Source organism: Hemitrygon akajei, chromosome 5, assembly GCF_048418815.1.
Source record: "Hemitrygon akajei chromosome 5, sHemAka1.3, whole genome shotgun sequence".
Lineage (NCBI taxonomy): Eukaryota > Metazoa > Chordata > Chondrichthyes > Myliobatiformes > Dasyatidae > Hemitrygon > Hemitrygon akajei.
In genome coordinates, this window is record NC_133128.1 from 171,008,852 (window position 1) to 171,153,030 (window position 144,179).

Consider the following 144,179-nt stretch of genomic DNA (forward strand, 5'->3'; position numbering starts at 1 on the left):
ACCTGTGCATACCTCAGTCAAGTTCCTCCCTTGATCTTCACCATTTCAAAGGAAACAAAGCCAGCTTAACTACTCTCCCCTCATAAATGGGATATTCCACCCCAGCCAACATCCTGGTGAATCTCCTCTTCGTAGCCTACAATGAAATCGAAGTTGAAGTCAAGTTTATTCCCACATTCCTAGGTACCAAGTACAGGTGCAATGTAAAACTTACTTGCAACTGCATCCTAGGCACTTCCCTGTAGCTTCAGCTGTGCCCCAATGTTTGATATAGTGGCACCAGTTATGGTGCTCCTGCTCTCCCCGTTTATTGAAGACTTTCTTAATCATCTTATCTAGATCTTCAGGAGTTTCAGAAAGCTACATTAAGGCATTTCCCTGGGTTTTTAACCATTCATTATTTTATCAGTCCTCCCAAAATATATCACTCCACATTTTCTGAAATTCTATTCTAATTTCTCTGCAGTATTCCGACCATGTGAGCATCAACTACACTCTCCGACATACTTAGGTCACCTCTGAAAAGTTGGTCAGTCCAAGGTAACGCCAGTCCCTTCTTATCAAAGCTATTCAGAACCCCCTTCTGTGTTGCATAGAGTAATTGAGTGCAACTCTCTGGATGTCGCTGGCAGCGGTTAATGCCTGTGGCTATTTCATAGCGGAGAGCTGTCGTCTTGCACGATGGTTCGGGGGTTTAGCAGCAAACTTTGGCAGTTCCTGGTCGTTGGTGTGTGCCTTGTGTTTTCGGTGGCAGGTGGTCACGAGTTGACAGTTGCCAGAGCGCGTTTTTTTTAGATGGCGAAAGTGAAAGTTCGGCTGGAAGGTCACGGTGATAGCCAAGCGAGTTACCTTGTCCTGGGTAGCAAATAGACCCCTGACTGTTCTTGCAGCTGCACTTAAGTGGAGAGTACTGTCGCAAGAAGAATCAAACAGCTTAGGAGTGGTTGCAATGTTGCTCTAAGTTTCTCAAGTTTATGATCCGAGTTGTTGGGGGACCGAACTATTGAAATACTCGACCGCAGTCCCGGGGGACCGAGCGCCCTTTCTGGCGGAAGGAAATGTTGGCCCCGCCTCTTTCGCAACTTGGTGCTGAGGGCGCTGGCCAGCCCGCTGCTGGCATTGGTGCGTGGCCCTCGGGGAAAGTAGCCGATTGGCTGGGCCCCGCTGCCAGTCAGAGGGGAGGGTGTGCGGAGCGGACTGCGCTGGAGGAGTATCGGGACAGTAAAGGACGAGCAGCGGCGGACCGGTCCGAGTCCGGCTCCTTGAACCATGTGCACGGTCGCCGTCTGTGGAACCACTGCACATCCAGGAAGCAGTCGATGTTCGCTGGGCGAGAGCAGGGTTTGAACGCCCTGTCCCCGACGTAACCCGGTTTTGCGACACTGACGATCGGTAAACACATTTTGCAAAATATTGTACTTCGGCTAGTGTTCTGTGCTGCTCCCTTGCAGTTAGTGGGCTTGTGGAGGCATCGTCACCTTCGAAGGGGGAGAGTCTTTGAATACCGCATGCTGATAGTTGCAATAAGCGTTGTATAATGAATTGTCAAATCGTCTGAGAACCAAGTAAAGCCCGACGCGTAACATCTCTTCAGATGACAATATTGTAACAATAAATCTAGTACAATCGAAATAATGGGACAGAGTGGGCAAAGTTAAGCTCCATGCACTTCATTACCATGGGGGCGGGAGAAAGGGCGTGGGCAGGGAGAAGCATGTAACGAGGCACAGCATCGAGAAAATATGAAGGGTTAACAGCAGCTTGAACTGCTGTTATAAACTTCATTTATACCCTCCCATAACTAGACGGTAAATGTTGCAGGTGTGTACGATACAGTGCTGTCTATTGCAGGAATTCCCAACCTGCGATTAACAGATCCCCCGGTTAACGGTAGGGGTCCATGGCATAAAAAGGTTGGGAACACCGGATCTATTGAAAGATGATCTTCTTGTGACTTGTAGTTTGGTTTTGTACTCATCGATATGTCGTATTGCTTACCTGCATTGTCATTTCAAACTGCATGCATATGACATTATTTTGAGTGTCAGTGGGCAATACCAGTGCAGATATAAATTGGAAATAATTGAAGATACTCAACCATTATATATATATATGTATATGTTATTTTCAGTATTAATAATATGTAGATTATTGACTGCCTTTAACAGAATCAGGTTTATTATCATTGTCTTCTGTGACATGAAATTTGTTGTATTTTGGCAGTGCAAAGTCATAAAATTACTATAAATTACAAAATTAGAAAAGTGAATAAAAAGGAATAACGAGCAACATTTCCTCTAATTTTTTTTTTCAGCTGCGCAGACCAGCCATTGGTTTGAGCAGGAAATGTTTACATGGCCTGAAAACTGCATGGCACTTTAATAAAGTGTTATATAAAAGAAATTGCAGCTGTGCGGCAGCGAAGGCTATGTGCACGGGGGCATTTCAGTTACTGTGCAGCTGCACACCTGCACAGCTTAGAGGGAGCAGTGATACTGAGATAGTGTTCATGAATTCATGGACCGTTCAGGAATCTCTTGGTGGAGAAGCTGCTTGTGAATTTATGGGCCTACAGGCTTCTGTACCTCCAAGAGGACATCTCTCAGATGCGTGAAATACTGCAGATGGCAGGATCCCAAAATAAAACAGAAAACGCTGGAAGACTTGAGCTCTCAGTAGAGGGAGAAACTGAGGGAATATTAAATTGTTTTCTCCCTCCGCAGTTGCTGCCTGACTTGCTCAGTATTTCAACACTAGTTTTCAGTGCAGAATATACAATTTTTACTTGCTCCTCTTTGGAACACAGAAACTATTTCAAAACTGAAATTACTTAGGTATTGAAACACAAAGGATAGTTGATTGGCATATATCAATGTGAGAGACAGAGATTAAGAATAAAATGTAGGACTCCAGAGAAAAAGAGAGGGAATGAGTAATGGAATTGCTGTGCTAGTGTGGTTCTAATGGGCAGAATGGTCTTCCTTGGAACATGAGTATGCTACTAGTTTTTGGCCTGTATTGTGAGATCCTTGTGTGATTTAAGTGGATTTTAGCTTTCTCAACTGCCAGTTGGGTTTTTTATTAACCCTATTTTGAATGCATATTCTCTAATCTGGCGCCAGTTTGTTCTCATTATCTGCCATTGTCTGTGCCCTACAGTCTTCCAATTAGATGCAACTGAAATGAAGCAAACTTGGACTGTCAGAGTTTACAAGGAGTCCTCATAAAAGCCTGAAATATTGAGATTCAAACAGCTTTCTTTTAGAGGTTAATTAATTTTTTACAAATCTTGGCTAGCTCATTTTTGAGGAAATCATGTTAGATTTAACATTACAAAGATATTTAAGGAATGAAGCAAAATCTAATTAGCCTACAGTCACCTATTACAACATTGCCAAGCTGAAAGCAGGAAGCAGGCAATCCCTTTGGTGCTCCTTGACATAAAGCACATTCTTAGTCGCATTGTGCCCCATATTTGTTATTTAAGGTCAAAGGGTTGAATCCTGAATATTCTCAGTTATGAACACTGTAATATCTTAGTTCCAAAGAAAGTGGGCATATGTGTATAATGCCAGAAATGATATGTTAATAAATTCAAATTATATACATTGATTTGAACTCCAAACAGAAACACAATGATCTCAGGAGTTCTAATTTGGAACCATTGAGTTTGTCATGCTTTTAATGTAAATTGGTTATGTTTTGTATGTGATCTATTTTAAATATTTACTCTTATGTCTGTTTCAGAATTCTGTAAAAACTAGACATGTATTTAATTAATTTATCAGCATTGAACATTTTCTTTGTGGACATAATACCTTCAAGCTCATTCAGTGCACATCGTACCAAGGGGAAAATGTATTGTTTGGGCACTAAGCATTACCTTGTGCAATACTGTTCTTTGATTTTTTTTTCTGAGACAATTGGTAATGGATCCAACAATGTAACTGGAAATTATGAAATTGTTAGCGGGGTAGAGGGAGAAACAATATCTACCCAGAACTTTTTCAATAGGAGTTATTTTCTAATTTGGCTTTTCACCAGTCTGAAAGAGAGAAGTTAGGTGGATGTCTGAGCTGAAATCAAAGTCGAAGTTGAGTTTATTGTCATATGTACGGTATGCTGAAGAACTTATTTGCAGCAACGTCACAATCATATAGTATTGGATACAGAATATTCACAAGTAAAGCATAAATTATTACCACAAATTATACTAAATTATTTTAGAAAGAACACAATAGTTGACCAAATAGTTGTATCGATCAAATGCAAATGACCTGAGGCATTGTCTTACTGTGAAGTGGTAGCTGGTTTCAATCTGAATGGGAACAGCACCAAAGAACAGCCATCGTGGTTCAGAACCTATAGATGCAAAGACATTAAATATGAGCACCTCATCAAAGAATGACCTCAACTGAGAATTATTAAAGAAAGCAGAATATAAAAAGGATGGAAAATAAAAATGGACTATAGGGGGCTTCAAATATATGTGACTAGGAAAAGACATCTGAGATAAAATTAGACTCTTATGGACAAATGGAAGGATTTAAAATTGAGAATTCCATGTAGAGATGTTAGAATTTATATGTGGAATAAGAAAAAGAGAGAGAAAGGCAGTGAGATTTGGGTAGGTAAAGTGAGTGAGAACAAACTGGTCAATTGGAGTACAAACATGAAATAGTCAAGTTTGCCAGAAAAAAATAAATATAATGCATTTTCTATAAATGATGAGAGATGAGAGGCAGAGAGAGCTGGGTGTTTGCGAAAGACTACAACATGGATACAGGTCCTTTGGCTCAGCGAGTCCTTGCTGACCACAGTGCCCATCCAGCTGGTCCCAATTTCATACATTTGGTCCATATCCTTCCACGCTCCTCCCTTCGTTTGGGCAATATCCTCCCGCAGTTCCGCTCTTTATTGCTTGTACGTTGCAACGAAGATGCAACATAGAAGATTTTTACTCCCTTGGTTGTAAGGTGTAAAATAAGAGTTAAGAAATACCAAATACGTCTTTAATTATACTATTGTACCTGCTTCAACCACTTCCCCCAGCAGCTTGTTCCATATATTCACCACTCTGTGTAGAAAAATTTACCCCTCTCACTCTAAATCTATGCCCCTTGGTTTTGGACTCTCCAACCTTGGGGGTGGGGGACCTGTTACCATCAGCCTGATCCGTGCCTCTCATAACTTGGAACATTTGTACAGTGTGAGGTTCCCGCTCAATCTCCTACTGTACATTCCAAGGAATAGAGACCTAACCTGACTCGTCTCCCTATAACTCAGACTCTCCAGTCCTGGCAAAATCCTTGTCAACCTTTTCTGTATTCGTTCCAGTTTAACACGGTGACAACACAGTACAGAATACCCCACGTGCAGCCTCAACAATAACTTATACATCGTTGTAACTAGCTCCTGTATTAATTGTCCCTGACTGAGGAAGACCAGCATTCTGTTTTCATCACCCTTTAAGCCTGTGACACTCCTTTCAATGAACATCGTTCCTCAGTTCTAGTCATCGTTATCGTTACGTGCTGTGTTGTATGACTTAGGTGACCACAGTCTTGACCATGATTGTCCTAGGCAAATTTTTTCTACAGAGTGGTTTGCCTTTGCCTTCTTCTGGAAGTGTCTTTACCGGACGGGCGACCCCAGCCATTATCAACACTCTTCCGAGATTGTCTGCCTGGTGTCAGTGGTTGCATAACCAGGACTAGGGATATGCACCAGCTGCTCCCATGGCTTCATGTGACCCTGACTGGGGGCTAAACGGGTGCTGCACCTTGCCCAAGGGTGACATGCAGGCTAGTGGAGGGAAGGAGCACCTCACACCTACTGTGGTAGAGACGTATCTCCACCCCAACACCACATTCAATTACATTCCCTATTGCCCTACCATTCGTAGTATGGCCTACAGAGGTTTGACTTTCCAAAGTACATCACCTCACATTTACCTGTACTGTAATTAATTTGCCACTCCTTAGCCCACTTCCCTAACTGAGCAATTTAAATTAGATCCATTAATTTGATCTCCAGACAGAAACATGGTGCTGTTGGAAAAATTGAGTTTAGCAGGCTTTTAATGTAAATTGGCTATATTTGGAATGTGATCTATTTTAAGTATTTATTCATATAACTGAACATCAGAATTCTGTTTAAAAACTACACCTATTTTTAAACCCTTGTATTCTGCAATAACCTTCGTTACTATCAACAACACCTAATTTCGGGTCATCTGCAACCAAGTTGTTTAACTGCCCTCTTATCCAGTGTCTGTTTCAGAGTCTCGTAGCCATGGGCAACAGGATCTACCACAGGAGTAGAATTGTTCCAATGGGGCCCAGCATCTGCTTTATCAGCATTTTGTATTTCCCTCTGGAGCAAGTCAGTGACAGCTTCCACTTTGGGTCTGGGCAAGTGTCGCATGATAAGGCAGTGCGCCATTGGGTTGAAGATGTCATCATACTCTGCCATTTTCATCCCTTAGAGGGACAGCATACTGAGAAAAAATGTTCCAGTTAATTTTAAAGTTAAATACACATGGTGGTACCGTTTGGATCAGTAATCAATTATAGTATGTTGTGAGCTAAATCTGTGCTAGTGCTTTGGTTCTACCATACAACTGAAACTTGCGACTGAAAGCAAAAAGGTCAGGTTGCATTTTTTTAGGAGAGATCCCACCTAATTCATACAACTTCGACTTATCGGAAAAATCCCCTTGTCCCATACGTTCCCACCGCCACCACATTCTCCACTCCCTCTTCTTGAACTTATTTCTCTTTTTCTCAGTTCTGATTTTCTTTCTGCATAGAAACATAGAAAATAGGTGCAGGGGTAGGCCATTCGGCCCTTCGAGCCTGCACTGCCATTCAGTATGATCATGGCTGATCATCCAACTCAGAACCCTGTACCTACTTTCTCTCCATACCCCCTGATCCCTTTCGCCACAAGGGCCATATCTAACTTCCTCTTAAATATAGCCAATGAACCGGCCTCAACTGTTTTCTGTGGCAGAGAACTCCACAGATTCACCACTCTCTGTATGAAGAAGTTTTTCCTCATCTCGGTCCTAAAAGGCTTCCCCTTTATCCTTAAACTGTGACCCCTCATTCTGGACTTCCCCAACATCGGGAACAATCTTCCTGCATCTAGCCTGTCCAAACCCTTTAGAATTTTATACATTTCAATAAGACCCCGCTGCTTGACCTGCTGAGCTTATCCAGCATTTTCCATTTACTCTTTTCATCATATTCTCATATTTTACTCTTACATTTATGGTGCCAGGGTCGTGTGGCGGTAAGCACAGTGTTGCAGTGCAGGGTTCATATCTGGTGCCGTCTCAAAGGAGTTTGCACCTCTCCTGGTGATTGTGTGGGTTCCCTCTGGTTGCTCCAGTTTCCTCCCACAGTCCGAAGACATACCGGTTGGTTGGTTGGTTAATTGGTCAACGCAAATGCTCCTGTGACTGGGCTAGGGTTAAATAGGTGGGTTGCTAGGTGGCATGGCTAGTGGGTCGGAAAGGCTTGTATCTCTAAATAAATTTAAAGACCCCTGGGCTGCTGGGCAGGTCCCACACCATTATCATGAACGACACAAGCCATGCGCTGATCATTGCTCCCATTAAGCCTTTTTGACTGGCACATTGACAGGCGACCTCTTTTGTTCTGTTCAACCCTACCTCACTTTTGCTCCCACTCAGAACTAATTTCTGTCCTTCCCAGTCTGGACGATGGGTCCAGACCCAAAATGACACGGTCTGACCTGCTGTCTTTTTCCGGCACTTCCACCTCTTGTAACTATTGTAAGATGGAGAATGCTGAATTACAAGTGGAAAGTGGAAATGCCCAGCTGGTCATGCAGCATCTACAGAAAGCTGATGTTATGAATGGATGAGCTTGCATTAGAGGAAACCAGTTCTGAGGGCTACAACATGCCTAAGTTGTTATCTTTTGTAACTCCAAAACAAAAAATAATTGAAAGAAAAAACATGGAGCCGGGATGTTTGTCTAACTTCATTTTTACTTCAAGCAAGATGCGCACATATCATGTGGCAGCATCATGACATACGCAATTCATATAACCTGTACAAACAAACAATGTTAAACAAACAAGAATGCTTAATCAAACAATATATTTATAATATTGCTCAAATATTACTGAAATGTCCCTGCTGAGCTATAAGCTCCAACTCAATACAGAATGCATCTCAACTTATATACACACTATACATAGTGTGTGTGTGTGTGTGTGTGCGCGCCCTTAACTCCTGGTGGAGTCATCGGGGTGCCATCATCGTACGGCGTGTCTTGGGCATCTGAAACCTGGCAGAGCCCATCCCTCTCCAGGTTTTTTTTTTGTGAGGTCAAGTTAGCTCGACAACCCAGGCACAGATGGAGAGTGTGGCCGGATTTGAACTCTGGACCTCTCGCCCCGAAGTCCAGCGCTGATGCCACTACGCCACCAGCTGGCACATATACGCAGTATGCTATATAATACAACTACATACAGACATCCACAGCATAGTAAATTTTACATTGTCCCATTCAATTTAAATTCTAAAGACTTTGAAGATTTAATTGCAGTGGAGGCTTTCTTACTCTTGTGGGATAACGTCTTTCTTAACAGGGGTGAGGTGTCACTGTGTGGTACTGTGAAACAGTCCCAAGGTCTACTTCCTGGTGGCTGTACGAGTTGACTCTGGGACTGCAGGAAGTAGTTCTTCACACCCTTCTTCTAGATGTGTTGGCATCCCAAAAGGTGCATGGCAAGCTTCGCTGGATGGTGTGGCTCATAACGTGTGAGTGCAGTGTCTGACGTCACCATTTCCTTTACCTTAAGGAAAGCCACCTCACACTGCTTTGCCCATTGCCATTTCTTCCCAATCCGCAGTAGTGAGTTCAAGGGCTGGAACACCGTAGCCATGTTTAACAGGAAGCTGTTACAATAATTGACAAATCCTAGAAAGGACCCCAACTGTGACACGTCCTTTGGCCTTGGGGCCAGACTTTGTCAGCACATTTGTGTAAACCTTATGCATCAGTGGTGTGACCACAGTAGATGATGCTTGGTTTAAAGAATTCAAACTTCTTGTGTTATACTTTGAGCCCATAATCTTCTAATCTTTTTAACACTGTCTTGAGATTTTGGATATGTTCCTTGTAGTGCCGGTAATAACAATGTCATCTAGCCTTGCAGCACCTGATCCATAGCTTTCTGCCAGAGTACTACTCTCTAAAAATAAACCTATTTTAGCCATAAAAGCCTTTGTGAGTGTTTATGGTGAGAAACACTTCAGGTGCTTTCTCCATCTCCATCTGTAGGTGGGCCTCAGCTAAGTCCACTTTGCTGAAGTGTTTTCCTCCAGAAAGATGTGCAAAGGTATCTTCTTTCCTGGGCAGAGGGTATTGATCTACTTATAGCACTGGGTTGCTGGTGACCTTAAAATCACCACAGAGCCTGACAGAACCATTCTTCTTGGCTACTGGGACCACTGGTGTGCCCATGGGCTGTACTCAACCTTGGAAAGAATTCCTTCAGCTTCCACATGATCTGGCTCACTGGCTGCTTTATCACGAATGGTATAATGAAATGGACGGACTTTGTAAAACTTGGGTGTGGCATTTTCATTTAACGCTATTTTACCCCTAATATGTTTGAGGTTTCCGTTGCCATCCTTGAACACTGCTGTGACATCATCCAGAACCTTTCTAATTCACCAGTTGACTCTGTTGCAGGGGATGCAAATGCTGGATGGATCTCCAATCGAGTTGTAGTTATCTCAGTCAATCACATCCACACTATGCTGGCCCTCCTGTTTCTATCACATACAAACCAAATGCGGCTTGTTGGTGGTTTTATTTCACTGTTACGAACATCATTCCCACAGAAGTTATCTTTTCTCCAGTGCAAGTTCTTAGTTAGATATCTGCAGGCTTCAGTTCAGTATCTTTGAGATGCTGTTCAAACTTACTTTGTGCAGTGACTGAAAGAGCTGAGCCAGTGTCCAATTCCGTTTAAAAAAAAAAAAAAAAAATTTATTAGTTTTTCAAAACATTTTACAAAATTAAAAACCACAAATCCCAATGAGGAGCATTAATACAGTGCAAGATTAAACATACAATAACAATATGCTACAAAGGAAGAGAATTTAACAAAAAAGCACCTAAATTAAAGACAAGTGAGCTTAGTGTCCTCCCCAAGCCCCACAACACAAGAAAAAAACAACAACTCCAGACCAACCACCACACAATATAAGGAGTATAAGTCCGGACAGTCAAACTCCCAGACTGTGAATACACTTAGCAACAGAGGATAATAATGCCTACTACCAGAAAAAAAAGGGAATTGAAAGCAAGGGACCGAAAAGAAGAGAAAAAACAAGAAAAAAAAAACCTTAGTCAAAAGGAAAGTTATGAAAGTACTCGATAAAAGGTCCCCAGACCTTATGGAACTTTAGATCCGAATTAAGAACTGAATAATGAATTTTTTCGAGGTCCAAGCAGGCCATAATGTCATTAAGCCATTGCGCATGAGTGGGCGGGGCACAATTCCGTTTTAATTAATTTGCCGTTCCCTTCTGATGTAAGCCATATTGCTTGTCTATTGTTAGCTTTCACATTGTAAATCTCAAGGTTACGCAGTCCAGTGTCACTCCCGTCATTAACAAACTTTTCATCAACACTGTGCAGGTTGGTGTTCTTTTTGAAACTGCAACGTGACTTTTTATCTTTTTCTCTTCCCTGTTCAGTCCATTTATTTTTGTCTGCCGGACATGCTCTTTGTATGTGTCCTGCTTTGTTGCATTTTCTGCAAGTGTCACCTTTAACCCGACATTGGTCTGGTGTGCGTGAGCCCCTGCCGCAAGGGTAACACAATTTGTTCAGCCAGATAGATTTCTGATTAGATGTTGCAGTTTTCATTCCTGACTACAACGGAATCGTGTCCCTGGCTGCTGTTTCCATTGATAAAGCTATTTCAACTGATCCTTTAAAATTAAGTTGTGCTTCAGTTAAGTGCCATTTTTGAATGCTTTCTGCTAAGATTTCACAAACTAAATGATCTCTCAGTGCATCATTTAGCCCATCGCTGAACTGACAATGCTCGGACAGATTCTTTAGTTCAGCCTCGTACACTGAAATGGACTCCCTTTCCCTTTGACTCCATTTATGAAACCTAAAGCAATCAACAATGGTTTCAGTTCTAAATATTCTTGCATCACTTTCACAATATCAGTAAACCCAGTTTGGGTGGTGTGGTTGTGGCAGTTAGACTTCTAAGCAAATAGTATTCCTTTAAATGTAATGCAGTCAGCAAATTTGGCACTTGCTTCTCATTGGCTATTTAATCTGCGTCAAAATGCTGCTCAGTTTGCTTTAGCATACAATGCTCAAGTTGTCTCTGGTGCAATCGAATGTGTCAAACTTTCTGATGCAGCCAGCCATTTCTGCTTTTGTTTATGATTTTTATCGCCCAGTATTCACTCTGTTTATGAATTCACCCGTTTTCTGCCCCTTTTAAGCTCGACTTTGTCTAAAAGAAACGTGTAGCTCTGCTTTGTTTGGTTCTCGCTGTGCTTTTTTTTTAACTTCAACATCTCGCTGCACTTCAGCAGGTTGGTAGGTTTGTTTAAAACTTCCTCGCTGCCACTGTAATGTTTTATACCTCCAAAACATGAAAGCTAATTGAAAGCAAAAACTCGGAGCTGGGGTGCAAGTCTACCTTTGTTCTTACTTTAAGTGAGGTGCGCTTGTATCACGTGGTAGCATCATCACATATGCAATTCACCTATTTAGACATAGAACCTGTAATTAATTATTTAAATGCTTAATCAAACAATATATTTACAATATTCTTCAAATATTACTAAAATTTTAAATACACAATATAAATGGAGCAAGATTTGTTCTCCATGTTTATTGTGGACTTCATTGCAACAGCATAGAAGGCTAACGAGGGAAAAGTCAGAATTACATGCCACCCCACGAGCCTCTGCACCCAGCACATTCTTTACAGCTTCCGCCGTCTTCAAGAGGATCCTACCACCAAATACACCTTTATCTCCACTCACACTCTACTTTCAACAGGGATGATTCCCATGTTCATTTGTCAGTCCTCACTGATCTCCCTCTGGGCACCTATCCCTGCAAACAGAAGTAATGCTACACCTGCCCATTCACCCCCTCCCTTGGAGCCCCAAACAGTAGTTCCAGGTGAGGCAGCACTTCACCTGCGGGTCTGTCAGGGTTACCTATCTGCCGGCGCAGCCTCCTCTATGTCGGTGAGACACAACATAGATCAGGAAACCGCTTTGTTGAGCATCTTCACTCCATCCTCTGCAAGGTAGCCAACCATTTAAAATCTAACCCTCAAACCAACCCTGACATGCCTGTCCGGAGCATTCTCTATTGCTGTGATGGTTGGAGGTGCAACACCTCCTATTCGATCTGGGTAGCCTACAGCCTGACAACATGAACATTGATTTCTCTAACTTACTGTAATTTATCACCCCTCCCTCTCCTCTTTTTTTTCTATTCCCCATTTTGGCTTTCCCCTTAGCCCTTCTCTTCTCCTCATCTGCCTATCACCTCCCTTTGGTGTCCCTCCTCCTCCTCCTCCCCTTTCAAAATCAGGTTTATTCACTGGCATTTGTCATGAAATGTGTTAACTTTATGGCACCTGTACAATGACATACAATATATGATAAATAGACATACAGAAAAAAAACTGAATTATAGTAAATATGTATATGCACATGTCTATTAAATAGTTAAGTTAAAAGTAGTGAAAAAGAACTGAAATAAAACAAGTAGTGAGGAAGTGTTCATGGGTTCAATGTCCGTTTAGGAATCGGATGGCAGAGGGGAAGAAACTGTTCCTGAATCGCTGAGTGTGTGCCTTCAGGCTTCTGTATCTCCTTCCCAACTGTAACAACAAGAAGAGTCCTGGGTGGTGGGGATCCTTAATGATGGATGTGCCCTTCCTAAGGCACTGCTCCTTGGAGATGTCTTGGGTACTACAGAGGCGAATACTCATGATGGAGCTGACTAATTTTACAAGTTTCAGCAGCTTACTTTGATCTTGTGCAGTAGCCACCCCCCACCCCCCCCCCCCCATACTGGTGATGCAGCTAATCAGCGTGCTCTACATGCTGCATTTGTAGATGTTTTCGAGTGTTTTAGTTGGCAAACCAAATCTTCTCAAACTCCTAATAAACCATGCTACCTTAATGCAACCATGGTCCATTCTCGTCTCTTATCAGATTCCTTCTTCTTTGGCCCTTCACCTATTCCACCTGTCACCTCCCAGTTTCTCACTTTATCCCCCCTCCCCAACTTTTTCTGTCTTCTTCCCCCTTTCTTTCCAGTCCTAGTTGGTTAATTAGTTCCTGTAGTTATAAATGAGGAGAAAATAATAAATTAGAGGTGCAAAGGGTCTTGGGAATCCTTGTGCAGCATTCCCTGAAGGTCGAGTTGGTGGTATGGAAGGCAAAATGAATGTTAGCAGTGGTTTTGAGAGAACTGGAATAGGAGATGTAATGTTGAGGCTTTATAAGGCATTAGTCAGACCATGCTTGGAGTATTGTCAGCAGTTTTGGGCCCCTTACTTAAGAAAGGATGTGCTGGCATTGGAGAGGGTTCAGAGGAGGTTCATGAGAATGATTCCTGGAATGAAAGGGTTAACATATGAGGAGCATTTGATAGCTTTGGGCCTCTGCTCTCTGGAGTTTAGAAGAAAGCGGGGGACATCTCACTGAAACCTATCGGATGTTGAAATTTCTAGAAAGAGTAGATGTGGAGAGGATGTTTCCTATAGTGGATGAGTCTAGGACCAGAGGACACAGACTCAGAATAAGGGACATCCATTTAGAACAGAGATGAGGAGAAATTCCTTGAGCCTGAGCATAGTGAATCTGTGGATTTCATTGCCGCAGGTAACTGTGGAGGCTAAGTCGTTGGGCATATGTAAAATGGAGGTTCTTGGTTAGTCAGGGTGTGGAAGGGTACAGGAAGAATGGGATTGAGAAAGATAATAAGTCAGCCATGATGAAATGGCAGAGCAGATCCGATGGGCCAAATGGTCTGTTTCTGCTCCTGTGTTTCATGGTCTTATTGAAGGGTCTTGGCCCAAAACATCAACTCCTTATTCCTTTTCCTAGAAGGCACCTGACCTGTTGAGTTCTTCCAGCATTTTGTGTGCGTTACTTTGGATTTCCAGTATTTGCAGAATCTCTTGTATTTAGAACCTGTGTTTGATGGGTTAAAGTGAGGGGTCACTATGCAGACTGTAAAGCGGTGTTCCACAATGCCATCGTCCAACCTGTGTTTAATTTCTCCATTGTAAATGAGCATTGAATGCTGTACTGCAGATTGTAAGAAGTGGAAGTTAGCCACTGTTTTATTTGAAAAGATGATAAGTGCCCCTGGATAGTGCGGAGGGTTGAAGTTAAAGAGCAGGGTGCTGCATCTCCTGCACTTGCATGGCTAACTATCATGGGAAAAGAAGTACAAACGTTTGTAGATGAGGAAGATGGAAAAAGCAAATCTTGGGGATTTTGAAGGGCATGGCCTTTTCAGAATACTCAAAGGGGAAGCCAAGATGTATCTGGTGGTGCAGTTTAATTGAAGATGATGGTTGGTTGAATGTGGAGGCTTAAGGAGCACCTCATCTTCCGTCTGAGCACATTGCAGTCTTATGGGCTCAGTGTTGACCTCAATAAATTTAGAATAAAATACAACATTGAACTCAATAACTTAGTCCTTCCAGGTTCCGATATTGAATCAGGTACTTGTATTTCTCAATAGCCAGGGACACAATATTCTCAGGTACTTGTATTTCTCGGCTCTACAGGTCTTGCCTGATCTGAGTTTTCCCGGCAGACTCTTTCCATCAGATTTTTCACTCTACCTCTCATGTGTTCCTACATTTCTTTTCTCATTCTCCTTTTTCATCTATTAACTAGATGGTGTCAAAACCATTATGCCACCTAGACATTAGTCAGTAGTAATTCTTTCCCTTTGGCAAATTAAATACACAGTTGTTCTCTAACTAGCATGAACTTGATGGCTTAATGGCCTCCTCCTGTGGAGTAATAGTTGTAAAAATTAGTCTTGCTACTTTATTACCTTCTAAACATAAAATTTCGACATTTAAGAGGCGATTAGGCACATGAACAGGTAGAAAGTTCAGGGATATGGACACATATAGTCCAGTGTGCAATTTAAATTGGCATCACTGCTAGCACAGACGTTGTGGGTCTAGGGCCTATTCCTGGGATGTACTGTTCTAGGTTCTGTGTAATGCCAGTGGCATCTGATTGATTTTTACTGCATTAGTTAATGTCACCATCCTTCAGTCAGGAAGGATTCCAGGAAGACTTTTGGTGCCAACTGTTTAATTTTACATTGTGAATATGAAATGTTACGCAAAAGTTATGCTATTGCTCAGTCAGATTATGATTCCAGACAGCTCCATTGGTACAAGTAAAAATTGTTCTCAAAATATTGCTGGCCAATTGGTTTCTCCTGTTGATGAAAGCAAATCATATGTCTGGCATCGGTTGAAGAATGTTGACTGGGCAGTCCACTTCAGCAAGACCTCCTCGTATGAACTGCTAATTAAGATTCAGATTCAGTTTATTGTCATTTAGAAACCACAAATGCAATGCAGTTAAAAAATGCCATTAAAGTATAGATAAAATCTCACCTAACTAGCACAAGTAATTTCAGAACATCAGAATTGTCTAGCTGACAATAATTGCAGAGAAGTAATACTGCACTGTGGTTAGGAGCATCAGATAAGCTGGCCCATTGTATCTGATATTTTACGATCAGTACCATTGCAATTTAAGAATCTTGTTATCATAACTTTGCAAGGTTCTAAATAATCATCAGGATTTGAAAGGTTCAAAGTAAATTTATTATTAAAGTACATATATGTCACCGTAAACTCCCTGGAATTCATTTTCTTCTGGACATTCACAGTAAGTACAAAGAAACACCATAGAATCAGTAAAAACCGCACACAACAAGATGGAGAAACAACCAATGTGCAAAGGAGCACAAACTGTGCAAATACAAAAAAAAACAAATAATTATAGTTAATTAATTAATAAGCAATAAGTATCGAGAACATGAGATGAAGAGTCCTTGAAAGTGAGCTCAGAGCTTATTGGAACACTTCATTTTTGGGGTGAGTGAAGTTATTTCCTCTGATGGTTGAGGGGTAATAACTGTTCCCTGAACCTGCTGGTGCACTTCCTCAGCCTCTTGTACCTTATTGTTGGCAATAGCAAGAAGAGAGCATGACCCGGGTGGTGGAGGTCCTTGATAATGGACAGTGCTCCTTGTAGGTATGCTCAGTGGTGGGGAGGGTTTTACCCATGAAGAACTGGGCTGTATTCACTCCTTTTTTTTTAGGCTTTTCTGTTCAACGGCTTTGGTATTTCCATACCAGGCTATGATCCAACCAGTCAGTGTACTCTCCACGTCTATAGAGGTTTGTCAGAATTTTAGATAACATGCTGAATCTTCTCAACCTTCTCAGAAAGTAGAGGCACTGCCTGCTTCCTTTGTAATGGCACTGATGCACTGGACCCAGGAGAGGTCCCCTGAAATGATAACACCAAGGAATTTCAGGTTGCTGGCCCTCTCCACCTCTCCACCTCTGATCCCCTGATGAGTGTGGCTCATGGACCACCGGTTTCATTCTCCTGAAGTCAGTCATCAGCTCCTTGGTCTTCCTGACATTGAGTGAGAGTTTGTTGTTGTGGCACCACTCAGCCAGATGTTCAGTCTCCCTCCTATATGCTGATCCATCACCAGCTTTGATACGGCCTATGACAGTGACAGTCAGCAAACTTACATATGGAACTGAAGATGTGCTTAGCCACATGGTCATAAGTGTAAAGCTTATAAAATGTAAAACTCGAATAGTTACATTGACTAAAGATGACCTTTATTAGTACATTGAAACATCGGAATATACAGTGAAATGTGCTGCTTGTGTCAATGACCAACACTGTCCAACAATCCAAGATGGCGGCGAGACGCAGCTTGCAGCGGCCACTCTGGAGCTGATTATCTGTTATTTGTGAAGCGGGGTGCCATGCGCAATCATAATCAGATGAAAAATGGACTTGGGAGCACGGAGGAATATCTGGAAATCTCCAGGAAGACCTTCTTCGTTGCTGCTGTGAGGTCCGGGTCTCTGCTGGGAAGAACAGGCCCCCAGTCCTCGAGGTCATGTTGCTGATAGCCGTTGGCGGGGGCGTCTTAATACGCTCGGCAGAGGATGGTGCTTGGAGAAGCTGTGCCGGAGGGGATGGTTGGAGCCTTCATTGTGTCTGTGTCATTGCGTCTGTGTGGCTGAGTCGGGTGGCGCCAAGGAAGTCCATAGCGGGGATATTCCCTTCTGCAGCCTGCGTGGGATGACGAGTCTATTGGGGACCCTGAGGACTTGTGGAAACTGTGTGGTGGTTTCTTTTGAACTTACAGTCTTTTAACATCTTTGGACTATTTTTACTGTGCCCATGGTCTGTTTTTTTTTATCAATTATGCTATTCTTTGCACTTTTGTAACTATGTGGTTTTGTGTAGGTCTTGTAGCTTTAGGTTTTGGTCTTGTTTTGTCTGGTGGGATTGGAGCTCCTTTCCGGGGAATGTGCTAAGATGGTAGCGGGATATTAATATGCAGCAGCCTCTCCAGACTCTGGTTTGGGGATTGCCAGACATTCTGTGGATTTTCTGGTGTAGTCTGTTTTGTCATGTGCTTTTGTGATATCATTCTGGAGGAACGTTGTCTCATTTTTTAACTGCATTGCATTTGTGGTTTCTAAATGACAATAAACTGAATCTGAATCTGGCTGAGGATGTGCTGGGGGCAGCCCACAAGTGTCACCATTCTTCTGTCGCCAATAGAACATGCTCACAACTTGCTAGCCTTAACCCGTACATCTTTGGACTCTGTGAGCAAACCATAGCGCCCAGAGGAAACCCACGCAGTCAAGGGGAGAACATGCAAACTTCTTACAGACAGTGGTGGGAATTGAACCCGTGTTGTTAGCGCTGTAATGTGTTACGCTAACCGCTGTGCTACAGTGCCACCCCTCTACCCTATCATTGCTGCCCCTTCATTGATAATAAAGATGGTGGTTTTGTATCTGGCTCACTGTACATCCCTGACAGTTTATCAGGTTCATTGGAAATATATTATTCCACTGTGTTATGTCTTTTAATCCGCTTATTTTTTTTAAAGTGCCTTGGATGTTATTAAGTAACATCCAGCGCTCCAGGTAAGTTACAAGTCCAGTTCCACTAAAGTCCTGATTGTGCCAGATTAACCATTTTTACTTTAAGGGTGTTGTTTAAAATATCCTAAATGTTCATTAAGCAGCCTGAGAAGGTAGATATACCAAAATGACTTGACTGTCTGATTGTTTTTATATAAACAGTCCTGCATTTTGTTTGTGGTTATTAATGCCGCTGGTTTCCAGTTGCTATGATAACAGAGACAGGTATTCCCATGTTGATTAATGACATTCCCATGTTCATTAATGATTATGGAATTATAGAGATCAGTAAACTGCCAACATGGTGGTGTGCACTCAGAATTAAATGACACTTGCATATAATCCAGAAAGTTTGTGTAAGCATGGCCTCTTAAATAAGGAATGAGAAACCATTTAATCAAATGCCAGGAAAAACCAGCAAGGTTAGGGATCAAGTTTGGCCTTGTTCTGAATAAAGTCTTTAACTTATCATTTGTGTTTTTGTTTCTCTTTCAGCCTTCATTGATACATGAATGATTTAATCGTTGACCCAAGCCACACTTTCAAACTCCTCTGTGGAAAGAAACATGTCAAGTCTAGGTATCGCCACAAACTCCTCTGGGGCTGTTGTTCCCGAATTATCCATCAGCAGGCTTTTCCCTGCTCTTTTGGAGTGTTTTGGCATTATACTTTGTGGATATGTTGCTGGACGAATGAACATAATTAATTCTACAGAGACCAAAGGTTTGGGAAATTTTGTGTCAATGTTTGCACTTCCTGGCCTCCTTTTTCAGAATATGGTGGTTTTGGACTTTGCTCACATAAACTGGATTTTTGTGTGCAGTATTCTTGTGGCTAAAGTTGCAGTCTTCATAACTGTCTGCATTCTGACTCTGCTGATAGCAAGTCCAGAAAGCCGATTTGGCAAAGCTGGGCTCTTCCCAATCTTTGCTACGCAGAGCAATGACTTTGCTTTGGGATATCCTATAGGTGAGTCCATTATATGAAATTCCATTGAACTTCAGTTTTGTTTAGACATAATTATCGAATTTTAAAATGCTGCTTTGATTTTTGGAGAAATGGTTTAAGTTGAGAAGGGCAAAGGATTGATGGGCATTGACTTTGCAGGCATCATTGTTTTAAGCATTGGACTTTGTTGAAAAGGAAGTACTAAGCACGAAACTTCAAATGAATGCTGTGTTTGTTATGATTCTGCCTTTAGCTATTTCCAGTGTGCAGATTTGGCTGTGGAAAGCATTGCCAGCATGTTTAGAGATAAAAATCACATTTTCTTTTTAAAGCCAATTCAGGTAAGGAAAATATTGCAAAGTGCGTATGTGAATTTAACGCGATATGAATGATTCAACAAGGGCTTCCTTGACAGTTCTGAAGGAAAACAATGGCAGACTTCCAAGAAGATGCCTGCAGTCTTATGAACTGAATTGCCACATGCTAGATGCAATATAATGCAAGTAATTCTTTTCGTTCTTTCCTTTGGTATGTGGTTATGCTGACATAACAAACAGGTATTACGTGCTCCTAATTGCCGTTCATAAGGTGGTGGTTAACAGTTGTGGCCTTTCAGATTAAGCTGCTCCAGCAATGCTGTTGGGTAAAAAGTTCCAGGATTGAAATCCAACTATGATGACGAAGCAATAATATTTCTTATTTTGTGGTAGTACATGACTTGAATTGGAATATGTACAGTACTGTGTAAAAGTCAAAGGCCTGTTCATATAGCTGGGGTGCCTAAGACTTTTGCACACTACTGTATTTGTGAATGTGGAGTGGAGAGTGAGTTTGTAAATCTGGTGGGAGCAAAGGATGTTGGGAATGGTGATGGTGGAGCACCACAGGAGGGGTGTGGGACAGGTGGCAGAGAAGGAGTGCTAGGGGTGGGTGCAGACCCACCCAGCCGTGAGACACCACGTGAGGTCACTTGATTCCAAATAATTGGTTTATTGCTCGTTACAGAATGTCCCTCTGGTGCTTCCCACTCTTTCCCTTCTTCCTTCCCCTTTCCCCAGCCATGATTCCCCTCTCCCTAACCCTTATCCCACTCTCAGTCCACAATAGAGACCCGTATCATCTCTCACATTTATAATGAAATTTGTTGTCTTTTTGTGGTAACAGTACAGTGCAATACATAAAATTGCTACAGTACTGTGCAAAAGTCTTAGGCATGCTAGCAATACTGTGTGTACGTGCTTAAGGCTTTTGCACAGTACTGTAGGTAGTATTTCCCTTTGCACCTGAAGCTCTTGGCCTTCATATAAATCTGTAAATATGGGACTTATTAGTTTGGGATTTAGGCAAGTGACTATAATGTATTTTGCAAATGATATTCTCTGCAGCCATTGTGTTGATCCTGCGTGAGGACTCCCAAGCCCCTTTGCACCTCTGATTTCTGAATTTGCTCACCATTTTAAAAAAGTCTACACTTTTATTCCTTCTACCAAAGTGCATGATCATACACTTCTGTACATTGTATTCCATCTGACACTTTTTTCCCCATTCTCCTAATCTGTCTAAGACCTTCTGCACGCTCCCTGTTTTCTCAGCAGCACCTGCCCCTCTGCCTATCTTTGTATCTTTCACCAAAAGCGACCCAGAAAAGTGCCCCTTTATTCCCACTCTGTGTCAGACAATCTATCCATGCTAGTAACTTTCCGGTAATAGAATGGGCTCTTGTTTAGCAGCCTCGTGCGCAGAACCTTGTCAAAGGCCTTCTGCAAATCTAAGTGAATGACATCCCTTGACTCTCCTTTGTCTGTACTGCATGTAACTTCCTAAAAGAATTCCAACGGGTTTTTTAGGCAAGATATTCCCTGAAGGAAGTTATGCTAACTTCAGCCCATTTTATCATGTGCCTCCAAGTAGCCCAAACCATGTCCTTAAAAATGGACTCCAACACCTTTCCAGCCACTGAAGTCAGACTAACTGGTCTATAATTTCCTGTTCCTTACCTCCCTCCCTTCTTAAAGAGTGGAGGGGACATTTGCAATTTCCAGTCCTCTGCAATATTCCAGAACGTAGTGATTTTTGAAAGATCACTTCTGATGCCATCACAATGTCTTGACTTCCCCTCTGCCATCAGATTCCTAAATGGACATTGAACCCATGAACACCATCTCACTTTTTTTTTAGTAGTATTTCTGTTTTTGCAGTATTTTGTATTTAAATATTTAATATACATATGTATTCCTACTGTAATTGACTTATTTATTTTTCTATACTATCATGTATTGCATTGTACTGCAGCCGCTGAGTTAACAAATTTCAAGACATAGGCCGGTGATAATAAACCTGATTCTGATTCTGAACTATTCTGTCCTTATTGCTTTTTTATTTGCCCCCTGTTGGTATCTTAAAGCTTCCTAATCCTTTAGCTTTCCATTAATTTTTGCTATATTATTTGCCCTCTCTTATACTTTTATGCTGTCTCTCGCATCCCTCATCATCCACAGTTGCCTCATCTTCCCTCCTTCTTTGTGTTGAACCTATCCTCCACCTTCTGATTGGCTCCCCGAAACTCCAGTGATTGCTGTCCTGCCATCATCCCTGCTAGTGTATCCTTCTAATTAACTGTGGCCAGCTCCTTTCTCATACCTCTGCTGTAATAGTTTACCTTAAACTCTCTTATCTAATCTGGTTCATTACCCCACACCCCATCCAGAATTGCCTTTTCCCTGCTGGGCTCAATCACAAGCTGCTCTAAAAAGCCACCTGGTAGGCATTCTACAAATGTCTTCTCTTGGACTCCAGCACCAACCTGATTTTCCCAAACTACCCACATATTGAAATCCCTCATGACTATCACAACATTGTCCTTTTTATATGCCTTTTCTATCTTCCATTGTAATTTATACCTTGCATACTGGCTACTGTTCAGAGGCCTGTATATCAATCTCATCAGAGTCTTTTTACCCTTGCAGTCTCCTAACTCTGCCCTAAGGATTTTACATCTGATTCTATGCCACCTCTTTCTAAAGATTGGATTTCATTTTTTACCAGCAGAGCCACCTCACCCTCTCTGTCTACCTACCTGCCTTTTTGATACAATATTTATTCTTGACTTTGAAGCTCCTAACTGTAATTTTCTTTCAGCCATGACACAGTGATGCCCATAATCTCATAAATGCCGATCTCTAAACTATGCTACAACGACATCTACCTTTTTCCATATACTGTGTGCATTCCAATACACTCAGTGGCCACTTTATTAGGTACACCTGCACACCTGCTCATTAATGCAAAATCTAATCAGTCAACCATGGTGACAGCAACTCAATGCATAAAAGAATGCAGATGTGGTCAAGAGGTTCAGTTGTTTTTTAGACCAAATATCAGAATGGGGGAATAAATGTGATCTAAGGGACTTTGACCATGGAGTGATTGCTGGTGCCAGATGGGGTGGTTTGAGTATCACAGAAACTACTGATCATCTGGAATTTTCACACACAACAGTCTCTAGAGTTTACAAAGAATGATGCTAGTGTCTGGCAGTTCTGTGGACAAAAAGACCTTGTTAGTGAGAGCGGTTACAGGAGAATGGTCAGACTAGTTCAAGTTGACAGGAAGGTGAGAGTAACTCAAATAACCATGCATTACAACTGGTGTGCAGAAGGAGCACGACATATTGAACCTTGAAATGGAAGGGCTGCAGGTGCAGAAGACCACGAGCTTATACTCAGTGGCCACTTTATTAGATACAGAAGGTACCCAATAAAGTGGCAAGTGAGTATATAACACCTTCAGTTCTGTATCCATCACCCTTTACAATCTTACCTCCATGTTATTGGAAGTTACAATTTTACCCCTTTCTAAACCTTTTGTCTTTTTACTTATTCTGTAGACTTTTGTAACCTTTCCTGCACTCTCTTTTTACCTTTTACTTTATCCTTATATTTCCAAACTGTTGAAACCACTTCTCCTCCACTATTTAAGTTTAAAGACACACTTCAAGCCACTCCTCTGACTGCAGTTTTGTCCTGCCAGTCAACTGCCCCATCCTCTGTCCTATCAATCTGGTTTCCTTCCACCTGCCAAATTAGTTTGAATTAGTTTAGTCTTTGAGAACTGTGGCCACAGTGGTGCCGGCTGAGTCAACAATCCTCTGCAGCCTTGCTTTATGAATGCATTGGAGCCTCCATGCCAGGCTGTGATGCAACCAGTCTGAATGCCCACCAACGTACCTCTGAAACAATTTGCAAGAGTCTTTGGTGACAAACCAAATTTCCTCAAACTCCAAACAAAGTATAGATGCTGACATACCTTCTTCATGGTTCAATCAATGTATTGGGTCAGGATAGATCTTCCGACCTGTTGATGCCCAGAAACGTGAAGCTGCTCACCCGTCCCACCACAGACCCCCTCAAAGAGGACTGGTGTGGGTTTTGAAGTCCACAATCAAAGCTCGGTCTAGCTGATACTGAGTGCAAGATTGTGGTTGTGACACCACACATCCACCCGAACTGTCTCACTCCTGTACCATCCTCGTCACCATCTAATATTAAGCCAACAACAGTGGAGTATCTTATTCATGACTGCGTCAATGTGTTCTGCTACTGAAATCTACTTCAAGAACCAAGAATCTAAGGATGTTTCTGGGTCCCAAATCTAGTGGGTTATCAGACTCAAAATACCAAAATGTAAAAACATTAGCACCAGAATTTATTTGCAAAGACATAAGTCTTCCATATCCTACTATTTATTGCAGGAAGATTTGAGTATGTGAGTGTTATCTTGATGCAGTTACTTGCAATACCTCCCTGGTGAGACTGCAATTGGAGTATTACGTACAAGTCTGGTCTCCTTACCTTGTGGAATATTGCATTTTTGATACAGTCAGTGCAACACGTTCACCAGTCTGATTCCTGGGATGAGTCATGGTGTGAATGGGGGATTGTCATGCCAAGAGAGATTAAGTAGATTAGATTGCTATTGTCCAGAGGAATTAAGAGTAATTTTAATGAATCATTGAAAAGTAAAGCTCTAATTGGGCTTGGCAGTCCAGATGGAGAGAAGATGGCGGGGGTGTGGAGAACCAGAGCTTGTATTCTCAAAGAGATTGAGCATTCAGAACAGAGATGAGAAGGAATGGTAGTTTTTTTAAGTGTAGCTCGTTTGTCTTTACACATGATACAGGAGGAATTTAGTGGGTCAGTCAGCATCTGCAGAGGGAAATAGTTGACATTTTGGGAAGAGACCCCTTCATCGGAATGACCTGCTGAGTTCCTCCAGCGTTTTGTGTGTTGTTCCAGATTTCTAGCATCTGTTGCCTCTCTTGTGTTTCATTTGCCATTGCGATCCTCTTTAGAAATGTGTAGTTAATTATAAGAATAAAAAAGGTATTTTTTCTTCTATCTAAATATTCCCTAACGAATAAAGTATCAGTGCTATAAAAAATCTCTGAACAAAAACAGAAGAACTCAAGCAACACCTTTGGAGGCAAAGGGTGTTTATCGATGTTACAGGTTGAGACCCTGCTTCAGGACTGAAAGAGAAGAAATATTGCTAGTGTGCAGAAAGGAGAGGTGGAATGGACTGGTTGGTGATAGACAGGACCAGAAGAATAGAGGGAGAGTGATGAATGGCAGATGGAATCAGGTGTGGCAGGGGATGGTGGCGGGGCAGGAAAGGTGAACAAGGAGAGATGAAACATAGTGGGCAGATGAGTGTGTCTCTTGTTTGAACTCATTGGCAGATCTCAATCAATAACCTGTCCTGGCCCCAGCACATAGGTGTAATCACAGGAAAGGCATGCCAGCATCACTCTTAGAAGGTTCCAGATGTTCTCTTAATAGTACACATGATTTTTTTTGTATTCTGCCACTGAGCAGCAGTGAACAATCTGATTAGCCTATCAAGAGTTCTCTTTGGGAACTAGTTGACTTGATCAGCATTTCTGATCTGGCTGTTGTTCGCGATTGCACTTAATTTAAAAAAAAGCCCATGTAGACTACATGCACAGCATTGCCTTCATCAATGTTTCCGGCCACTTCCTTGAAAAACTTTATGAGATTGGTTAGACATAACCTGACTATCAGTCCCCGTCCATCTCAAAACTCATATATCTAGTCCCTTAGAATATCATCCAATAACTTTCCCACTACTGATGTCAGGCTCACCGGCCTATAATTTCCTGGCTTGTTCTTAGAGCCTTTCTTAAACAGCAGAGCAATATTAGCTATCCTCCAATCTTTTAGTACCTCACCTGTCGCTAAGGATGTTATAAATATCTCTGCTGGGGCCCCTGTGACTTCTGCACTTGCCTCCCAGGGTCCAAGTGAACATGTTGTCAGGCCGGGGGGATTTGCCCACCCTAATTCGCCTCGAGAGAGCAAACTTCTCCTCCTCTGTAATCCGTATAGGGCCCATGATCTTGCTGCTGTTTTGTTGCCCACTTCTATAGATGCTGTGTCCATCTCCCGAGTAAATACAAATGCAAAAAATCCATTTCAGACTCCCCTATATCTTTTGGCTACACGCAATTACCATTATCGTCTTCCAGAAGACAAATTTTGTCCCTTGCAATCCTTTTGCTCTTAGCATAACTGTAGAAATCCTTAGGATTCTCCTTCACCTTGTCTGCTAGTGCAACCTTATGCCTTCTTTTAGCTCTCCTGGTTTCTATTGCATTTCTTATACTCCTCAAATACCTCATTTGATCCTTACTGCCCACACCTGCTATATACCTCTGTTTTTTTTTCTTAACCAGAACCTCAACTATCTCTTGAAAACCAAGGGTCCTTACCCTTGTTATCTTTACCTTTTATTCTGACAGGCACATACAAACTTTGTTCTCTCGAAGTCTCATTTTTGAAAGCCTCCCATTTACTAAGTACACCTTTGCCAGAAAACAGCCTAGCCCGATCCACACTTGCCAGATCTCTTCTAATACAATCAAAACTGGCCTTTCTCTTATTTAGAATGTCAACCTGTGGACTGAACCTATCCTTTCCCATAATTACCTTGACAGTAATGGTAGTATGATCACTAGATGCAAAGTGTTCCCCTACATAAACTTCTGTCACATACTCTGTCTCATTCCCTAATAGAAGATCAAGTATTACACACTCTCTCATTGGGATTTCTATGTACTGATTAAGGAAGCTTTCCCAAACATATTTGATAACTCTATTCCATTTAGTTCTTTTACAGTATTGAGTCCCAGTCAATATATAGAAAGTTAAAATCACCTACTAGCACAACCCTGTGTTTCTTGCAACAGTCTGTGATCTCTCTACAAATTTGTTCCTCTGAATCCCCTGGACTGTTAGGTGGTCTATAATGTAGCCCCATTAACGTGGTCATATCTTTCTTATTCCTCAGTTCCACCACCCACAAAACATCACTAGATGAGTTCTTCAGTCAGTCTTGGCTGAGCACAGCCTTGACATTTTCCCTGACTAGTAACGTCACCCCTCTGCCTTTAATCCCTCCTACCCTACCATGTATAAAACGATGGACCTCCAAAATAATGAGCAGCCAATCCTGACCCTCCCGCAACCAAGTCACACTGATGGCTACAATATCAAAATTCCATGTGTTGATCCATGCCCTGAGCTCATCTGACTTTCCTACAATACTTCTTGCATTGAAATATACGTATCTCAGAACATCAGTCCCAAATTAGCTCAATCCAATGACCCCTGACTTTGAGATCTTTACAACATGTCTCCACGACCACTCCAATATCTGTTCTGGCACTCTGGTTCCCATTGCCCTGCAACTCTAGTTTAATTTTTAAATCAGAGTTTTAATATTTAATATTTTGTGATATAGACAAGAACTAAGAGCAGGAATGGCCCCTGAAGGTTTTGCTTCCATTCAGTAAAATTATTACTGATAATACATATTGTCTTCAAATCTATATTTCTACCTTCCTCTTCAAACCCTTGATTTCTCTGTAATTTAAAACACACCACCTCAGCCTTGGGTATACCTGATCCTGCATTAATTGTCTTTTTAGATGGAGCAATTCCAAAAATTTATAGTCCTTTTAAAAGAGAAAATTCCTCATTTATCTTAAATGGGTTACCCCTTATTCTTAAATTCTTCCCCCATTTCATTAAGAGGAAATACCCTCTTTATGTCTACCCTATTTATATTTACTCTTTATAAAACTCCCTCAGTCTTAACATTTCAGTAAGGTTTCTTCTCATTGCCCTAAACTCCAGTGAGAATGGAGCCAGTTTGCTGAGTTTTGCCTTGTATGTCAGCCCTTTATCCTACGATTAACCTAATGTACCTCCACTGTCTCTAAAGCAACTATATTCCTCCTCAAATAAAAAAAACTTAAAATTACATGAAGTACTCAAAGTGCTGAAACAACTTCCCTTTTTTAATAATTAATTTCATTTGGAGTCTTTGCTCATTGTCCTGCATCGTAATTCCATAAATATTTGCTTGTGCCATGTACTGTGACTGAGAAAGAGAAATTTACCTTGAACTAATTTGTCTCCATTGCTGAGGTGAAGGTAAAATAATTTTAAATCATTGTTGGTTGAATGATGAACATTTTCTGGAAAAAATTTTAAATAATTCAAGTTAACGCTTATTGTCATTCAACCATACGCACGTATACCGCTGAATGAGACAATATTCTTCCAGATCAAGGTGCACAACACAATACGTATAACTCACACACATAACAAATAAAGTAATATTGCCACAAATAATAAACTGCATATATGATACAAGTTTAAAAAGTAGACAGTATAATGCTACTGTTGCTTCATAAATGATGAGACCTGGTGGTGTTAGGGAGTTCCGTATTCTGGGGGAAGAAGTTGTTTCCCATCCGAACAGTTGAAATTTTGTCTATTAAAGATATCCTTTTACTCAGCAGAAAGAAGGTATTGGGGTAGGTTGCTGAAATCTTAAACGTATTCATCTTTATAAAATATTGTTTTGCAATGCAACTTGCCATAGTGTTCTAAGCAACAAGATATGAAAGCCTAATTTAAAACTATGTATAGAACTGTATAAAATATGTACTTTTTTATGAGTTGTTTATCACTTCATAATTTTATACATCGATTTGCATTTATAATGTATTAAAATGTACATATGCATAACAAATTACACATGTATAACCCAAAAATAGATACTAGGAGAGATAACTAAAAGGTTAGTAATAAGGAAATCCTCCAGAAAGTGGACCAGAATCAATTGTAGAGACTGCTGCTGAACTGCACTAAGAAACCAGTAGATATTTTTGAGATCTTTAGAATAAAGTTGAAGCATGAGTGCATGGTTAGTTGGTTATATGTCAATAATGGGTATCTGCCATTTTGTCTATTTTAAGCAAAGATGAAGAGCAGATGAGGGAGTGGAATATTGCAGAAATATTTTAGGGGCTATGTTTTCCACTCATAATCTTGGAATAAAGTTCAGTTTTAGCAGAGCCGATTATGAATCAATAGTGCCTGAAGCATCCCCTATTATCCTTGCTTCTTGATTGATCATGACTGGATCTATTGTCCAAGAGACCTGGAACACTCTCCCCAAAAATCATCATCTTTCCGCTGCTTCAAGACATTAACTTGAACCTATTTCTTTGAACAAGTTTTAGCTACCAGAACAAAAATATTTTTATATTAATCATTATATATATATGTATATATTACTCTAATGAAATGTTTCTGAAGAATTGAGTACAGCACAGTTGTCTTCTCCAGTCCATGTTTGAGCCAGACATAAGGCTGATTGCTTAAACAGTCCTGCACCCATATATTGGCCCTTGCAAAATTGATGTGACAAGCAAGGGATGTGTTAAAGTGACTGGCCTGGTCGAGGGGAAAGTTTTCCTCCAATAAAGGCAAAAATGCTGGTATTTACACTAATAGTACACTAATTCCATTTTATTCTCCCCTCATTCCCATCAATTCTGACCATGTTCTACCACTTACCTACACTATGACTATGAACTTACTTCCATATTCCCCACAAACTAACAATTGTTTTCTGTAAGCAAAATTCTTCAAATGCAGGAAATTTGATAGAAAAGCAGAGAGCACTGGAAATGTCCACAGACCAGACAGAGAATGAATGGATGAAAGTTCATCAGCCTGCCACAATAACTCTCTCCTGCTTCTGTCTCTGTCTCTCTATCTCCTGATACTGTTTGACTTTGATATTGTAAAGTCAGTTACTTATGCAATATGAAATGTATATACTTAAGGCTAATCTTGTAATTCAAGATTTTTGTGATAACATAATGGCTTTGTGTATTTCAGTTGAGGCTCTGTACAGAGATACATGTCCAGAATACCTTCAGTATATATACCTGCTCGCTCCCATCTCACTGTTATTGTTAAATCCAATTGGTTTCATCTTCTGTGAAATCCAGAAATGGAGGGAAGATTTGAACCTTCAACAAAGCAAACTGAAGACTATTGCAACGGTACTGTTTCAGGTTTTAAAAAACCCCATTGTTTTTATGGTCATTGTTGGAATTTGTGGGAACTTTATCTTTGAACAAAAGATTCCAGCGATTATTGGAGAATTTCTGGATGGTCTGGCCAGCTCCTTCAGTGGCTCAGCACTCTTTTACCTTGGACTGACAATGGTTGGGCAGATTACAAAGCTGAAAAAAACTTCAGTTCTTGCAATTATTCTTCTGATTACAGCCAAATTGTAAGTAGATAAACTTCATCTTTTGATACTAATTTCAGAAAAGTGTTGGTCTGGTTAACTTGTATTTTCCAATCTGGGCTTTAAAGTGGTTGACACTCTTCTTAATAACAGGATAATGTTCAGAACCACACTTCCCTGTATTGTGTGTCTGTGATTGATTAGTCTCGAGACAAAATAGCGTAAAAGTCTGTTTTACAAAGGTCAGAAAGTCAAGTGTTGAGGGACAGCCACGGGTTCAGTTAGAGGAGGAGGTGGAGGTGGGAAAATGGTCAGCCTGAGCTTGTTCAATAGGTATTCAGCTCTCGATGCCAGCAATGAGGATGTGGACTGGGTCACCATAGAATGTAATTGAGAATGCAACAGCAGGAATTGACACAAGCAAAACACAGGTGAGTCAGAGTGGGTGAGCACAGTTGTGAGGGATTTGATGATTAGGGAGATAAGCACATTGTTTTTCCTCTGGGATTGTGATTCTAGGAGTCAAGAAAACAGGCCTTTGAGCCCTCTGGGTCTCCATCAACTGTCAAGCACTGATTTATACTAGTCCCATTTTATTTTCCTTCCAACCCCACCATATTTTGCCACGCATCTGCACTAGGAAGAATTTACAGTGGCCATTCATCCTACCAATCTACGTGTCCTTTGGACGTGAGAGTAAATTGGAGCGCCTGCGGGAAACCCACGATCACAGGGCAAATGTTCAGACCAGTCAAGCTGCACCAGAGGTCCAGATCCCTACTCCTGAATTACATTCTGTCCCCAGAACATGATGGAAAACACAGAAAATTTTTAATGTGACCGAAGTTTCTGATAAAACAAAAAGGAAAGTGTGAAATGGACTCTTATATTGAGCCTGAAGTGTTATATTTAATCTGAGAATAGTTAAGGTAGAAAAGTGATGGAACAGATCACAGTTTCTCATTGTGGATGGAACATTGGCCAAAGCAGGGAAAGCAAAGGAAAGTTGTTCTGTGATGTTTCTGTGACATGGAGGGGGAGGAGTAGGGTGTCAGTATGTGGATCCAGTAATAATCTATGAATTGAAATTTAATAAATTTATTTGAGTTTATAATTGATGCTGAATTAGAGAAGTTAGCAAAAAGAGTTTGTATAGGATGGAAATTAGACTGATAATTAGTGGATCAACAAGTCTGTTAGAGTGAAGAATTCGGAGGTAATCAATGGCTCAGGGCTATTGTTCCAGCATCTGATTGCAATTAGGTCTGTTTGAAACACGCTGACGTTTGAGATGTGAAAAGTGTAATAAATTTAAGAGAGTCTTCCCTTGTACTTGTTGTAACTTTAATTCTCTCTCATTCTTCTGCATGTTAATTTCAATGTTTTTCTCTTTTGCATGTCCCCTCCCTTATTGTTTGGATATCATTGAGAGGGACAGGAGAAACCTGATGTGTTACAGTTTAGAACTTATATCAGTGAGAAATTCTGTCAGCCGTTTCATTTTCATCACTTGCATGACTACTTGGTCAAATGTTTTATCTCTAGTGCCTGTGTATTCAAATTGATTCTCATGTGAATAGACCATCCCAAGCAATCACTCTCAGCATGTTCCTCTGCAAAAACCGGGGATACAACATCTGACCCTTCACCTCTTCACTTTCTGCCGTTAGACCAGGGGTGTCAAACTCATTTTAGGTCACGGGCCGGATTGAGCAAAATGCAGCATCATGCGGGCCGGATCAGTCGGACGCGTGCGAACGCAGCTTTCGTTGCCTCCGTTTTTTCAGCCTGCTCTCATGTGTCTCAGTCTCTGCTATAACTACAAAGTGTTTCACTTTACAAATTCCGTTTCTTATGAAGAAGACTGCTGAATAAACACTAAAAACCCTGAAAACCTGGTACCTGAATAAACTCAGCATTAGCCATATCATACGCCATAGGTGCTTCGATTACTGGGGCCAGCTTTAATAGTAATTAGATATTATCTCACAGGCCAAAGATAATTCCACCGCGGGCCGGATTTGGCCCGCGGGCCTTGAGTTTGACATATATGCGTTAGAGACTCAAAATGTCCTTCCAGTTTAATCAGCAGTTGGCTTGCATTTCTTCCAATCTAGCCTACTGTGTGTAGTCCAATCACAAACAAGAGAAAATCTGCAGATGCTGGAGATCCGAGCAACACACACCACAAAGCTGGAGGAACTCAGCAGGCCAGGTAGCATCTGTGGAAATGAGATCTTATTAAATGGAAAAGAGATCTTTTCCATAGATGCTGCCTGGACTGCTGAGTTCCTCCAGCATTTTATGTGTGTTGTAACTGAAAATGGTGCTCACAATGTAGTCTCTATACTGGGAAAAAAACAGCACAGGTGAATGATCACTTTGCAGAACTTCTGCTTTTAGTCACTGGAGTGATCCTGAGCTTTCAGTTCCCTAAAACGTTAATTCTACACCTCACTCCCAGCATACCTACCTGTCTGTGTCTCCTGCACGATTATAATGAAGCCCACCGTATGTATGAGGGACAGAACCTTTTCTCTGTGAACGCTCTGTTGAGCCTTCCAAAGTCAATCTTGAATTCTGGTGTTTGTTCTTTTCTGTTTGCACCAGAACCAGCCAATTCTGCTGTGTCATCCAGCTATAAATTTGATACAGTCTTTCCTCCATAGCTAAAATTACCTTCTGAACTTCCTATCAGGATCTTGGCCAGTGAATGCACACATCATGTGCAAATACAAGGGGTGATTGATAAGTTCGTGGTCTAAGGTAGAAGGAGATGAGTTATTAACTTCAAACTTTCTGCATAATCACTCAAAGAGTTGAACTGCACGTGCATGTAACGAGAGCTGGATAACCCCTCTCCTTCTACCTTAGGCCACAAACTTATCAATCACCCCTTGTACTCTATCTGGCTTATCAAATTCCCCTACTTCCCTTGAAGACCTGTGCAAGGTTGTTTTATTCCTGTACACTTCTTCACATGGGGTGCATTCCTCCCTGTTACAAATGTTCAAAATCGCTCTTGCAGAATTCACAAACCGCTACCCAAAAATTTGTGATATGGAATAAAATTCATTCTGGTAGAACTTGTATGGTAGAAAAATTCAACGTACAATTTATTCTTTTTTTTCAGCTCCTGTTTTTTGATGCATGCACAAATGTTAAAAAAATGCACAAAATTCTCCACCTGACAGTTCCATAAATACAATTCTGCAGTGTACACTTAGCTTTCTTTTTGACCATCAAGCCAATTTTCATCTGAAAACTACATAGCAGTACCTCAGATATAAATTTTTATAACATTGATCAAATCCTACAGATACATAATTTATAAATGAGCTCTCTGAAATCCAAACTGACTGGTTGTCTAGTCATTAAAATTTGCATTAGTCAATATTCTTTATTACCCTGCCCTGATGCAGATTTCTGGATATAACATGCAAATTTTTCTTTTAATTTAGAACTGATTGTAATCTCTAACCAGTTACAACTGGGCCTTGGTCAGACACTTTGCTGAAATTCTTTTGAATTACACCGTATGGCCCACATTCCCAGATGTTACGATTTCCTCAGAAACTCCTCAACCAGCTCTTCAAATATGCCCTGAATAGATTCATGCTGATGATACAATAGTGATTTATACTGTTCCTCAAATTTTTTCAAATACTGCTTATCGGCCATGTTAATCCAAATGGTCCTAAATTTACTCCCCGATTTAAAAATACATACAGTACTGTTTAAAAATCTTAGGCACTCTCGCTAAAATATATATGTGTGTGTGTGTGTGTGTGTGTGTGTGTGTGTGTGTGTGTGTGTGTGTGTGTGTGTGTGTGTGTGTGTGTGTGTGTGTGTGTGTGTGTGTGTGTGTGTGTGTGTGTGTGTGTGTGTGTGTGTGTGTGTGTGTGTGTATTTTTTTTGCACACTATTGTATTTGTCAACGTGGAGTGGAGGACAAGTTTGCAAGTCTAACGGGAGCAAAGGATGTTGGGACTGGCAAGGGTAGAGTGACATGGAGGGAATGTGAGACAGGTGGCCGGGTTAGGGGTTGCCACGGGTGCAGACACATCCAGCCCTGAGGCAGCAGGCAAAGTCATTTGATTCCAACCTGTTGGTCTGTTGATCATTATAGAATGTTTTCCTGGTGCTTCCTGCTCCCTCCCCCCTCCCTTCCCCTTTTCCCAACCATGATTCCCTCACCCTGCCCCTTTCCTCTCTTAGTCCGGAATAGAGACCCATATCAGAATCAGGTTTATCATCACTCACATATGTTGTGAAATTTGTGTTTGCAACAGCAATACAGTGCAGTTCTTAAAATGACTGCAGTACTATGCAAGGGTCTTAGGTATACATGTGCCTCAGAGCTTTGCACAGTACCATAGTGTTAGGATTCTTCTGGTCACCTGGCACCATGTCAACAGCCAAAAATGATTGGTGAATGATGGCCATAGTCTCCATGATCTTCTTCCTTGCTTCTCCAGGTCAGGTATTATTCAGTTTTAAGGATTCTCTGTCACTTCTTATTTCCCTTCTGGTTGTTTCAGCCAATGTCTTATACTTCCTCATGAGACTACCTGTAGTGTTTGGATAGGTGCAAGGTATTCAATAAGACTCATATCTACAACATCCTTCACCACGCAAAGTTGATGCTGCGCAGGAGCACTGTAGGTGTGTAAGAATCACCTTTTGTTTTTGCAATATATTTGCCCTTCTGTCACTATCATGGTCTATAATACACTCACAGTCTGTGGAGTCCTTTTAGTCCAGTTTATGATCCTTACTTGCAGATCTGATTGTTTCTCTAATCACAGTTAGTCCCTTAAGTCTTCAGATTTTTGCTAATTATTTTTGTAACCATTGTAAATTCAAATCCCTCGTCTTTTCACCTTTGCTGTCCAGTCTGAAATTGTGCTAGCATTCCTGCCCTAGTATTTCTTATAGTGTCAGCATTTTCCTGGAAATGCTTCTGTGAAATGCCTTGGGACACCCTTGCACGATGAAATTGTCACATTTTGCTACCTGCCTGCACATGCCCTCAGTTCACTAGCTTTATGCAAATGCCAGCAGACCAGAAACCATACTATTAAGTACTAGCAAACACTTTTATTTTCTTTATTCTGGCTCCTGATTCTTCTGCCTGTGTGATGCAACGTGGGTTATGACGGAAGAAAAAGGGCTGGAGTCACTCAGCACTTTTGTCCACGGGTGTTTATGAGATGCATCAAAAATGAAACTTATAAAAATTAGTGAAAACAGTGAAATTGCCATTATGTACAAAAAGACATGTGCTAGACAGTACAAATAACTCCATACTGAACTCCTGGCGTCTGTGTGTGTGTGTGTCTCTCCCTCTCTCCCTCTCTCCCTCTCTCCCTCTCTCCCTCTCTCCCTCTCTCCCTCTCTCCCTCTCTCCCTCTCTCCCTCTCTCCCTCTCTCCCTCTCTCCCCCTCTCCCCCTCTCCCCCTCTCCCCCTCCTGCCGTGAGTGATCCGTCCCTTTTCTTAAGGCACCAGGACGTACTATCGTTAATTACCCACAAAGTTAGCTTAAGGCGACACATCAATCAGAATATGATGCACCCCACAATGCAGTTACAATCATATTATAAAATAAACAAAGATTACTAGATTTTAAAGGCACAGTCAGTGTAAGGGCACTTTATCTGAATGCCCGTAGTATTCGTAACAAGGTCAGTGAACTTGTTACACAAATTAGTATAAAGCGGTATGATTTAGTCACCGTTACAGAAACATGGTTGCAGGGGGCAGAGGATTGGGAACTAAATATCCAAGGATATCAGGTAATACGGAAGGATAGGCAGGAAGGTAAGGGAGGTGGGGTAGCGCTCTTAATTAAGGATGAGATCAGGGTGATAGTGATAGATGATATAAGATCTAAGGAGCAGAATGTTGAATCCATCTGGGTAGAGATTAGGAATAGTAAGGGAAAAAGTCGCTGGTGGGAGTTGTCTTGGCCACCAAATAATAACATTACAGGGACACAGGCAATAAACAGAGAATATCTGAGCTGTGTAAGAATGGAACAGCAGTTATCGTGGGGGACTTTAACTTGCACATAGATTAGCTGAACCAAGTTGGTCGAGGCATTCTTGAGGAGGACTTCATAGAATGATACGTGGTATCTTTCTTGAACAGCACGTTACTGAGCCTACAAGGGAACATGCTATCCTGGATTTGGTCCTGTGCAATGAGACAGGTAAAATTAGTGATCTTGTAGTTAGGGATCCTCTTGGAAAGAGTGATCACAGTATGATTGAGTTTGCAAATGGAGGGTGCAATCATCTGATCTAAAACCAGTATGTTATATCTCAACAAGGGAGATTATAATGGGATGAGGGAGGAGTTGGATAGGGTAGACTGGGAACACAGGCTGTATGGCGGGACAGTTGAAGAACAGTGGAAGACTTTCAAAGAGATTTTTCATGGTGCTCAACAAAAGTATATTCCAGTTAAAAGCAAGGACAATAAGGGTGGGGAGAGCCAGCCATGGATAACTAAGGAAATAAAGGAAATAAAGCTTCTGCATACAAAGTCACCAAGTGGTGGGAAACTGGAAAATGAGGGAAACTTTTACAAGCAACAAAGAACCACTAAGTGAGCAATAAAGGAAGGGAAGATAGATTTAATTATATAAAGCAGAAAAGGGTGGCTAAAGTGAATGTAGGTCCCTTGGAGGATGAGAAGGGGGAATTGATATTGGGTAATAAAAAAATAGCCAAGGCTTTGAATGACTATTTTGTGTCGGTCTTCATGGTGGAGGATACGTCTAATGTGCTGAAGAGAGATGATTGGAACACAACCCAGGGCACTGAAAGAAATGGCAGAGATTATAGTTGAGGCTTTGGTGAAAATTTACCAAAATTCTCTGGATTCTGGGCAGGTCCCGGCAGATTGGAAGAAAGAAAATGTCACACCACTGTTCGAAAAAAGGATGTAGGCAAAAGACAGGTAACTATAGGCCAGTTAGTTTAATATATATTGATGGGAAAATGCTTGAATCTATCATTAAAGAAGAAATAGCTAAGCATCTGGACAGAAATGGAAGATTTAGTTGTTGTTGTTGTTGTTGTTATTAATTTATTATTTAAATGGTAAAAAATTGCAGCATGCTGCTGTGCAGAGGGACTTGGGAGTCCTTGTGCATGAATCACAAAAGGTTGGTTTGCAGGTGCAGCAGGCTATCAAGAAGACAAATGGAATGTTGGCCTTCATTGCTAGAGGGATTGAATTTAAGAGGAAGGAGGTCATGCTGCAAATATACAGGGTACTGGTGAGGCTGCACCTGGAGTACTGTGTGCTGTTCTGGTCTCCATACTTGAGGAAGGATATACTGGCTTTGGAGGCGGTGCAGAGGAGGTTCACCAGGTTGATTCCAGAGATGAGAGTGTTAGGACTATGAGGAGAGATGGCGTCTCCTGGGACTGTACTCGCTGGAATTCAAAAGGATGAGAGGAGATCTTACAGAAACGTATAAAACTATGAAAGGGATAGATAAGTTAAAGGCGGAAAAGTTGTTTCCACTGGTAGATGAGACTAGAAGTAGGGGACATCGCTTCAAGATTCAGGGAAGTAAATTTAGGATGGAGTTGAGGAGGAACTGCTTTTCCCAAAGAGTCGTGAAACTGTGGAATTCTCGGCCCAATGAAGCTGTGGAGACTACCTCAGTAAATATATTTAAGACAAGGTTGGACAGGTTTTTGCATACTAGGGGCATTAAGGATTATTAGGAAAAGGCAGGTAGATGGAGATGGTCAGATCAGCCATGATCTTATTGAATGGTGGATCAGACTTGACGGGCCAGATGGTCTACTCCTGCTCCTATTTCTTATGTTCTTATGTTATCTACCTTAAATACAGTATGCAAACAATATATTCATATTTACACATCTCCATTACCAAAGAAACGGAATATTCCACCGTTTATGGTGGGAAAGACACCATAAAGCCAACCCATTATGAGAATGTGCTGTGGGGGGGTGGGGGGGTTGTGCGTACACTCAGCACGATGACAGTGTAATGAGAAGGCTCTGTGTGTGTAGATGCACATGTGAACCGTTTCCTTCACAATCTGCTTTATACTTTCCTTATCTGAATCAACATTTCCTTATCACATCAAGTTAGTTTAAATTCTGTTCTTGACAGTACTTGTCACGAGCTGTTTGAGGATTAACAATCTGTCACTTGTAGTTCCTGCCAAGAACTGTAGCAATGCCCATGTATTTAAATTCTTCTGTCCCTGCAACATGGTTACAACTGTGCTTTCATCTGTCATTTTCTTCTATTGCTATCGTCTGCACTGCTCGTTCTCTGCTGGCTCCAACTCACTTGGCATAATTTTGGTTGACTTTCCTAAATCAATGGTGTGATCGTTTCCTCACTCAAAAAAGTGTGAGAAAGAGATCTCATTCAGCCTCTCTCGCGTTATTTTCTTTTTCTTTTGCTTGCATTCTATCTTCTCTGTTGTATGTGAACCTGTTCATTACTTTTATACATTTATCTCATCTCGAGAGCTTTTAGCTAATGCTCTCCCTGCATGTTATATACTCGTGCTCTTTTCCTTGTTTTCATCATGCGTGTCCTCATTTGTTGGGTATCTTCCTCACTCCTCTCTTCTGTTTTCTGAGCTTTCTCTCACTTTCTAAACTGATCTGCTTCTGTTTCTGTACTGCCTTACCTCACCTTTCAGATCCTGTTTTACAACCTCGTATGAAATGCTCTCCACTGTCTATCGCTGTTGTCTCTTCACATCCTACTCTGCTGTTTTTTCTCTCTTAGCTGTTTCAAGTGCCTGCTGGTTTTATACTTCCTGTTTTTATGTGTGTGAATCTGCATTCCTTTTGTGCCTTTTCATCTGTGTGAGTGGATAAGCTCTCATTTTTTTTTTACATTTTCACTTTGCATCTTGAGTTCAGTTTCCTTACTAATCTCTTGCTCTTCCATCCTTGTGTGCTCTTCTTGCCCAGGTGCCTGCTGCTTGGCTGTCTTCAGTCTTAAGACAAAGGAGCAGAATTAGGCCACTTGGCCCTTTGAGTTTGTTTCACCATTCCATCATGGCTGACTGATTATCCCTCTCAATCCCACTCCCCTGCCTTCTCCCAATAATCTTTGATGTCCTTCCTAATTAAGAACCTATCAACCTCTGCTTTAAATATACTCAATGACTTGGCCTCCACAGGCATCTGTCGCAGTGAACTCCACAGATCTGCCACCATCTGACTGAAGAAATTCTTCCTCATCTCTGTTATAAAGGGACATCCTTCTATTCTGAGACTGTCCGCTCTAGATTTGGAGGGAATGTTTCCTATAGTGGAGCTGTCTGGGACCACTTTGTCTAGGCCTTTCAGTATTCAATAGTTTTCAATGAGATTGGCCCTCGTTCTTCTAAGTTCCAGCAAGTACAGGCCTACAGCCATCCAGTGCTCCTCATACATTAACTCTTTCATTTCCAAAATTGTTCTCGTGAAATTCCTTTTGATCCTCTCCAATGCCAAAACTGCTCACAATACTCCCAAATGTGATCTGACTAATGTCTTATAAAGCCTCAGCATTACATCCTTGCTTTTATATTCCAGTCTCTCAAAATGAATGCTAACATTGTATTTACCTTCCTTACCATCCACTCAGACTGCACATTAACCTTTAGAGAATCTTGTATGAGGATTCCCAAGGCTCTTTGCACTTCCGATTTCTGAATTTTCTCCCCATTTAGAAAATAGACTACACTTTTATTCCTTTGACCAAAGTGCATAGCCATGCACTTCCCTGCAGTATATTCCATCTGCCCCTTCTTTGCCCATTCTCCCAATCTGTCTTAAGTCCTTCTGCAGACTCTTTCCTTCCTCAACACTATATGGCCACAAAGCCATCAATTTCTGCATCTTACCATCTTGTCAATATCATATCATTTGATCTGTGGTGCATTCTTTCTCTAATCTTGGTATTTACCCTTTTCCTTCTGGCAATAATGCTTCTGCCCTTACATCTTTATTATACACCTTTTCTTTATCCTATGATACATTAAATTTATTCTGCTCTGGCCCTTGCACAATGGTTTCACTGACTTATTTTTTTATTCTTCATCAAATAGTTATTATTTTTGCCTGAGAAATCATACAAACACTGCAAAGTAAATTTAGATGGAAAGTAATACAATCAACTTGTCGGAGAAGGTTCCTCTGTTGCCGTCCTCCCGATCCTGACTTGGGCAAAAATATCTGTTGTGATAGGTAATGTGCTTTTCACCCTGGCCTTTAGTTTCTTTATTATAACCTTTTATTGTGCATTGGCTTGAATAATCTTTTATTGGTAATTATGATGAACCACTTTCATGTTCTTCAGCCATTCAAAAATGCTGCCCTTGTAAATTTAGTCGGTTCCATCTTGGGTACGAGCCCACAAAGTACCCAGGACATCTTCAGGGAACAGTGTCTCAGAAAGGCAGTGTCCATTATTAAGTACCTCCAGCATCCAGGGCATGCACTCTTCTCACTGTTACCATCAGCTAGGAGGTACAAAAAGCTGAAGGCACACACTCAGTGACTCAGGAACAGCTTCTTCCCCTCTGCCATCCGATTTTTAAATGGGCATTGAACCCATGAACACTACCTCACTTTTTTATTATATCTTTTTTCTGTTTTTTGCACGATTTTTAATCTATTCAATATGCGTATACTGTAATTGATTTATTTATTTATTTATTTTCTTCTATAGTATGTATTGTATTGAACTGCTGCTGCTAAGTTAACAAATTCCACGACACATGCTGGTGATAATAAACCTGATTCTGATTCTGACAAATTTTGTTTTTCCAGTGAGGCACTTATTGCAGCCAAGATTCATTACGTAGTGTCCTTTGAGTCATTCTTTGGAGGACCTCAATGCTCCAGAACTTTCTACCTTGCTATAAAGATTCTAAAGTGATTAACCTTGTGACCAGCATAGAAAATGACCTTTGCCTATCTATCTGTTCAAATGTTTTCTAATATTTAAAACCATACCAAACAATTTAGCCTTTCATTTGTCATAGAAAATCCCAGTAACTCAAGCCACTCACGTACTTAATCTCGTACAATCTTTAGCTTCATTCTGGTAATATTTACATTATTTACCATTTATGATTTCAGTGTCCACTCTGCAGTGCATGCCTAAATCTGCAAAGAATTAATTATTTCTGATGATCTGTAAATATTTTTGGCTGCTTCAGTGCTGTCTTATCCTTTTTCTTTTGTCTGTCTAACAAGTTCCATCTAGGATCTGATGACAGGAGAACCTTGAGGGTTTTCTGCCATTAAGTTGGGTGATAAGCAATTATTCAAAGAATTAGATGATGATGACATCTTGTGTTAAATTTGCAGTTTATTAAACTCCTCAAATGGTGATGTTATTACTTATTACAAAATATTTGTTTTTAACAATCGTAGATTGGTGCTTCCTCTCATTAGCCGTGAAATGGTGGAAATGCTGAACAACGACGACACTGATGCTAACTACACCAGTCTGTCGAACTTTGCCTTCTTATATGGAGTTTTCCCGACGGCGCCTAGTGTAGCTATTTATGCAAATCAGTACAATATGGAAATTGAAATTGTAAGTATATAAATGATCACTCTCACATTGGTTTTAAACTGGAGAATGCCCTAGGCTTTTAAAGGACTGATACCTTAAGTATGTACTTTTAACTCTTGCTCTTGTGACACTAAGTTATATGACATGCCCATTACCAAGTAATTCAAACCATGGTAAAGTTTAGTTAAGCCACTGTGTGTGAACTTTCCAAGAAAGGTTATGAATCCTCTTTTAAACCTATAATGAACAGAGCTTTGGAAAACAGACACTAAAGGTTGGGAGACTGTAAATAATTTATCTCTGAAGGGTGTATGTAGAATTTTTGGGAAGAGATGAATATTCTGTGAGGCTTCCTTCCGTCATTTCACCGGAGCAGTGGTGGTTGATGTACTTTTCAAAAAGAATCTTTGTGCAACTAGGAATGGTTCCATTCATTTTTATGGGTGATGGTGGAAAGAATATTATCCAAATTATGTTAGGTTTAATTTTGATTTAGGTTAATTTCAAAATTGATCTTTGCACCAGGTTCAAACATGTTATCCAGTAAAAGTGAATTAATACCTTCTGCGGCTTAGGACGGTTACTCCTGTGTTTTGTGTCATTGGAAGGAATGATTCGAATCGCAGGTCTCCATAGATTCTTTGTTACAGTTCTTACAGTTTAAAATTGTACAGTCCTTGTCATTCTTACAGTTTAAAATTGTACAGTCCTTGTTATTCTTACAGTATAAAAAGAAAATCTGCTGTAGGAAGTGGAACGTATTCAGTTTGAATTGTTTTTTCTTCTCTTTCTGCATCTGTCTCTGACAAAGTTGAGGTCCCATTTCTTCAAAATGAACAATCAAAGTGAGAGACCAGAATCAGAATCAGGTCTAGCATGTGCCGGGAAATGTATTAATTTAGCAGCAGTCCTTCAGTGCAATGCATGATAATATTTAAAGAAAAATAATAATACAGGTTTCCCCTGCTATCCGAAGGCAGAGAGTTCCTGTGAAACCGTTTGGAAGCTGAAATGTCGTAAAGTGAAGAAGCAATTACCTTTAATTTATATGGGAAAATTTTTTGAGCGTTCCCAGACCCAAAAAATAACCTACCGAATCAAAGCAAGTAACACATAAAACCTAAAATAACACTAACATATAGTAAAAGCAGGGATGATATGATACATATACAGCCTATATAAAGTAGAAATACTGTATGTACAGTGTAGTTTCACTTATCAGAATTGAGAAGACAGCAAGCCAAAATCAATTTGGAGGAAAAAAATTGGCACGTACACGCCTACGCATGTACACGCATGTGCACACAACTGCCCGCACAAGGCTTCACGGTCATGGTAGTCTTTCTCGGGGTAAACACACGTATAAAGCGGGCGTCTTTTTCTCGTAAAAGTGAAAATCCTCTTTGGTTAATGAAAACAGGTACTAATGTAGGTCTTTGGTAACAGCGAGCTGTGGTAAAGCGAACGTTTGAAAAGCGGGGGCCACTGGTAAATGAAAGAAGACATTGTGTACAGAATCCTGCCAACTAATGAGCCAAAGCTGAGTGAAGGACATTGACTAGTGGATTGCAGGGCAAAATTACAATGTTCTGAAATTGTAGAGGAAGGAAGTGCTAGGTAAATTTAGTGTTGAGATCCCTGAGTTTGGAAATACAGCATGTATTCTTCAGTATGTGTGAATCCGATAGGCCTTTATTCCATGAATTCCCAGAACTGTTGAACCAAATGACCAGGATGGTGATATGATTGCTTTTTGTTAAAGTATTAAGAGCCACAATGGAGCTCTAATCATTAATAGGAAATAAAATGCAGTGGGTTCTGGTTAATTGGTCCATTGTTTAATTGGGGCAGCCACTATTTATTCTCAAAGAACAAAAAATAAATGTGAAAATAGCTGCCATTCCCTTTGTTGAGACATTGTGCCATTTAACTGGGACAGGAGACTATTGCTGAACAATTTCTGACTATCATCAGTCATCTGAACTTGTGTGGACGTTAGACACTACACCATTCTTAGAGTAAACAGTTCTTAATTAACGTAATTTGCGTGCGTTTGTGTTCAAAAATCAGTGATTTTTGTCACTGATGGCGAGAAGTGAGCAGCGAGACAATTTAGAATACTTCTGCTCACTGCGGTTTCAAGCATTCAGGCTTGGAGATGCCAGGAGCGGCCGGGAGTGAAAATGAAACGATTCCACTGCTTCATCAAGTTCAGAACGCCAAACAATTTGCAGGTATCGACAATGGTCTTGAATGTTGTAATAAAAATGAAGATTTGGAGGATGCAATCATTGAAAGCTTTGTATGAAGTCAGTCCGTTATCTGCACTAGGTGTCCGTGCTAATTGTATCATTTGAAAGAACACAGTAGTGTGTTGGTTGTCTATCTGATAGACTCTATCGTATTGTGCAGGGGAGGTATATAGTGGAAAAGCCAGTACACTGGGATAGTTCCGCTCTCCTGGCCTCGGAAGTTGGGGTTCAGTGGTACGTGTAGTCATCACAAACTGGGCTCTTCCTTGGTTGCACTGGATGACCCTGACTTCTTCAGTGCCTCACCGTGCCCATCGCACTCCAAGTAGTTTTGCAGAACCGCCTTCTTGACTGTTGGATCACATCTGCCCAGTCAGCAGGAGCTAACTTCACGTGCCAGGACGTGCATGCCCCTATTTGGCCTGGGTATGAGGTCTGCCAGCTACCCTCACCTGGTTTAGCCCCCCCCACCCCCCCCCCCCCGTCAAAGCAGTGAACTGGGGTGGGACGCTGTCACGATAGCTGGGATTCCCTTTGTGCTTGAGCCACAGGTGAGAGCTGAGTGGGGCCAAAGGTGAGTCAGCTACCCCAGAGTGGACACGACAAGCCCCCTCACCGGAGCTGCTACCCCACCCTGGACACCCCATACACATCGGCATATACCAGAAAAATTCCTCCGTTGATAACGTACCCACTGTTGGTCGCCTGTGTGGTCCCTCGCCGGGACTGCTTGTCCTGCAGTGAAACATTGAACCTCCATGTTTGAGGAGCCGTTAATTTGCCTCAGCTGTTTGTCCCACGTGCTCACGATATGCAAGGATGGAATTGCTGAGCTTCTGATCCAGTGCGGTGTTCTGCTGACACTGCTCGCCAGGTGATTTCATTCTTGAAGCCACAACTGCCTGGTTGGCCTCTCAACAGCATTCCACCCTCCTCATAAATTCAGTTCCCTTTCACCTATTCCTACCTCCCGTCGTGGCATATGGCACTCTTGGTTTCCTGTTGACCTACCCTCCACCTCGTTTGTTTCCATCCACCATGATACATGCCAAAATCCCCTTATGCCCCCTTACAATGGCCCGTTCCACGTTTTGGAATGGGGGGGGGGAAGAAAAGGACTTTTATCATAGATAAGAGGGGTAAACCTGAGTATATTTCAGAAGAATGCCTTAAACCGGGCCACCGAGATTCGGAGGATTCCACTACCATGCCCCTGGCATCACGGCATGACAATGAATGTGACAACACACCTCTGGACGAGTCAGAGGCACCTGCAGTTCCTCCACCCCTGGAAAACAGGACCCCAGCCGGGCGGCTCGTCTGAGCACAGGCAGGTTCACAATGCCAATTTTAATGAAGGGTAACATAGCTGTTGGAAATGTACGTAATTCACAACCACCGATATTGAGTTGGGATTTCACTTGAAGAGCCCGGTCTGGGGTGGTGGTGTAATTATGTAAGTTTTTTACTGCGCTTTGTGTTCAGTGTTTGGAGTACACTAAGTGAGTGGTTACGTCTTTGCTTAAACGTAAAACACCTCCACTGTTTTCGTTAGCGAAAACCTACAGTATGTTTGTATTCTCCAATGCCATCCTTGAACACTGCTGTGTTATCATCTAGAACCTTTGTTAATTTGTTTTCAGTTGACTCTATTGCAGCTGATGTGGCATGGTGGATCAATCTACAATAAAGTCGTAGCTGTGTCAGCCAATCACACTACCATGATGCTGGCCCTCCTGTTTTAGCCATGTACAAGCCCAATGGTGATACACCATGGTGTGATGTAGCCCAACGCAAGGTTCCGGGCCAACGTAACCCAACGTATGAATTTGGTCCTGCAGTCAGAGGAAATATCAGATGATTGTCATATTTCACTGTTACAAATGTCATTCCCACAGGAGTTCTATTTTCTCCATTATTTGTTCGTAGTTGGATATCTGCAGGCTTCAGTTCAGTATCTTTGAAATGCCATTCAAACTCATTTTGTGGAATGACTGCAACAGCTAAGCCAGTGTCCAATCTATTTTAATGAATTTGTGGTTCACTTCTGGTGTACTCCACATTGCTTGTCTATTGTTAGTTTCCACATTGTAAATCTCAGGGTTACCCAGTACAGTGTCACTCTCATCATTACCAGTTTTTTTTATCAACAGCATGCATATCCGTGCTCTTTTTGAAACTGCAACTTGACTTTTTATCTTTGTCTGTTCCCTGTGCCGTCCATTTATTTTTGTCTGCCCGGCACGCTCTTTGTATGTGCCCTGTTTTGTTGAATTTTCTGCAAGTTTCGCTCTTGAACCTCATTGGTCTGGTGTGTGTGAGCCCCTGCCGCAAGGGTAACACAATTTGTTCAGCTAGGCAGGTTTCTGTTTAGATGTTGCAGTTTTTGTGCACGTCAGCTTTATTCCTGACTGCAACTCAATTGTCTCTCTAGCTGCTGTTTCCATTGATACTGTGGTTTCAACTGCTCTTTGAAATGCGGGATGTGCTTCAGTTGGGAGCCATTTTTGAATGCTTCCTTTAAGATTCCACAAGCTAAACAATCACTCAGTGTATCATTAAGCCCATCACTGACCTGGGAATGCTCAGACAATTTCTTCAGTTCAGCTCTGTATGCAGAAATGGACTCACTCCCCTTCCTTTCAACAATGGTTTTGGCTCTAAATGTTCCTTCAGTGTGTTTGCAATATCAGAAAAGCTCATTTCAGCTGGTTTAGTTGGAGCAGTCAAACATCTAAGTAAACAGTATGCTCTTCCATCAATTGTACTCAGCAAACTGGCACTCATTGTTAATTGGCTCTTTAATTTGCTTCAAATACTGCTCAATTTGTTCACTGTCCATCCTCCAGTTGTCTATCTTTCCAATGTAGCCAGCCGTTTCTGCTTTTTTAAAAGTTTATTATTTTCACCCAGCATTCACTGTTAATGAACCCGTGAATATTGTCTTTTAACTTTTTTTCTTGAACTTGAATGTCTCTGCCATTCCAGCAGGAAAAAAAATCCATGTGCTGCGCTTCAACAGGTACTGTAGGTAGTTGGCTTGGATTTGTTTTAAAACTTAGTGAGGTACTCGTATATGGCATGGTGGTGTAATGACATATGCCATTCACATACATATAACCCATAATGTATTATGTAAACAAAGAATGCAATATTACTGAAATAGTAAATACACTACAAGAGCACCTAACACTCCTCCAGCTATGATCTACCTAATGTATGATATAATTGTGCATATAAGAGTTTTACCTTTGAATTCTGTGTCCCGGCTAATGAATGCAAGCATCTTAATTGCCTTATCTCCCTGTGCCTTTCCTTTGTTCCTCCATAGTTCCTGGTGTCCTACCATTCATTGTGTATACTTTATCCAGGTTATCCTTCTCAATATGCATACCCCCAGCTTTTTAAGGACTCAGTTCCCATCACAAAAAACAATACTCAACCATTATTACCTCCTGACTTCTGTCAACAAGCCTGTTTCTGATCCACTTTGCTAGATTGCCCTGGATCTCATGGACTGGTCTCCCGTTGAATCCTTTGTCAAAGGCTTTTCTGAGTCCATGTCAGTTATATTAATCACACTATCCTTAATAGAAACTTGGTTACATCTGAAAAATTCAGTCAAGTGTGTCGGGCAGGTTTTCTACGGAATATGTTATTTTATCTTTGATACAGAGTTTTCTTTCTGTAGGATTCTCTGATGGCCAGTCTTGGGTTCATTGTTCAGTGCTTGTTCCTACAGATAAGTTACTTCATTTAAAATGATACTCCTTTTGGTTTTCACTTCTAGACTTACCAGAAGAAATTTCGTAAACATTTTAAAATGGAAATACCATCTTTGTGTATGAAAATAAACATGCAGTGTAGAAACTCCTACTTATCTGTGACAGTGAAGTAGCATGCAGTATTCTGCTTTGATTTTAATATTCTAAAAATAAATGCAATTTATCTTTGTAGGTGACTCCAGGGATGGTGATAAATACATTAGTGTCTGCTCCCATCATGTACGTTTTGGCTTGGCTTTTGACAGTTCCATCCATGCAAACAGAAGTTTTGCGGTCTGCAATTCAGGATGTCAGCTTTGACCTGAGTATAGTCACCCTATTTTTTCTGGTTGGTATAATTTAAAAACCTTTATATCATTGTGTATCAGGTGAGACTTTCTACCATTGCTAAGGAAACATTACATCTCTATGTCATATTTTGAAAAGGTGATGCTTGTTTATGATATCATAGATGATGCATATTTCGAGTCACAAGTTATCATGAAACTTAAATTGATGCTATATTTTCATTATTGAAATCTCAGTAATTCATAAATACTAACCTTTCCAATTAATTCCTCTTCTATAAGCTGCAACATCTCTGGGTTACTGTAAACAGTTGACTGCTCACCCCCAAATTCTGCCAATATCCAAGATTCAAATAACTGTTGGTACATCCCATATTTTCCAAGCATGTGCCTCCAACTGAAGTATTAGACATGTACTTATAATTAATATATTTAAATTGTATAATTAATAATTTATTAGTATATTAACTATATATTAATTTCTTGCATATGTTCAGCTTTAAAATACTCAAAATAGTCAGGAATGGAAAAAAAAGACATGGCTTAAAAATAGATTTGTTTCCTTCTCCAAAGCACCAGTAACATTCTCAGAATCCAGTTTAATAAATGATTTTAACCAATATCTTCACTGCATATCAATAGCACAGTAAATTATTCTGCAAAACTATAGGAGTAATCATGTCAACAAAATTACATCCATGTGCATAGTAACTCCACTGCAATTTTGTATTACAAATTCCTGCGTTCAGATTAAAGTTGAAATTTTCTCTGTGTGCACCCCGCTGTAATTGTACTTTCCTGCCATTATAACTGCCACCGTCTTGCCATTAGCAGAAGCTACAATTACCACGTCAGCTCGATGTTGGCTACTTCTGTTGTGACTGTAGCTATGGAAGTATACTGCGTAACCCTTAAAAATAGTAGCTGAATTAATTATCTGCACCCTTGTTCAATTACTTGTGTTTCTTTTTTGCAGATTAATTGCCCAGCTGTCTGCAGATATGTCTGTGTTGTATCATATTTATTGTATTTATATCAAGTTATATCAAATATAATAAGGATTATTTTTCATTGGTCTCAATGTGAAATCAAGACATTTCGAAGTGTAGTTATTACCATTTTTAAATGGTGGGGTTATCTGCTCATTGGACCCAGCTCCTCTTGATCAGTCGACTTGAATGAACAGCCACAACTACGTAGGTTGATGGATTTTATTCTGCTGATATGCAAATGGAGTGCAACATCCACCTGACAAACTACCTATTTCCTTGTCTGCACTTGCCTACAGCAACTTGATTTCTGAAACAGTAGGCTCTTGATTGTTGTAGCCCTTCCCATTGATAATAGCAGGCCACGGCCTAGAAACACTATCGCTAAGAAGCTAAGACATGCCCTTGGAGAAATGGGCTGCCAGAACTGTCAGAGGATTTCATTTAACAATGGGTATCTGTGACATTTATGAACATCCAAAAATAATCAACAGCTATTAATCGGATATGCTTAGAGAAATATTTCTTAAAGTAAATTTTAAAACATTTAAACAGAACAGTTAAATATATTTAAACTAAATCAATTAATTCACAAAATATAAATAACCTGAAACACTTTCTTTCCAAATTCATTCATTCGGACTGAAGTCGGGTTTAATCTGCTACAAGTGCAGTGGGCAGGTTTTCTAGCATAACAGGTTGTGATGTGGCCAGTCAGAGTGCTCTCCGTGCATCTGTAGAAATCTGCGAGAATCTCCTAACACAGAAGAGAGGCTGGCGTGCCACTTTCATGATTGCATCAGTCGCTTGGGCCCAGGATAGATCCTCTGAGACGTTGACATCCAGAAATGTGAAGCTGCTTACCATTTCTACCTCTGACCCATTAATGAGCACTGGTACAATGAGCCACACCACTCAATTCAAGTCCAGATGGTAATAAATTCAGGCCTTGCCAGCAATGTCTAAATTCCAAAAAGCAAATAGATTAAAATCCTTATTTCCTCTGATAGCAATTGCCATCTGAGTTAAACCAGACCATTAAGACAATGTAATGATCTGTTGCTGGTATTTTAAACAACCATCTCTGTACATCAGTCATGTTTTTTTAATTAACCTTGTAGTTAGTCCCATGATGCGCCTATTTGTAGTACGAAACCACAAGTGCACATCGCTACCTAATATGGATTTTTGGATAAGTTTAAAAGGTTATGGGGCAAACACTGGCAAATGGGACTAGTTTGGATCGGGCATCTTGGTTAGCATGGACCAATAAGTCAAAGGGCTGTGTCCACGCTGTGTAACTCTTATCAATTCTAAGAACTGATTGATTAATTATATCATTAGGTTTCTTTTCAAGTCCAATTATACCTAAGAGATTTCAAAGGACTTAACCGGATTAAAAACTGTTCCAAATCTGCAGTATCTTATTTATATGTTGGCAAAAGAACTTGGGAAATGCAACAAGCCCTATGTTTCATGTTGATATATGACGTAATTGTTCTGCTGCTATAAAGAGTATCCCCAGATTTGCCAGAAGAAATACCATTGGCAATGGTTATTGTTTTCCATTGCTTCACAATGAGGGTAAAATGCATTTTTGATACCTTTTCTTTAAGAAGCTTTGATATTCACTGAGTCCATTTTAAATTTGAAACCTCTTGTAAACATTGTTTTTCTTCCTGAAGGTGTGGACTCTAGCTGTTTTGCTGCTAAATAAGAGATTTAAGCAGTTGCCTCATTTATTCTCTCTGAACTTGCTGATTGCACAGGTAAAGATCTTTAGTTATAAATTATTAGGATTATTTTATCATATCTTATTTGGAAATAATGGACTGCTGGGCAGTAAATATTTTCTGTAATTACTGCAAACTTGAATAGAAGGAAATTAGATCAATAATAAAATGTTTCTATATAAAGTGAAGTGCATCCCGATATTGCTGAAATTCTAATGAAGGTTCATTGGCCTGAAATGTGAACTCTATTTCGCTGAGCACAGATGCTTCCTGACTCGCCAAGTTTATCTAGCATTTTCTGCTTTTGTTTGAGGTTTCAGCAAAAATTTATCATTAATTGTGGAACGTTTATTGAAGAGGCAGAAGGAAATCAGACAGATCTCTTGAGGCATAAGGTAGCCAGTTAGGAGCTTAAGAAGGTACTTAAGAGAGCCTTTGTGAATAGAATTTAGGAAAACGCCAAGGCATTCACGTACGTGAAGAATAGAAAGATGACCAGAGTGAGAGTAGGACTGCTCAAGGATAAAGGAGGAAACACAGGCCTAGAGGTGGAGGAGATAGGGAAGGTCCTTAATTAATACTTTGCTTTGGTGTTCACCAGGGAGAGGGACTTCAATGAATGTGAGGTCAGCATATAACGAGCTAAAGTGCTGGAGCATATAGAGGTTATGAAAGGGAAAGTATTGGAGCTTCTGAAAGATATTAGGATTGATAAGCCCCCACGGTCAGACAGGAGCTATCCCAAGTTACAATGGTGAATGAGGGAAGGGATTGCTGGGATGTTGGAACGTAGACAATGATATTTGAGTCCTCCCTGTCCACATGAGTAGTACCAGAGGACTGGAGGATGCCAGGTGTTATTCTGTTGTTCAAGAAAGGTAGTAGAGATAATCCTGGGAATTATAAACCAGTAAGTCTTGAGTCAGTGGTGGCAAACAAACCGAGAATTCTTAGAGGCTGAGTTTATGAACATTTAGAGAAGCATAGTCTGATGAGGGGTAGTCAGCTTGGATTTGTGCCTCATGAGACTGAATGAGCTTTTTGAGTGAGTGACAGAACAAGTTGCTGTGGGTAGAGGAGTGAATGTGGTGTATACAGATTGTAGTATGGTTCCCCATAGTATGCTCATCTTGAAGGTCATGAAGCATGGGATAAGATGATGAGACATAGGACCAGAATCCATGGAAGCTTGGCTGCATGAATTTGGAATTGGCTTGCCCACAAAAAGCAGAGGGTAGTAACAGATGCAGCATGTTCTGCCTAGAGGTCAGTGACTTGTGTTTTGCAGGGATCTGTCCTAGGACTCCTGCTGTTAGTGATTTTTATAAATCACTTGGATGAGAAAGTAAAAGGACGGGTTAATAAGTTTACAGATGACATGAAGGTCGGTGGTGGTGTGGATAGTGTAGAAGTTGATCATAAATTAAAAAAGGGACTTTGATCAGATGCAGAGCTGGGCTGAGAAGTGGCAGATGGCATTTAATCCAGAAAAGTATCAAGTGATCAACTTCGAAGATCAAACTTGTAGATAGAGTACAGGATTAATGGCAGGATTTTAGCAATGGAGAGGAACAGAGAGAACTTGGGGTCCAAAACCATTGATCTCCCAAGTTTGCCACTGAAGGTGATGTGTTTAACAAAGTGTGTGGGGTGTTTACCTTCGTTAGTCAGGAGGCTGAGATCAAGAGCCACAAGGTAATTTTGAAATTCTGTTAAACTCTGATTAGACCACACTTGGAGTATTGTGTCCATTTCTGGTTGTTTGATTGTAGGAAGGATGTGGAAGCTTTAGAGAAGGCACAGAGGTGACTTACCAGGATATAGAGATGATGTTTTAAGATGGAATGAGGGAGGATAAGAGGCGACTTGATAGAGGTATATAGCATTATGAGAGGCATAAATAGAGTGGACAGTCAGTGCCCTTTTGGCAAGGTGGCAACGGCCAGTACAAGAAGACATCAGTTTAAGGTGAGCAGAAAAAAGTTTAGAGGACATGTCAGATATGTTTTTTACACAGAGACTGCTGTTGCCTGTAATGTACGGTCAGGTGTGATGGTGAGGGCTAATACAATAGGGACATTTAGATAGGTATATGGATTTGAGAAAATTGAAGGGTTGTGGGCTGTGAAGAAGGGAAGGATGAGACTGATTGTGAAGTAGGTTTGTATGGGTCAGCACAATATTGCGGGCTGAAGGGTTCCTACTGTGCTGACCTTTCTATGTTCTAACTACAGATTTTTTTTTTGTGTGTGTGTTTTGTTTTGTCTGTTAAATTAGATGTGCAATTGAATAAGTTTCAACAATCTGATGTTTCTGGAAAGAATAATGCTGAAACTAAGCTACATTTGTGCCATTTTATTGCTGAACTCCTTGGTGCAGTCACAGGTCATAGAGAGAAAAGCGCAGAAACAAGCCATTGTGCCTATTAAATGCATGCTGACGATCAGCCTCCCATTTGCACAAATCCTTTCTTTGGATGAACCCCCCAAGCTCTGCACTCTCTTACAGCATAGGGGACCCGGACGGAGGGGGCTGGGGATAGGGCAGTTGGTTTACAAATTGAGGCAGAGTGCAGTCAGACTGCTAGCAAGGACAGAGTGACGGTACAGCAAAATTGCTGTCAGCGGGATGTGTTGCAGTGGAAAAGGGAGACAAAATCAAAGAAAAACATAAGATAATGGGAGAAGTAGGCCATTTGCCCCGCCGAGTCTGCTCCACCATTTCACCATGGCTGATCCAATTTTCCTCTCAGCCCCAATCTCCTGCCTACTCCCCATATCCCTTCCTGTCCTGACCAGTCAAGAATCTATCAACTTCTGCCTTAAATATACATGAAGATTTGGCCTCCACAACTGCCTACGACAAAGAATTCCACACATTCACCACTCTCTGGCTAAAGAAATACCTCTTCATCTCCATTCTAAAAGGATGCCCCTCTATTCTGAGGCTGTATGCTCTGGTCTTAGACTCTCCCACCATAGGAAACATACTCTCCACATCCACCCTATCAAGGTCTTTCACCATTCAATAGGTTTCACCCTCATTCTTCTGAATTCCAGTGAATATAAGCCCAGAGCCATCAAACGCTTTTCATATGACAAGCCATTCAATGCTGGAATCATTTTCATAAACCTACTTTGAAACCTCTCCAGTTTCAGCACATACTTTCTAAGATAAGGGGCCCAAAATTGCTCATAATACTCCTAATGAGGCCTCACCAGGGCTTTATAAAGTCTCAACATTACATCTTTGTTTTTATATTCTAGTCCTCTTGAAATAAATCCTAACATCGTATTTGCCTTCCTCACCACAGACTCAACCTGCAAATTAACCTTTAGGGAATCCTGCACAAGGATTCCCAAGTCCATTTGCACCTCAGTTTTTTGTATTTTCTCTTCGTTCAGAAAATAGTCAACCCTTTCATTTCTTCTGCCAAAGTGCATAACCATGCACTTCCCAAGACTCTATTTCATCTGCCATTTCGTTGGACATATTCCTAATCTAAGTCTTCCTGTAGACTCTCTACTTCCTCAAAACTACCTCCCCTCCACCTATTTTCATTTTGCAACAAAGTTATTAATTCTATCATCCAAATCATTGACATATAACGTAAAAATAATCTGTCCCAACATAGACCCTGTGGAACGCCGCTAGTCACTGGCAGCCAGTCAGGAAAGTTTCCCTTCATTCCCACTCTTTGCCTCCTCCCAATCAGCCACAGCTTTATCCATGCTAGAATCTTTCCTGCAATGCTATGGGCTCATAGATTGTTGAGCAGCTTCATGTGTGATGCCTTGTCAAAGGCCTTCTGAAAATCCAAAAACACAACATCAACTGATTCTCCTTGTCTATCCTGCTGGTTATTTCTTCAAAGAATTCCAGTGGATTTGTCAGGCAAGATTTTCCCTTGAGGAAACATGCTGACTGCAGCTTATTTTCTCACATGCCTCCAAGTACCCTGAGACCTCATCCTTAATAATCAACTCCAACATCTTCCCAACCACTGAGATCAGACTAACTGGACTATAGTTTCCTTTCTTCTGCCTCTCTCCCTTCTTGATGAGTGGTGACATTTGTAATTTTCCAGTCTTCCAGAACCATTCCAGAATTTAGTGAATCTTGAAAGATCATTACAAATGCCTCCACGATCTCTTTAGCCGTCTTTTTCAGAACACTGGGGTATACACTGTCTGATCCTAGTGGACTGATATCCTTTGACACCTTTCAGTTTCTCAAGAACTTTCCCTCTAGTTATGGTAACTTCACACTCTTCAGGACCCCTGACACCTGGAATTTCCACCATACTGCTGGTGTCTTCCACAGTAAAGACTGATGCAAAATATTTACTCACTTTGTCTGCCATTTCCATATCCCCCATTACTACCTCTCCAATATCGTTTTCCAGTGGTCCAATATCCACTCACCCCTCTCTTTTACACTTTATGTATCTGAAGAAACTTTTGGTATCCTCTTTAATATTATTGGCTAGCTTGCTTTCGTATTCCAACTTTACATTCTTAATTACTTTTTAGTTGCTTTCTGTTGGTTTTTAAAAGCTTCCCAATCCTTTAACTTCCCAGTAATTTCAGTTCTATTATATGCCCTCTCTTTGGCTTTAATGTTGGTTTTGACTTCTCTTGTTAGCCACGGTTGTGTCATCTTTCTGTTAGAATACATCTTCCTCTTTGGGATGTGTATATCCTGTGCCTTCCAAATTGCTTCCAGAAATTCCAGCCGTTGCTGCTCTGCTGTCATCCCTGCCAGTGTTCTTTTCCCATCAATTCTGGCCAACTCCTCTCTCATGCCTCTGTAATTCCCTTTACTCCACTGTAATACTGATACATCTGACTTTAGCTTCTCCATAAATTTCAGGGTGAGTTCGATCATATTCTGATCATTTTTTCCCCTAAGAGTTCTTTTACCTTCAGCTCTCTAATCAATTCCAGTTCATTGCACAAAACTCAATCCAGAATAGTTGATCCCCTAGTGGGCTCAACTACGAACTGGTCTGAAAAGCCATCTCATAGGCACTGTAGAAATTTCCCCTCGTGGAATCAGCCCCAACCTGATTTTCCCAATCTACCTGCATACTGAAGTCCTCCATGAGCTCTGCCCTTTTCGCATGCATTTTCTATCTCCTGTTGTGATTTGCAGGCCACATCCTAACTACTGTTTGGGGGTCTGTATATAACTCCCATCAGGGTCTTCTTACACTTGCAGTTCCTGAGCTCTATCCACAATGATTCAACACTTTCTGACCTTATGTCACCTCTTTCTAATGATTTGATTTCATTTTTCAAAGAGCAATGCCACCCCCCTCTGCCTTCCTGCCTGTCATTTTGATGCAATGTGTATCCTTGGACATTAAGCTCCCAGTTATCATCTTCTTTCAACAATGATTCCGTGATGCCTACAACAACATACCTGCAACTGTGCTGCAATGTATACTGCACATCTTCAGTCCTGTATTCACCCTTTACAATTTTGTCCGCCTTTTACATTGCAGCTCATCCTGTTGACTGCAATTTTGCCCTATCAACAGCCTCTCTTGATTACACTGTTTGTAACCAGAATTGACTAGAGAGCTTAAGGTAACGGAACCCTTAGGAAATAGTCATCAAAATGCAATAGAATTCACCCTACAATTTTGAGGAGGAGAAGCTAAAGTCAAACATATCAGTATTACAGTGGAGTAAAGGGAATTACAGAGGCATGAGAGAGGAGCTGGCCAGAATTGATTGGAATAGGACACTAGCAGGGATGACAGCAGAGCAGTAACAGAACATTGAACACAGAAATCTACAGCACATTGCATCCTTCGGCCCCCAATGTTGTGGTGACCATGTTCCCTACTCTAGAAACTGGCTAGAATTTCTGTACCGTTTAGCCCTCTACTTTTCTAAGCTCCATGTACCTATCTAAGAGACTCTTAAAAGACCCTATTGTATCCACCTCTACCATTGTCACTGGCAGTGCATTCCATGCACCCACCATTCCCTGTGTAAAGAACCTTACCTCTGACACCCCCTTGTACCTATTTCCAAGCACCTTAAAACTATGCCCCCTCATGTTAGCCATTTCAGCCCTGGGGGGAAAAAGCCTCTGGCTATCCACATGATCAATGCCTCTCATCATCTTATACACCTTACACAGAAGACACAGGATAGATACAACCCAAAGAAGTAGTAGTAGTCGAAAGGCAGGATGACACAACCACGGCTGACAAGGGAGGTCAAAACCAACATAAAAGCCAAAGAGCGAGTAGATGATGGAGCAAAAACCAGTGGGAAGTTTGGGGAGCTTTTTAAAAACAAACAGAAGGCAACAAAAAATACCATAAAGGGAAGTAGATGGAATCCGGAGGTAAGCTGGCCAATAATATTAAGGAGAATACCAAAAGTTTTTTCAGATATATAAAGAGTAAAAGAGAGGCGAGAGTAGATTCTGGACTGCTGGAAAATTATGCTGGAGAGGTAGTAATGGGGGACTAGGAAATGGTGGAGAAAGTGAATAAGTATTTTGCATCAGTCTTCACAGTGGAAGATACCAACAGTCAGCTGGAGGTTCAGGTATATTGGGGCAGAAGTGAATGAAGGTGGGCACCCCAGGGTTCTGAAAGAGATAGCTGAAGAAATTGTGGAGGCATTAGTAATGATCTTTCAAGAATCACTAGATTCTGGAATGATTCCGGAGGACTGGAAAATTGCATATGTCACTCCAGTCTTCAAGTGGAGAGAGAGAGACAGACAGAAGAAAGGAAACTATAGGCCAATTAGTTTGACCTCAGTGGTTGTGAACATGTTCGATTCGATTGTTAAGAATGTGGTTTTGGGGTGCTCGGAGGCACATGACAAAATAGGCCATAGTCAGTATGGTTTCTTAAGGGAAAATCTTACCTGACAGATATGTTGGAATTTTTGAAGAAATATGAAGCAGGATAGACAAAGAAGAATCGGTGGATGTTCTGTACTTAGATTTTCAGAAGGCCTTTAAAAAGGTCCCACATATGAGGTTGCTTAACAAGTATTACAGGAAAGATACTAGCATGGATAGAGCATTGCTGATGGGCAGGAGTCAAAGAGTGGGAATAAAGGGAGCCTTTTCTGGTTGACTGCCAGCGACTAGTGGGTGCTCCACAGGGGTCTGTGTTGGACCTCTTCTCTTTATGTAAAATATCAGTGATTTGGATGACAAAATTGATGGCTTTGTGGCCAAGTTTGCGGAGAATGCGAAGATAGGTAGAAGGGCATGTAGTGTTGAGGAAGTGGGGTGGCTGCAGGAGAACTTTGACAGATTAGGAGAAGGGGCAAAGAAGTAACAGATGAATAGAGTTTTGGGAACTGTGTGGTCATGCACTTTGGTAGAAGAAATAAAACTGCAGACTATTTTCTAAATGAAGAGAAATTCCAAAATCTGAGAATCCTCATGCAAGGTTTCCTAAATGTTAGTTTGCAGTTTTAGTCAGTGGTGAAGAAGGCAAATGCAACGTTAGCATTCATTTCAAGGGGACTAGAATATAAAAGCAAGGATGTAATGTTGAGGCTTTTTAAGGCATCGGTAAGGTCTCACTTGGAATATTATGAACCGTTTTGGGTCCCTTATCTAAGAAACGATGTACTAACATTGGAGAAAGTACAGAGGACATTCATGAGAATGATTCCAAGATTGAAAGTGTTACCGCAGGAAAACAGTTTGATGACTGTGGGCCTGTACTCACTGGAATTCAGGAGAATGAGGGGGATCTCATTGAAACCTATCAGATGTTGAAAGGTCTTGATAGAATGGATGTGGAGAGGATGCAGACACTTTTTAATTGCAGATAGTGCCTCTCCCATCTCCCGCAAACAGTGGATTCCAGATCGTATCCACCCTTCAGGTAAAGTTTGTGGTAGAGTCATTGATAGAGTGCTGTAGCACAAAAGCAGATCTTTCGGCCCATCCAGAGCATGCTGACCTTATTCTGCCATCCCACTTACTTGCACCTGTGCCATCGGCCTCCCTACCCCTCCCATTCACGTGCTCATCTAAACTTCTCAAATATTGCAATCAAGCACTTATCCACCACTTCTGACAGTTCTCAAATTCCCAAAATCCTTCAGTCTTTGTCTAATTACTTCATTCTGCCTAGGTCTCTCATAGTTATATGTGCCTTAATTAAACCTCTATTCATCTCCTGTGTTCCAAGGGAAACAGCACAGCTTAGTTAATCTTTCCTCTTAATTAAACCACACTATCCTTGTTGTTCCCTTCTGAGCCCTTTCTCATGCCATTGCAATGTTTTTATAATGTAGTGACTTGAACAGCATACAGTTCTCGAAAAATGCCCTAATTAGTATGAACTCCCTGTTAGTCCTTGATCAACGAGAGGAATATTCTGTAGCCTGCCTTAATTACTCTATCTACCTTTTCTATTATGTTTTGTAATTAATTCTAATGACATATCAAGTGTCTGTATTTCAGTTTTTCAATATACAAACATCCATTGCTTATTCCCTTGCTTTGCTTGCCCTCGCAAATGCAAGCTCACACTTAGTCCCATTGCACTAATCCATTGATATCCTTGTGATCTGGAACTTTCCTGCACATTGTCTGCCTCATAGCTGGTTTTATGTTATTTGAACCCCTCAGAATCGTGCCCCCAACATTTAAGTCTGAATCACTAAACTACACCATAAAAAGGCAAAGCTCCTGGCACTAAACAATCTGGAATCCTGTTGCAAGCAATCTTTTGAACTAATAAAACATCTGTCCACCTGTCCCCATTTGCTTCCAGAAAAGCAGACAAATTTTGGATCTGATTTGCCACCTTTATTTATGGAGGCATAGAGCACTACAGTATGGAATCAGGCCCTTTGGCCCATCTAGTCTGTGCCAAATTATTATTCTGCCCAGTCCCAATCACCTGCACCTGGACTCCATTGGCCTGCCATCCATGTACCTACTTCTCTGGTTAGTCTGCCAGATCTGGCTTACTCAAATGCTTTGCCAAGATTCATGTAGACCGTATAAACCTCATTAAGCTGTCTCATAGCCGCCTCAAAACAAAATGATCATTTTTTTAGATGGATGCTTCCTGTGTCAGCATGTCACTAACCATAGTGGTTAGCATAAGGCTATTACAGTGCGAGACCTGGATTCAATTCCACCGCCATCTGTAAGAAATTTGTACATTCTACCCTTGACCGTGTGGGTTTCCTCTGGGTGCTCCAGTTTCCTCCCGCATTCCAAAGACATGTTGTTAGTAGGTTAATTGGTCCCCTAGGTATAACTGGGCATCGCAAGCACATTGGGCTGAAACGACCTGTTAACGTGCTATATCTCTAAATAAGTAAATGAAAAGGGCAAACTGCAGTGGCTTTATTACTAAATTGGTAATTCAGACTCCGGAACTAATGACCTGGAGATGCCCACTCAAACATACAATAGAATACAGGTAGGTAAATGAATCTAGAATAAAAGTTAGTATCAATAAATGTCTCAACAACTTTCAATTCCTTGCCCCTGACTGCCTCATTTTCACCATGAATGTCCAGTCCCTGTACATTTCTATCTCCCATCAAGAAGGCCTTAAAACTCTCCGCTTCTTTCTTGATAAAACACCCAAGTTCCCCTCCTTTCCACTGTCTGGCATATCTGATCCTCATCCTCAACAATTTCTCCTTCAGCTCCTCCCATTTTCTCCAGACTCACGGTGTAGCCATGGGCATCTGCATGGGTCCAGGCTATGCCTGCCGTTTCATTGGCTACGTGGAACAGTCCATGTTCCAAGCCTTCCCTGGTAATCATCCCCAACTCTTCCTGTGCTATATCGATGACTTCAGTGGTGCTGCTACATGCACCCATGCTCAACTCGTCAATTTCATCAATTTTGCCTCCAACTTCCACCACAACTGTTCCCATGGTGAGGCTTTCCTTTCCAGGACATCAGCGATGTCTTCCTTCTTCAAAGAATGTGGTTTCCCTTCTCCACCATTGATGCTACTCCCCGCCTCATCTCCTCCATTTCCTGGACATCCGCGCTCACCCCACTTTCAGCCACCTTAGCAGGGTTAGAGTTCCTCTTGTCCTCACCTACCACCCTATGAGCCTCCGCACCTAACTCATCATTCCCCACAATTACCACAGTCTTCAACGGGATCCTACCACCAAACACATCTTCACCTCCCCCACTCTCTGCTTTCTGCAGGAACTGCTTCCTTCATGATTCCCTTGTCTGTTCATCCCTCTCCACTGATCTCCTTTCTGGCACATATCCCTGCAACCGACAGAAATGATACACCTGCCCTTAATCATTTTTATTCAGGGCCCCAAACAGTCTTTCCAGTCGAGGCAACTCTTCACCTGTGAACCTGCTGGGGTTGTCTGTTGTATCCAGTGGACCCAACACAGCCTCCTCTACATTGTTGAGACCTGACGTAAATTGGGGACTGTTTTGTCAAGTATCGCCACTCCATCCACAAAAGCAAAATTTCCCAGTGGCCAACCATTTTAGTTCCTACCTCCATTCTCGTTCTGACATGTCAGTCCTTAGCCTCCTCTTCTGACACAATGAGGCCACTCTCAGGGTGGAGGAGCAACACCTCATACTCCTTTTTGGTAGCTTCAAACCTGATGGCATGAATATCAGTTTCTCCTTCTGGTAATTTTTTTTCTTTTTCTCTTTTCCTCTCCAACGTCCTCCTCCTGTTCCCCACTGGCCCCTTACCTCATCTCCTCACCTGCCTATCACCTCTCCCTTTTGCCCCTCCTTCTTCCCATCTTCCTACGGTCCACTCTCCTTTCCTATCAGATTCCTCCTTCACCAGCTCTTTACCTTTCCCTTTACCATCTACTGCCATCTAGATTGTCCTTCCCCTCGCCCCACCTTTTTATTCTGGTGTCTTTCCCTTCCTTTCCAGTCCTGATGAAGGAGCTTTGCCCAAAATGTTGACTGTTTATTCTTTTCCATAGTTGCTGCTGGACCTGCTGAGCTCCTCCAGCATTTTGTGTTTGTTGATCAATAAATGCTTCCCTGGAAATTCTTGGATTGTTCTTCAAGTGTGATGAGTTTATGAATGTCATTTTAGGAAAGGAAACCTGCTGTCTTTATTTGATTTGGAGTCCAGATTGTACGTGATTCTAGATTTACCCCTTTTGGTCTTAACTGCCTTGCAGAAATGGGCTATAAGTTCTAAAAAGAAATTCCTCAACTTCCCAACAGCAATTGAAATGAACAGTAAATACCAACCCCCCAGAATTGCAATGAATGGATTAACAAAAGAGTCTGAGTTGCAATATTCAGCATGAACCAGAGGGTGAAGAAAATCCATTTTATTTTGTAGGAGAAAGGGGAAAATTCTGCTTCTTGTGCTCAAGTGGTAAATTTTGTCATTTGAAAATCTATTTACACTTTACTTTTAAAATTGTTTTCCAGTGTATGGTCTGTATAGGAATGATCCTGTGGTATGTTATCATCAAGCAAAATAGCCTCCTCGGTCAGGTTCTGGGATTCGTTGTGCTGTATAGTTCGTTGTATAGTGCATACATATGGACAGGTAAGATGCCCAGGATGTAAAACCTCAAACTCAACAATCACGGCAGCATTTGAGGAAAGAGAAACAGTCAGCATTTTGTGTCTGCAGTCTGATGAAGTGTCACAGAGATAAAGTGATGACTCTTTCTGGCCACAAATGCTGTCCATCTTGCTGAGCTTTTCCACCATTTTTGTGTTTTTAATTTCAGATTTGCAACACACACACACACACACACACACACACACACACACACACACACACACACACACACACACACACACACACACACACACACACACACACACACACACACACACACACACACACACACACACACACACACACACACACACACACACACACACACACACACACACACACTTCCACTCATTCTCCAGTCAGGGACCTGATGGCAGAGGGAAAGGGGCTGCTTTCCCCTGTAAGTTTTCTCATTGCTAACTTCATAAAAATTCCAGATGTTTGTTTTCTAAGTTATTTGCTTTTTAAGAAAATGGCATCCATCAGATTGCCTGTTTCATTAATTGGATCCCAACTGGAATGCAGATATTTGGTGACTTCTTGTAAACTGATTGCAGTGTCAACCTGTTTATTGTACCAGGTCTGATTGCACTGTCATTACTTCTGTTGGAGCGAAATGTCTCTAAGCACAGAGGATTCTTCATTGTTGCCGGATGGGGGTAAGAACTTTTATTTTTGATCTTGCTGCTATGATACTTTGTGTTTGCAGAAACTGATTGAATTAAATTAAGTCGACAACAAATGGAAGTGACATGATAACTCTTTGTTTACTAAATCTAAACTGTATTATTGATTGATCCAGATGTTTTGTTTGCCCTGTTATAGGAAAGATGTACTCGAGGGCCTGAGTTATAGCAAAAGATTGGACAAACTGGGACTTTATTTATTGGAGCGTAGATAACTGAGGGATAACAACCTTATAGAGGTGTATAAAAATCATAAGCAGCATGATTTAGGAAAGGGAATAAAATGGTGGAGGACATGGGTTTAAGGTGAGTGGGGGCAGAACTAAACGAGAGACCCGAGAGCCTCTTCTTCACCCAGAGGGTGCTGCATCTGTGGAACGAGCTGCCAGAGGAAGTGGTTGAAGCATGCATTAACAGTTCAAAGACTTTTGGACAGTTACCTGGTAGGGAAGGTTCAGGAAGATACGTTGGACCATTAGGCCTGCATCCATGCTGTATTGTCTGAATGGACTTGCTGTAGGCACTTGTCATGTTTTCCGAAGAACGCCTCATTGCAGCCTTCGGAATGCTGGTTTCTCAGGCACAGCTGCTGACAGAAGTAAGCTGGCAGCTCCCGTGCGGTTGGAATCCAGATCAGTTTAACAGTCTGAGCTGAGACGGGTCAACCAGAACTGATCCTGGCACAGAATTCCTCTGGAAGCCTTGGACAGCTGGAGAAATCTTCTGCCCAGATTCACCTCCTGTCTGTGCTGCCTATGTTTTCCAGTCTATTTGAATCATTTTGGACTAAAATAGTTAAATTGTCAAAAGCCAGATACAATACACTTTAACAGAACTTTTAAACACAGCACTAATAATTAAAATAAAATCTGCCTTGCTTATTCCTCCCCTCCTTCCCCTGCAGTCGCTCAAATGAATAGACTCATTCTGGATCCAAGAGCGTCTTGGCAAGTTCCTGCTCTCCCACTGGACTCTGAAGATGAGCCTGGTGGCTGAGGGCAGCCTGTAGCTTCTGCTGGAACTCAGCCACTAAGATTAGGATCTCTGCGGGAGAGTAGATGACCGAAAGTCACTGGCACTTAAGGTGGAAATCCAGCTTACTCATTACTAACCCTGACTACTACTCTAACCGTAGTTTTACATGTAAAATAAAGCTGTTGTTCCATCCCCATCTCGCTGACCAATAAAAAGACTGGATGAGTGCTTTGGAAATACTGTGTGGGCTTTGCTCAGAGCGTCTCTTGTTATCCATTAGCTCAGTGGAGTTGGCCTGCGGGAGGGACCCACTCAGTGTCAGAGCAGATTGTAAGTGATGACTGAGCCTCAGGCAGTGAACTGAGTCTGAAATCATTGCCTTAATGATCTTTGATGACATGATAGTAAAAAGAAGTTTAAAGCAGTTAAAATAGCCTAAGACATGAAATGTAGTTAAAAGTACATTGTACTGCCGATAATTAATTTAAAATGTAAGTAGAGAAAATATACAAAGAAGCTTATCAGTGAAGGTTGGTGACTGTATTCAAATATATGGAATTGTGTTTGAATACCAGATGAGGACCAGCGCTGTTGTGAGCCCACTGGCATCTGAACTTCATCCAACCGCCAGTGGCCGTAGTGCACTCTTTTCAGCAAAAGCTACTGGTTCTCTGTGGAGCTATGGCTCAGTGACGTGCAGAAAACTGAAAAGCTTTGCACTTGTTTGCACTTCACCAGTTTTCAAAATCCTGGGATAGCCTAAAGCATTTACTGAAGGAACTTTGAATGTGTGTCGCGAGGAAAACATTATAGCCAATTTATAGAAAGAAAAGCTCCAGCAAACATTCAGATTTTATTGACTTGATGGAGGGATAAATACTCACCAAGACACCATAGATAACCGTCTGCTTTTTGTGGTGGGGTAACAGGACCTTCCATGTCTGTTAAAGGGGGCAGACAAGGACTCAGAAATGGAAGGGCAGCCCTTCTGTTGTAGAAATACTAATAAAAACAGAATCTAAATCTCATACTGACTAAACTTGTTCTTGTCCTGTTTTCTCTTCTGGGAAGAGGCAACGACTTGCCGATAGCCCTTGTGGGACTGGTTAGACTTCTTTCTATTTGAATATCACTTACAGGTAGCACTCTGGGAACAAGGGAACCAAAATGTATTCTGGTTAGGAGCCTTCAGCTCCATCTCCAGGCATGGCCAGGTTACACCATTACTGGCTGATCAAATTGACTGAATCTTGAAGAAAGGATGCCCATGGTCCATGAACACTACTTTGCTATTCTTTTTTTCGCACTATTAGTTTATGATTTATGGTAATTTTATGCCAAAAAACCCCCCCAAATTTCACAACATGTGAGCCAATGATGATAAATGTGATTCTGATGAGGGAAAATCCTCTGCGATCAGATTTAGCTGTCACATGTGCATTGTCTTCTAGTGAAGGTAGGAGTGATCGTTTGGAGACAAAATATTGTAGTCACATTGAAGGTAGTCTCAAACGTAGCCTGTGATATCATTATATAAAATCATTTGAATTCAGAACAACTGTAACAATTCAAAATTTTGCATGGAGCGAGGCTTGGCAGGATCAGCAGAATTTTATTTGAGGAAACTCATCAAGCCAGGGGGTCAGTACTAATTTAGTGAGGTATATAGATGTGAGAAGTTGTACAGGATGTATCTAAAAACATTGTGCTGATCTGGTAAAACTGCAGTGTGGAGCTGCCTATATGTAAAGTAAACGTATCATGCTGTTGACAGAAGTAAACAATCCTAAAACTGAAGAATCAAACCAAAGTTCCATAATCCTGTCAATTTCAGCTGAATTTAATCACTGCATTGTTGTTGAACTTCTGCTGCTTTGGCTCTGAAATCTCATCTGTGTCTCTACCTCTCTTTCCTCTAAAATACTCCTTAAAATTTGCTCTTTAGCTGAGCATCTGGTGTTATCTGGAACTATCTCTCTGTAAGTGCCCTGAGGTCATTTCTACATCATTAATAGGACTGTATCTGGAAGCCCATGTTCCCTGTGATGTGCCACAGGGATTGGTGCTGTGTCCATTGTCGTTTATATCAATGAGCTGGATGGTAATGTGGTTAACTGCATCAGCAAATTTACGAATGACACCAAGATTGGGGCATGTAGTAGATAATGAGGAACGCCATCATGACTTAGAGTGGGATCTGGACCAGCTGGGAAAATGGGCTGAAAAATGGCAGGTGGAATTTAATGCAGACAAGTGTGAGATGTTGCATTTTGGTAGATACGTCTTACACAGTGAATGGTAGGGCACTGAGTAGTGCAATAGAACAAAGGGATCTGGGAATACAGGTCCATAATTCATTGGAAGTGTGTTATAAGTTGATAGGGTTGCAAAGAAAGCTTTTAGTACATTGGCCTGCATAATTCAAAGTATTGAGTACAGGAGATGGGATGTTAGGTTGAAGTTGTATGAGACATTGGAGAGACCTAATTTGGAGTATTGTGTGCAGTTTTGGTCACCTTCCTACAGGAAAGATGTGAACAAGTTTGAAAGAGTACAGAGAAAATTTACAAGGATGTCGCCGGATCTAGAGGACCTGAGTTATAAGGAAAGATTGAGTAGGTTAGGACTTTATACTTTGGAATGTGGAAGATTGAGAAGAGATTTGATAGAGCTGTACAAAATTATGAGGGGTATAGATAGGGTAAATGCAAGCAGACTTTTTCCACTTTTGTTGGGTGGGACTACAACCAGAGGTCATGGGTTAAGGTGAAAAGTTTAAGGAGAACATGAGGGGAAACTTCTTCACACAGAGGGTCGTGAGAGTGGGGAATGAACTGCCAGCAGAAGTGGTGCATGCGAGCACGATTTCAACGTTTAAGAGAAGTTTGGATAGGCAATAGACGTTGGTGCAAGTTGATGGGAGTAGGCAGTTTAAATGGTTCAGCATGCACCAAAGGGCCTGATTCTGTGCTGTACTTTTCTATGACTGTGTAAACGTAGGCCGTTCTTGCTGTTTATCTCTTGAGATGCAACCTCCTCAAGTTATGGCTAGGGGACCACATACTCTGCCTTCCACTATACTCTTTTCAAAGGCTGAAAGAGAACTTTGAGCTCCCTCAACTACTTTGGTCACCAGCAATCTTTTCCCTGATGTTTGACCTTTCTATAAATTTGGGGGCAGCCCTTTCTCTGTCAGCAGTCCATCTGGTAGTTTGATTAAGTTTTACATCAGCGTTGATATTGGAAATGAACAGCGTATGGTTTGGGAAAACTGTAAATAATGTAGTGGCTGGACTAAAGATGTCTAGACAAAGATATTGGATAGAATTTTAGATCCATCAAACATTTTCAAGTGTGGATGCCATAATTGTCTTTAATGATGAACATCTGAGAGAAGACTGCTTTTCCCTACAACTGTGCATTATTATGATTAGTTATTTCAACAATTCTGGTTGTTTTACTAGAATACCAGCATTCACTGTGGGACTCTTATTGATTACTGCTCATCCAGATATGCTATCAATGGATGACTCGGCATTCTTTTATGGACACTATCAGGTAAGAAATAAATCCGTATCTCTGAATTGTTCAGGAATGTTTGCAGCATCATTTTGTTTTGCCCTGGAATTTAGCCATTTTGAACTCCGTCCATCTGACCATCAGTATTCCTCACTGTGGATCCATTGATCTGCTTGTTAACATTTCTGCCTACTTTATGTGGACAGGTCCCTTCATATCTCACTGAACGTCAGTATGCCATCTTTTGGTTCTTCCTTTGTTGAATCTAGCTAAATTGCAATCACTATTTCCAATTTCTCTTTCCCTCTAAGTTGGGCAATTATTTGGGTATTGTAGAACTAATATAAATACTCACCCAGGAATTGGTCAGATAATTTCTGAAAAGCAGCCCTTACTTTTACAGGCTTAAGGGAGAAAGGTCTGTACAGTGTACTGTGTATGTAATCAAAATGGCTTCTTTGGTTTGCTAGAGTAGGAATGCTTTTATGTCTGATAAGTGTTTTCTCTCGCAGTTGTTTAGCTTTGGACTTGCTGATATGGGGATTGTATTCATTTGTTAACCAATGGGGTATGTTATTTTGTCTTGTGGGGCTGGGAGCTTGGGGGGATTCGCGGTCTTTTGAGGGGAGGCGGGAAGGAGACGCCGAGGAAGGTGGACGTGCGCTGCACTGCTCGGTCGACCACCGGGAGTGGTCCCAGGTGCGAGGACGTGGAGGTTGGAGGAAAGCGACGAGGAGTCAAATGGTTCGATGGTTGAGCTGCAACGATGTGCACTAAACTGACTGAACTTTGATAAGTTGGCGCCTTTTGCTCTATTTTCTTTTCCTTCATATATACTGTATTGCATAGTACTCTTTTAGTTTTAGTAAAATCTTTAAAGTGTATTCTGTAACGATATCTGGTGTGAGTTTGATATTGTGTGGTACGCTCGTCATAAACTTGATTCTCACAGCACCTACGTGTACGGGAGGTGGGGTTGGTGAGTGGCTGGATCTCCTTTTCCCCTAGACATATACCAGCCTGTTGGGTAAGTGTTATAGGTGAAATATTTAAGGGAACACGATGGGGTGGGGGGGGGGGGTTTCTTCACTCAGTGAGTAACAAGCTCTCCGTGGAAGCAGTGGATACGGGTTCACGTTCAACATTTAAGAGAAATTTGGATAGGTACGTAGATGGGAGGGGTATGGAGGGCTATAGTTCAGGTGCAATGACTAGGCAGATTAAGAGTTCGGTACAGACTAGATGGGCCAAAAGGTCTGTTTCTGTGCTGTAGTGTTCTATGGCTCTATGATCACAATTGCCTTAAAACAAATTTAGATGTCAGAGCACCATACATTATGGAAACAGGCCTGCAGTGCACACTAAGCACTTGTTTCCACAGTTTTCATTTTCTTGCATGCTAAGTACCAGTTTACACAATTTGCATTTTATTGCATGCTAAGTACCAGTTTACACGATTTGCATTTTATTGCATGATAAGCACTAGTTTACACAATTTGCCTTTTATTCTCCTCATGTTCCCATCAGCTTCCCCTAAATTTCGACCACTCAGCTGTACACAAAGGACAGTTAAGGGTGGACAATCAGTGGATCGATCTGCATGCCTTTGGGACTTGGAAGGGAAATGGAGCATTTGGAGGAAATTTCTGTGGTCTCAGGAAGAACATGCAGACTCCACACAGACAGCACTGAAGGCCAGGATTGAATCTGGATTGCTGGAACTGTGTGGCAGTGGTCAGACCAGTCTGCACCATTGTGCTTCATTATTAAGAAGAGACCCCTCACTATCTTTCAGCATCTCAGGATGAGGAATAAATGTAGCCTTTTTTGTACCTACATGGATACCTCCAACCAAGCTATTGGGTATTTTCTTCTGGTTCTACAGTTTTCTGACCTTGGGAATGCACCAACAATTGACCTTTACCCCTTCCTTTGTAGCTCTGCAAGAAGGGGTGCACTCTTATTCCCTGTCTTGCTAGGTTTACTTGTTCTGTAGTTTGATTTCCAATAACAACACTCATCAGCTTATTCCTGGTACTTGAGTGACAGACTGGGTGTGGTCGGTGTTGTTGGAAAAGAAGTATTTTGATAGCTGGCCAAAATCTGGATGATGATGCGGAAGTGTGTGTCTTTAAGTGAAGGTTAGGTTGTTTTGCCTACAGAAAGAAAGCATTATGTGGGCTTTTACTTACTTGCTTTCCTTGTGCTTAAATGTGTGCTGCCTCGATGACAATCAACTAGTAGCACTCAAATCTGCCACAATGAAGGGCTTTGAGTGGATGGTAATGGCTGAAATTAACTCCTGACTGAGCGAAGGCCTAGACCCAGTACAATTTGCCTACCCCTGCAATAGATCTACAGTTCCTCATGCTGCTTTGGTGCATTTAGACAATAGCAAAACATACATCAGGCTGCTGCTTGTCAATTACAGCTCGGCATTCAATACCGTCATCCATGTATTAACCACCAGGTGTCAAAACCTGGCTCACTGTACTTCCTGCTCTAAATGGATCCTCAGATTGCTTATCGGGCAACCACAGTCACCGTGGATCGGTAATGGTATTTCCTCCTTGGTGACTGTCAACACAGGGGAACCTCGAGGATGTTTGCTTAGCCCACCGCTTTGCTTACACTATATTCATGTCTGCGTGGATAAACACAGCTCAAAAGCCGTTTATAAATTTTGCAGATGACACCACTGTTGTTGGCAAAATCTCAGATGGCAAAGAGGAGTGAGAGATCAGCCGGTTGAAAGGTTGAAATTAATTTAATTGAATTGACTTTATTATTTACATCCTTCATATACATGAGGAGTAAAGATCTTTACGTTACGTCTCCACCTAAATGTGCAATGTGCAATTTATAGTAATTTGTAATAAGTAGTATGTACAACAGGATAGTCAATATAACATAGAAATACAATGGTATCAGCGTGAGTTAATCAATCTGGTGGCCTGGTGGAAGAAGCTGTCCTGGAGCCTGTTGGTCCTGGCTTTTATGCTGCAGTACCATTTCCCGGATGGTAGCAGCTGAAACAGTTTGTGGTTGGGGTGACTCAGGTCCCCAATGATCCTTCAGGCCCTTTTTACACACCTGTCTTTGTAAATGTCCTGAATAGTGGGAAGTTCACACCTACAGATGTGCTGGGCTGTCCGCACCACTCTCTGCAGTGTCCTGTGATTAAGGGAGGTACAGTTCCCATACCTGGCAGTGATGCAGCCAGTCAGGATGCTCTTAATCTTGCCCCTATAGAAAGTTCTTAGGATTTAGAGACCCACACCAAACTTCTTCATGCGTCTAAGGTGAAAGAGACGCTGTTGTGCCTTTTTCACCACATAGCTGGTACGTACAGACCACGTGAGATCCTCGTCAGAAAATAAAGTATCAATTTTAGGCATTCTCAGCATACAGAAATAATTTAGATTTACTGTGTTATTAGTGCCCAAACCTCCACTGTTAATTGGTGTTTAGGCCAAAGACAAATCTGTGCAGTGTTTCATGGAGCACACTTTGGCACTGAAGTAAAAGGATGAGTGTGGTAAAGGATTTTAAAATACGGCATCAGCACTTGTCTGCACAGTTGATATAGTTATAGGTGGGTGACCTTTCTACATCAAGCACTCCACAACAATTCAAGAGCAACTTCCTCTCTGTCATCAGATTTCTGATTGGTCCATGGACCCGTGAGCATTACCTCCTAATTCCTTTGTGTTCTCTATTCATTCCGTAGGTTATTGCACTGTCTTTGGGTAGAAGGTTATGGCTGAGGGCTGTTCTTGGATTGGAAATCTGTGCTGCTGATGTTGGGGATCAGTGCTAGACCCTTGCTGTTTGTAGTATACGTTAAGAATCTGGATGTAACGATAGGAGTTCTGATTAGTAATCATGCGGAAGATGCAAAGACCTTTGGTGTTAATGAAAATGAGGATGGTCTGTTTGAGGAGAAACTCTTTAGCCAGAGGGTGGTGAATCTGTGGAATTCATTGCCGTGGTACTGCATACATACATTGGTGATCAATGTGCTTAGAATCTTTGGAGGCCAAGTCATTGGGTATCTTTAAAGTGGAGTTTGATTAGTAAAGGTGTCAAAGGTCACAGGAAGAAGATGGGAGAATGGTGTTGAAAAGGATAATAAATCAGCCATGATGGAATAGTGGAGCAGACTCGATGGGCCAAATGGCCTAATTTGTTCTTATATCCTTATTGTCATTCACAAAATATTGATGAATTGGCATTATGGCTGGAGAAAAGGTATTTGGAATCTATTCCTGGAAAGTATGAATTAATGCATCTAGAAGGACCCTTACAGAGAAAATATACAGAATAAATGTAGGAACCTAGAGAAAAAGAGGGATCTTAGAGAGCAGATTCAATAATAGCCTCTGTGTTACCTGTGCTGAACGTTGTAGGCCAGAATGGTTTGGGCAGTTCAAAACTTGCCATTCATGAATCTGGTGGCATGATGGTGCTCCTTGTTATGGTTTGCATATTTTCCTTGTAAACATGTGTTTCCTATGGCTAATTCAGATTCTGCCTGATCCCAAAGGTATGTGAGTTAATTGGCTGAGTGTAATTAAGTGGTAGAATCTGGTTGGGGCAGGGTGTTGATGGGAGTGATGTTGTGGTTGTTCCTTTCTGTGCATTGGGCGACAACTTGGGCGTTTCTTCAGCACTTCTGTCTGTTTTTTATGAAAACAAATTGCTAGCTCGATACTCAACCCAGCACAGATGGAAAACATGAAAGGAGCTGGCCGCATTCGAACCCGGTACCACTCGCCTCAAAGTCCGGTGCAAATGCCGCTGCACCATCAGATAGCTTTGATAGGAATGTGTGGAGATTAAATTATAGAGCAACAGAGCAGAAATAAAAAATTTAAATCTCCTCTGGTTCTATAATTCTTTCCACTTTATATTTTAAAAATAACCCTCATTCTTTTCACTCCAGATTCTATTGCTGCAACCTTTGTTAATATTAATTTGGGAAGCAAGGCGCATGTGAAGGGTATCACATTGACAACATCCACAGGGTTTCAGTCATTGCATGAGAAATCTCAGTCATTATAGGAATCATGTTGCATTTATTGTGGTGGAACTAAAATGCTGTAAGCAAAGAAGTTATCTTCATTTTGGGCTTTCACTAAGTAGTAAAATATATTGATCTATGTATATTACACATAATGACTGAAAGCATTTGCCTTTCATGAGCTTTGGCTGGGATTCTTGTTGATTTGCCATTAAAATTTACATCCACAGTTGTGTGATCATGTTTCTGATTCCTTGCTACATGTTTGTCTTTTACAGGTTATTAGTACAATGGTGGTCCTCTTGTGTAGCATTATTCTTGCGGGCTCGTCACTGATGCTACTGAGTCGAAACAGACAGAAGAATGCTTACCGGATGCTGCAACGTAACTCCATTTCCAGGAGTATTAGTGAGGATGGTGTCGCGAATGAAATCCAAGTAACAGCTAGCAATGGAACGTCAAATATAGAATTTGCATCAGGAGAAGGTGAACGTGTTTTAATGTACATTACACCGTATAGAAAAAGAAATGGAAATTCCTGCCTAATGAAAAATTCAGCGCATTATTTTTTTTTAATTGTGGGAATAGTGTGGGTTGTTCCTTTCTTCCACCCTGCTCTTACTGGCCTACTGTGAACTTCCACTGAATTGTTTTAAATTGGATTCATAGCTTGTTGTTGCCGAGTTTAATGATTGGTCCGAGTATCACCAAACCCTGCAAGTTAATAGGCATCCCGGGGAGAATTGTTGAGCATACCCAGGGTCCATGTATATTTATGGCATTTTATGACATCTTCATCAGTGTACATGGCACTGGACCCACCAGATACTTAATGTCTAAAGTACATTTATTATGAAAACGTGTATACTGTGTACAACCTCGAGACTCGTCTTCTTGCAGGCAGCCACAAAACAAAGAAACACAATAGAACCTGTCAGACACCCCACACAACAAACACCCAATGTGTGAAAACTTGAACTAGTCTAGCCATTCTCCTATGACCTCTCTCATTAACAAAGCATTTTGGCCCACAGAACTGCTGCTCATTGGATTTTTTAAAAAAAATTCACACCATTCCCTATAAACTCTAGAGACTGTTGTGCATGAAAATCCAAAGATGTGTAGATGGTACAAACAGCTGATACTGTGCATCGCTGGTGAAGTGAGTGAGTGAAGAAGGGGTGTGGGTGGAGTGTCTATCGAGCAGGCTGCTATGTACTGTATGGTGTCAAGTTTCTTGAGTGTTTGATGAGATCTGTACATTTAGGCAATGGAAACTATTCCATCACAGTCCTGACTTCAACATTGTAGCTGGCGGGCAAGTTTTAGGGAGTTAGGGGGTGAGTTAATAGCTGCAGGATTCTAAGCCTCTGATCTGTTCTTTTAGAAACATTGAGTTTTTGATAATTCCAATTTAATTTCTGGTGCATGGTAACCCCAGGGTGTTGAAAGTGGGGTGTTTCAATGATGGTAATGCCATCAATCTTACAACTTTCTATTTATGACATAATTATCTCAGAACATTTAAGTTGGTCTTCACATCATCTGCAGTTATTCATTTCAGGACAAAATGCAGAGACTTATTACATTAAGATTTTAAAGTAGTCATTTATGAAAAAGTAAAATTATTAAATTGAACAGTACCTGTTGTAGTTTGAAATGTTTAAGTGCTTATAAACTATGTGTGTAAAAGTTAATTTTGTTTGCAGACAGGTAATTATAAGAATGGGTATTAAAGGTATTTATTTTATTAACAGACATTTGTGAAGAGCAAATAGAAAATCAAGATGAATTATGTTATGCCAACCAGGAGGTTCCAAATGATAGCAGAACCTTAAATACGACGTTACTGGGTGGTATGGTTATTAAAAGTTAATGATATGTCCTGTTTAATAACTTGAATATTTTACTAATGAAAGACAATATGAAATATATGAAGTGCACTGCAGGACTTTAATGTACACTGATCTAGAAATTCTTATAGATCAAAACATACTAGTGACTCATGACCAAAACACAACTAATCTGCCTTTTCTCAAGCCTCAGAAGTTGCAACCAGATTAATACAGCTCACGTCCTCTTCTATAGGCTCTCATCAGCCATCTAGAACAGGGTTTCCCTTCTTCCGCTGCTCTCACCTGCACCTTCTCCTTCCCAGACATCCACCCTCACCTCATCTTCGGCTGTCTTAACAGGGATAGAGTTCCTCTTGTCCTCACCTACCATCCCATGAGCCTCCACATCCAGAACATCATTCACCACAACGACTGTCATCTTCAGTGGGATCCTACCACCAATCACCTTTATCTCCCATTCCACCACCCCACCTTCTGCAACACTTCACCTGTCGGGGTCATCTGTTGTATCCAGTGTCCCTGGTGTTGCTTCCTCTATGTCCGTGAGACCAATGATATTTGGAAAAATGGCTTTGTTGAGCACCTTTGCTCCATTGACAATGGGGAGGATTTCCTGGTGCCCAACCATGTTAATTTCATTCCCCATTCCCATTCCAACATGTCAGTCCATGGCCTCCACTTCTGTCACAAGGCCAGTGTCAGGCTGCAGGAACGAAACCACGTATTCCATCTGGGCAGCCGCCAACTTGATGGCATGAACATCGACACAAGAAATTCTGCTGAGTCCTGGAAATCCAGAGTAACACATAGAAAATGCTGGAGGAATTCAGCAGGTCAGGCAGCAGCTACGGAGAGGAAAGAGCAGTTGATGTTTCGGGCTAAGACTCATCATCAAGACCGGAAATGAAGGGGCAAGAAGCCAGAACAAGAGGTGGAGGGAAAGGAGTATAAACTAGGTGATAGGTGAAGCCAGGTGAGGGAGAAGGTAGAGGGGTGGGGGAGCGGTGGGTGAAGTGAGAAGCTGAGAGGTGATGGGTATAAAGGTAAAAGGCTGGAGAAGAAGGAATCTGATAGGAGAGGAGAGTGGACCATGGGAGAAAGGGAAGGAGGAGCAGCAAAGGGGGGAGGTGATAGGCAGCTGAGAGGAGGGAAAGGGGGAGGGGGAAATTACCAAACATTGGGGAAATCAATGTTCATGCTATTAGGTTGGAGGCTCCCCAGAGGGAATATGAGGTGTTGCTCCTCCAACTAGAGAGTGGGCTTATCATGGCAGTATAGAGGAGGCCGTATACCAAAATGGCATGAGCATCGATTTACATAGAAATCCTTCAGCACAATACAGGCCCTTCGACCCACAAAGCTGTGCCTTACAAAATTACCTAAGGTTACCCATTGCCCTCTATTTCACTAAGCTCCACGTACTTATCCAGAAGTCTCTTAAAAGACCCTATTGTTTCCACCTCCACCACCACTGCCGGCAGCCCATTCCAAGCACTCACCACTCTCTGTTAAAAAAAAAACACAACAACTTACCCCTGACATCTTCTCTGCACCTACTTCCAAGCACATTAAAACTGCCCTTTCATGTAAGCCATTTCAGCCCTGGGAAAAGCCTCTGACTATCCACACTATTGACGCCTCTCATCATCTTATACACCTCTATCAGGACACCTCTCATCCTCTGTCGCTCCAAAGAGAAAAGGCTGAGTTCACTCAACCTATTCTCATAAGGCATGCTCCCCATTCCAGGCAACATCCTTGTAAATCTCCTCTGCACTCTCTCTATAGTATCCACATCCTTCCTGTAGTGAGATGACCGGAACTGAACACAGTACTCCAAGTGGGGTCTAACCAGGGCCCTATATAGCTGTAACATTACCTCTTGGCTTCTAAATTCAATCCCATGGTTGATGAAGGTCAATGCACCGTATGCTTTCTTAACCACAGAGACAACCTGCATAGCTGCTTTGAGAGTCCTATGGACTCGGACCCCAAGATCCCTCTGATCCTCCACACTGCCAAGAGTCTTACCATTAATACTATACTCTGCCATCATATTTGACCTGTCAAAATGAACCACCTCACATTTACCTGGGTTGAACTCCATCTGCCACTTCTCAGCCCAGTTTTGCATACTATCAATGACCTGCTGTAACCTCTGACAGCCCTCCACACTATCCACAATACCTCCAACCTTTGTGTCATCAGCACATCTACTAACCCATCCCTCCACTTCTTCATCCGGGTCATTTATAAAACTCACGAAGAGAAGGGGTCCCAGAACAGATCCCTGAGGCACCCGACTGGTCACCAACCTCCATGTGACCTGTCTACAACCACTTTTTGCCTTCTGTGGGTAAGCCAGTTCTGGATGCACAAAGCAATGTATCCTTGATTTCTCCAACTTCCAGTAATTGCTTCCCTCGCCCCCTTCCCTCCTTTTCTATTTCCCATTCTGGCTTCCCTCTTACCCCGTTTCTCTTCACCTGCCTGTTACCTTACTCTGGTGCCTTTCCTCCTTCCCTGTCTCCCGAGGGCCACTCTCCTCTCTGAGCAGATTGTTTCTTCTTCACCCCTTTATGGTTTCCACCTATCACCACCCAGCTTCTCACTTCACCTCCCTTCCTCGACCCACCTACCTTCCCACTCACCTGGCTTCACCCATCCCCTTCCAGCTTGTATTCCTCCCTCCCCCCCCCCCCCCCCACCTTTCTCCAGTCTTGGCTCGAAACTTCAACTCTTTATTCCCCTCCTTAGATGCTGCCTGACCTGCTGAGTTCCTCCAGCACTTTGTCACTCTTTGTTGGTCTGGATTTCCAGCATCTGCAGAATCTGTTGTGTGTAGAAGGAACTGCACTTGCCTAGTTTCAGTTTTATTATTCTGTCATTAATAAGGAACTAATGGCAACACAGTTTCTTCCCACTGTGGTACTGTTAGCTGTGGTGTCATTCTGCACTAACTTCTCTAATTCTGGGCTCTAAATTAACTTTGATTTTAATAATTCAACCTTCCACTATGAAAACCAAGTCTGTAACTCCTTTTACACCTGTCTGAATCTCTACTTTCCTGCTTTCAGACACTCCTTAAGAACCACCAGCTTGACCAGTTTTTTGTTCATATGTCCTGATTTCTCCTTTTAATGTTCAGTGTCACATTTGTTCTTAAACAAATATATAATACTGCAGATGATGAAAATCTGGAAATGCCTCACCTGTTAGATGGCATCTGTGGAGATTGGAACAAAGTTAATATTTCAGTGTTGTGGCCTTTCAGCAAAAATTCTTTCTCTACTTTTGTGAATACTGTGCAACGTACTGAGTACTTCCAGATTTTTATTTTCTTTTGTTAGTATTCTGGTTGAGTACCTTTTGAATGTTTTAATATGACAAAAGTACCTCATAAATACACAATGTTTTAATTTGGCGAGAGGTAGATATGAGTTAGTATTTTGAATGGACTGTCTTCCTCTTTGTGCAGTCGCATTTCTGTTTGTGCGTTTTTGATCCTAAGTTAATCAGTTGTACTTCTCAATCGATAATAGTTGTTTCCATTGTAATGACAACATGTTAGCTTTCTCCAACTACAAATCTTATCTTTGATGTATCTACCAGCAGAACAAAATAGGGAGCCTTGCAACCCTGAAAACACGTTGATGCAAGAAACGGGGCACTTACAGAATAGAGATCCACAGCTCGCCAGGCACGTGCTACTGTGTTTGCTTCTCATTATAGGCATGTTTGCTGTAAGTTTTAACATTAAAATAATTTTGCTTCCTTTTAATAAGTATGTTAATCAAAAACAGAAACAAAAAAAAGTCACCAATATACTTTTCATGTAACATCTGCAAAATACTGGAGGAACTCAGCAGGCCAGGCAGCATCTATGGAAAAGAGTAAACAATCGACGTTTCGTGCCGAGACCCTTCATGCCTTTATCCTGAAACGTTGACTGTTTACTCTTTTCCATAGATGCTGCCTGGCCTGCAGAGTTCCTCTTGCGTTTTGTGTGTGATGCTTGGATTTCCAACCTCTGCAAATTTTCTTGTATTTATATTGTTTTCATTTATTGTTTGTCTCAGTTTATGCTTTGCCTTTCTCAGAAGCATTTTTGTTGTTCATTGAAGTATTTGGCAGGTACCTTTAAGCTAGTACAGTCCTCCTCAAGAAAGTGTGATGCAGTGTTAATCTTTGAGTGCCAATCTTATGAGGTAGCTAAGAGGAGGCACTCAGTTGAAGAATTGTGACTGGATAGAATAGAAGCTACTTAGATTATCGCTAAGCTTGTATGGTACTTGATTAGAGCGTGCTTGGAGAACTCTGTATAGATCTGGTCATGTTGTCAGTAGAGAGTGGAGAGAGTTCAGAGACAATGTTGAGGGATGATGCCAGAAATACCAGGGTACATTTATCAGGAAAAGATAAGTGGACTGAAACTCCTCACCCTTGAAAAGAGAAAGCTGTTTCACCTGTTAGAGGTTTTTAATATAGTGGAAGGTTCTGATAGAGTGGATAAGAATATTTAGAGTGCATAGAGTGGTGAAGAGTATTAATCAAGAGGGAATTTGACATAAGAGGTTCAACAAGGAATCCAGTAGAGAACATGAAAGAAATTACTCAAAGAGTGGTGATGATGTGGAACTGGTTACCACAGGAATTGGTTGCATCATTTAAGGCTTGAAATACATATGAAGGTGAAGGGAATAGGTGTTGACTTGATAATTTTGGGTGAGCAAAGATGGGAGAAGGCTAAAGAGCAGCATAAATTCCATCATGGGCAGGTTGAAATAAACGACCTGTTTCTGTGTCATATATCCTTGGCTACATTTTCTCCAGCTTCTTTTATTACAGTTGAGCCAGAGCAATGCACTTTAGTTTCCCTAAACAGATCTACATGAAGCACTGGCCTAGAATATTATGAACACTAATAGGTTCTGCAAATGCTGGAAATCCAGAGCAACACAGAATGCTGGAGGGACTCAGCAGGTCAGGCAGCGTCTATGGAAATCATTAAATAGTCTTTGTTTCAGGTTGTGAACCTTCATCAGGAGTGGAAAGGAAGGGAGAAGAAGCCCGAATAAAAAAAGTGTGGGGAGGGAAAGGAGTCCAAGCTCAAAGATGATAGGTGAAGCCGGGGGGGTGGGGGAATGAAATAAGAAGCTAGGCCACAGTTTAAGAATTAAGAATAAGGGGTAGGCCATTTAGAACAGAGTTGAGGAAAAACTTTTTCATCCAGAGAATTGTGGATCTGTGGAATGCTCTGCCTCAGAAGGTAGTGGAGGACAATTCTCTGGATGCTTTCAAGAAAGAGTTAGATAGAGCTCTTAAAGGTAGCGGAGTGAAGGGATATGGGGAGAAGGCAGGAACGGGGTACTGATTGTGGATGATCAGCCATGATCACAGTGAATGGTGGTGCTGGCTTGAAGGGCAGAATGGCCTACTCCTGCACCTATTGTCTAGGAGGTGAGAAGTGGAAAAGTTAAAGGGCTGGAGAAGGAATCATATAGGAGAGGAGAGTGGACCATAGAAGAAAGGGAAGGTCAAGGGCACAAGGAGGTGGAGATAGACAGATGAGGAGAAGAGAAGAGGAGACCACACCAGGAGCACCAGATACAGTAAAAAGACCTCAACAAATTCGCAACTAAGGTGTTGCCTGGCTTGGAAAGACAGTCAGGGTCCCTGAATAGAGATGAGGGAGGAGGTGAATGAGCAGGTGTGGCACTTCTTCCACTTGCAGGGATAAGTGCTTGGAAGGAGATTACTGGGGAAGGACAAATGGACAAGGGAATTACAGAGGGAGCAGTCCCTGCAGAAAGCAGAGATTTCAGGAGGAACTAGAGTTGTGTTTGGTGGTGGAGTCCATCTGAAGAAGGTGGAAGGTGCGGAGAATGATGTGCCGGATGCGGAGAATGATGGGGTGGTAGGTGAGGACAAGAGGAACTCTATCACTGTTAAGGCAGCAGGAAGATAGGATGAGGGTGAACGTCCAGGAAGTGGAGCTGATGCAGGTGACAGCAGTATCAATGGTGGAAAAGGGAAATACTGTTCCTTGAAGAAGAAGGGCAAATATGATGTCCTGGAAAGGAAAGCCTATCCTGGGAATAGATGTGACAGAGAGAAAGGGGAATGATAGAGAAGCAAAAATCCAGAGCGGGGTGTCCAAGAAGAGGAGTGGTGTTGGAGACAGGACAAAGGATTATTGGTGTGGGTTAGAGAGCCCTTGCCAAAGAGCTGGGCTTGGAGACAGAGGCAACAGAAGAAGAGCTCAGTGACACTGAGGCCTGGACGAAGCGAGACTTCATTCTCCGCAACTATCACCCACTTCAGTGGGATTCTAAAACCAAACACATCTCTATCACCTCCCACTTTCTGCTTTCCACAGAGATAGCTGCCTCCATGATTCCCTTGTCGTTCGTTCCTCCCTAATAATCTCCCTCTTGGCACATATCCCTGCAAGTGAAAGAAGTGCTACATCTGCTCGTTCACCTCCTCCCTTTATCTCCATTCAGGGCCTCAAACAGTCTTTCCAAGTGAGGCCACACTTCACTTCTGAATCAGTTGAGTTTGTTTACTATGTCTGGTGCTCCCAATGTGTTCTCCTCTACTCTGGTGAGACCCAATGTAAATTGGGGGACCACTTTGTAGAGTATCTTCTCTCCATCCGCAAAGAGCAGGATTTCCTGCTTCCAACCATTTTAATTCCAATCCCCATTCCCATTCTGACATGTAAGTCCATGGCCTCCTCTACTGCCACGATTAAGCCATTCTCAGATTAGAGGAGCATCACCTGATATTCTGTCTGGTTAACCTCCAATCTGATGGCATGAATATTGATTTTGATGATTTTTCTCTCTCTACTCTTCAGTTATCTATCTGGACCCCCCTTAGCTCTTCGTTTCTCCTCACCTGCCTATCACCTCCTCCTTGTGCCCTTGGCCCATCCCTTTCTTCTGTTGTCCACTCTCCTCTCCCATCTGATTCCTTCTTCCTTCTTCTCCAGCCTTTTACCTTTTCCATTTCTCATCCCCTAGCTTCTTACTTCATCCCCCCTGCCCCACCTACCCTGCTTCACCGATCATATTTTAGCTCATACTCCAACCCTTCTCCCCACCTTATTCTGGCTTCTTCCCTCTATCTTTCCAGTCCTGATGAGGCACCTTGGCTCAAAACATTGATTGTTTATTCATTTTCATAGATGCCTCTTGGCTGAGAATATTGTCTGTTTTTAATATTGCTTTTTATTGAAAATGTATTGTAGTGTAACTACAGTACTTAAGTTGTCTGCAGAACTTTTATTGATCCCTGACTGACAGTATTCTGCTATTTTTCAGAATGTATCTAGTTGTTTGTGGTTGTTAGTTAACCCCGATCCAGGTCGCCTTTATGTTGAACTGCAGTTTTTCTGCGTAATCTTCAATTTTGGACAGGTTTGTGTTCTTTAAATGACTGCATTCTATGAAAGTATTTTGATGTTTGAATCATGATGTTGAATTAATTTAGTGGTCAATATCAATGAAAGCAATAGGCTAAGTAATACATCAGTTTTTGTTTCCCTTCAGGGTTTTATTTCATTTGGCATATTTGGATTAGACAAGCATTCAGTCATTCTTCCATTTAAAAAAAGGTAAATAATTTTATTTTATGCAACTACATGATGTGTTCTTCCTACTCTTCACTTTAAGAAACATGATTTGCATACTGAATAGACTACAATATACATAGGTGAAATATGTCAAATTGTATTAAACTGGTAAATTATGTATTTTTTTACAAACTGATTTGGTATATAGCAATATATTTTATCAACTTTGTAATTATGGGATGGCACAAAGCAAACTATATGAATTCTGGTCTTCCTCATTATGCAGTTCTTGTGCCACAAGAATTGACTCAAGTGTTCCAAGACGGGCGAAAATCTCGGACTTTTTAGCAGTTTATCCATAAATAATAGCCTGTTCACTTAATAGGCTTGAAAATCTGTGGTATGGAAAAGATTTTGGAACACAAGCTGATAATGCAGTAGCTGAGCACATAAGAATGACTTGCCAACAGTTTACTCAGTATCATCGTGATCAGTGTGCCAAAGACATCGTTGAAAAGAGGAGGTAAGAGCTTCCGTTAAGTTGTAGCATTTGCTAATTTAACTTGCTTGAACTTCAATACTAATAAGTTAATCTTGAAAATTGGTTGCTAAAATTTACTAAGATTCCATTACTAATTATAAAAAAGTATGACAGTTCAATTTTCAAATTTACAGCATGCATGAATTGGTTAAATCTGTTCATCAATATAATGTGCTTAATTGTGACACAGTATATTAATGAAGAAATGATTTGTGGAAAGAAAGTTGAAATATTAAGGTATTGAAAACAGTGCTTCATTTTAATTAGGGATTCTTTGTGACCTCTTTCTACATATTTCTATGGCATTTTTCCCCTAAACTGAGTAATTTTCCTTTCTACAGATATTTTACATGTCGGGTTTCATCCCAAAACATCAGCGCTTCCTTCTCCCCCCACCTCCAGCCCCTAAAGATGCTGCTTGACCCCCAGTGTTCTCCAGCAGATTGCTTGTTGCTCTTTCATGCAAGCATTGCTTTATCTTCAGAAGTAGAGTGCTATTTGGATGAATTATTGTGATTACTGCATAGTTGAGTGAACTAATTGCATCATGAAGCCCCTGTGATGTGATGGATAATGCAGTGCTAGCCCAACTTCCATTAGTGCAGGTAGGAACACACTGCTCGATGGAAAAGTGGAGACATCCATTTTTAACAGAGCAAAATTCTTATTTAATTTTTCCCTGTTATAGCGAAATGCTCTCTCGCAGATAGAACAGTGAGCATAAATCAATTTTCAGTTGTAACTGCAGTTTTCAACAGTTAATTTGTAATTTAGTAAGCTCTCAAGTGTATTTCTCTGTGTACATTACAATCACACAAAATCCCACAAGAATCTCAACTGAATTCATGTAACTCTGCCTCCTATAAGAATGCCATTTCATTATCCCATTATAACTGCTCCGATCACAAGACAGGTATCTCATGGGTTGTGTATCACCTTCTTGAACAGTGGTTTCCTCCGTATGGTGTAGTTGACTGAGTTCCTTGTTGCATCTCTTTAATTTCTGTCATCTCTATTTCCACTCCTGGACAGATCCCATTGTCCTCCACTAATGTCACGTTCAACAGATCATCATTCACAATTATTGCCACCTTCAATAAGGTTCCACCATTAGACACACCTTCGCATCCTCTTCTCCCCTTTCAGCATGGTAAAGAGCTATTCCCTTTGCAATTTCCCGATCTACACTCCCATCTCCTGTAACCACTGCTATTTTCACAGCACTTTCCCAGACAAACATAGATATGCAATATCTCTCCTTTTCTCTTTCTTTCCTACCTATCATCTGTGGACCCAAACAGTTCCTTAAGGTGAAGCACTGATACACTTGCATGTCTTCTAATCCAGTGCATTTTGCTTGGTGCTGTCCATGTGGTGTTCTCTATATCAGAGAAATCAAATGTGGCTTGATGATCACTATACAGAGCATCTGAACTTAAGCCTCAGTGGTGACTCCTACAAAACACTGGAAGAACTCGGCAGGTCAGGCCGCATCAATGGAAAAGAGTAAACAGTCAACGTTTTGGGGCGAAAAATGTTCTGGCCAGAAAAGTCTTCTGTTTACTCTTTTCCATTGATGCTGCCTGACCTGACCTGCTGGGTTCCTCCAGTGTTTTGTGAGGGTTGCTTTGGATTTCCAGCATCTGCTGACTTTCTCGTGTTAGCAGTGATTCCTGTTGCCTTTCGTTTTAATTCTCCATCCCACTCCCTTTGATCCATCTGTCTGTTTCTATACTGTTATAGCACGGTCTAATATAATAATATTACCTCAGTTTGTCTCTCTCTATTAATAACACCTGAACTACTGAGCTTTGCTTTTTGCAGCTTTAATGCTCGTCTGTTCATGTATTCTTCCGTCTCCATCCCTTCTCCATTCTCTCCTCTCTCTTTCTCTCTCTCTCTCTCTCACACTGTCTCACACAGTCTCACACACTCTCTCTTTCTCTCTCTCTCTCACTCACTCTCTCACACTCTCTCACTCTCTCTCCACTCTGCAGAAAAGGAGGAAGTCATGGAGAAGTTGCCTACGGAGTCTCTTTGGGGGGAAGTTAGGAACAGGAGGGGGTCAAAAACTCTACTGGGAGTTTTTTTAGATCACCCAATAGTAATAGGGACATCGAGGAGCAGATAGAGAGACAGATTCTGGAGAGGTGTAATAATAGCAGGGTTGTTGTGGTGGGAGATTTTAATTTCCCAAATATTGATTGGCAAGGTATCAAGGGGTTTAGAAGGGGTGGAGTTTGTTAGTTGTGTTCAGGAAGGTTTCTTGACACAATATGTAGATAAGCCTACAAGAGGAGAGGCTGTACTTGATCTGATATTGGGAAATGAACCTGGTCAGGTGTCAGGTCTCTCAGTGGGAGAGCATTTTGGAGATAGTGATCACAATTCTATCTCCTTTACCATAGCATTGGAGAGGGATAGGAACAGACAAGTTAGGAAAGCGTTTAATTGGAGTAACGGGAAATACGAAGCTATCAGGCAGGAACTTGGAAGCATAAATTGGGAATAGATGTTCTCAGGGAAATGTACACCAGAAATGTGGCAAATGTTTAGAGGATATTTGCATGGAGTTTTGCATAGGTATGTTCCAGTGAGACAGGGAAAGGATGGGAGGGTAGAGGAACCGTGGTGTACTAAGGCTATTGAAAATCTAGTCAAGAAGAAAAGCTTATGAAAGGTTCAAAAAACTAGGTGATGATAGAGATCTAGAAGATTACAAGGCTACTAGGAAGGAACTTAAGAATGAAATTAGGAGAGCCAGAAGGGGCCATGAGAAGGCCTTGGTGGTCAGAATTAAGAAAAACCCCAAGGCATTCTACAAGCATATGAAGAGTAAAAGGGTAAGACTTGAGAGAACAGAACCAATCAAGTGTGACAGTGGAAAAGTGTGTATGGAACCGGAGTAAATAGCAGGGGTACTTAATGAATACTTTGCTTCAGTATTCACTACGGAAAAGGACCTTGGTGATTGTAGGGATGACTTGCAATGGACTGAAAAGCTTGAGCATGTAGATATTAAGAAAGAGGATATGCTGGAGCTTTTGGAAAGCATCAAGTTGGATAAGTCACCGGGACCAGACCAGATGTACCCCAGGCTACTGTGGGAGGCGAGGGAGGAGATTGCTGAGCCTCTGGCAATGATCTTTGCATCATCATTGAGGATGGGAGGTTCCGGAGGATTGGAGCTTTGCGAATGTTAATCCATTATTCAAGAAAGGGACTAGGGATAGCCCAGGAAATTATAGAGCAGTGAGTCTTACTTCACTGGTTGGTAAATTGATGGAAAAGATCCTGAGAGGCAGGAATTATGAACATTTGGAGAGGCATAATATGATTAGGAATAGTCAGCATGGCATTGTCAAAGGCAGGTCGTGTCTTATGAGCCTGATTGATTTTTTTGAGGATGTGACTAAACACATTGATGAAGGTTGAGCAGTAGATGTAGTATATATGGATTTCAGCAAGGTATTTGATAAGGTACCCCATGCAAGGCTTATTGAGAAAGTAAGGAGACATGGGATCAAAGGGGACCTTGCTTTGTGGATCCAGAACTGGCTTGTCCACAAAAGGCAAAGAGTGGTTGTAGACGGGTCATATTCTGCGTGGAGGTCAGTGATTTTTATAAATGACCTGGATGTGGAAGTGGAGGGATGGGTTAGTAAATTTGCTGATGACACAAAGATTGGGGGTGTTGTGGATAATGTGGAGGGCTGACAGAGGTTACAGTGGGACATTGATAGGATGCAAAGCTGGGCTTAGAAGTGGCAGATGGAGTTCAACCCAGATAAATGTGAGGTGTTTAATACTGTGGTAGGTCAAATACGATGGCAGAATATAGTATTGATGGTAACACTCTTGGCAGTGTGGAGGATCAGAGGGATCTTGGGGTCCGAGTCCATAGGACACTCAAAGCTGCTACACAGGTTGACTCTGTGGTTAAGAAGGCATACGGTGCATTGGCCATCAACTGTGGGATTGAGTTTAGGAGCTGAGAGGTAATGTTGCAGCTATATAGGGCCCTGGTCAGACCCCACTTGGAGTAATGTGCTCAGTTCTGATCACCTCACTGCAGGAAGGATGTGGAAACCATAGAAAGGGTGCAGAGGAGATTTACAAGGATGTTGCCAAGATTAGGAAGCGTGCCTTATGAAAATAGGTTGAGTGAACTTGGCCTTTTCTCCTTGGAGCAATGGAGGAGGAGAGGTGACCTGATAGAGGTGTATAAGATGATGAGAGGCATCAATCGTGTGGATAGTCAGAGGCTTTTTCCCAGGGCTGAAATGGCTAACATGAGAGGGCACAATTTTAAGGTTCTTGGAAGTAGGTACAGAGGAGATGTTAGGGGTAAATTTTTTTTACACAGAGAGTGGTGAGTGGATGGAATGGGGTGCCAGCAGTGGTGGTGGAGGTGAATATGATAGGGTCTTTTAAGAGACTCCTGATAGGTATATGGAGCTTAGAAAAATAGAGGGCTATGTGTAACCCTGTAATTTCATGTTTGGGACAGCATTGTGGGCTGAAGGGTCTGTATTGTGCTGTAGATTTTCTATTCTCTCTCTCTCTCTCCAATCTTTCTCTCTCTCTCTCTCTCTCTCTCTTTCCCCCTCTCTCTCCCCCCTCTCTCTCTCTCTATTCTCCCTCTCCAAAACTATCTAAATTAAGTAAGGCACCAAAGTTGCTTGATAATTTTACGTTCAGAGAAAATCAGAAATGTGATAGAAAAATTATGAGTTCCTTTTATAAAGAAGTAATAAAATTGTAATTTTTGATCTGAATATGAAATAGTGCTTCTAGCTACTCTAACCACAAAAAATATTTTCTAGCTCAGTTGGAGGACCATATGCTGATTGTTAAATTTTTATTAAAGACTGGATAATTGGTTTGTTACTTGGATTTTTTGAAACCCACATATGGGATTTGACTGCTGCTGGCAAGTCTAATTATTATTGCCCACTCTTAGTTGCCCAAGGAATAAGCCCTGGGTTGCTACATTCTAATGAGTGGAACTATTTTTATACAGCTGCTGGTAGACAATCAGTGACAAGGTAACATTGATTTATTTCTCGCTCTGGGCAACATGACTTGGAAGGGAGTTTGCAGATTGTGGTGCTTCCATTTGTCAGCTGTCCTTATCCTTGGTAGAAATTCTGGATTTGGAAGATGGCGTCAAAAAAACTTCATTGTATTCCTGCTGTTCATTTTGTACGTATTGCCTCCACAATTTGCCTGCTGTTGAGGAAATGCATGTGTAGTGCGGTGTCTTGGGTGCCAGCTATGCTGTGGGTGGTGTTAAATTTGAGTGTCGATGAAGCTACATTCAACCAGGCAAGTGAAGAAAACTCCATCTCCACTGCCAGCTTGTGCCTCACGGATGAAGGAAGGTGGATAGTCTCTAAGGGTTGAGTTGAGAAATGACAAGGGTAAAAGGACCCTCATGGCAGTTGTGTACGGCAGCCAGGAGGATGTGGATTACAAATTACAGCTGTAGATAGAAAAGGCATGTCAGAAAGACAATGTCATGATAACCGTTGGGGATTTTAACATGAAAGTGGATTGAGAAAAGCAGATCAGTACTGGACCTCGAGAGAATTTTTAGAATATCTGAGGGATGGCTTTTCAGAACAGCTTGTTGTTGAGCCCACTAGGGGATCAGCTGTGCTGGATTGGGTGTTGGGCAATGATCTGGAGGTGATAAAACAGAGCTTAAGGTTAAGGAACCCTTAGGGAACAGTGATCACAATATGATTGAGTTCACTTTGAAATTTGAGAAGGAGAAATTAATTCCAATGTGTTGGTATTTCAATGGGATAAGGAAAATTACAGTGGCATGACATGGGAACTGGCCAAAGTTAATTGGAAAGGAACACTAGCAGGAAGGAAAGCAGAGCAGCAATGGCTGGAGTTTCTGCAAAAAATGAGAGAAGTGCAAGACAGATATATTCCAAATAAGAAGAAATTTTCGAATGGAAGAAGGACACTACCATGGCTGACAAGTGAAGTCAGAGCCAAAATAAAAACAAAAGAGAGGGCATACAAGGAAGCCCGAGCTAGTGGGAAGATAGAAGATTGGGAAGCTTTTAAAAACTTGCAGAAGGTAACTAAGAAGGTCATTGGGAAGGAAAAAATGAATTATTAAGCAAGCCTGCGACTAATATCAAGGAAGATACTAAAAGCATTTTTAAGTATATAAAGGGTAAAAGAGAGTGGAGGGTAGATATTGGACCAATAGAAAATGATGTTGGAGATATTGTAATGAGAGACACAGAGATGGCAGAGGAACTGACTGTGTATTTTGCATCAGTCTTCACAGTGGAAGACATCTGCAGTATACCAGACATTCAAGAGTGTCAGGGAAGTGAAGTATGTACAATGAAAACTACAGCTGAGAGGCTGCTTAGGAAGCTTAATGATCTGAGGGTGGATAAATCTCCTGGACCTGATGGAATGCACCCTCAGGTTCTGAAGGATGTAGCTGGAGAGACAGCAGAGGCATTAGCATTAATCTTTCAAGAATCCATAGATTCTGGCATTGTACTAGATGACTGGAAAATTGCAAATATTACTCTGCTATTTAGGCAGGGTGGGAGGCAGCAGAAAGGAAACTATAGACCTGTTAGCAGGGTAAACAAAGGAGATGCAGTAGATGTGGTGCACTTGGATTTTCAGAAGGCCTTTGACAAAGGTGCCACACATGAGGCTGCTTAGCAAGATAAGAGCCCATGGAATTACAGGGGAGTTACTAGCATGAGTGGAGCATTGGCTGATCAGCGGAAAACAGAGTGCGGAAAGGGATCCTATTCTGGCTGGCTGGTGGTTACCAGTGGACATCCACAGGGGTCAGTGTTGGGACAGCTGCTTTTTACGATGTATGTCAATGATTTGGACTATGGTATTAATGGATTTGTGGCTAAATTTGCCGATGATACAAAGATAGGTGGAGGAACGGGTAGTGTTGAGGAAACAGAGAGACTTAGATAGTTTAGTGGAATGGCTAAAGAAGTGGCAAATGAAATACAATGTTGGAAAGTGTATGGTCATGCACTTTGGTGGAAGAAATAAATGGGCGGACTATTATTTAGATGGGGAGAGAATTCAAAATGCAAAGGGACTTGAGAGTCTTTGTGCAGGATACCTGAAAGGTTAACCTCCGGGTTGATTTGGTGGCGAGGAAGGCCAAATGCAATGTTTGCATTCATAGAGGTATAGAGGTATAGAAGTGCAGAGATGTGATGTTGAGGCTCTATAAGCCACTTGTGAGACCACACTTGGAGTATTGTGTGCAGTTTTGGGCTCCTTATTTTAGAAAGGATAGACTGACATTGAGAGGGTTCAGAGAAGATTCACGAGAATGATTCCAGGAATGAAAGGGTTACCGTATGAGGAACGTCTGGCAGCTCTTGGGCTGTATTCCCAGGAGTTCAGGAGAATGAAGGGGGATCTCATAGAAACATTTCGAATGTTAAAAGGCCTTAACAGATTAGGTATGGCAAAGCTATATCCCAATGTAGGGGAGTTTAGGACATGAGGGCACGACTTCAAGATTGAAGGACATCCACTTAGAACAGAGATGCAGAGAAATTACTTTAGTCAGAGGGTGGTAAATCTATGGAATTTGTTGCCATGAGCGGTTGTGGAGGCCAAGTCATTGAGTGCATTTAAGGCAGAGAAAGATAGATTCTTGATTAGCCAGGGCATCAAAGGGTATGGGGAATAGGCAGGGGAGTGGGGATGACTGGAAGAATTGGATCAGCCCATGATTGGATGGCAGAGCAGACTCGATGAGCAGAATAGCCTACTTCTGCTCCTATATCTTATGGTCTTATGGACATTTTTAGAGTCATGAGGTGAGCTGCTGCTCAAATGAGGTGAGTGTACTCTGGTAAATCCCAGGAGTTTGGTGGTGGAAGACTCAATAATTTTTGAATATCCCAAGAGTGCTGAGATTCCTTTCTGGGTTTACACATCGCAAGGCACAAGAAGCACAAAGGTTGCTTGCTATTTATCAAGCAATGCTTGAATATTGACCAGTCTTCTTACAAGTAGGCATGGACCAGTTTATAATCTGGGAGATTGTAAACTAAATTCAATATTGCCCAGTTTTTAGAAACTTTACTGTAATTCTCTAAACGAATAATAGGAGTTATGTTTGAAGCTAGAGTAATAATGATGAAGAAATAGATCGAAACCCAATACTGCATCAGATAGAAAGATGAGTTTGTTGAGGCCTGAGAGTGACTAGGGAATAAGGTTTGAAGGACTGACTTTCACCTGCCAACAGCTAAATGAGGAAATACGGCATCATTTAGAGATGAAATTTGGACAGGTAGTGTGACACCACATGGTTGAAGGGCAAGCCAAGGATAAAAGTTATGATGTAGAGTTAAATGTTATCTTTGTTCTTGTAGGGGCAAAATATTTTGTTATTCAAGACTCAAATGAACCTACATAGCTTCAGTTAATGATGCAGATTTATCTGTAGCAAGCATTTATTTCATTCTGTCTCCTGTCTTTCTACCATTTACTGTTTCCTTTCCTATGGAACAGTGATATAAGACATGCAGACCAAGTGGATGAATCATTCCTTTGACACAGGTGTGCAGCAGAAACCTCTTCAGGCATTTTCCAGGGCTGTCATCTGGTGGACTGGTTGATTCGAGCTGGCCTCGCCCATGACCGAAGTGAAGCTAGTAAATATGCAGGCTGTTTACTTCAAGGTGGCATAATTCAGCACTTAACCAATGAATCTCCATTTCAAGATGATTCACTGTACTACTATATGGTGCAGAAGAATATTGTGTGATCTGGACTTCATTAGAGCTGCTTTGAATTTAGAGCTGAAATGCACAGGACCTTTCTCTTCTTGCTGTAAAAATGCATTAAGTTTGTTTTAAAATCCTATTATTAACCAAAGATTTTGAAATATTGTTATTAAAGATTGTTAATTTGCCTAACTGTTTTTTACTAAGATGTAAATTGTTAGTGCATTAGTGTATATGGAAGATGATTTTAACCCACTTAAATGTAAGATTGTTCTGTCAGATCAGGGTAAAAACGTCATGTAAATAAATTTGAGCCATGGATTGCACTGAAGTACTAGTCATTTTGTACAAGAAGCACAGAAATTAACATTTCTGTTTGCAGCAAGCTGTCTTATCCAAAATGCTTCCACTGATCACGTATCCATGATTTTGACATTCAAGACTTGATACTGTTATCTTTACTAAAATACAGCAGATCTGCTGCTGTTCTGAGGGAAGTATTTGCACTTTATGTTGAAAGGTGCACTTTTAAATTTGGTCGCATGTAAGAACCTGCATGTAAAGCTGAATGATTATATTTGTTAAAAGTATTCTGTTGTTTAATGCTGCTCATAGTTCAAGACAGAATCTAACACATTTATAAATAGGTTTTCTTAGACCTATTTCTTTTAACTTCAGTTCTATCATATTGAAGTGATATGTTTTTGTTGGAATGTTTTTTAATGAAATAAATATTTTAATAAGTTAAAGAGATTCCCTTGAATTCTGTGTAAATGTATAAGTCAAATTTCAACCTTCTTGATTATCAAAAAGGATCTTGTGCTTTCCCAGTGTATATGACAAATAAACTCGGGCTTCAGCCGGGTAGAGCCTATCGATTTTATCCGATGATTTTGATGACACACTCTGTCAAGTTCATCAGGGATGATGCCTGGGCACGTCTAGTCCGATGGTATTTTGTACTCCCATTGTCATCCCTCCTGATTGGTTAGTCCTCATCCAATCAGGTTTCTGCTGTCCCACCTTGTTTATAACTGAATTCCAGTTCTTACTTAGAGTGAGACCTTAGTCTTTGTTAAAAGTATTTTCCTCTAGTTTTATTTCAATGGCTTAGTTCATCAGGTAGTCCTAAATGCCATTGGTGCAGCACAATAGTTCGGTGCCATCGAAGTCACTCCCATGACCATTGCGAATGGAATGTTCCGCTGCTGCCAATTTCCTCTGGGTTGAACTTCTTAACTGAAAAAAATACTCATCTGCCTTTCAAACTAATTTGTTAAAAGTATTCTATTTTGTTTTTTTGCAAAATCTGTTGCCTAGAAATTGGATTGCACTTGTTTTCCCCTTATCTCCTCCCAGAAGTGTAAAAGGTCATTGCATGACCCCTATGGGACCAGCCAGAGTTCAGTACGCTGCTGCCGCCTTGCTCAGCAATAATCAGAGGACATTCTCCAGTTATCAGGCACCTCCATTATGATGGGTCCAGAGAAGAGAATGACTGGAGATAGCTCCCAGAATTCCAGGGAAGGGCATTGAAGTGCTCATCAGTGTGGCCATTGGCATAAGTGTGACTTCATGGAACAATGTTGTCAAATTCATGACCTTAAAATTCATCAAGGTAATCTGCTGACCAGTATGGACGGGGACACACACACACACACACACACACACACACACACTCACACACACACACACACACACACACACACACACACACACACACACACACACACACACACACACACACACACACATCAAATCCTCAATCATAGGGTAATGAAAATGTCTCTTTCATCTCCTTCATTGAGGTTTGAACATGAAGGAATACAGAGGGATCTCATTGAGATAAACGTGGGCCTTGGTGATTACGTAGTCTCACCAGGCTGGATGACATGGGCAGAAGCAACACTGAAGCTGCAAAGCACTGTAATGAGCAGAGGGCAATACAAATCTGCCAGGTGTGCTTATTAACAATGTTTCCTTGTTTACAACACTTCCCTGTTGTAAACCTCTTTATTACCATGCACTCCAGCAAACTCCTGAATGTTCCATTTTGTCTGTGCAGGGAATGAGTAGATACTCTTGTTTCCCCTTTCCACCACCAACCACGAGGAAATAGAGGAGTCGGAGAGAAGATGGAGCGGAGGGGGGTGATGATGAGCAGAGTGCATTATTGAGTCTGACACTCTATAATTGAGAAGTGATATGGTTTCGGTCTGGATGCCAGCAGATGATCACTCAGTCCTCTGAAGAGGTAATCTGGCTTGCAAATTCAGGATACTGAGGTCTTCCTACACAAAAACCCAACTCACCTCCCATTGCTGCCTCCCAGGCTAGGCACAGCATTCTGAAGCCAGTCCACTTAGGACAAGACCTTAGTACATATCCTGAAGGACTCAGTGGCACAAGGCTTTCATTGGTCTGTTTGCCAATTTGGCACCATTGATAAAAGAGACACTATTATGGAGGATAGGGCCTTAGTAAATCCACTTAGTAAAAGAAAGGTCATTAAAAGGTGAATGGCATGATCTTAATATTCTTTCATTTCACCTTATAAATTATTTTTATACCTTAAATATTATTCAAATATATTCTTGTTCTGGCCCCTTTTGAGCCCTTTACACAAAGGCAATCCCAATAAATTGAAATCTCCTGGTGCTACAATCCTGCTTTATTATATCTCTCAGCTATTTACCTTTATTTTATTACATCACTCTGCTATCTGCCTAGGTGGAGTGCAGAATATATTTTTTTAAAAAGCTGCAGTTGCTGGAATTCTGAAATAAAGAATGGAAAATGCACCAAAAAAGAAATCAGGTAAGACTGTGAGAAGATTTAACATTTCGGGTTTGAGGTCCTTCGGCAGAGTGAAACAGTAATGGGCGACTCTAGCAGAGCTGCTACCTCACTGCTTCAGCAACACAGGTTTAACTTTGACCTCCGGACCTGTCTATGTCGAGTTAGCATCCTCTCCCTGTGACCATGTGGGTTCCCTCCAGATGCTCTGGTTTCCCCCTATGTTCTGAATAATTAGCCACTGTAAAGTTTTGGTAGGTTAGAGGTGAGTCATAGGATCTGAGAGCAGTTAATGAGAATGTGAAGAGAATAAAATGGGGTTTGTGTAAATTGGGGGCTTGATGGTCAGCTCTTTGGGCTGAAGGACCTATTTTCATGCTCTGTTACTCGAGGGCAATGTGTACTGAGTGAAGTGTTCTGCAATACGTTTACTTTCACTAATGCTGAGGAGGCTATAACATGAGTGCTAAAGGCAGCACTAAATTGGAAGAAACACAAGTAACTTGCTACTTTGTCTAGAGTGAGTGTTTGAGCCCCAGGAAGGATAAGAAGAGACAAGGTAAAAGTGCTGGTGTTGCCTCTCCTGTTAGTGCATGGGAAGGTGCCACAAGAATTGAAATGGATATAGCTGGAGATGAAAGGGTGAACGGGCAGTTCCAAAGGGATGTCTTTAGATGGCATCTCATCGAAGGTCGTGGAAATTATAGGGGTGATCCACTTCCATTGACTGTGTAGGTTTGTGGGTGGAGGTGAGGGTTAGGGAGGTCCTATCTTTGCTCTGGTGGGAAGAGAGAGCAACAAAAAGATTGTGGAAATGAAAGGGATGTGGTTAAAGGTTCTATCAACTATGAGGGAGGAAAAGCCACAGCTAAGGAAAAAGAAAGACAACTTGAAAACCTACGTGCAGAATGTGTTGTCATTGGAATAGAGCAGGAGAAACGAGGAGACTGGAAGATAGTCCTTACATTGGTTTATTCCTGTATTGTACCTACATTGCATTCCATCTGTATAGTTCATTTCATCTCATCAGTGCATTGCGGTAATACAGGGGAAAGCAATAACAATACACAATGAAGTGGCACAGTTGCAGAAGAAGTATTACACACATAGGCAACAACATGCAAGACCATAACAAGCTATATTCAAAGATCAAGAATCTATTGTCGCACTAGATTACCTTTCAATAGTCTTTTAACAGCAGGTCAGAGCTGTTCTTGAGCCTTCAGGACAAGCTTTCAGGTTCTTGTATCTCCATTTGTCTGAACAGAGAGGGAAGAGAGAATGTCCAGGGTGGAAGGTGGGGGGTGATCTTTGATTGCTTTACCGAGGCAGTGAAAAGTGTCCATGGAGATGTGCTCGGTTGTGTTAACAACTCTCTGCAGCTTTTTTGCAGTCACAGGCTGAACATTTGCTATAACAAGCTGAATGCTTTCTCCAATGCATTAATAATTAATGGTGAAAGTCAAAGGGAATATGCCAAAATTCTTCAGCCTGCTGAGCTGCTGCACTGTGGCATCTACAGTATATGACTGGACCAGGACAGGTTATTAGTGATGTTTAATTCTAAGAACTTGAAGCTCTCAACCCTTTGATTGTAGCACCATTAATGTAAACAGGAGCATGTGCAGCACCCTTTTCCTGAAGTCAATGACTAGCTCTTACGTTTTACAGACATTAGAAAGATTATTGACAATACTGTACACCATGTCACTAGGCTCCCTACAAACCCACTGACTTCCATAACTATCTTGACTATACCTCTTCCCACCCTGCCCAATGCAAAAATGCCATTCCCTATTCCCAGTTCCTCCTCCGCCGCATCTGCTCCCAGGATGAGGCTTTCCATTCCAGGACTTCTCAAATGTCCTCTTTCTTTCAGGATCATGGTTTCCCTTCTGGCGTCATCAAAGATGCCCTCACCCGCATCTCCTCCACCTCCCGCACTTCAGCCCTTAACCCATCCTCCCGTCACCACAACAGGGACAGGGTTCCCCTTGTCCTCACCTACCACCCCACCAGCCTCCGGATCCAACACATTATACTCTGCAACTTCCGCCACCTTCAACAGGACCCCACCACCAAGCACATCTTTCCCTCTCTACCACTCTCAGCTTTTCGCAGGGATCGTTCCCTCCGCGACTGCCTGGTCCACACGTCCCTCCCCAGAGTACTCCCACCTGGCACTTATCCCTGCAAGCACAAATGCTACACCTGTCCCCACACCTCCCCCCCTTACCACCACTCTGGGCCCCAGACAGTCCTTCCAGATGAGGCAACACTTCACCTGCGAGTCTGCTGGAGTTGTCTATTGCATCCGGTGCTCCCCGTGCGGCCTCCTCTACATCAGCGAGACCCGACGCAGATTGGGAGACCACTTCGTCGAGCACCTACGCTCCGTCCGTCACAATAGACAAGACCTCCCGGTTGCCACCCACTTCAACTCTGCCTCTCATTCCCATCTAGATATGACCATACATGGCCTCCTCTACTGCCATGATGAGGCCAAACTCAGGTTGGAGGAGCAACACCTCATCTATCGTCTGGATAGCCTCCAGCCTGGTGGTATGAACATTGAATTCTCCAATTTCCGGTAATTCCCCCCCCCCTCCCCCCATCCTAGGTCCCTCTCTGCCCCTCTCCCCTTTCAACTTTCTGCTCCTTTATCTCTACAGTTCTTTCATGCTTATCCCCTCCCCCCTTTATCCTTCCTCTGATTGGTTCTCCACCTCCCCTCCCCTATCTCTATCACTGGGCTTGGGCCCTCTCTTCACCCCCCCCCCCCCACATTCCTGATGAAGGGTGTCGGCCCAAAATGTTGGTTACTCTTTTCTCACTGATGCTGCCTGACCTGCTGAGTTCTTCCAGCGTTGTGTACGTATTCACTAGGCTTCCTATTTCCTTTCTGTATGCTGACTCATCTTTATTTGAGATATGGCCCACTAAGGTGGCGTCATCTGCAAACTTGCAGTTAGAGTAGAATCTGACCATGCAGTCATAAATTTTTTAGGGAGAACCATAGAGGGCTGAAGACACAATCTGGTGGAGCACTAGTGTTGAGGATGATCATGGTAGAAATGTTGCTGCCAAACCTTACTGATTGCTACCTGTTGGTCTCAGATCCAGTTGCAAAGGGAGATGTAGAGGAGCTTGGCAAAGAGTTTGCGTGGAATTATAATATTGAAGGTCGAGCTGGAATCAATAAATAGTATAACACGGATGCCTTCGCCGTCCATTTGCTCCAGAGATGGGAGTAGGGCCAGGAGATGACGTCTTCCATGTACGTCTTTCAGCCATGAGCAAATTGCAGTGGGTCAAGGTTGTCTGGGTGGCTGGAGTTGATGTGCACCATGACTGGGCTCTCGAAGCACATCGTGATGGTGGATATCAGAGCCACCAAGCAGTAATCATTAAGTCCTTACAAGGAAGCAGTGGAGAAGTAAGTGTAGTCAAGATAGCAATGGGCGCCTGTTTGCTTGAAATAGATATCGGTAGCTAACTTATTCCTAGAGAAAAGATCAAAATATCAAGAAAGGAGAATGTAGGGGAGAGCAGAAATGTGCAATAAAGGTGATGAAAATTTTGAATGCTGCATAAGAATAGGATACAGCACTAATAGTTACCAACAGAGCAGGAAACAATCTAAGGGGCCTGGAAGGGTTGGATAGATGAGGATGGGTAAATTGAGTAGGCTGAAACATTGACTCTTCCATTTATTGCGCAGAGTTAAATGAAGCTTGAACCCATGCAAGTTCCAATAGGTATGTATTTGATTTGCATCAGAGTCCTGGCTGAAAGTGCAAGGACTTTGAGGAAATGGAGAAAGAACAGAGACGGGATTGAAAGAAGTAAGTTCTGTGGATCATTAAGAGTCAGTGAATTCACCAGATGGTCCAGTTTGAGAATTTTGAGTAGGAGGTAAAAGCTGTGTGAAGCTTCCAAATACTATTCTGGCTTTTGACAGTTCATTGTTCTGTGATATATTAGTACACTGTATTGAAGGGGAAGTTGCTTTCTATGAGTATGTACAGTATGTTTTTTTCTCTAATGCTGGTGTTTTATTAACAAAGTGAGAAAGAATTTACTGCCAGCAATGAGTTACTCATTCTTGTTGTTGTGCAAAGAAAACTGACTGATCTTGCCTTTTGCCAATCTCTCCCTATCAATCTGTTGCTATGTGATGGCCCAACTCCAGGGCCACAACTCCACGCAAGAACAGTTCCAGAGCATGTGAATGCAGTGACGTAGTGAGGGAGGGTCAGACAAGCCCCGTCCCAAAACAACTGAAAAACCCTTGATAACTGATTAAACTGGAAAACCTTGTATTTAAGAAATGTTTACTGAAGATCAGTAAAACAATAACACTTTTGAAAATATTTAAAATATAACATAAATTATTTTTGTTTTTAAGTATTTTTTTTAAATAAGCTGGTCTATGGTTCCTTGCAGCTCTATTCCCCATTCAGATAAAAGGGGTTGTTTTTGGACATCCAGTGATTGATTGATACCCAATTCACTTTTGGCGAATGAATGCAATTTTGATAGTGGACTCCAAGAATATCCAACATCAAAGCATAGTGCTGCAATTGCTGGTGAAGAGTCCCCAGGATCTCTGTGTTGGGGGAATCATGAATGTAATGGTAACATGTGCAGGGAATTGCTAGCAATTCTTTGTAAAATTGGTACCAATTGCCTTATTAAAACATCCGTCATGAGGCCCATCAGAAAAGTGGAGAGGTGGCCAGAGAGTGCAATGCATAAATTCATGCCTCTAGAACCAGGTTCCAATGTTACAAAAGCTTTAGTAACCTCACATAGGTGTCAAGACAAATGTATGCTCAAGTAACAATAATCTCTATCGATCTGGAGGAAGGTTGGATGAGATCACAGAAATGGTTGGAGGGTATTCCGTGGAAGAACAGGAATTGCAAAGCTGAGGCAATTAGCGTACTAATTGCCTGGGGGAGATCACCAAACACCATGGTGATGGATGAAGATCCAAGATTGTTTAATGTCATTACCTGTACACAAGTGCAAAGGAGAACAAAGTCATTGTTACTCCGGATCCAAAGCAGCACAGAAATAAACACCATAAAATAAAGAACACAATAAAAAATATTAAGTATAAATGCATAGGATAGCTTATATACATGGATTGATTGTATGTCCATAAAGTGATGCCAGGCACAGTAGTGTCTATACAGAAGGTAACTGACAGGAAATGATAACGTAGTAGTGTTTGGGGTTGTGGAGGTGTTGATCAGACTTACTGCTGGGGGAAGTAACTGTTTTAGAGTCTGGTGGTCCTGGCATGGATGCACCCACCATAGCCTCCTCCCTGATGTGAGTGAGACAAACTGTCCATGAGCAGCGTGGGTGAGATTGCTCACTATGTTGTGGAGCTGCAGAGCAGTTCCCATACCATGTGGGTGATGCAGCTTGTTAGAATGTTCTCTACTGTGAGTTTATAGAATGACGTAAGTATAGATGTGCTTATTCCAGCTCTCTTCAGTCTCAGAAAGTAGAGGTGTTGGTGAGCCTACTTGATTGTGTTCTGGGACCATGAGAGGTTGTGTAAGATGTGCTCTCCCAGAAGTTTGAAAGTGCTCAGAGTTTCCACTGCTGAGTCCTGAAGTCGATAACCATGTCCTTTGTCTTGTTGACATTGAGGAACAGGTTATTTGCCTGGCACCCAGTCCCAAGCTCTTCCAGATCCTCTCATAATTGTTGGTGATGAGCCCCACCACTGTCGTCTCATCGGCAAACTTGACATGGTGGTTATACGGGTGTTTGATGAGCAGAATATACAGCAATGGGTTCAGCACACAGACCTGGGGGGGGGGGGGGGGGGCAGCAGTCATGTTGAGGATGGTGGGGAGGGAGGAGCAGTTGTGCATCCTGATGATTTAAAGTCTGTATTTTTTGGTTAGGAAATCCAACACCCAGTTGCACATTGATGTATTTAGACTGAGGAGTAGCAGTTTATTTACCAAGATCTGTGGGACAATAGCACTGAATGACAAAAAGTCTTGAAGACTTAGTAGAATGATGGCTTTCTTGAACAGCATGTTACTGAACCTGCAAGGGAACGTGCTATTTTAGATCTGGTCCTGTGCAATGAGACAGGTAAAATTAGTGATCTTGTAGTTAGGGATCCTCTTGGAAAGAGTGATCACTGTATGATTGAGTATGCAAATGGAGAATGCAATAGTTCAATCAAAAACCAGGGTATTATAGCTAAACAATGGAGACTACAATGGGATGAGGGAGGATTTGGTTAGTGTAGAATGGGAAGACAGGCTATATGGTGGGACGGTTGAGGAACAGTGGAAGACTTTCAAAAAGATCTTTCACGGTGCTCAACAAAAGTATATTCCAGTTAAAAACAAGGACAATAAGGGTGGGGAAGACCCCCCCTTGGATAACTAAGGAAATAGAGGAAGGCATCAAACTAAAAGCTCGTGCATACAAAGTTGCCAAGAGTAGTGGGAAACTGGAAGATTGGGAAAACTTTAAAAAGCAACAAAGTGCCACTATGCGAGCAATAAAGAAAAGGAGGTTAGATTATTTAAATAAACTAGCTCAAGACATAAAATAACAGATGGTATAAGTTTTTTATAATTATATAAAGCAGAAAAGGGTGGCTAAAGTGAATGTAGGTCCCTCGGAGAACAAGAGGAAGGAATAGGTATTGGGTATGGCCGAGGCTTTGAATGACTATTTTGTGTCAGTCTTCACGGTAGAGGACACATCTAACATGTCAAAGAGAGATGCTATGGATGCAATGGGAGGTGAGGACCTTGATACAACAACTATCACTAAAGAGGTATTGCTGAGCAAACTTATGGGCCTAAAGCTAGACAAGCCCCTTGGTCCTGATGGAATGCATCCCAGGCCACTGAAAGAAATGGCTTAAGTTATAGATGAGGCTTTGGTGATAATCACTGGACTCTGGGATGTCCCAGTGGATTGGAAGATGGTGAATATCACACGACTGTTCAAAAAAGAATGTAGGCAAGAGGCAGGTAACTATAGGCCAGTTAGTTTAACATCTGTAGTTGGGAAAATGCTTGAAGCTATCATTAAAGAAGAAATAGGCATATGGAAAGAAATGGATCCTTCAGGTGGACACAGCCTGGATTCAGACTTTTGCATAGTAAAGGAATTAAGGATTATGGGGAACGGTCAGGTAGGTGGAGATGAGTCCATGGCCAGATCAGCCGTGATCTTATTAAATGGCAGAGCTGACTCGACCGGCCAGATGGCCTACTCCTGCTCCTATTTCTTATGTTCTTAAGTAAAATGAAATCCAGAAGCAGTATTCTAACATAAGTGTCCTTGTTCGCTAGGTGTGCCAGCGCCAGGTGTGTGACTGATGCTATGGCATCGGTTGTAGAGTGGTTCAAGTTTATTGTCATCTGATTGTACGTTCATACAGCAAAACAAAGTCCCTCCGGACCACGGTCACCCAAAAATATATAGCACACACAGTACATAAACCAAAATATAACTGTAAATAAATCAATGAAATATAATTCAAAAATTTATGTAGTGCACTACCCAAGTAAACAGTAATCAGCCCACCGTCCTAGTGACATGACTTTGGTGGTGGCAGTATATTCATTAGTGTCACAACCCAAGGGAAGGGGTTACCCTGAGTTACCCAGGCTGGTAGACCTCATCCTGGTGCTTCTGTACCTCCTTCCTGATGGTAGTGGGTCAAAGAGACTGTGGGATGGGTAGTAGGGATCTTCAACAATGCTTCAGGCCCTTCATCTGCATCACTCTTGATAAATGTCAGAAATATGGGGGAGGGAGACCCTGGTGATCCTCTCAGAGATTTTTACTATTGCCTGCAGAGTCTTGTGGTCTGATGCCTTGCAGCTTCCATACCACACAATGATGCAGCCACACAGAGCATTCTTGATGGAGCTCCTGTGGGAAGTTGTTAGAATGAGGGTGAAGAGCTTTGCACACCTCATTCTCTTCAGGAAGTGTAGATGCTACTATGCCTTCTTGACTAATGAGGAGGTGTTGTGGGTCCAGGTTAGAATGTCTGTTATGTGCACACCAGGGAACTTCATGCTCTTCACTCTCCCCATGGCAGAGCCATTGATATGCAATGGAGCCGTTGACCTGCACCTGCCTGAAGTCCACAATCATCTCTTATGTCCTGTTAACATTGAGTCTCAGGTTGTTGTTCTCACACTGTTTGACAAGCCTCTCAACCTCCTCTGTGTATGCTGACTCATCATTGTTGCTGATGAGGCCAACCACTGTCAGCGAACTTGATGGTCCAGTTTGAGCTGAAACTGGTAATGCAGTCGTGAGTCAGCAGTGGGATGAGCACACAATTTTGGGGAGCACCAGTGCTTAGCATTGAGATGTTGCTACCAACTCGGACTCACTGGGGTCTTTCTGTCAAGAAGTCCAAGATCCAGTTACAGATAGGGGTGTTGATTCCCAACAAGGACAATTTATCCACCAGCCTCTCGGGGATGATCTTGTTAAATGCGGAGCTGAAGTCGAAGAACATCCTGATATATAAGGTGTCATTTTTTAGGTGGGCAGGACAGAGTGGAAAGCCAAGGCCATGGCATCATCAGTGGACCGGTTTGAGCAGTAGACAAACAGGAAAGGGTCAATGTAGCTGGAATGTGAGATTTTATATGATTCACTAGCACTTCATGATTGTTGAAGTCAGTGCCCACTGCATGGTAATTGTTTAGGCCAATTTCCGTCGCTCTCTTGGGAACTGGGATAATGGTGGCTGCCTTGACGTTGTAGGGACAATGGACTGTTTGAAAGAGATATTAAAGATGTCCATTAAGACCACTTTTAGCTGGGCTTCACAGTCCCTCAGCATCTGACCATGTATGTTGTCTGGCCCCATAACTTTGCATGGTTTACCCTGGCTAGGATCCTCCTCAGCTCGGCTGCAGCCAGACAGGGTGCCTGTTCCTCAGGGGGAAAGGGAGCATCACATCATTCATTGCATCTGATTGTGCATAGAAATCATTCAGCCCATCAGGAATGGAGACATTTCTGTGATTGATGCAGAGGGTAATCATTTATGGTTTGTATACCTTGGCACATGCAGCGCATGTCCCTGCTGTCACAAAGGTGTGAATTTTCTGTGCGTACTCACACTTTATCTTCCTAATGGCATGGCAGAGCATGACTCCTGCTGACCTTAGAGTCCTCCTGTCCCTCGATCTGAAGGCAGCTCCTGATCCCTAAACAGAGCATGAACCTCTGCAGTCAGTCATGGTTTCTGGCTTGTCTTCGTAGTATAGTATTTAAGCACAGGCCGAATCAAAGGTGGTGGCGAATCAGTACATAGGAGGGAGGTTGAAAATCTTGTAGAATGTCGTCACAACAACAACCTCAGCATGAAAATGATTATAGACTGCAGGAGGAGGAACCTGGCGGTGCATGAGCCAGTCCTCATCGGGGGATCAGAGGTGGAGAAAGTCAAAACTTTGACAAACTTCTTTAGGTGTGTGGTGGAGAGTATATTGACTGGTTGCATCACAGCATGGTATGGAAACACCAATTGCTTGAATGGAAGCAGTGTATACAGCCCAGTCCATCACAGTTAAAGCCCTTCCCACCCCCATTGAGTACATCTACATGGAGCGCTATTGCGGGAAAGCAGCATCCATCCAGGCCATGCTCTCTTCTCGCTGCTGCCATCAGGGAGAAGGTACAGGAGCATCAGGACCCACACCAGCAGGTTCAAGAACAGTTATTACCTCTCAACCATCAGGCTCTTAAACCAGAGAAGATAACTTCACTTGCCCCATCACTGAACAGTTCCCTCAACCTATGGACTTGCTTACAAGGACTCTTCATCTCATGTTCTCAATATTTGTTGCTTATTTATTATTATTATTCTGATTATTTTGTTTTTTTCTTTCTATTTGTATTTGCACAGCTTGTCTTTTGCACATTGGTTGGTTATCTGTCCTGCTGGCTATGGTCTTTCATTGATTCTACTGTGTTTCTTGCATTTACTGTGAGTGCCTGAAAAGAAAATGAAACTCGGGGTTGTGTATGGTGACTTCTATGTGCTTTGATAATAAATTTACTTTCAACTTTGAGTGTCCGATGTAGTAGAAAAGGAGTTTTTGATATGTTCCAGCCATTCAAATCATTTAATGATGATTAGTGCAGTTCTACTGAGCAGTGGTCATTTAGTTCTTTGATACAGGGACAATGGTGGTTGATTTGAAGCATGTGGGGACAGTAGCTTGGATGAGTGATGTGTTGAAGATGTCAGTGAGCTGGCATGCACACTCAAGTACTCGGCCTGGGATGTTATCTGGCCTGGATGCCTTACAGGGGTGGACTCTCTGCTGAGTCCTTCTCATGTCTGCTGCTGTTACAGACAGAGGCTGCTCACCTGTGAGAGGGGTAGTTTTTGTGGCCCAAAGCAGGCATTAAAAATTGTTTAGAGCATTAGGGAGGAAGGTGTCACTGGTACAGTCAATGCTGTTTTTCCTTGCATAGTCAGTAATGCCCTTGATGCCCAGCCACATTTGCCAGGGATCATTATCAAATAGGTGTTCCTGGATTTTTTGTGAGTAGGCAGCCTTTGCCCGCTTGCTCCTAAGATGAGATTTCTCCTGGCTGCTCTGACAAGTGTTTTGTCACCACACTTGAAGACAGCATCCCGGGGTTTTAGTACGGAGTGCACCTCAGTATTCAGCCAGGGCTGTGAGATGAATGGTCTTGAGGTACCAATGTCGTCTGCACACTTACTGATATAGTTGATGACAGAGGATTTAGTGAGATGAAGTATTGTGCAGCAGAGTTTGTAAAATTAAGATTTATACAGAAGATGAAAGGTGGCCATGGAAACATTGGAGCAGTCGAAACCAGAGGGGTATTCAAGCACCTTTCCTTAGACAGTGATACAATAAAATGTAAATTTGGAGAATTCAAAGGTATTTGTACCACTAATCTACCTGGAAGTCCACTGAATCTTGACTATTTGTGAAGAACTAGGAGCACCATTCCTAAATTAATATGTTCCAGTTATGAACCTGTGCCTCTCATTTCCTTTTCAATGGTTGAAATAATTTGAAATGATTTTCCATGCATTTTATATACAGTACATCTGTAAAGACTGCTATGCCACGCTGGTGCCATGACTTAATGGGAACGGAGAACATTGGAAGTGAGCTTACTTACATCTAAAGAATAGTGTGAAAGGTGTGTCAGCTTTCTAGGCCAATCGGACAACAACCAATGTAGGGCAGTAACCAATGTCTTTGAAGAAACTGTTGGAGAGATCCTCTAGATGTAAGATTGCTCTAGGTGACATTCTGTACACACAAGATGCTGGAAAACCTCGGTAAACACACACAAAACGCAGGATGAAGTCAGCACACAAGGCAGTATCTATAGAGGGTAATAGACAGTTGATGTTTCAGGACAAGACCCTTCATCTGGTCTGAAAAGGAAGGGGTAAGAAGGCAGAATAAGAAAGTTTTGGGGGAGGGGAAGGAGTACAAGCAGGCAGGTGATCGGGTAAACAGATGAGGGGTGAGATGGAGTGGGTGGGGGAGGGAGGGATGAAGTAAGATGCTGGAGGGGATAGATGAAAAATTAATCCAATATGAGAGGAGAATAGACCATTGAAGAAAGAGGAGAAGAGGGACCAAAGGGAGGTGATGGACAGGTTAGGAGAACAGGAGTGAGAGGGTAACCTGAATGGGAAATTATAAAAGAAAGAACAATAGAGGGGGAGAAAGAACTGGAAGTTCGAGAAATCAATGAGTGGAGGCTACCTAAATGGAATATGAGGTGTTGCTCCTCCAACTTGAGCTTGTCCTCATTTTTGCACAAGACCATGGATAGACACATCAGAATGGGAATGGAACTGGGAGATCCTGAAAGCCTCATCCTGAGAACAGATGCGGAAGAGATGGAGGAACGGAGAGAAGGGAATGCCATTTTTACAACTGACTGGACCTAGGAGACATATGCTTGTGACCTGATCCAAGTAGGGAAAATCATTATTCAGATTACTGTCATGGCAAGTTCTGCATGATGGTGGCATTAGTGAAATTATAATAGTGTGGCTTTAATAAAAATATTGCAAAATATACTATTTTAAAAATTTCTATCTATTATATATTTATATCAGGTTGAGCACCCCTTTTCTGAAATTCCAAAATCCAGAACTTTTGAGTGCTGACAAAAAACCACAAATAGAAAACTCCACAAGGTGCTGGGAAGGTTCCCAGGTGATGTGCGGGTCTCTGCGTACCACAGACAATTCCGAGAAGTGATCTCACATCCCCTGAGTGGGACCCTGTTGGCACCAGTTTGTTTTTAGCAGTCAGCATAGCCAGACCTTCGTGCATTATATATACTGTAATGTAAATCGATGCTGTGTTTAAATTTGGGTCCCATCCCAAGCTATCTTATTATATAAATGCAAATATTTCAAAATTCCAAAAAATCCAAAATCCAAAACACTTCCGACCCCAAGCATTTTGAATAAGGGGTGCTCAACATGGATAAGTTATTATTGGGTATTACAGGCCAATTTGAAAGTTAGATGCTTCCTTTTGTGGCAATATATCTTAAAATCAGAAATATCCAGTTGGATTGGATGATTACAAATTGTAAATTGATATTTCCTTAGTTACACAATCAGAGAAGAGATGAACAACTTTTGTCGTATCTGGTATTCCATGCTGTAAGACATCCTCCACTGTTACAAGCTGCTCCTTCTCCAGTGCTTTTATATCTCCAAGCATCTTAGAAGCTTTAGGCTGGGGAATCAGAGCCAGGTTTATTATCAATGCCATATATCATGAAATTTGTTATTTTACAGCAAGACATAAAAATTATTTTGTTACAAACATGAATAAATTATACAAAAAAATGAATAATGAGATAGTGTTCACAGCCCATTCAGAAATATGGTGGCAGAGGCCCTTCTTAAAACGTTGAGTGAGGCCCTTCAAACTCTTGTACCTCCTCCCTGATAGTGGTAACGAAAAAAGGGCATGTCCCAGATGGTGAGGGTCTTTAATGATAGAAAAGGCACCACCTCTTGAAGATGTACTCAGTGGTAGGAAGGATTTTAAAATCATTTAAAAAGATGACTCATAGTGCTGGTCAACAAGGTGAAGGAATAGTGTTTGGAGCATCTGACATTGTGGGGCTGGATATGAAAATGTGTCATATCCATTTTGATATGACACATCAAAATGTGTCATATTGATATATGACACAATATATCATACTGATATATATTCAGGGCATTAAAATGGAAACTGACGGAGTGCTGGCAGCTAAGGCACAATGCCAGGTGAAAGCTACTGTAAGGTTTTTGTCAAACCACAGCAATATATGTATTTAACATGATAAAAATATTAAAAGAAAAATTTGCTACTGTGTTAATCACACACATTAATGGCAATTAATTGACAGTTTTAATTAATAGGTTTTAAATACCTTTTTGGTCTCCATGAATGCAGTTGCCACTTCATGCTTTTTATAAAGGGCATGTCTTCTGTCTGGTTTGCTCTGGAACCGGGGTTTCTTTTTTACTGGATCATCGGGACCAAATGAAGGTGAACTTGTCTGTAAAAACTGCCCCATATTTTGAACAAAGATAAATGGTTTGAAAACAGACCTAAGAAAAGACAGACCAACATGCTTTGTAAAACCAATTACTTACAAATATTACTATTTCATTTTAACAATAAAAATATTAAATTGCTTAATGAAACTAAATCATTACTTATAAGCCATCTTAAATATGTGAGCATTGAGAAAGTGATGCAACTCCAATGACATCTGGTGGTGACTGAGAAAATGCTATCTATGGTAGTGAACAATGGATTTCAATACAAAAACTACAGGCAGCTTGACCAAACAAGCCACCAACACTGAGAATATGACTTTGGGACACCAAGACAATGACCATAAATTCTTATTGTTCATTAACTAATGATGTAGGCTGAAATATATGATGAATTTAAGACTATGAGAGACATCACTTGCTCTGAAAAACTTAGCAACTTGACAGTCAACATCATGGGATTGAAGCAGTAAAACATAATCTTACTGCAGTCAGGCAGCCTGGTCAGCTTGGCAGATTAGAAGGGATTCCTGTCTGTCAAGAGCTGAACCGAGCAAATGCTACAGGCTTGCAAATAGCATAAGATTAAATGAAGAAAACAGAGAAATGGTTAAGAGAACTTACACAGAACTACTGATCATTCACTTTGAGCTTTCTCATATGAATATTCTGTACCCCATATTAAGTACACGTATTGTCTTAGCTACCTGCCAGTCTCAGACACTGCAGCTTTTAAATGCTTATTTATCTCTTCAGATAATTTTAAAATGCTTGGATACAATAAATCCAATTGTTTTGATCTTCTTAGGATTTAATATATCCCCCTTATCTATATTAATTGCACTTACCCAACTATCAAGCTCTTGAACCAGAGGGAATAACTTCACTCACCCTATCACAGAACCATTCCCACAACCACTTCACCTCATGTTCTTGATATTTATTGTTTATTTATTTATAATAATTCTTATTTTTATTTCTTTTTCTATCTGCACAGTTGGCTGTCTTTTGCACATTGGTTGTTTGTCAGTCCTGTTGGGTGTGGTCTCTCGTTGATTCTATTGTGTTCCTTGTAGTTCTTGTGAATGTTCACAAGAAAATGAATCTCATGATTATATATGGTGACATATACCATATGTACTTTGAAAATAAATTTACTTTGAACTCATCATTCAATGTCCGTCTATTTTCCTGGCAAACATCAAAGTAAAATGATGACATAATATTTCTGCATTTCTCTGCTGTTGCTGTGATATTGACAAGTCCACCCAATAATTTACTTACTCCTTTTCCAAACTTGCTATTTCCATTGATGTGTATGTAAAATACTGTATTTCACAATTTTGTTTCATGTTTCTTGATTACTTGCCCAGGAAAGCAAAGAGAAACTATGAGATTATTGGTTTGACGACGTATTTCTCTCCTTAATTCCTTTGTATTCTCATTATCATAGACTCTTCTGTAGTATTTATACTTAACAAAGGTCCTTTCTTATCCTCGGTATCCATTATTTCTCTATTTAGTAGAATATACTTGTTCTACACTTTGTTGAATACAATTTGTATTGTTAACTATTGTTTGCCAAATCTGTAACTCATTTTGTCTTCTTGGTATCTCAAAATCAGCTTTTCTAAAATTTATCAACCTGCTTTTTTTCATAAATGTCCTTACCCTGTACCAGCTGAAAGCATGTTATACCATGGTCACTATCTCCTGGACGTTCTCCCACTTCTGTCTGCTTCAGTTCATTCCCCACTACTGGATTCACTGCAAATTCTTAATTTGTGTATACATGTTTGGTTAGAAGTAAATCCAATACCTATTGTAGGACATTATTTCCTTTTCTTAATTGCATATCTATTTGATCCAAATGATATTGGGATAGCCAAAGTCCCCCATTATAAGTATTTTTTCCACTCATTTCATCAAATTTGTCTGCATATTTCTTCCACCTCTTTTCACTATTTTTCTACACTGATTATGTTACATCTCATGAGTATCACTAACCATCCACCCATTTTTCCTTCTCTATCTTTTCTAAATATATGATAGTCTCAAATGTTTAATTGACACTTGATTTTTCGGTAGTAATGCCTGCAAAATTTCTCAATCTGGATCATTTTGTTTCCTTTTATTAGGAACATTATGTACACAGCTCTACAGATGCACTTTAATTCTTTTAATAATAATTGGATTCTCAGAACTAGTATTAGATTTTGGAATAGTTCCAGTAGACTGGAAAACTGCAAGTGTCACCCCACTCTTCAAGAAGGGAGAGAGGCAGAAGAAAGGAAATCATAGGTCAGTTAGTCTGTCTTCAGTGGTTGGGAAGATGTTGGTGTCAAATATTAAGGATGAGGTGTCAGGGTAGTTGGAGGCACGTGATAAAATAGGCCATAGTCAGCATGGTTTCCTCAAGGAAGACCTTGCCTGCCAAACCTATTGGAATTATTTTAAGAAATAGCAAGCAGAATAGACAATGAAGAATCAGTTGATATTGTGTACTTTGATTTTCAGAAGGCCTTTGACAAGCTGCCACACATGAGGTTGCTTAACAAGCTACGAGCCCATGGCATTACAGTAAAGATTCTAGCATTGATAAAGCAATGGCTGATTGGCAGGAGTCAAAGAGTGGGGAGAAAAGGGAGCTTTTTCTGGTTAGCTGATGGTGACTAGTGGTATTCCACAAGGGTCTGTGTTCAGACTGATTTTTTTTTAACGTTGTATGTCAATGGATGATGGAATTGATGGTTTTGTTGCAAAATTTGCAGTTGATATGAAGATAGCTGGAGCGGCAGTTAGTTTTGAGGAAGTAAAGAGGCTACAGAGGTCTTGGACAGATTATGAAAATAGGCAAAGAAATGGCCGATGGAATATAGTGTCAGGAAGTGTATGGTCATGCACTTTGGCAGAAGAAATGAAATGGTTGACTCTTTTCTAAATGGAGAGAAAACACAAAAACTGAGGTACAAAGGGACTTGGGAGTCCTTGTACAGGATTCCCTAAAGGTTAATTTGCAGGTTAGGTCTGTGGTGAGGAAGAAGTATTGTGAGCAGTTTTGTGTCCCTTACCTTAGAAAGGATGTGTTGAAACTGGAGAGGGTTCAAAGTAGGTTCACAAAAATCATTCCAGGATTGAATGGCTTTTTATATGAAGAGCTTTTGATGGTCCTGAGCCCGTATTCACTAGAATTCAGAAGAATGAGGCGTGACCTTGTTGAAATCTATCGAATAGTGAAAGGCTTTGATAGAATGGATGTGGAGAGGATGTTTCCTATGGTGGGAGAGTTCAAGACCAGAGGACACCGCCCCAGAATACGGGGTGTCCTTTTAGAACAGAGATGAGGAGGAATTTCTTTAGTCAGAGTGGTGAATCTGTGGAATTCTTTGCCACAGGCAGCTGTGGAGGCTAAGTCTTTATGTATTCTTAAGGTAGAGGTTGATAGATTCTTGATTGGTCAGGGCATGAAGGGATACAGGGAGAAGGCAGAAGATTGGGGCTGAGAGGAAATTTGGATCAGCCATGATGAAATGGTGGAGCAGACTCAATCAGCCAAATGGCTGAATTCTGCTCCTATGTATTATAATTTTATGGTCTATCTTACCCATTGGCCTCGTTCAACTCTACCCTCAGTCTCTATCGCTGGCTCATTCACAATTTATTTATGAAGATTTCACATTATCTTCCTTCATCTTCCCTCTCTCTTCAGTCCTACTGCAGAGAGCCTTTCTTCTTTAATTTTTATTCATTGGCATTTTGAAATTATTCATCATTAGCCTTGCTTTCTTTCCTCTATATCCAATGACATGTTTTATTTCAATTTGTTTTGTACTCTGATAGGTTGTACTGATTTGAAACTTCTTTATGTAAAACACTTCCATTATAAATGATTTTAATCTGAATATTGTAAGATATTAATCTTAATATTGTGGGCTAATGATCAGGAAAATATCAAGACAAAATGAAATCTGTGAACAATTGAAGAGGTGTGTTTTGCTTTACCTCTCAGGATAAGGAGTTGCTGTAAAAAAATGAATGCAGTGAAGATAAGTGTCCATTGGAAGAATGGAGGCCATGCTTCCTGTTGTTGTGAAGCCACCTTCCATGTTAATACCGCTCTCTTTGTCCCGGAGAATTTCCATCATTGTTTCAACTCTAATATTTCCTATATAAACAAGAGCATAATGTAAACTAATCTTTCAAACTTGAAAATAAAGAAGATAATAATAAAGACAAAAATTATCCTCGGACTTGTGTACCCCCTGTGAAATCAGAAATATTGAAGCTTCCCACAGGTCTGATAACTGACTGAGGGAAGGGGGTTAGATGTTTCACGATTCTGGTTAAGTGATCTGAAACTCGATCTTACAGCTTTTCACTCAAAGATGAGAATTAATGATACAATAAAATAAAAACTCACAAGATATTATATGATTATCTAAAACATTATGAAATTTTAATAGATCTGTTATATTGGCCTCTTTCTTAGAGCTGATTATTGCTTTGCTCTGCAAACAACATGTATTGTAAATATAATTGTAACATGCTGTAAGGTTTCACTGCTAATGTAATGGCTTCTCTGTAGCAGCAATGTTTGGGTTATGACAAGAGATAACGGGGCATGTTAGCCAACGAGCAGGATGTTGTTCTTTCTTGTGTGTCTGGGAGCTGGGAATTCACGGTCTTTTGTCAGGGAGAGATGAGGAGAGAAGACATGAATGGAGAGAGTTGGTAGACCTCAGACGGAGTGGACTTGGAGTGAGGGTCCGAAGGTCAGCGACAACTGGGGGAGGATGATGGTGGACGAACGGCCCTATCGGTGAGCTCCAACATTGCGCGTTAGACTGTTTCATGAGAATGGGCCCTTTTTCTTTTTCTGTTTTCTTTACTAACCATATAGTCAAATTAAGAATTATAAAGCTCAATCGTTTAATCACATATTGTGTACTGTTAGTTATTTCTTGGTACTGATTTGTAACAGTGGACACATCGTGCAGCATCCACCCAAACGAGATTTCTTTTAAGTTTGGCCAGGCTGGGAGTGGCTATCATCCCCTATATTAGGCTGCTAGCCGAAGCGAGAGTTACATAATTTCTAAAACCACTTTCATATTGTCAAAAACTAAAGTAACCTCAGAGTCAGAGTACTCGTACAGGACCATGGAAACACCATTTATATTACTGAGCCGGTCCTACCCTCACATGCTATAGTTCAATTATATCCTAATGTAACTTAAAAATACCACAGACAAAATATTGGAAAAACTCAAGTCAGGCAGAATCTGTAGAGATGTTTTGGGTCTAGACTTTTCATCTGCGCTGAAAGTCAGAAGGGAAGGTAAAGGGGTGAAGTGAAGGGGTAAGAATCCATCTATTACTTCTCCTCACCTGAATCCACTGAGCACTTGCCATCTTTTAACTAAAATGTCTTGACCCACAACATCAACTGTCCATTTTCCTCCAAAGATGCTGCCTGATCTACCAAGTTCCTCAACATTTAGTTTGTTGCTTCAGATTCTGCAGTTTCTTGTGTCTTCTTTTAAAGCACATCCATCTGCTATTATCAGTTATTGTAATTTTTAATTAATTGGCTCTGAAAATGTTCTAAGTTCCTTAAAGACTCTCTCATAAATCAAAAATAATTTCCTAACTAAAGTGTGAAATATCCTACTGAACAATCACAAAAACCTATTGTCCTGAGTTTACTGTTGAAAGATTTTAGTCTCTCATACTATTCTTAGTATTCTACTAATATTACAAGATAGCATATGGATCCGTGAAAACTAGTCCCTTCTGAGAAAGCAAGTGTCTTGCAAACAGCATTAAAAAAAATCTGGTGTAAAATTTATAAGGTAAAATACTTATCCTCAACAATGAAAATCAGCTCTTCTCACTAAGACAAACTAATTTGTTTTCATCTCTGTATTTATCTGAAAGGTTCATGAATTTCTTTAAATGGAAATAGTTTTGGACTCCTACGTTTCCTATGAAAATCTATGTTTTCTTTAATAATATTTAAAGAGAGATTGTTGAGAGAATTAATTAATCTGTATATAAGAAACTAATTTCAAAGTTCATAATTTTTAATTACCTTTATGCTTATTCAAAAGACGGAGGCCAGCACAATATCGATCATCCAATTCATTAGCGGAGCCCTGATAGGAATACACAGCAGCAAAGTTGAACTTTATTTTACCATCCCACCAGCCTCGATCCTTTGCATGATCTCTCAGTTCTGGGTGTTCTTTATCGATCTTTGTTGTTATGGAAAGCTGATTGGAAATATTCCGTACCCCTTCTGAACAAAGAAAAATGGAAGACCATCATTTATTTTATTTGATCCATTATTTACTGTAAATGATTAAAGTTATTAATTATTTTACAAAAGTCAACAGCTAAGTAAATACAGTGTATGGAAGGTTCTTTTTTTTTAATTAGTTTTTTTATACATTTTCTACATAGCTACAGATTAAAAAAACCCGGATCAAAATGAAGAACATTGATACAGTACAAAAATAAACATACAATAATAATATGATACAAAGAAAGATAATTGAGAAAGCACCCAAATTGAAGACATGTAAAATTAGTATCCTCCCCAAGCCCCGCAACAAAAAAAACTCCAGACCAACCACAAAACAATATAGAGAATATAAATCAGGACAATCAAACCCCCAAAACTGTAAATACACTTAGCAACAGAAGATATTAATGCCTACTACAAAAAAAAAAGGAGCTGAAAGCAAGGGACCAAAAAAAAACCTTAGTTAAGAGGAAGGTTATGAAAGTACTCAATAAAAGGTCCCCAGACCTTATGGAACTTTAAATCCGAATTAAGGACTGAATAATGAATTTTTTCAAGGTCTAAGCAGGCCATAATATCGTTAAGCCATTGAGCATGTGTGGGCGGGGCAACATCTCTCCATCTAAGGAGGATTAAACGTCTAGCCAGGAGAGAGGCAAAAGATAATATTCGACACTTAGTCGAACTCAGACGTAAATCTGTCTCACTCCAGAAACCGAACAAAGCAATTAAAGGGTTAGGTTCTAGGTGGTGATTCAGAATACACGATAACGTTATGAAGACATCTTTCCAAAATTTCTCCAAGCTAGGACAAAGCCAGTACATATGAATGAGAGAGGCCTCGCCCCTTTTGCATTTATCACAAAGCGGACTGATGTTAGGGTAAAACCGAGATAATTTGGATTTAGACATATGGGCTCTATGAACAATCTTAAACTGTAAAAGGCAATGGCGAGCACAAAAAGAGGTTGAGTTAACCGATTTGAGAATTGAGTCCCAAGTCTCATCAGATAAGGAGGTATTTAAATCATGCTCCCATGTCATTTTAATTTTATCCACAGGGGCACGTCGTAGGGCTGCTAATTTATCACAAATAAATGATATTAAACCTTTACCTAGTGGATTAATAGAAAGAAATAAGTCCATAACATTTTTCTCAGGCATTTCAGGGAAGTTAGGGATTAGAGGAGTAATAAAGTGTCTAATTTGGAGATATCTAAAAAAATGAGCATTAGGCAGATTGAACTTAGCAGAGAGCTGTTGAAAAGAGGCGAAGTGATTATCAATAAAAAGATCTTCAAAATGTCTAATGCCCTTCCTATACCAATCATGGAAGGCTGAGTCATACGTAGTAGGTAAAAAAAAGGTGATTATGTAAGATAGGGCTAGAAAAGGAAAAACCATGGAACCCATAAAATTTCCTAAACTGAGCCCATATATGCAAAGTGTGTCTGACAAGAGGATTAACTATTAATCTGGACAAACTACTAGGGAGTACAGAGCCGAGAAGTGCAGAGATAGATAATTCTTTAGTGGAGCTCAACTCCATTGCCACCCAGTTAGGGCACTCGGGTTGGCCATGGAAAAAAGACCAAAAGGTAGCACAACGTATATTGGCTGCCCAATAATATAACGAAAGTTAGGTAAAGCCATGCCACCCTCTTTTTTAGATTTTTGGAGATAAACTTTGTTAATTCTAGAGCAGTGTATGGAAGGTTCAGTTGATTATTTCACAATAATGACTTGACCAAGTAATCACAATAAGAACATCACATAACATCAACAATATCTGCGAATTTGGAATAATGGCCTTCACTGCTTTGGGAGATTTTCTGCTTCTTTTACTTAATTTTCTATGCAGCAGTAGAAAACCGAATAGAAAAATTCTCTGCCACATCCCACTCCATTGCACTCAATAACAAAGGATCTAAAGCACTGAAAATATTCAAAATGTGAAATTACTAAACCAACTAACACATCTATGAATTGCAACCAGCAGCAGGAAGGGGTTGGGGATGGGAGGAGGAGAAGTATTTCCTATTCAATAATCCATAAAAAGTGCACATGACTGAAGGACAATAGATTGCAAAGGTATGAGGAAAAGATCCTTTAATCAAAAGCTATTTTGGGTAGTAGAAAACAAATGGGACAGAAATACCTCTGCTTCAATTTCCTTAACCAATTACTGAATGACCTTTCCTCAAATTCCTATCTCCCATTACTTGAATAGATAGATAGATAGATAGATAGATACTTTATTCATCCCCATGGGGAAATTCAACTTTTTTTTCCAATGTCCCATACACTTGTTGTAGCAAAACTAATTACATACAATACTTAACTCAGTAAAAAATATAATATGCATCTAAATCACTATCTCAAAAAGCATTAATAATAGCTTTTAAAAAGTTCTTAAGTCCTGGCGGTTGAATTGTAAAGCCTAATGGCATTGGGGAGTATTGACCTCTTCATCCTGTCTGAGGAGCATTGCATCGATAGTAACCTGTCGCTGAAACTGCTTCTCTGTCTCTGGATGGTGCTATGTAGAGGATGTTCAGAGTTTTCCATAATTGACCGTAGCCTACTCAGCGCCCTTCGCTCAGCTACCGATGTTAAACTCTCCAGTACTTTGCCCACGACAGAGCCCGCCTTCCTTACCAGCTTATTAAGACGTGAGGCGTCCCTCTTCTTAATGCTTCCTCCCCAATAAGCCACCACAAAGAAGAGGGCGCTCTCCACAACTGACCTATAGAACATCTTCAGCATCTCACTACAGACATTGAATGACGCCAACCTTCTAAGGAAGTACAGTCCACAAGTAAGGGTTTCATTTATCACCCCAAAGCCATAAATTTTAAGGACATCTTTGAACATTATGCTTTAATGGTCTGCACATACTTAATCTGAAATGCCTAGCTCATTACTTCCTCCAACCCCATTTTCACTCTTGCCCTTGAGCTTATTATTAAAAAAAGATTGGATAATAATAACAAGGTTGGAGAGCATGCCTTCTAAGGATAGGTTGAGTGAACTCTGCCTTTTCTACTTTGAGCAACGGAGGATAAGAGGTGACCTGATAGAGGTGTACAAGATAATGAGAGGCATTGATCACGTGGATAGTCAGAGGCTTTTCCTCAGGGCTGAAATGGCTAGCACGAGAGGGCATAGTTTTAAGGTGCTTGGAAGTAGGTACAGAGGAGATGTCAGGGGTAAGTTTTTTACTCAGAGTGGTGAATGCATGCAATGGGCTGCTGGCGGCAGTGGTGGAGGCGGATATGATAGGGTCTTTTAAGAGACTCCTGGATGGCTACACGGAGCTTAGAAAAATCAAGGGCTATCAGTAAAACCTAGGTAGTTCTAAGGTAGGGACATGTTTGGCACAGCTTTGTGGGCCGAAGGGCCTGTATTGTACCGTATGTTTTCTATGTTTCAGTATAAGAATAGAGATATCAGAAATTCACGGTAACACACACAAAATGCTGGAGGAACTCAGCAGGTCAGGCAGCATCCATGGAAGAACCACAGTCAGAAGTTTTGGGCTGAGATCCTTCAGCAGGACTGGAGAAAGGTCGGGTAGGGGATAGAGAAACACAAGGTGATAGGTAAAACCAGGAGGGGAGGTATGAAGTGTAGAGCTGGGGAGTTGATTGGTGAAAGAGATACAGGGCTGGAGGAGGAGTCTGATAGGAGAGAACTGAAGGTCATAGAAGAACAAAAAGGGGGGAAGGAGCCCCAGAGGGAGGTGATGGGCAGGCAAGGAGATACGGTGAGAGGGAAAAGGGGATGGGAAATGGTGAAGGGGGGGGGGGGGGTGGAATTACTGGAAGTTCAAGAAATCGATGTTCATGCCATCAGGTTGGAGGTTACCCAGATAGAATATAAGGTGTTGTTCCTCCAACCTGAGTGTGGCCTCATCGTGACAGTCGAGGAGGCTATGGATTGACATATTGGAATGGGAATGGGAAGTGAAATTAAAGTGGGTGGCCACTGGGAGATCCTGTTTCTTTTGGCAGACGGAGCATAGTTGCTCAGCAAAATGGTCTCCCAATTGATGTCAGGTCTCACTGATATACAGGAGGCTACACCAGGAGCGCCAGGCACAGTATATGGCCCCAACAGACTCACAGATGAAGTGTCGCCTCACCCGGAAGGACTGTTTGGGGCTCTGAATGGTAGTGAGGGAGGAGGTGTAGGGGCAGGTATAACACCTGAACCGCTTGCAAGGATAAGTGCCAGGAGGGAAATCATTGGGGAGGGATGAATGGACAAGGGAGTCTTGTAGGGAGTGATCTCTATGGAAAGCAGAAAGTGGGGGAGGGAAAGATGGGCTTGGTGGTGGAATCCCACCACCAAGGCCATCTCCAACATCGATTTCTTGAACCTGGTAATGTCCCCCACCCCTCCTTCACCATTCCCCATCCCCTTTTCCATTTCTTACCTATCTCCTGGCCCTCCCATCGCCACCCTCTGGTGCTCCTTTTTTTTCTTCCGTGGCCTTCTGTTCTCTTCTATCAGACTCTCCCTTCTCCAGCCCTGTATCTCTTTCACCAATCAACTTCCCAGCTCCTTACTTCATCCTTCCCTCTTCAGGTTTCACCTATCACCTCCCCTCCCCTCCCCACCTCTTAAATATACTCCTCATCTTTTTCTCTCCAGTCCTGCCAAAGGATCTTGGCCCAAAATGTCAACTGTATTTTTTTCCATGGATGCTGGTTGGCCTGCTGAGTTCCTCCAGCATTTTGTGTGTATTACTTGGATTTCCAGCAACTGCAAATCCAAGAAAATTGCTTGGATTTTCTCCTGTTTCAGAAATTCACAGGTTGAGAATGACATTCATCACAATGTCCAGAAAGTGAGAAGACCTGGATTGAAGGAATAGCTACAATGAAATTGTGATAATTAAAACATCTAGGGAAAGCTGGACAGAATCAAAAAAGAGTAATTGTGTTAATTAAAAATAAAGTACAGTGGCTGCTATATTGAAACATTATAAGGAAGATTATATTGTACATATAACGTGAGGCCTTGAGAGCAAACTCTTGTGCCAAATTTGTTCGGTTCACAACTAGGGCATGAATATTAAATATCTAAACATTTCTGAATAAACTCTTCTTGGGCTTCCAACTGGGTACAGATATCGATTTTAACTAGATCCCTGTTTTTAAATATTTCTGGTGTCTATTATCCCTAAAGTTTAACAAAGCTACTTTATTTCAAAAGTTCTGGTGTACATACAGTAAATTAAATCCCCTGAAATATCGTCTGAAAAGATCAGCTGTATCTGAACATAATTCAACAACTGTTACCAGTTTCAGTTTTACTTAAAAAGGTAAACAAAATTATCGACTTTAAGACTGATGTGTAATATCTATATATACCTGAAACTCTTTCTGCTGCCCAGTATTTACCAACAGTCTCTAATACCCATGCTTCCTTTCGGTCAGCAATTAGAAAGCTGTTGTAATATGTAAACGTAACTTCATCTTCCATGCAGTTTCCACCCTGTCCATATTTCTCTAGCAGATCAGTAAGAATATCGACTGCCTCCTCTGCTGTTTCAGAACGTTCAAGTCCAAGTCTACAAAAATGTACATAATCCACAAATAAGTACTTCCAAAAGACCAAACCAGCCTACATGATAACAAATTGACCTACAGATTATCATTGACCAGGTATTATTTCAAGTTAAAGCACTTGTGATACAAATAAATATAATTAATTTCAGTTAATAACTAAACAAATAGAATCAGAATCTGGCCTATGTCATGAAATTTGATATTTTGCAGCAGCAGTACAGTACATAATAATAAAAACTATAAATTACAATAAAAAGTATATCTAAAAATATTAAATAGTGCAAAAAGAAAGCAATACTGAAGTAGTGTTCAAGGGTCCATTGTCCATTCAGAAATAACAATGACACATTTTTAAATGTTATAATCATATGTATGAATATGATGTAGGGGTTATGTTATATTGGATTTATTTTCCTTAAGTCTTTGATAAATCGTCTTGTTATTGCTTTCTTCAGTATGTCCCTTTCTCAAATAAAGGTTTACCCTAGAAGGATCAAAAAGGCAATGCTATAAATTTCCAAAATGATACGAGAAGATCTGACAATTTTTGTCAATTAATTCCAACTATCTTTCAGCATACAGGAAGTCATCTGTGATTTTGTAAGGGATCGCTTTGGTGGACAGAGGTGGAAATTGGAAGAATTCAAGTATTGAATTCCAGAAATGATTGGCATAGATTTGAGAGACATCAACATGTTTCAAGTGGAAACCATAGAAAGGGTGAAGAGGAGACTTACAAGGATGTTGCCTGGAGTGGGGAGCATGCCTTATGAGAATAGGTTGAGTGAACTCGGCCTTTTCTCCTTGGAGCGACAGAGGATGAGAGGTGACCTGATAGAGGTGTATAAGATGATGAGAGGCATTGATCGTGTGGATAGTCCGAGGCTTTTGCCCAGGGCTGAAATGGCTAACATGAGAGGGCACAGTTTTAAGGTGCTTGGAAGTAAGTACGGAGGAGATGTCAGAGGTAAGTTTTTTACACAGGGAGTGGTGAGTGCATGGAATGGGCTGCCGGTGACGGTGGTAGAGGTGGAAACAATAGGGTCTTTTAAGAGACTCCTGGATGGCTACATGGAGCTTAGAAAAATAGAGGGCTATGGGTAAAGCTTAGGTAGTTCTAAGGTAGGGACATGTTCGGCACAGCTTTGTGGGCCGAAGGGCCTGCATTGTGCTGTAGGTTTTCTATGTTTCTATGTCTTTGGACAGGAAAGGATGGTCAGAAATGAGCCGTAATTTGCAAGACTGCATTGATCAAAATTGATGAAAGCAGTTCCAAAAGCATATCTAAATCAATAATTGATTCTGTTTTAAATATTAAATAGAATCAACATTACAAGTTTCTTAGAGTTAATTTCAATCAAGCTCAAGGTCAATCATCACCTCCACCAAGATTAAACCCAGTATTATACTCAAAAAGGAACGTAGCAATTAGGAACTTGGCTGTTGCCACTGCAGGAGATTAAGGTGGAAGGAAGCATCTTCGGCTTTGTGGTTCAGCTTCAGAAACTTGAAGTTGGATAGTTCTTAAGAAAATGTTGCCGAATTACCAACTACTTTAGAGATACATCTGTATGTTCTGGAGTAAGCAACAGTATCACATACTGTGGACTTAGAAAGCTCAATGGAGGCAAGATGGATGAATAGTTTAGTCCTTGCTGTCAGATAAAGGAACAAATGTGAAAAAAAATGGCAACAACAGGAAAGCATTAAAGTAAGTACATAAAGTACCTCTCCCACAAAGAATTATTCAACTTGGAGTAAAGTAATTCAAACCTTACTAAATCCATGCCCAATAGAGCTTCATTGTCATTTTGTTCTTCTTTTCCCCAGACTGCCTCATTGCCGATACATACTCCATGTTCATTGGCTCCCATTTCAGCCCCCCATAACCAAGATGGACGGCTCAGAACAACTGCATGCGTCTTTGCAACCTGATCAACCTGTATGTATGTACACTGAAAAATAAAGAATAACATTATCTTAATGCAGAAAGTGGATAGCTGATCATCTTTAGAGACAGCAAGTTTGTTTTCACTGAGATGTATGACTTCAAATGCATAGATGTACCTGGACAGGTGTCTTCCAAGCTTTAGAGTTATTCCAGGCTGATCACTGTAACATCTGACACATTATTTCTCAATATCACATTGCAAAATTTGCCAGAATGCCATACTCTTGCAGGGAAGATTGATTTATCTTCACACTACAGGAGTAGCCAGGGCAGGCACACCCATTTGCTTGGTTCACAGGATTCCCCAAATTGCATGACTTCATAGACAACACTAACACAATATTTTCAAATTAAGCATTTTGATGCTTATAATCAATAGATAAAGGGGAAAATGGAATATTGCCAAGGTTTTGCTCATGGAACCAAACCATTTAGAGCCGATATGGGGTTTCAAAAAAATATGAGAGGCATAGATTGAACAGACAATTAGAATCTTTTCCCCACAGTAGAAGTGTTGAACATCAGTGGATATGCGTTTAAAGATAGAGGAAGGAAGTTTAAAGTGATGTGAGGGTCAAGTTTTTACGCTGAAAGTTGTAGTTGCCTGGAAGGTAGGAGTGGAAGCAGGCAGTTTGGTGGATTTAAGAGGCTGTTAGATAGGTCGATGAATATGACCGGAATGAAGTAACATGTATGATACACAGAAGGACATTTATTGTACACTCAGTGGCCACTTTATTAGATATTTAAAAGGTATAAAAAAGACGTACTATCATTCAGGTGAATAACAAATTATGCATTTAAATGAAATACAGAACAGATTAAAATACTGCTAATACTACTACAGTACTATAAAACTGTGCATTTGTTCCTAACAGTTATGGACAGAGGCATTAATCTAACGTACACTGCCACGTCCTTTTGATTGACTCCAAATAAAAAACAGTGCAGACACCTGGTGCTGATAATGTACTGCCTTCATTGGTTTTCCTGCATAAAATCAAAATTTAAAAAATAGAAGTCACTAAAACACTGATTTTTGAATCAGCATATGTGAGCCCAAAATTAATAACATAACACGAGCGCACACAACTGGCACTATTTAAAAACTGTTTGTTCTGTAGTGTCTAACAGCCACACTAATAAATGCAACAGACACTAATTAGAAAAGTATGAAAAATACTGACTGAAAAATATGTAAATTATACCGAATGCTAATAATTGCCATTACACTAACAGTGATGTCATTTGGTGGACTATCATGCTGAAAAGAATGTGTTTGTACAAGCAAAAATGAAAATCTTTACTCCTAATTCCCAATGAGGAGTAAGGCTCTCAGTAAAATGGGATTTACCATACCTTCACTGGCAACTTTACCAGTTACACCTGCTCACTAATGCAAATACCTAATTAGTCATTCTTCACTCAAGAGGGTCCTAAGAGTGTGGAAAGAACTGCCAGTAGCAGTTGTCCACGTGAGCTTGATTTCAATGTTTAAAAGAGGTTTGGATAGGTACGTGAATAGTAGGGGTACAGAGGGCTGTGCAGGTCATTAGGAGTAGGCAGTTTAAATAATTTTTGGCATAGACTGCTTGGGCCAAAGGGCATGTTTCTGTGTTGTACTTCTCTATGACTCTATGTAGCAACAACTCAATGCACAAAAGCATGCAGACATGATTAAGAACTTCAGTTGTTCAGACCAAACATCAGAATGGAGGAAGAAATGTGATCTAAGTGACTTTGACTGTTGGTGCCATCTGGGGCAGTTTGAGTATTCCAGAAACTGCTGACCTTGTTAATGAGAGAGGTCAGGGGAGAATAGCTAGACTGATTCCAGCTAACAGGAAGGTGACAGTAACTCAAGTTATAGCAGTGGTGTTCCCAGGACTGTTTCAGAGTACACAGCACATCAATACTTGAAGTGAATTGGTTACAGCAGCAGAAGACAATGAACATACACTCAGTGGTCAGTTTGTTAGGTGCAGGGGATACCTAACACAGCGGCCATTTCAATACTCTGGGTAAAGCCATGCTTCTGACCACACTGCACTTTATTATCATGAAAAGAAATTTTATGCTTCTATGTTTATGATTGTTTTATAAGTATTTAGAAACTGAAAACATAAAGAAGTACTGAAAGACTGCATAAAAATATCTAAACTCTGCATTAGAGATTAAAAGATCATTACAGACATAATCCACATACAGTTTTCCTTAGATTAACAAAGATTGACTTAAAGATCTTACATCCATTCCTTCCATTAAAACTAATAGAGTAAACCAGTTGTGCTACCTCTTATCCAACACAGGATTCTATGTAACGTGCAAAATCAATTCTAGGTTATTTTACCTGAGTCCATACTTCAATAAAGAGATTTTAGCACTGACACGTACTCAACTTCTGGCAGTAAACCTTTAAAAGCAACCTCTGTATTTGTGCATTTTTAAGCAGGTATGCAGAAATGAAAAAGTTTCATTTACTGGAGCATTAAGTGCCAACACATACACTCCATAAAATCCAAGTTAAAGTTGTTTTTTTAAGGTGCTGAGCAAACATTTAATTAAATTGAAATCTATAATCACTTTCATTATGTGGAACCAGAGGTTGAACTTGAAGGCAAGCTAACTGGAGAGAGCTTATAAGAAGACAGTTAAACGGAATGACAAACAAGAGGAAATCTGCAGATGCTGGAAATCCAAGCAACACACACACACAATGCTGGAGGAACTCAGCAGGCCAGGCAGCATCTAGGGACAAAAGAGTACATTTGACATTTCAGGCTGAGACCCTTTAGCAGGACCGTTACACAGAATGATTGGATTGATGAGGTTTCCATAGGTATTAGCCAGAGAAGGCAAGACAGGCAGAGGTTGAAAGCTGAACAGGCAGACACTGTTAGTGCAACGCCATCACAGCTTGCAGCTTTCCAGAGGTCAGAGTTCAACTCCAGCACTGTTCTGTAAGGAGCCTCTGTACGTCCTCCCTGTGGAATGCGTGGGTTTCCTCCCACAGTCCAAAGACATACCAGGTCGGTTAATTGGTCATTATGAATTATCGCATGATTAGGTAAGGGAGAATCGGGTTTGTCAGAAGTTGCTGGGGCAGTGTGGCTCAAAGGGCTATAAGGACCTATCACTAAATAAATAAATAAGAAAATAAATTTTAGGATGAAATGATCAGACCAGGTAGGATATTTTGATCTTGCACTTCCTTAGTTTTAGTTAAAAATGTATACAGCCTTTTCATACTAAGTATATTCAACCATTTACTTGTCTAAGACTAATAAAGTGCATTAAAACCCTTCTAAGTAAAACTACTACAGAGGCCAAATAACCATCCCTGAACAGAGTTTGGTGTTAATCAGTAAAGTCTAAAATCTACTATATATGTATGTTGACGATCTTTAAAATCTATGGTTCTTTATTTTTAAAAAGTACAGCTTATTATCCTGTAATATAAATTTAAACTTTTTTAAAATTTTTCTACACTTATTAAAATCATGTAGGCATGTTTTAATACTGAATCTGAAAGTAAAGAAATCGCTCACCTCAACCTTGTCTCCTGGTTGATGGGTTGCGGCAGGAAAGAAAACAACTTCCTGGACTTCATCAGAAGGTCTGTCTGAGTTTTTTCCAAAAATTATCTGATTATCAACTGTTGCTGGAGGCAAAGCCACAAATGTGTCACAAGACCTTGGAGGATACTCGCTTCTGAAAGCCATACTAGAGAAGTATAATATAAAGAATAACAAGTAATTATGTACAATTTAATGCAAAAATATTGAATGGTTTTATTTCCAGTAGAAGAATCAATGTTCTGAAGTCACAGTAAATACTTTTCGTTGACCTAACTTGCGGATAGCAATATGTGAGATTAATTTCTTTTGAGTATTTTAAGCCCAGCATCATTTTTGCAATTTACCATAGAAAAACACAGTATAAAATGACTGTGCAGGCACACTTCAGCTTTTGGCTATATTATCCACCCACAGCTGTGAAATTCAGTTCAGCAGCATACATTTTGGAATACTGTGAATTCTGAATTGATTTGTGGGCTGAATGGCCTGTAATGCGTAAGTTCATTTTGCTGATAAATTTATTTCAAGATAGTTGCTAAATGATTTCTCCTTGTTTTTGCTACAGTTCTAACAGACAACCCCAACCTTAGACGGCACATACCCCTCATGTTTAAGGATATAGCAAGAATCTCAGCAGGCAATAAAGAGTTAAGAAAATCAAGATTGTTTGATAAATTTACCCCACCACTTAAGTTGCTATTTAAAAATCTAAATAGTTATGTTCAAAATTAAGTTCACTGAACCAAAGACTAAGAGACTGCAGACAGATGAAGGCAAAACCGATTACAAATTTAAATGGCATAAAAAGTACAAGACAAGAAAAAGTAAGTATACTATCTTAGTATTGAAGCTTAAACCCCTCAGTTTTAAGGATAGACTAAGAATCTAAATGCTTACTTGGTGTGAAGATAAGTACTACAACATTAACCATACAGTTTAAATTACCTACTAATGCTTAAATTGCAAACTTTTAAGTTTACCCTCACTGATGTTATACTAATTAATGCATAGTTGATGTATTGCCCTTCTTGAATAAGGTTATAATATTCACTACCTGATATTTTACGATACTATTTGCATATTTAAGGAGAATTGAAAAATCGTGGTCATAGCTGGTCAACCACCTCCTCTGATATACAATGGATTCTGATTAATTGGGTCATCTAATCAGGGCAGCCCTTATTTGGGACAGCTCTTAAGAAATTTCCTTTGTTTATTTGGGCCACTACTCCACTTAATTGGGATAGAACTGTTGCTGAACAGTTTCTAACTGGCGTCTGTCCCATGCACTTGTGTGACCATTAGACACTGCTCCCACCTTAGTGATCAGTTTTTATATAGCGTCACTTGCATGAGTTTGTGTTCAAAAAGCGGTAATTTTTGTCACTAATAGTTGGCAAGAAATAAGCTATAAGACAACTCAAAACAATTTTGTTCACTGCAGATTCAAGCATTCGGGTTTGGAGATGCGAGAAACGGCCGGGATTGAACATAAAACAATTTTGCTACTTCAACAAGTTAGGAACTGTGAAGAATTTGAAGGTATCAGCAATCACCTTGAATGTTACAATAAAAATGAAGATTTGGAGGATGCAACAGTTTCAACTAGTGTCAGTCACATATGTACCTGTATGGGCATTAGACACTACACTGTGCTTAATGTGAACTGTTTTTAAATCACGACAGTTGAGTATGCTTGTGTTATGCTGTTCATTTGGGCTGACCAACACCAAATTAAAAAGCAGTGAGTTCTGACATTACTTCATGCAGGAAGGCAATAAAGGCAGTCTATTATCTGCACTGGGTGTCTGTGCAGATTTTGTTGATATTTATTCAATCAAATGAACACTGTATGAATTCCTCCATTAATAAGCAGCTTTATAGTACTGTAGTAATGTTGGTAGTATTCTCGTTTTGTTCTGTATTTCATTTAAATACATAATTTATTACTCAGTTAATTGATAGTTTGATTTTAATACTATTTTCATAAACTTCAGCTAATTAGAACAGCTGTTTAATTAGACCAAAATGTACTAGTGCCAATGTGTCCCAATTAACTGGAATCCACTGTATTTCAATTGCCTAAGGAAATGTTGCTGAGGCTTTGAAGAAAGGTGGGGGGCTTCATCTATCTAGGAGATTTATGGAAAAGTTTTAAAAAATTACCTTATTGCATGAAACAGTCTATGAACAGGATGAAAGTTTGGAGGACCTTTTTGCCCTTGGAATGCAGGATTACACACCCTTAAAAGTAGAAGGTCAGGTTGATAAAGTAGTTTAAAACATACTGGATGGTTTCCATTATTAACTATAGGCATAAAATGAAAGTCTGGGTTACCCACACTGGCCCTTTCTACCCTTTGATCCAAAAGAAAATGGGATGAAAGTAAATCATCCTCCATCTCAAGGGACTGCTGGAGAAGAAATGGACGTTCAGATTCCTCTGCAGCTCAGAGCTCTGCAATTTAAATATTTCCAGCCAAAATGTACAATTTCACATTTTCCCATAATGTATTCCATTTGCCAGATCTTTGCTCACCCATCTATCCCATCCTTTAGTAGCTTCTATTTATCTTCTACACAATTTACAGCATATCTTTACATCATCGAGACATTTAGGAAATTTGGTGCCTTCATCCAAGTTATCTATATAAGTTGTAAAAGCTGAGGCTGTTCACTGTTTCCTAAGGCACACCTGTTCGTTACATTTTGAGAACCAAGAAAAATAACTTTTTAAAAAAGTACTTAAACATAAACCTGCATAACCTGTAAGATTAAAGAATATTTCTGTAAATGAGATTAGTTTGGGTTATTCTTTTTCAATTCGCACAGTGAAGTCAGGATAAATGGTTGTAATTTTTCTTACATTCTAAGACTTTGAAGTCCAACTGGTGTGACCATAGGGAGCTTATCATGCAAGTCAACATTTGGCCGAGTCATAGTTTGTTCATCTGCTCGAGTCCACGGTGCCATCAGTACCTGACCGCCGCAACTCAACAATAACAGCTAACCTTTCATTATGGCTTGTAACTTCTGCACACTATCCAAACACATAACCCACACACAGCATGTGCATAAAATTAAAGCCAACTGCAGCAGGTTCTCAGCAGGAAGAGTGTAAGAAGATTTGAAAAACAGCCATGCAGCTGTGGGTCATGATGCCCAACCTTAAAAGAACATACTCTTGACATGAGCATCAGCCATCTAGCCAGGCCAGCACGCTGACAGAAAGCAAAGACCTCAGGCAGAGTGGGATTTCAGGGATCACAAGTGCTGTCAGAGAACAACTCCATTTCCAGCAATATTTCTGCAACACTCTCAAACATTGTTAATCACAGGCAACAGCAACAGCATTCTGAGCTTGCCTGTGATGAATCTGACCTTGCAAGATAGAAAAACAAATTTGTCATGCTGACCTCTGAGAATGGGTGGTTGATGGTGCAAACCAGACATCTTTCAAAGTTTGTCAAAGTTCCAAATGACATGCCGAATATTCGCAAAGTTTTAAGAAAGTAGAGGCGCTGCTTTGATTTCTTCGTAATTTAGAAGATTGAGGGGGGATCTTATTGAAACATATAAAATTCTAAAGGGATTGGACAGGCTGGATACAGGAAGATTATTTCTGATGTTGGGAAAGTCCAGAACGAGGGGTCACAGTTTAAGGATAAAGGGGAAGCCTTTTAGGTCCGAGATGAGGAAAAACTTCTTCACACAGAGAGTGGTGAATCTGTGGAATTCTCTGCAACAGGAAACAGTTGAGGCCGGTTCATTGGCTATATTTAAGAGGAAGTTAGATATGGCCCTTGTGGCTAAAGGGTATGGCGAGAAAGCAGGTACAGGGTTCTGAGTTGGATGATCAGCCATGATCCTACTGAATGGCGGTGCAGGCTCGAAGGGCCGAATGGCCTACTCCTGCACCTATTTTCTATGTTTCTAAGTAATGACACTTTACGTGCTGGACACAGAACAGATACTCTGAAATGACAACACCGAGAATTTCGGGCCGAGCCCCTTCAACAGGACTGGTATCTATGGAGGGAAATAAGCAGTGGCCAGACCTGATGGAAGTCTCGGCCGGAAACGAGGATTACTTATTCCCCTCCACAGGTGCTGCCCGACCTGATGAGTTCCAACAGCTTTTTGTAGGTTGCTCTGGATTTCCACCATCTGCAGAATCTCTTGTGTTTATTTTCAACTTACCTGCTAGTAATTACCTGCTGATTCTGGCGAATTAACACACAGTGTTGGTATTGTTGATCTTCCGCCACTGATCGCCGATGACGATCATACTGTCAATCAAAGGTCAGCTTCCGCTCTCACCCGGTAGTGATCCCGGCGCGTGGGCTTCTGGGATTGTAGTCTGAGAGGGTCAGCGGTGAGACAATTCCTCTCCTTCCCTTTGGTCGTTGTGGGGCGGCTCTATTCACCATGGGGAAATCATTCGCCAATTTCATGTGCAAAAAGGATTTCCATCCTGCCTCCAAATCCAACATCAAAAAGGTGAGTCGGCGCGGGCCGGTTACGCTCCGCTGTCAGTTGTGGGGAAGGGGGATTACGGCCTCCCGGGGAAGGAGCTCAACCACTTCCACAACCCGCTGTTCCGTCGGCAGTTGTTGCTCCATATTCCAGCGTCTGTAGTCTCTTGTGTCACCAAGTAGCACATCTGTGTAAACACGGACATGGGCTTGAGGATTATTTTTCATCTCTGTACTCCTTTAACTACAGCTTAAAGTTTGTTTAAAAATATAACTGTTGTAAAAGTTAACCTGGGCGTCGTTCCGCAAGCTATACTTTGAATTTTTGCCAGTGTCGTCCTTTGACCTGTGTTAGATTCGCATCACCGAACAAATGATCCTCCATGAAATACCTACAGATTTCATTGCTTTCGTTAGTCACCTCAAAATGTACAAACCTGCGGGGTGGGGGCGGAGAGGCAAGTCATGCTCGATCCTGCGGCAAGGGGTATCTATGGTGACGGTCAGTAGGGTTGAATTTTAAAAAGCACAGAGCGAGCTTATTGCTATGTAAGAAGATGGTTTGATCAGGAATTAAGTTGTAACTTGGAGTTTGTAATTTCTAAACAGTTATTTTTGGGATAAACTCAAATCGTCTGGAACATAGAAATTTTGGAGGATTGGATGATACTGAAGATAAATGTAAAAGGGCGGCTGCGCAATTTTAAGTAAAGTTACTTTTTAATATGGGAGTTAAACGTAGTAATCAAGAGTAGTAAATCCAGCTATTTATGCAGACTGGTTCCTGGGAGACTTGGTCTACTGTGAAATTTGCATTCACACAGTAAATGGAAGAAAATATTTTGGGATGGATTGAGCGGAGATGAAAGAAGCTAAATATGCAGTGTTTGGCACTCTGATATGCAGCAAGCTCATCACAAATGAACTTTAACCTTTCCTCTGCAGTAAAGTGCTGCATATTCTGCCGTCTGGCCATGCCACGAATAGGAATAGAGAACATAAAACAGTACAGTATAGCACGGTGATGTTCACTCTTGATGTGCTGACCTTTAACCTAACCCATGATCAGTGTAACCTTCCCTCCTACACAGCCCATGACCCTCCATTTTTCTTACATCCATTTGCCTACCTAAGAAATTCTTAAATGTCCTTATTATATCAAACTCTGCCACCACGCTCCTGCAGTGCATTCCAGGCACTTAATACTTTGTTTAAAAAAAGTCTACCTCTAACATCTTCCCTAACTTTCCTGCACTCTTGTTAAAAAGATGTCCTCTGGTATTAGTCATTGCGACGCTGGAAAAAGCACTGTACCTCTGCAGCTTAAAATCTTATACACCTGTATCAAGTTGCCTGTCGTCGTCCTTTACTCTGCAGAGAAAATCCCAAACTCACTCAACCTTTCCTCATAAGACGTGTTCACTAATTCTGAAGTATGGTCTCAACCCAAAACATTGTCTGTAGATGCTGCCTGACTGCTGAATTCCTCCAGCATTTTGTGAGTTGCTTTGAGTTTCCACCATCTGCGGAATTTCTCGTGTTTACCAACCTGAGTAAATCTGCTCTGCACCTTTCAGAACCTCCACATCATTCCTGTAATGAGGTGACAGTAAATTTACTCCATTTCTGTAGTTGACCATTAGCATGATAATTTATTGAAGTCTTCTGTGTTTTAATGCGTCTTAGGCCTGATTTCCATTTTTGAAACATTCTAAAACTCGTATCTTTTATTCCATTTTGTTTCTCTGACTTTGACCTTGTGCCTTTTGTTCAGCTCCAGCATTGATAGCCTTTGCAGTTCCATCTCTAGTTTCTCCTGCTCCCTCTTTCCCTTTATTACCATCAGTAAAACTAACACTTAACAAAGCTTTTAGTCACACTAATGGTTTTTTTCCAACTTTGATGTCAATGGATTTCTTCATAAATCTGTAAAATTGTTTCGGTAGTTGTTCCTACATTAAAGGCACCATTTAAATGCCATTTGTTTTTGGGCATCCTTTAGATTAGTATAAAATATGTGGGAACTTTGTCACTTAGATATATCAGAATTGTAGTTAATAGATGCAACTTGTAAGAAGAGTTAATTCTAATCAGGGGCAGTCTATTTCAATTTGACTGTTGAACTATCTGACTGATAAATATAAAACTTTGTAACCTTGCAAAGAAGGAGCCCACAATAACAAGTGCGAATCCTACTCCTGAATCAGATTTGTTATCACTGTCTTATTTGATGTGAAATTCATTGCTTTGTAGCAGCAGTACTATGCAAAGACATAAAATTATTGTAAATTATAAAATAGTGCGCACAAATATAACAGCAAGGTAGTGTTCATGAGTTTATTTCCTACTCTGAAAACTCTGGTCATGGCGGGGGAGGGAGGGGGATAAGCTGTTTCTGGATTGTCCACTGATCCCTTAATGAGGACTGCTCTGTTTCCAAAGGCACTAAACTGCCATTAAATGTGAGCAGTGACCAAATTTATGTGCATCTTATTTTGAGGTATGGATGGCAGAACAAAAAATTTCATACGAGAAGAAGAAACAAGAAGAATTAATGCAGCAGTACATAAAAGAACAAGAAGTATATGATAACAGGTATGAAATTGTATTTATTTTGCTTTTTTATCAATTCTTAATTGTAAATGTCAAATTTTCATTCTGACACTTAATGCTAAGTTTTTCATCTTGGTTTTATGTGCAGTGTGCACACAAACAACACCCCCTCCATTGCTTTGAATTGTATTCAAAGAGGAATCTAGAGAATATATTGAAATATCCTATGCACCTTGTCAGTGCAAGTGCCCTATCAGTTTAGCTGAAATTCTTTAATAAAAAATGTTTTATTGAAATAGTTGGCCAAGCTTCTGGTATTACCCACATAATAGATCCACTTTCTGTTTCTGCTTCTATCAGCTTCCTCATCATCGCCCCGTCCCTCCTCCAACATTCTCCAGTGCACTAGCAGTGGACTTCATCCATGTGGAAATACTCTCAGGACTGTAGGTATTTCAAATGGACTAAAATACCAGCCCACTTGAGTCCCATTTAAAAAGTGTTTTATTAAAATTCCATTAAGTTGAATGTTACAGAATCATAGAGTACAGCATGGAAACAGGCCCTCAGCCCAACTTCTCAATGACCAGGGCCATTTGCCCATCTTTCTGAAGAAATAAATTGCTCTGGTAGAATTAGTTTTCCATGGCCAGAGAGGTGGTTCAGCATTAATCAAGACTATTACTCAAGCAAGACACTTTGGATGTTACAAATATAAAATAAATAGTGGCTCCAGAAACTCAACTTTAATCTGGTGCTTGCTCTCTGGAGTTTGGATTTCTATTAGTGACCGCATAGGCTTTCAATTTGGTCAAAAACATGTTCTGGTTGATAGGTTAATTAGCTTCTGTAAATTGCCCCTAATGTGTTGATAAGTGTTATGCTTGAGGGTGGAGTTGATGGGAGTGTGGGGATAATAACTAGGATTAATATAGTATGAGTGTTCAAAGGTTCATTTATTATCAAAGTATGTGCCATACACAACTCTGAGATTCATCTTCTCCAGATAGCCACAAGACAAAGAAAGAACAGGAAAGCCATTCAGAAAGAAACATTAAACCCACACCCACCACTCAAAAAAGAATGGCATCCTGATCAACCCCTCAAAACCCCCTCCCCCTCACAAAAACAGAACCAGAACATCGACTCTCAAATAACTCCTCCTCACATAAAAAAACAACAAGAACATCAAGCCCCCTCCCCTCGCACAACAAAACAGAAAAGGAACAGGCGATTTAAAAAAAAACACAATATAAAAATCAGAAATCTGAAACAGTCCACAGTCCATAAACACAGAACTACGGTACCATCCTCCAATATCACCAGTGTTCATCAAAAGACAAGGACACCTCATGAGGCAGAGGCCAACCCGCCTACCACTGCGAGCCATACAGTGATAGGCCGCTCATAGACAAGGCAGGCAGTCAGTGCTGAACTCTTGCTCGCCTTCCGCATTCACTTTGATCTTTAAATCTTCCTCAGTGTGTTAAACGGTGAAATGGAGTTGAACATCAGCTTGCATCCCGTCTCTTCACATCAAGGCTGTCCAAGTACATGATCCCTTCCTGGAATCTTCCGAGACAGCAAAGTGCTGGATCACTCAGTCGTTCTCTAAACTGTAAATCACAGGCTCTACCAGCTTGAGAAACACATTTAAGATGAAAAACCAGACGTAAAAGAAATAAAATAGATATTTTCATGTGTTATCTGGAAGTTGTTGACTGAGGGAGTGTTGTATGTAGGCGCCATCGTGACCGGACAGAGATTCGATGATCAGCAAGGACTTAGTGAGTCAAAGGGCCTGATTCCATGCTGTCTGACTAGAAAATGCTTGAAGTTCTCAAATTAGACAGAATGAATGGAGAAGAAATCAGACTTCAAAAATTTGGTCAGTGACTTTTGATCTGTGTATTTCAAGGTGAAAAATTTAATCTTGCTGCTCAGAAATGCAAAATTTATAATTTAAGAATGAAATAGGAAATATAAATTGAAGTACATGATTCTAAAAGGAATACAAGAATAGAGGGAGCTTGTGTATATGTGCAATGTTAATTTAAAATGGCAATGCAGGTTGAGAAAATGATTAAAAAGGTTTATTGAATAGGCTTTATAAATAGAGATGAAGTCATGATGAAACATAACACTCCATTTCTGGATGTCACACTTAAGGAAAGTTGGAACTGCTTTAGAGAAAGTGTAGAAGGGATTCATTAAAATTATTTCAAGGACTTGTAATGTGAACAGACTGCAAAAATGGGGTTGTTTTCACTGATAAACAGGAAGCTACAAGAGAAACAGATATATAGGATGTATACAAGTCGTGAGAAGAAAAACAAAGGATCTTGGAATGATGATCGGCAGTAGAGCTGAAACTGACATCATGAAATCCTTCTTGCTGAGCAAGTAATTTGGGATTGGAATGCCCTCTTGGGTAGTGTTAGAGACAGTTTAATTGTAATCAAAAGGAAGATGGGTAAGTAGGGCTCTTGTATCTTCTGCCTGATGAATATCTGGGGTGAGTGGGATCTTAGATAATGCTGGCTGCCTTACTGAGGTGATGAGAAATGTAGACAGAGAGGCTGGTTTCTGTGATGTGCTGAGCTGTGTGCACAACTCAGCACTTTCCCGTCGTCGCGGGCAGTGCAGTTACCATGTCAAGCCGAAATGCACTGATGGATGCTTTCTGTGGTGCATCAATAAAAATTGATAGGGTCGATGGCGAAATGCCAATGAGTAAGTACAAGTGTTGGTGAACTTTTTGACAGTGATGTCTGTGTGGATGGGCCAAGATATTGGTGATGTTCACTCCTAGGAACTTGAAGCTCTCAAACCATTCAGCCCCAACAGGAGCATATGTGTGGCCCTCCCTCTCTGAAGTCAATGACCAGCTCTTTTGTTTTGCTGACATTGAGGGAAACGTTGTCATGACACCATGCCACCAGGCTGCCTCTCTCCATCCTGTACTCCCAACTCATCATTAGTTTAGGTGGGGCCACTACGGTAATATCAATCAGCAAACGTAGATGGAGTTAGAGCCGAATCTGGCCACACGGTCATGAATGTATAAGGAGTAGAGGACTGAGGACACAGTCTTGTGGGGTGCCAGTGTTGAAAATAATTATGGTGGAGGAGTTGCTGCCTATTAGAGATTGCAAAGGGAGGAATTGAAACCCAGGTTTAAAAGTTTGGAACTCAGTTTGCTTGGAAATATAATGTTGAAAGCAAAGATGTAGTCAATAGACAACGATCTTTACTGTCGAGATACTGTAGTGATGAGAGTAGGGCCGGGGACGGTATCCACCATAGACCTGTTTTGCAGTAGGTGAATTGCAGTGGCTCGAGGTTTTCTGAGAGGCTGGAGTTAATGCATGCCATGACCAACCATTTGGTGGATATCAGAGCCACTGGGTGGTAGTCATTAATAGAAATTTTTGTACAGAGAATATTGTGGGGAAGAGCATAGCAATAGACACCATTAATTGCAGATATCCATTGGAGAAGTTGGATTTTATCCAAAGCAGGGTGAGAATGTGGAAATCACTAGCACAGGGGCTGATTGAAGCAAATATCAATGGAATTAGGGGGAAGCTGGGAAAGCATATGAGGGAGAAGGGAAAACTGAATTCAGATTTAACTGGAGCATAAATTCTGTCATAGACTGGTTGGGAAAATAACCTTTCTCAGTGTAATTTTGTGTAAATAAAGATGTTTTAAAAACAAATTTATCTAGTATTGATTCTGTGCTCTAAAGACTTCAAACCCACAGTAGCAGTTTACAAATTAACTTTTTTTCAGATTACTTATGGGTGATGAACGTGTTAAGAATGGGCTTAACTTTATGTATGAAGCACCTCCAGGAGCAAAGACAGGTAAGAGCTAATTAAGTTTTAAATTATTTCACAAATTTCTTGAGAGAGACTGCTCCAATCTCCCCATTTTTTGATTTTGAACTTTATCATTGTGGAGTACTGAAAGCTAACTAAATTTTCTTTATTTTTCTTCAAATGACTAATAATCAAGAAAATAAAGAGGTAAGAAAATCAAAATTTAATATCTTTACCTCACCATTTAAGATAATACTTAAAAATCTGAAGAGTTATTTTGAAAAGAAGTAACATGAGTGAAATATGTGTGATTGCAGACAGAGGAAGGTGAGACCGAATACAAATTTGAGTGGCAGAAAGTTGCTCCCCGAGAAAAGTAAGTACAGTACAATTTTTCATGGCGGAAAGCACTCTGGCTAGCATCTCTCATTTGAAGGATGCAGCATTAAGATGCTTGAAAATCTATTAGAATTCAAAAAAAAACTATGATTTAAAAACTAAAATTAATTTAAAATGCTAGCAATAATTAAAAACCTTAACCAAAGCTAATTTAAAATTTTCTTTGCCTCCTAATCTCCAGTGGAGTTAATGGCATCTTAGATCTGTTGCAAAGTCTAACCTGGAAGAGGGCCTGAGTGAAGATTTCCCCCACTTGTAATACCAAGGAGTACCAGCAAAATTGGCTACTCTATCGGTCTCTGTGTGAAATCCAACAATAAAGCTCAAAGATGTAACATCATTGGTCCCCTCAGTGCAAATATGTGACTCATCTCTTTAAATAGCTGAATTACCAGCTACAAGCAGAAAGATTTGGCCTAATTTTTTTTGCATTGTTCTCCATATTCTCTCCATAATACCAATATGAAATATATTCCTTCAGGATAACATTCCCTCGTTCTGGAAGTCTCTCCAGTACTTCAGGCATGGTGCATTCCTGCACCAGCTCTACAATCTTACATTAATTTTCCTTTTTATTTCTCATTAATTATTATGCAACACAGGAAGCAATTCAAGATCTCTGCCTTGCAAGTTTTGGGTCAACTGACATCTCTTCAAAATCTTAAAATATGATTTAGCTGTATCTTGATTCCAATGTGAACTGCAATTTCATTTTGCTCTCTCCTCCATCCATGACATTTTCCAATTTGCTTCCTTGTTTCTTCATTGTCAAGAGACTGGTTCTTAGTGATGCAAAAATACAAATTGTTATTTGCCTCACTATAGATATCTTTGGAACTAGTATGATAGTGTTCCTGATGATCACCCTGCTGCAATGAACTAGCATAACATACCATCGCAGTCTTGTTGAACAATGGATCATGGCACATGGTTTTAAGATATTTGACCCACCTTCTCTGTGCTAGCAAAGCCTGCTGTATATTTCCAGTATTTCTTTATTTTACTATTGTATTAACTCTTAGATTTAAATAATTAGTCTTTCTCCCTTGCTGTCTTCTCCATAATTGTGTTGATTTCACATACAAAATCACAGGATTAGGCCCTCTGGCTCCTTGAACTTCACCTTTCAATAATATTATAGCTAATATAGTTGATATTGTTATCCTTAATATTCTGTCATTCGTGTATCAATAATCTACCTACCAGTACCTTAATAATCAGATAATCTGCATCCTCCATTGTTTAAGCAAGGGACTTCCAAGGACACTCAACCATCTGAGAGAAAACCTTTCTCCTCAAAGTTCAAAGTAACTTTTATTACCTCAGTGCATGTATGTCACTATATACAAACCTGAGATTCATTTTCTTCGGAGATATTCCATCCAACAGGGTGAACAACCAGTGTGCAAAAGACAACAAACTGTGCAAATACAAAAAGAAAGAAAAAAAACAAGAACTAATAAAAATAAGCAATAAATATCATGAGCAAGAAATGAAGGGTCCTTGAAAGTGAGTCAGTTGGTTGTGGGAACATTTCAATAATGGGGCAAGTGAAGTTTAATGAAATAATACCCTCTGGTTCAGGAGCCTGACAGTTGAAGGATAATAACTTCCTGATGGTGTGAGCCCTGAGGTTCTTGTGTTGTCTTCCAGATGGCAGCAGCAAGAAGAAAGCGTGGCTGGGTGATGGGAATCCTTGTTAATGGATGCTGCTTCCTGCGACAGTGCTTCATGTAGATGTGCTCAGTAGTGGGGAGGGCTTTACCTGTGATGGACTGGGCCATATCCAATACTTGTTATAAGAAGGTGACCCATTATTTTTGTACTAGTGCCTCTGGCACATGATTCCTATTGATCGTTGGAAACACAAAGCAGACCATGTTAGCATAGCCAAGTAGTCTGATACTTCATATAGTTGTTGCATGGTCTAGTGTTCAACAATGAGAAGGTTGGCAATAATAATTCCAGCAAGCTAACTATACTGTTAGTATGAGATGTTTATATAGCCAGCCCTGAAATGGCTACCCACATTTCTTACTTTATCTCTGTGTTCTGAACTCTGTCATTTTACATCTTTGGTGAAATGCTGAGCAAAATTCAATGTTGAAGTGTAATTTGTACATGAACAAAGTATTGCTTGTTTGTGGGACCCTGACGTGCAAAAACATTCCTGGTTTATTTTTTCCTTGTAGCAATCACCACCTATGGTATACATTGAAGACTATTGGAACTTTGAATCATCCTCAGGGTGTGACGTACAAATGTCCTATTAAATGTTGTGGATGGTGATCTTAAAACATGAGAAACAGGAGTTGGGCATTCGGCCCTTTGTGGCTTCTGCACTAATGTTGTGTCCCTTGACTCCTTTAATGTTGATCAGTGTCTGTCTTGAATATATACAGCAAATGAGCTTCCATGGCTCTCTAGGGTAGAGAATTTCAAGGTAATCTACATGTTAATGGTCTTTTTTTTAATTGATACTAGATATGCCAAGGATGACATGAACATTAGGGATCAGCCTTTCGGAATCCAGGTCTGTATGAACTTCACTCGTCAGTTCAAAAAAACACAAATGAATTACAATTAAATCAGATCCAATGTATATGATGGGAATTACTCTACATTTGGCAGTTTGTTAACTGGTCATCTTTTGGGTTGACAGTATTTATTTCCCTCCCTCCATTTTCTGTGAGAATATGGTGTGACATTTTCTTGAACATTTGCAGTTTACATGGTGAAGGATTTGCACATAGTGATGAAGGAAAAATAGCTGTATACTTCCAAGCCAAGAAGGCATGTGATTTGAAGGGGGCCTGGCTGCCACTGGTATTCCAGTGCACCTACTGTCCTTGATTTTACAATAGAGATTGTAGATTTGGGAGATGGTATCCATATAGCCTACTAAATATCAAGCTGGATGCTTTGTCCCGGATGATATTGAGCTTCCTGAATATTGATAGAGCTGCACTCTTCCAGGCAAGTGAAGAGCATTCCTTACTTTGGAATATTAGGAGATGAGGCAGTCAATGCAGAATATCTGGCGTCTAACCTGCTCTTCCAGCCACACGATGTAAGTGGCTGGTCATTGGTGATAATAAGGGTAATCATTGCCTGAAACTGTTTTGGCATAATTGGTATTGCCACTTCTCATACTGTCCCTGAAAGTTGTCTAAGTCTCGCTTCATGCTCATGGATTGTTGCATTTGCTGACGAATTACAAATGAAATGGAACGTTATCCAATGGTCACCAGGCATCCCCATTTCAGACCTTATGATGGCAAGGACATTTTAACAAAACAGCTGAACATCTTTGAGTCTACGACACTGCCATGAGTCATTAGAATTTAAAATAAATTCTGTCATTGAAGGTTAATAAGCATGTTGCTTTGTATCTGTGTTTTTATCTATTATTATAGAAAATAAATTTATTTTTATGCTCATGGTGATTTACATCTTGCTCAGAAATAAGAAAACAAAAATTCCATTCGTCACCTTTAAGCATTCTGGAAATGCAAAGTTGCCAGATCCATAACTGTTTCGTTCTCACCAAATCTCAGAAAACAGATATTCTAAGCTGTATGCATTTTTTTAAAAGACTGTGGGGAGGGACGTGTGGACCAGGGAGTCAGGGAGGGAACGCTCCCTGCGGAAAGTGGAGAGGGGTAGAGAGGGAAAGATGTGCTTAGTGGTGGGGTCCTGTTGAAGGTGGCGGAAGTCACGTCCCTCCCCACGGATCTCCCACCTCGTACTTATCCCTGCAAAGCGTAAGTGCTACACCTATCCCTACACCTCCTCTCTTACCACCGTTCAGGGCCCTAAACAGTCCTTCCAGGTGAGGCAACACTTCACTTGTGAGTCTGTTGGGGTCATCTATTACATCTGGTGCTCCCGGTGCGACCTCCTCTACATCGGTGAGACCCGACGCAGATTGGGGGACTGCTTCGTCGAGCAGCTCCGCTCCGTCTGCCACAACAGACAGGATCTCCCGGTTGCCACCCACTTCAACTCTGCTTCACATTCCCATTCGGATATGTCCATACGTGGCCTCCTCTACTGACATGATGAGGCCAAACTCAGGTTGCACCTTGTATACCGTCTGGGTAGTCTCCAGCCCCTTGGTATGAACATTGAATTCTCCAACTTCCGGAAATTCCCTCCCCTTCCCTTCCCCCATCCCAGTTTCACTCTTCCTCCTCCTCCTCCAGCTGCCTATCACCTCTCACATGATTCTGCTTTCTTCTACTACCCATAGTGCCTTCCCCTTACATTCCTTCTTCACCTTTCCTGCCTATCCCCTCCCCCTTGATCTTTCCCCTTACTGGTTTTTCACCTGACACCTACCAGCCTTCTCCTTCCCACCCTCCCCCCACCTTCTTTATAGGGCCCCTGCTCCCTCCCTCTTTAGTCCTGACGAAGGGTCTCGGCCCGAAACGTTGACTGTTCGTTTCCACGGATGCTGCCTGACCCGAGTTCCTCCAGCATGTTGTGCGTATTGTGTATTTGAGTAGTTTCATTTCTTTGGAGTTGTACTTGGAATGCTGAATAGTTTCTCATCCCCAAATAACATAATTTAAATACCAGAAATTTTAAAAGTGCAGGTGAATGGTGTTGTAAGGAAACTTCATATTGCTATCTCATAAAGTGCAATTCCTTTTTTTTTAATCTAGCAATGTGCATCGGTCAATCGAAATTTGCATTCATGATCTAGGTAACCAAAAACCTAATATAAACTTGCCTTTTCACACACCTTCCCTACATTGCCTGAGTTAGGAATTATTATTATCAAATTAATTCATTGTCCTTAATATGTGATTGATCTACTGTAATGTTGTTTTATTTGGAAAATTAAATTTGAGATTTTTTTAGGTCTGAAAGAAAACTGTTTGAAAGAGAAAAAGTATATTTATGCTTTTGACTAATGACGTTTGAGCTCTTCCTGTTTAGGTGCGGAATGTTAGGTGCATCAAGTGTCATAAATGGGGTCACGTAAATACAGACCGTGAATGTCCGCTATTTGGACTCTCTGGAATCAATGCAAGCTCCGTTTCGACAGATGGTGCAGGTTCGTAATGCTTTCAACAGAGAGCTCTGATCTTGTGCCTCGTGTAAATTTTCTTTGGTCTGTAAAGAGTAACAGCACAATCACCAGTAGCATCATAGTGTAACCAACAAGACCAAGTCACCCCAATATGTTTTAATCACAATAGTTTTAAAATTCAAATCCTACAATAATTTTATAGCCATTGAAAAATGATATTCCAGGAATTTTGACCTTTCAAACTTTCACTGTTTTATACCTGCCTCCTGCTCTCAGAATTGTGTTGTTCTAATATTTTAAGTAGAAGTACACTTGGGCACTATTGTGACACAGATACATAGAACATGGTACACAACAGCACACAAACAGATGTTCTGGCCCATGATGTCTGCTCCAACCATGGTGCTGATTTAAACTAATTCCATCTGCTTGCACATGTTCTATAAGCATGTGCTAACCCTAACCCTAACCCTGCCTGTGTCTGCTGAATAAATGCTTCAGTAGCTGACTGTCGTATCTGCTTCTGCCACCTGCATGTTCCAGGCACTTTCCACTCTTGTATATATATATTTTTTTAAATGGCATCAATCTCCTTTGAACATCCCCTCTCACCTCAAATCTATGCTCTAGTATTTGTAATTTTTTAGTGAATTTCATGCAGTTCATTGTATAAATGAAGCTACTGGTAAAATTTCTGATTTATTTCTCACTTGTGCGTCGAAACATAAAGTGAAATGTCCTTTGTATTAAAAAACCAACACACCCAAGGATAGGTGGGGGCAGCCTACAAGTGTTGCCACACTTTCTGGCATCAACAGAGCATGCCCACAATGTTCAGCAGAGCAACAGAAACAGCAACAACAAAACAAAGTGCTGTTCCCCCTCACACAAACTGGCCTCCGTCCCAGGTCAGGTCACCTCCTGTCCTTTGGCCCAGGCTTTCAGACTCAGGCAATGAACTTCCAGCCTCTGGTCCTTAGTCCAAACTCACACACTCAACAGGCCTCCTGACACACTGAGCTCTCAACTTCGACCTTTGGCTTCACCCTCTGGGTCTCGACCCCAGGACTTGCTGATCGTGGGTTTGACCTTCAGACCTTGACCCCAGGGCTCACCAGTGATGGGTGTCGGTCCTTCAAGTAGACCACCATCTCTGGTGAGCCGGGTGCTGGGGCTGTTGCTTGCCCTCTTGACTCGCATCTGTATAAACCTCCAACTAGAGTCTCTCCAACCTGGGGATTGCTGGTTTCCTCAGCACCTGACATCCTGAACTCCCAAAGGGAATTGCTGCCCTTTGTCTGTTAATATGTGTGAAGGACCCCCACTGTTCATTCTTGTCCCAAAAATCATCCCTACAAACCTAAAAATAAAATGGCTAAGTCTGAGCCACTACATTGGACAGCTCGGCACCATCTTAACCAGAATGATCCACTCAAAATATTTCAAGATGCAAATTACTTTGTCCTCGTGGCAGCACATTCATTTTAGTAAATTTTATAAACTGCTGCCCAATTTGGCATCTGTTCTTTTCATAGAATCTTGTGGATAAAGTGGCAAATGATAATATAAATAGGAATAAAGTTCACAGTGCAGTTTAAAAAAAAAACTTGCATAGTGCCTTTCTGTTTGATTTCTGAAACATACATAACCCTGCTGATTACTCCAATTCTCCTTGGTGCCCTTCCTTCAATCATCTGTGTTTCTATTCATTTGATTACTCACTCTGATTTACTCTGATAAACATGTTTTTCTACTACAAATTGTATGCTATGGAACTTCATTCCTGAATACGTGTTTTGATCTCACGACTGCTAACTTTGAGAGCCTCTCTTTTTACTTCCACTAAATTTGGTTTTAATTTTCATTTATTATTGTCACATGTACTGAGATAGAGTGAAAAGCTTGTTTTGCATACTGTTTGTACCGATCAGATCATTACACAGTGCATTGAAGTAAAACAAGGTAAAAATAATAATGCAAAACAGCTACAGAGTAAGTGTATTGCAGGTAAATAATGAGGTGATATATCATAATGAGGTAGGTTGTGAGATTAAAAGTCCAACTTGGTGTGCTAGGGAATTATTTAATAGTTTGAATGGCTTGTCATGTAAAGAGCGTTTGGTGGCTCTGGGCCTGTATTCACTGAAATTCAGAAGATTGAGGGGTGGCCTTATTGAAACTTATCAAATGGTGAACGGCTCTGAATGTGGAGAGGATGTTTCCTGTGGTGGGAGAGTCCTAGACCAGAAGGTGCATCCTCAGAATAGAGGGGCATACTTCTAGAATGGAGATGAGAAGTAATTTCTTTAGCCAGAGAGTGGTGAGTCTGTGGAATTCGTTAGCACAGGCAGCTGTGGAGGCCAAGCCTGTATGTACGTTCAAGGCAGAGGCTGATAGATTCTTGGTCGGTCGGGGCATGAAGGGGTACAGGGAGAAGGCAGGAGATGGGGGCTGAGAGGAAAAATGTATCAGCCATGATGAAATGGTGGAGCAGACTTGATGGGCCAAATGGCTTAATTCTGATTGTATATCTGATGGTCTTGTATTAACAGTGGGGTCAAAGCTGTACTTGAGCCTGGTGGTGCATGCTTTCATGTTCTGCCTGGTGGAAGAGGAAAAAAGAGAGAATGTCCAGAGTGGGTGGGCCTTTGCATATACTGACTGCTTTACTGATGCAATGAGAGCATCAGTCCTTAGATGAGAAGCTGATTTCCATGATGTCCTTACCTGTATCCACAACTCACTGCAATTTCTTGCAGTCACATGTACAGCAGTTGCCATACAAATTGTGATGCATCCAGATAGGAATTGCATCAAATAAAACCTACGTGATTGGATCAGGAAAAGATATTGATGTTAACTCTAGAAACTTGAATCTGTCACCATTGATGTAAACAGGAGCATGTGTGCAACCCCCCCCCCCTTTCCCTTGTCATAATACCATATCAGTGAACTCTCTATCTCCTTCTACTCTAGCTCATTGTTATTTGAGATACGACCTATTACAGTGGATGTTTGCAGATGGAATAGGTACAGAATCTAGCCACGCAGTCATAAGTTTACATGGAGTAACTAGGGGGTTGAGGGCACAACCTTG

The 144,179-nt window shown here is 41.0% G+C and overlaps 3 protein-coding genes across 7 annotated transcripts in view; 2 read left to right on the forward strand and 1 right to left on the reverse strand.

Moving 5' to 3' along the window:
* Positions 1-1,182: 1,182 nt before the first annotated feature.
* Positions 1,183-91,738, forward strand: gpr155b (G protein-coupled receptor 155b). 3 transcript variants are annotated; one of them, XM_073047190.1, is made up of 16 exons: positions 1,183-1,392; positions 18,781-19,254; positions 29,508-29,907; positions 41,302-41,467; positions 47,656-47,811; positions 50,445-50,528; positions 61,906-62,026; positions 62,625-62,703; positions 67,170-67,263; positions 72,526-72,733; positions 74,005-74,103; positions 77,716-77,846; positions 81,432-81,527; positions 81,660-81,724; positions 82,068-82,205; positions 90,819-91,738. In XM_073047190.1, the coding sequence occupies exons 2-16, from the start codon at positions 18,852-18,854 to the stop codon at positions 91,024-91,026; spliced, it is 2,448 nt and encodes an 815-aa protein (XP_072903291.1). In that variant the 5' UTR covers positions 1,183-1,392; positions 18,781-18,851; the 3' UTR covers positions 91,027-91,738. The 3 variants fall into 3 exon arrangements, with proteins under 3 accessions (XP_072903291.1, XP_072903292.1, XP_072903293.1); XM_073047191.1 differs by having other exon boundaries at positions 77,719-77,846; XM_073047192.1 differs by having other exon boundaries at positions 90,771-90,959.
* Positions 91,739-98,254: 6,516 nt separating this feature from the next.
* On the reverse strand, positions 98,255-129,109 carry scrn3 (secernin 3). 3 transcript variants are annotated; one of them, XM_073047196.1, is made up of 9 exons: positions 128,994-129,013; positions 126,960-127,037; positions 124,764-124,938; positions 121,038-121,219; positions 119,067-119,266; positions 113,476-113,682; positions 111,387-111,549; positions 107,255-107,435; positions 98,255-106,566 (listed from the first exon to the last, which is right to left on the reverse strand). In XM_073047196.1, the coding sequence occupies exons 3-9, from the start codon at positions 124,935-124,937 to the stop codon at positions 106,408-106,410; spliced, it is 1,266 nt and encodes a 421-aa protein (XP_072903297.1). In that variant the 5' UTR covers position 124,938; positions 126,960-127,037; positions 128,994-129,013; the 3' UTR covers positions 98,255-106,407. The 3 variants fall into 3 exon arrangements, with proteins under 3 accessions (XP_072903297.1, XP_072903294.1, XP_072903295.1); XM_073047193.1 differs by lacking the exon at positions 126,960-127,037 and having other exon boundaries at positions 128,994-129,109; XM_073047194.1 differs by lacking the exon at positions 126,960-127,037 and having other exon boundaries at positions 129,008-129,108.
* A 17-nt stretch (positions 129,110-129,126) lies between these two features.
* cirsr (corepressor of RBPJ and splicing regulator) overlaps positions 129,127-144,179 on the forward strand; it is a 32,641-nt gene continuing 17,588 nt past the window's right edge. Inside the window, exons 1-7 of the mRNA XM_073047197.1 lie at positions 129,127-129,293; positions 131,769-131,863; positions 135,617-135,690; positions 135,842-135,852; positions 135,963-136,021; positions 138,529-138,577; positions 140,989-141,106. Of these exons, the coding sequence (XP_072903298.1) occupies positions 129,222-129,293; positions 131,769-131,863; positions 135,617-135,690; positions 135,842-135,852; positions 135,963-136,021; positions 138,529-138,577; positions 140,989-141,106 (478 nt within the window). The 5' untranslated portion in view covers positions 129,127-129,221. The remainder of the gene's footprint in view (positions 129,294-131,768; positions 131,864-135,616; positions 135,691-135,841; positions 135,853-135,962; positions 136,022-138,528; positions 138,578-140,988; positions 141,107-144,179) is intronic.

Excerpts from the sequence above, each read along its gene's own strand:
- gpr155b (XM_073047190.1), top strand. The coding sequence starts at position 18,852 with ATGTCAAGTCTAGGTATCGCCACAAACTCCTCTGGGGCTGTTGTTCCC. Across the intron at positions 41,468-47,655 it reads ACAATATGGAAATTGAAATT|GTGACTCCAGGGATGGTGAT; the intron begins GTAAGTATATAA and ends TTATCTTTGTAG. Across the intron at positions 82,206-90,818 it reads GACATCGTTGAAAAGAGGAG|GTGTGCAGCAGAAACCTCTT; the intron begins GTAAGAGCTTCC and ends CCTTTGACACAG.
- scrn3 (XM_073047193.1), bottom strand. The coding sequence starts at position 124,937 with ATGGCTTTCAGAAGCGAGTATCCTCCAAGGTCTTGTGACACATTTGTG. Across the intron at positions 119,267-121,037 it reads TTGGGCATGGATTTAGTAAG|ACTTGGACTTGAACGTTCTG; the intron begins GTTTGAATTACT and ends ACATTTTTGTAG. Across the intron at positions 106,567-107,254 it reads CATTCATGGAGACCAAAAAG|CCTAAAGCTTCTAAGATGCT; the intron begins GTATTTAAAACC and ends CTGATTCCCCAG.